The sequence below is a fragment of the Macrobrachium rosenbergii genome, chromosome 4 (genome assembly GCF_040412425.1).
Source record: "Macrobrachium rosenbergii isolate ZJJX-2024 chromosome 4, ASM4041242v1, whole genome shotgun sequence".
Taxonomy (NCBI): Eukaryota; Metazoa; Arthropoda; class Malacostraca; order Decapoda; family Palaemonidae; genus Macrobrachium; species Macrobrachium rosenbergii.
Window position 1 is genome coordinate 19,423,127 of NC_089744.1, and position 116,874 is coordinate 19,540,000.

General features: G+C 38.0%; 4 protein-coding genes and 1 pseudogene across 7 annotated transcripts; 3 read left to right on the forward strand and 2 right to left on the reverse strand.

The window, feature by feature from the left end:
* Positions 1 to 3,432: 3,432 nt before the first annotated feature.
* Positions 3,433 to 32,652, reverse strand: LOC136830880 (arylsulfatase F-like). Its single transcript, XM_067090854.1, has 12 exons — positions 32,515 to 32,652; positions 28,320 to 28,502; positions 25,191 to 25,294; positions 23,552 to 23,680; positions 20,250 to 20,413; positions 18,671 to 18,841; positions 17,582 to 17,814; positions 13,828 to 14,003; positions 9,518 to 9,702; positions 8,567 to 8,684; positions 6,455 to 6,647; positions 3,433 to 3,821 (listed from the first exon to the last, which is right to left on the reverse strand). Exons 2-12 carry the CDS (start codon positions 28,499 to 28,501, stop codon positions 3,683 to 3,685), a joined length of 1,794 nt encoding a protein of 597 aa, XP_066946955.1. The 5' UTR covers position 28,502; positions 32,515 to 32,652; the 3' UTR covers positions 3,433 to 3,682.
* Positions 32,653 to 35,942: 3,290 nt separating this feature from the next.
* Arl6IP1 (ADP-ribosylation factor-like 6 interacting protein 1) lies at positions 35,943 to 75,502 on the forward strand. 3 transcript variants are annotated; one of them, XM_067090880.1, is made up of 8 exons: positions 35,943 to 36,097; positions 44,026 to 44,159; positions 50,544 to 50,631; positions 54,480 to 54,629; positions 54,997 to 55,081; positions 62,277 to 64,276; positions 64,889 to 65,081; positions 70,895 to 75,502. In XM_067090880.1, exons 1-6 carry the CDS (start codon positions 36,077 to 36,079, stop codon positions 62,438 to 62,440), a joined length of 642 nt encoding a protein of 213 aa, XP_066946981.1. In that variant the 5' UTR covers positions 35,943 to 36,076; the 3' UTR covers positions 62,441 to 64,276; positions 64,889 to 65,081; positions 70,895 to 75,502. The 3 variants fall into 3 exon arrangements, with proteins under 3 accessions (XP_066946981.1, XP_066946967.1, XP_066946974.1); XM_067090866.1 differs by having other exon boundaries at positions 62,277 to 64,229; positions 64,628 to 65,081; XM_067090873.1 differs by lacking the exon at positions 64,889 to 65,081 and adding an exon at positions 64,628 to 64,852 and having other exon boundaries at positions 62,277 to 64,229.
* On the forward strand, positions 66,843 to 66,959 carry LOC136838380 (5S ribosomal RNA; annotated as a pseudogene).
* Positions 75,503 to 80,579: 5,077 nt separating the features above from the next.
* On the forward strand, positions 80,580 to 80,972 carry LOC136837020 (uncharacterized). Its single transcript, XM_067101566.1, has one exon. The coding sequence runs from the start codon at positions 80,580 to 80,582 to the stop codon at positions 80,970 to 80,972; it is 393 nt and encodes a 130-aa protein (XP_066957667.1).
* A 7,186-nt stretch (positions 80,973 to 88,158) lies between these two features.
* Positions 88,159 to 109,503, reverse strand: LOC136830822 (uncharacterized). 2 transcript variants are annotated; one of them, XM_067090790.1, is made up of 9 exons: positions 109,356 to 109,503; positions 104,029 to 104,268; positions 96,942 to 98,860; positions 96,369 to 96,530; positions 95,898 to 96,005; positions 93,186 to 93,323; positions 92,017 to 92,186; positions 88,897 to 89,035; positions 88,159 to 88,514 (listed from the first exon to the last, which is right to left on the reverse strand). In XM_067090790.1, exons 2-9 carry the CDS (start codon positions 104,249 to 104,251, stop codon positions 88,341 to 88,343), a joined length of 3,033 nt encoding a protein of 1,010 aa, XP_066946891.1. In that variant the 5' UTR covers positions 104,252 to 104,268; positions 109,356 to 109,503; the 3' UTR covers positions 88,159 to 88,340. The 2 variants fall into 2 exon arrangements, with proteins under 2 accessions (XP_066946891.1, XP_066946901.1); XM_067090800.1 differs by lacking the exons at positions 104,029 to 104,268; positions 109,356 to 109,503 and adding an exon at positions 102,618 to 102,848.
* Positions 109,504 to 116,874: the final 7,371 nt, after the last annotated feature.

The window sequence follows — 116,874 nt, forward strand, 5'->3', positions numbered from 1 at the left end:
TCAGTCTCAAGGAACCGGATCTAGGAAAAGGTAATATGTGTTTCACGCACTGTCGATGACTCAGGATCAACTTATTATCTTTTGGAGGGAATAGCTCAGTGCTTAATGGTTTCAACGAGTTGTTTTAATTTTCTTGAATGAAGGAAATAAGAAAATGAATACCTCTTAGTCGTCTATGCTTGGTGGCGTAGCGGCCAAAAAGTGCAGAAGTTTTTGCCCAGATTTAGGTACCACTTGTTGCGAAATATTTCGATGATTTATCTCCATTTCTATAACTGGGCTCTATATGAGAAAATTAACACTGAAGAAAAGTTTGCATAAGATGTCGTGTGTTCCAGAACGTTAAGGAAAATACTGATGATAGAAATGTTAGGAAAAATTGCCGGTTTTTTTTTTTTTTATAACAAAGCATGAACTTTCTTTAATGGTATAGAAATCCTGCTTATAGCTGGGGACGTTTTTCAAAAGAAAAAATCGTAGGGTTTGTAAACAAATCAGTTAATGAATCTAGTTTCTTAATTATTTTCATGTACAACAAAATTGTTTTGTATTTTGCCTTGCAACAATGAATAATGTCAATTTGATTAACGTCAATAAGACTGCTGCAAGCACTCAAGGAATGGGGAAAAAGTATACCTTAGTCTAACCAGACCACTGAGCTGATTAACAGCTCCCATAGGGCTGGCCCGAAGGATTAGATTTATTTTACGTGGCTAAGAACCAATCGGTTACCTAGCAACGGGACCTACAGCTTATTGTGGAATCCGAACCACATTATAGCGAGAAATGAATTTCTATCACCAGAAATAAATTCCTCTAATTCTTCATTGGCCGGTCGGAGAATCGAACGCTGGGCCAGCAGAGTACTAGTGAGAACGGTACCCACCCGTCCAATGAGGAACTTCAAGGAATGGGGAAAATGAAGAGAAAAGGCAACAGCTGAGAACACTAGTCAGACAAACACCAGGAAATAAAAAGATTACGGTAAAATTACTAAGCATAAATGCAGACAAACCTGGAGTCACGGCGGTGTCGATGACCTTAGGAATTGTTATGCCAGACCACACAACTCAGTCAGTTAACCTAACTGTGGCTGTGACCAGGTATTGTTTAAGAAAGTCTATTTTCAAGATTGTCCTCAGAATTATGCAGATAAACTCATCAAGAAAAAGAATGGAATAATGATCAAGTGAAAATGAAAGGAAAGAAAGGAAGAGAGAAATATACGAACAAAGACATTTGTATTCGTTGGTTATTTGAGCAAGAAGTAAAACGGAACACAGCTCACACATATGTACACACGCACATACGCATGCCTTCTGTCACATTAAATAAAAAAAAAAGATTAGGGTGTACATCTTGCATACTGCAACAAGTATGAAGATAGAAATGCATGGTTATTTGAGCAAAAAGTAAAACGGAACACAGCTCACACATATGTACACGCACATACGCATGCCTTCTGTCACATTAAATAAAAAAGATTAGGTGTACATCTTGCATACTGCAACAAGTATGAAGATAGAAATGCATGGTTATTTGAGCAAAAAGTAAAACGGAACACAGCTCACACATATGTACACACGCACATACGCATGCCTTCTGTCACATTAAATAAAAAAAAAAAGATTAGGGTGTACATCTTGCATACTGCAACAAGTATGAAGATAGAAATGCATGGTTATTTGAGCAAAAAGTAAAACGGAACACAGCTCACACATATGTACACACGCACATACGCATGCCTTCTGTCACATTAAATAAAAAAAAAAGATTAGGGTGTACATCTTGCATACTGCAACAAGTATGAAGATAGAAATGCATGGTTATTTGAGCAAAAAGTAAAACGGAACACAGCTCACACATATGTACACACGCACATACGCATGCCTTCTGTCACATTAAATAAAAAAAAAAAAGATTAGGGTGTACATCTTGCATACTGCAACAAGTATGAAGATAGAAAATGGTTATTTGAGCAAAAAGTAAAACGGAACACAGCTCACACATATGTACACTGCACATACGCATGCCTTCTGTCATTAAATAAAAAAAAAAAAAGATTAGGGTGTACATCTTGCATACTGCAACAAGTATGAAGATAGAAATGCATGGTTATTTGAGCAAAAGTAAAACGGAACACAGCTCACACATATGTACACACGCACATACGCATGCCTTCTGTCACAATAAATAAAAAAAAAGATTAGGGTGTACATCTTGCATACTGCAACAAGTATGAAGATAGAAATGCATGGTTATTTGAGCAAAAGTAAAACGGAACACAGCTCACACATATGTACACACGCACATACGCATGCCTTCTGTCACATTAAATAAAAAAAAAAAGATTAGGGTGTACATCTTGCATACTGCAACAAGTATGAAGATAGAAATGCATGTTATTTGAGCAAAAAGTAAAACAGAACACAGCTCACACATATGTACAACATCATGCCTTCTGTCACATTAAATAAAAAAAAAGATTAGGGTTAACATACTGCAACAAGTATGAAGATAGAAATGCATGGTTATTTGAGCAAAAGTAAAACGGAACACAGCTCACACATATGTACACACCAGCATGCCTTCTGTCACATTAAATAAAAAAAAAAAGATTAGGGTGTACATCTTGCATACTGCAACAAGTATGAAGATAGAAATGCATGGTTATTTGAGCAAAAAGTAAAACGGAACACAGCTCACACATATGTACACACGCACATACGCATGCCTTCTGTCACATTAAATAAAAAAAAAAGAAACATCTTGCATACTGCAACAAGTATGAAGATAGAAATGCATGGTTATTTGAGCAAAAAGTAAAACGGAACACAGCTCACACATATGTACACACGCACATACGCATGCCTTCTGTCACATTAAAAGGGTGTACATCTTGCATACTGCAACAAGTATGAAGATAGAAAACAATTAGGGTGTACATCTTTTGCAACAAGTATGAAGATAGAAATTGGTTATTTGAGCAAAAAGTAAAACGGAACACAGCTCACACATATGTACACACGCACATACGCATGCCTTCTGTCACATTAAATAAAAAAAAAAGATTAGGGTGTACATCTTGCATACTGCAACAAATATGAAGATAGAAATGCATACTGAAGAAGCCTTTAAATAGAATGAGATGGACATTAAATGATTTTGGTGAAATTAAATGTTTAGGTAGCACTGATGGAAGCAGCCAGCTCATAACACTGTTTTCGTTAACATAATTTGAACTCTAATATAATATAATATAATATGATATAATATAATAAAACTCTCACCTGTTCAAAGATACGGGATGGCTTCTTCTCTTGTTTTATCTCTCTCGTTGCGTTTCTGGACTCTGGTTTAAAAGATTTGTTCGGTTGTCTTCTACCTCGACTTGTATGAGTTGGAGAGTAATTTATATGTAAAACAATAACCTTATAATTTGATCATTTATTAAACAAGTTCCAAGCATTAAGCCAGTAACTGAAATAATGAATGTTACAGAAACTCTTGACTAGATGCTTTTCTGCATAGGGTTTCCTCTCTCCTCATTTCTCCAGTGTGAAATAATCAAGAATATGAATGATTGAAATAATCAATATGTACCATCCAGACGTAGTGTAGTTAATATCCACGGAGGGAAATAGACCGCGTACATGAGGCATCCCAAAGCTGGAAGCTTTTCTTAGCAGGACCAACAAATAGGTTGGTAGAATGGCCTCCACATTGATTGTTTAAGAACGCTCATTGGAGAAGGTGGGTAGTAAACAGATGCCCTCCACTCCTTCAGATATTGCTGCAAGTAACTGACGATTTCCTTGTACCTGGAAAAGGGTTTACTTAAAACAGTGGGAAAACTCCGGGAGAAAATCTTTCATCGGGAAAACTCTTAGAACTTGTACCACTTACCAACATTAATAACTGAAAAAAAAATGAGAAGAAAAACTAACCTTCTTTACCAGCCTTTGGCAATTAAAAATTGGTTTATCATGCTGCAACGAAAACTGGTAGGCCTATTTTTTACCATCATTTATAAGTTAACATGATAAGAAGGGACCTTTTTAAAATAATAAGTGATATATGGAGCTTGCATGAAGGTTGGAGGAGAGAGAATTACATTTTTAATCACCTGTAGACCTGTTTACCAAAATTACTGCCGATTATCGATGTCTATGTAATATACTGAATTCTCTTATCCAGTAATAAACACGATATGAAATCCGTAGGCCTACCAACTCCCGACAGCGGGAACGGGCACGTGAGCTATCGGCAACAAAAACGGCTCCAGGGACCTGGCAAACCACGGGCAACCCCGGGTACGGCACGATCGCGGGCACAGTGAACTCAGGACCCGCCAAGTAATATTTTCTCCTGCTGATGGATCTCTCTCTCTCTCTCTCTCTCTCTCTCTCTCTCTCTCTCTCTCTCTCTCTCTCTCTCTCTCTCTCTCTCTATACTATATATGGCCAAAATATTGTACTCCCATTCAAGTATCCATATCAACAAGGTGAATGATAGTCTTACTGCGTAAGACAAACGAATGGAAATCCTATTGGATCTGGATACGGCTGTGCTAATTTCGTTCCATGCTTTTATCCAGGCATTCACTGTGACTCTGTAGTGTTCAGGGAACTTCAGTCTTTTATTGCCTCCTCCAATATCGTGATAAACAGTGAAGGACCAAGTGTTGATCCTCATTTAGTACTGAATTTTCATGAACACTCGCAAATCTGACAAGGCAGAACAAATGTAAGTCGGGTAACTCAAGGAACATTTTATAACTGCAAAGACGGAATTGATTACTAGTGAAAATGGTTCCTTGTTGCCTCTGAGAATTATTCTTATGGAATACTAGTGATGCATATGTTATTACATTGCATGCATTTCAGGTGTGGTTGTATTAGTATATTTTATTTTATTTGAAATTTTCATCTGCTTGGTTTTTTCCATTTTATCTTTTTCTTTCCGTCATTTTTTTAAGGTTCTTTTCTGCCATTTACATAGGCAGGATTCTTCAAGGAGAGGACTCTGTTAATTATATTGCTGCTGTAATCATAAATATACAGCCTGTTAGGGAATTTATCAGGTTCTGTGCAGAAAAAATACCTCCTACTAACAGCGAAAGACGATTAGTACTAAAAAATACGACAAATCCCGTGCATCTTGGCACTTGTTAGGTTACAATGAGAATTAGTACCACCTCCCAACATTTAACGTGTAAAACTAAAAGTAAATTTCATGTTAGATATATTCTGACTTTCTAAAGAATTTGAAATGGTTTTTTAGTCACCATCATCATCATCATCAATAATGTTTTATATCAGTTTTGTTACAACATAACTTAGACGTAAAGGGTTTCCTCCACTTTTTACTGTTTTGCAAATCCTCGTTGGTCTAGGTCAGTGGTTCTCAGCCTGGGGGCCGCGCCCCACATAGGGGGCCGTCAGCAATTTCCAAGGGGGCGCGAGCCCTAGAGCAAAAATAAATAAATTATCTAACTATATTCGTTATTCTCTTACAAGAGTCGCTAAGAAGCAGTGTCAAGTCTGTCACTAATTCATCCCCAAAAGAATAAAAGCCCCTTTTCTTTCTCCTTTTTTTTTATTTTCCTTTAAATCTGGGAGGAATTTTACTCATAGATGCAAGGGGGGGCTGCGGTTTTGGAGGAAGGACCACCTCTTAGAGGGGGCGTGGTAATGAAAAGATCAATAACCACTGGTCTAGGTCTTCATTTCTGCCCTCCCTTCATAATATTCCCGCTGGCCTTCACACTGCTACTTCTTGAATTACTAATCCTCTGACTAACCACTTTCCAGTCTTAGTTTTGTTTTTTTTTTTACAAACATGTAAATTTCGGTGGGTCTGTTAAACTCATCCCATATGGAATTTCATGAACCAAAATAAACCCTCATCTGCGGATTGACATGACAATTCCAGCCTCGTTTTTAGTTTTCCGTAAAATAAAACTATTGGGAAGCTATTTGTCTGTCCGTCCGCTCTTTTACTGTCCGTCCTCAGGTCTAAAACACTGCTGAGGCTAGAGGGCTGCAAATTGGTATGTTGATCACCCACCTCCAATCATCAAGCATACCGAATTGCAGCCCTGTGGCCTCAGTAGTTTTTTTTTTTATTTAAGGTTAAAGTTAGCTATGATCATGCATCTGGCACTGCTGTAGATGCCGATAACACAGGCCACCACTGGGCCGTGGCTGAGAGATTCATACAGCAATATACGCTCTACAGAAAACTCGATTGCGCCTAAGAAACTTCGGCGCATTTTTTACTTTTTTTTCTAGGTTTGCATGAACAAAAATGTCAGCTTATTTTTTTGTATGTAATAGAAACGGCCTCTGTGAGCTTGGAAGCGATTAGAATCCTCTCCTCATCAGTACCAGACCTGACCACATACGGACTAGAGTTCTTGGCGTAGACTTCATTACGAGACCAGAATACTTACTCATCTGACAAAGGACTAATTGGGAAATCTTCGTAGGGGTCAAACGAAAGGTCATACAGCTCCGGTTTATGAGAAATGTCTTCGTGGTACTTGTCTCCGTAACACAAGCATTGAGCTGTTGGTCCCCATCCACACTGAGAGCTTCCTTTATGCCATTTCACCTTTCCAAGGTGCATCTTGTAAACGTGGTTCCCTGGAAGAGTAGAAGGTCTTATTTCAAAGATTTGAAAGACAGATACATATTCACACACACACACATACATATATATACACATATATGTATATATATATATATATATATATATATATATATATATATATATATATATATATATATATATATATATATATATATATCCAGAAACGAACATTCATCGTTAATTTTCTAAATCAAGATATATTTTTTCAGATGTGATATTACGACAATCAACCGAAATCAAAGGAGTATAGAACCATTTTATGCATAAAAAAGTCTTTCCATTCGAAGCTGACCCTGAGGAGAGGAAGAGCTGTGCTCGATTAACCGATTATTGAATTAACAAGGAGAACATAAACGATAATTACGCATTGTGTTTAATCTGTTTAATTTGTCTTTCAAATGTCCTTTACATATCTTGTGCAGAACGGGACCTCAGGAATATACCGTTCTTCCAAAACGCTCCACAAATAAATTTGAGAGAACTTGTAATAGAAGGTTACTCAGTGCCATACCAAACGTTTGTTTAGAGATTTTCCATTAGAAACGAACTCACGATCACCGAGACAGGGAGCTGTACCTTTTCTAAAAATCAGCCTCAGATGTGATGGCCATTGTACGCCTTGAATAGTTGTATACTCCTTTGTTATTAAGTTAAAAAAAACTAAAAAACTGAACCTTTTTGTTGTTTTTATTTTCATTATTATTTAGTTTGCTTGAGAATGCCGTACAGTAAAGTGAAAGATCTCACATTCCATTGTTTCACTTTTCTCGTGGCCATATATTGTTTTCATATTGCATATCATAGTTTAATTCTCGTCATAAAGTTAGTTACAACTCATATATATATATATATATATATATACGTATATATATATATATATATATATACACATACACAACTCATATATATATATATATATATATATATATATATATATATATATATATATATATATATATATATATATGTGTGTGTGTGTGTGTGTGTGTGTGTGTGTGTGTGTGTGTGTGTGTGTGTAGGCATTCTTCGTGGAAGACTTGTAATACCTAACAGAAAAATTCACGAGGAGAAAAGTGCTTTACATAAAGTATGAGAAGTTAACATTAAACAGTTGTTTCATTTCTTATTACCATCCGTGCTCACGACCCAAAAGAACTTTTGAAATAAAGTCAATCATCGTTAGGAAGTTAAGTGCCAGAGAAAACGTAATAGAGAAATTACCATATTGGAAACATTAAAATTATTTGACTGAAATCATTTTAATATTTCCAACGATTTGTGTGCATTCTTTAGTTACCAGTAGAAAGTGACTAATAAGAAATTCGGAAATTATCTTATGCAGAGAATGCAGTTAAAGATCTATGAATAAAATAAAGCTCATATTACTAGGTTTCAGAAGAAAGCACCCCAGTCGGTTCAGAAAGTTTTCCTTGAACCAATAGCAAAACATTCAAAGAAATTTCGCAGATCTATGCTAATTTTCCTTGGACTTGTTTGGTACGGATTAAAGAAGTCTCCATTGTATTGGTTTTAAAATCTGCATTATAATCTAAAGTAAATTCTCCAACACAGTCTTAGACTACAATACATTTCGAATGACGTCGATTTCTGTTTTGGTTAACGAACTGGCCTAACAAACCTTGTCCTGTCAGAAGTCAGGAGCAGAATCAGACTGCAATTCCGGCGTATTAGATGAACTCACTTCTTGTTAAAGGTAAGTAATATTATTTGATTGATTTATTTTCTCATGCTCTTCTAGAGCCACTCGTTATGTGGGGCTGGTTTGGATGTTTTTTAGCAAATATTTTAAGGTGAAAGATAATTATTTCCTAAAATACAACATCAAACGAATGTAAATACTGCACTCCTATGCTTAGATGTTGGAGGTATCTTTGATAATCTTACAACTAACCTCTGGTCAGCCTAATGGCTCTGATATCCTGAGCACAGTGGTGGATCATGATCCTCTCTCTCGGAGGGGTCTTGTCGCCTTCCAGCAACAGATCGGCAATACTTCTCCCATCAAGTTCCTTCAAAGGAGGTCAGAATGTAAGACTAGAGATATAACATGGATGCAGTGCGAAGAGATCCTGCTGAAGAAAGTAGGGTTGGCTGGGGAACAGGGCTGAGGGAGAGATAATGGAGCCTGGACTGGGTGTGGAAGGAGCAACGGATAGCAGGCCATAGAGCCTACATATTTGGATGGGACAACCCTTTATTATTTAGAAAAAATAAAGAACATATAGATTTTCCAACAATCAACACTGAATTAGTATTGTTATTATTTCAGAAATATTAATAATATTTAAATACAGCTGCTGTGTTTATTTTTTATTCATCTATTTACTTTTAGACACTTCAGAGAACAGGTACTTGTCTCTAAATTCCTTTAAAAATCTAGACCGTGAAGGAAAGATTTGCTAATGCCCGTATAGGTGGGAAATTTTACCCGTGCAAACAATACAAAATTTTCATTTAATTATTTTCTTGCTGACAAAAGGCATATTGTTCCTAGAACCTTTTATTATTATACAATCTTTTACTCAGTGCTCATAAGAAGTTGCCAAGTTGTAACGTAAGAGGAAAAAATGGAAATTTCTGTATCCTGAAAATTTCAGAACTCAGTTTTGAACTAGATTCATATTTAGACCCAGATCATATTTCGTTTCTTCCGGGAACGACCCTATTAACTGGGCTGGTTCAAAATGATGCTACAAGATCAGAAATACCTCTCTGGTGAACAAAATCACACACATGACACACAATGATGAAGAGAAGATGGACGCTGACAACAAAACCTTCAGAAATAATCATATCAAATAATTCAATCATTAGATCACACTTCGGGACATTTAGAACGCACCTTGTTAGCAGCGTGGGGCACAAGCTCCTGCACTGGCGGTAACTGAGCTAGCTCTAAGACTGTGGGCAAGAGATCTAAAAGGGAAGTTGGTGTGTTTACAACCCTTCCAGCAGGTAGATGTCGTGGCCAGCGGTAGATCCCAACCACTCGAATCCCTCCCTCACTGCTACCTTGAAGTTTGCCTCCTAGGAAGAAGATAGGTCCGGAAATTGAAATGAAGGAATTTGAGATGACCAGACCAGTTATTTCAAGTGATGGGGAGCCTCTTTGAGTACTGAGTCCTTCAGAACACAAGCATTGTTTCATTCAGTAATCATCAGATTTGGTGTAGAGATAATATAGTTGCAATTCAGACGAAATAACTTGAAAATATCGGCCGCTTATATATTTCATATATTTGCATTGCCTCTATTGCGCTTCTCGTAGATAATATTCAGATGTCGTTCACTAGAGGCTAAAATAAGTAAAACCAGTGTACAATCACTCAAAAAAGTTTTGCAACATACTTCAAAAGTTTTCGGACAACAGCTTATAATAGCTGGCGCTATTTGGCAACTCAGTTGTAAGCGAGTGAAACAACTGAACACTATAGTGGTGGGTCCGAGAAATTACCTGCAGTTTCCCTTAAACAGGGCTTTTTCTGATACTGCTTACTGTTGTCATACTTTACTTAATAAAAGGATGTTACTATAATACCTCAGAGGTCATCGCTGTTCTTATATTTTAATATTTTCATCTCCAACTGCCATCACTATCGTGGTTTTATCTCCTTCATATGTGTGAACTTTGTAGACATAGGCCTACGACTGTTATAAGCTGAACTATTAGTCTTATTAACATCAACAAATACGACTTTTGTAAAGATTTGCTTGCACATTATTATTAATCAAATTTTGAATGACTAATCCTATGTATATTGTGAACTAGTGAAACTTAATATAAAATATACTGAACTAGACCAACAGATTTCACGTATGTTTTGTAATACATAGAATATAATCATGGGCGCTACGCACACATACACACACACACACACACAAACACACACACACACACATATATATATATATATATATATATATATATATATATATATTAATGCCGTTATCATGTGTTATTTCTCATTTCTTTCATTGCTACTTAGGCCTATCATTTTGATGCCTCTTTGAAGTTAACCGAATATATAACGCATATTTTTGTATTTCTTATTATCTAAGTTTCTAAAGAATTAAAATTAGCAAGAAGTTCAACATTAATTTAGTTAATGCTAAACGCCAGCAGTGAAGAAGACTACCATGCTCATCAGTGGAGAATGTCTCCTCCTGTTCGCAAAGATGATTCTTACAGAAATCATCGGCCACTGGATTATATTATAACGCAAACCCTAGCCTCTATTCTTTGTGTTTCGCTGATATGAAGTGTTTCTTGGCAGGAGTATGATGAAATAATATTTTGGTCTCATGTAGCCTGTTACGGATGGTTTGAGCTCCTTAAGTGATCATCCGATGATGATCTTTAACAGTAGTGCAACAATGGGGTCGTCCTCCACTTTTTACAATGAATTTATCATATTTCTTCGTTCTCTCTGTTGTTTTATTCCACTATACATGGTTGTTTTATTTACGCTAAGCTGCCGAGCAATATCTACAATAGAGACATTAGTCTTATGCAAGGTAATGATTGTGGTGCGGCAGTCTGTTGCCCATCTAATCGGTGAAAGTAACGAGACAGTTTAGTTTAATTTTCCTGCCCGAATGTGGAGTCACACGATAACATACGACGTTACGAGATTTTTTCATTTTTGTTTTTGACAACAATAATGGTTGAATTCTTTCTTTCTTTATTTATATATAATTTCATGGATGATTATTCAGTATTACTTTATTAGTCAATAAGCTTTTATCTGGATTCGAAATATACTTTCTTCTTTGACTCTTTTGCCCAATCATCTGAAGTGAGATTTTTCAAAATGTTTCGTCATTTTTCGTAATATGAATTTTTCACTCACTATTCTTTTTTATATTGTTAACCGTATGATTAATAACCATAGTCGAATAAGAAAATTGCATTTCCTTGTAAATATCAAAAGAACAAATTACTGTTAGGTGAACGAAAACTTCTGGAACATGTTGCAAAACATTTTTGAGTGACTGTACAGTACCTGTGTTGTGCACGGGAATTCATAATGTCTCTATGCTCTGAGATAAGCTTATCTTTTAAAGAAAATACCTAAAGTTTCTTCAGTAAGACTGACAAAAGCAATGAAATGCATCCACATTGCATATACTGTACATATAAAAAAAATAATTTGTAAGTCAAATTTGGTGACTATGAATCATGAGAGAGAACCGTTTTATTGAGAACTACCTAGTTAACCCACCATAGCGTATGTAATAATAATGAAATTAATAAAATCCATTGTCTTGCTAACCCCAGTGTTAACCTTTCACCTATCTTTTCGCTTTCATACTTATGCAGATATTCCATTACGTCTGTATTGCACAGCTATTTCAAGAAATTTAAAGAAAGCCTGACATTCTTCTTCTTTTAACGTGCTTTTTTTCCCATATATATGGGGTTAGCACGATGCCCTCTTTTTGAAGGACTTTGATTTGGCTTTGGGGTAGACCGTAGTCTCGATCGGCTACCCTGCCTGTCATTGCTTAGACCCTGGTAGCATATGTACATGTATTGTACCAGTCACCAGCGCCCTTTCTCCCAGCAGCGAGAAGCTTTTACGCGGTTAGGTCGACAGTCGAGACGTGTGAGGTGTCTGTTATGTTTTTAGATGTTGGAGTGGCTATGTTTGTGTGTGTATTAGTCTGTAACACCCATTTGCTTTTAAGCAAACCTATCCATTGATTACATACATAATCCTGGGGTGTCTACGCGGATAGCAAAGTGTCCGCCTCTCTGACCGGTCGAGCTGCGGATTTGAACCCGCGCCACAGACCTCTAACCGACTTGGCCATCGAGGCTCTTAAAGGAAGTCTGACATCATAACTCATTAAAAATTCAGACTTTGGCCACCATTTCTTATAGAAAGAATGTGACATTAGGCAATACACCTTCATTATTTTTTTGAAAATTAAACTCTAATGCACAAACTTTTTGACACAAAAACTCTTACATGGGTGCTATATTAGCTGTGAGATATTTTTTCAGCTACCTGTGTAGAAAAAGTAACAGAGAGCAGAAGTATACATTTATGGATATATTAAGGCACCTGAAGTAATTCGAAACTGAGCACAGGCCTCTATGGGCCTAAAATGATCTGAAGTCCAGGGCTCTAGGCGCTATGTAATATAATCTTTTTGACAAAAATTCAATAGAAGGCTGTTTGACTGGAATAGAGGGAATGGTCGGAAGGAGTCATTTTTCCCAAGCAGGACGGGAAATAGAATAAAGGTGTTAAAGATGAATGTAACACTTAAAGTTATATGAACACCATATAACTCAGTGTACTTTCTATTTACGTTCCCAGATATGACTGAGAATGTGAGAGCAGTAAAACATCACGAGATTGTTTATCAGCATATGCTAACACGAAATGAACACCTGAGCTTGGTGCTAACAAAATAAGCATAAAATTTAGTAGAACCCTGTTTGACAAATAGGACTCTTGAGATCACGATATTTGAAAAACAAAAGAATTGTGAGATAAGGTGAGAGACCAGTGATTTTCGTATGAGAAATTCAATCTGTATTAACAGCAGTAAATCTGTGACTGTGTAGTAGTGCTTTTCCATGCAAAAAGAAAAGTCTGGACTCGTCGTCATGAGTCAAAAATGACCAGGTCAGAAGGGCCAGACTCTCTTAAGACTGCTTATAAACCAGGTGATTCAGTGAGATGGGCTTCTAGTAATCTTCATTCATCACAAGATTAGAAACAAAACATCATTCATAATCCCTTCCAGTGGTTACATTCCATCTATATGTAGCATACTGTATAAAATAACTGCTTTCCTTTCCCTACCGCATCTTATAGTGACCTCTACATTATTCAGCATTTTAGCCATTCGAAGGCCATAAGTACTTTGCCAACACTACATCAAGACTGCTAATGACTCATTTGCATTCAACGGCCACACTTCATTTTTACCAAAACAGTACCTTCATTTATCTCAAGTTAGGCTCCTATTGACTATTCTCCCTTCTATAACAGGGACACTGACACCTTCCTTGCTTCACACATTCCGTGACTCAACCTTTTTCTTATGGTACAACCATCCATTTCACTTATTCACAAACCCATTATACAGATTAACCGCTTTCATTCGTCCCCCAAACATTTGTTTGGAGCAAATCACCTTTGAACAGTCCGTTGTGGCCACCGATGCGCTGTCCACGAGAATCTTTAGAACTTATTGCTGCTCCATGATCTGAGGTGAAGTAAACGATGGTGTTATCCTCGAGGCCAAACTCTTTCAGTGAATCTAAGAGCACTCCAATGCTTTCATCCATTTCTTCTACATTGTCTCCGTACCTGAAAGAAGAAGGCATTTTGTGCTCAGACCATTCAGATAGTGCGCTTTATTTTTTTTACAAAGCGAGTTTTTCTTGTATAATGTAATATATGTAAACTGCAATATTTTCAAGTTTTCTTTTGTAATTTCTGTTTTGAGTAAACACTTACAGGAAAATCTTAAACTCCATTTACATAAGTAAGTACATTCAATTACTCTTTGACTCAGACAACATCGTTTCCTCTGTTCCCAAGGATTTTTCAGCGAGGTACTACTGGTTACCATAGGTTCATTTCAGACACAACTTGATTAGTGAGACCAGCATTGATATATGGAGCTGAAACACGGCCGGGCAAGAGAACACAAGAGAAGAAACCAGTGTAAGGGCGACAAATCGCGCCTCTCTTTCCTTGTGTTTCTCTTTTCAGAAGTACATTAATCACGTCATGTTTTTTACCTGTCTTTATTTCAGATTCTTTGTGTACGTCATCTTATGCATCATTGTACGGCCTTTCTGCCGATACGTATATCTACCTTTTATATGCCATGTAACAAATGTTGTACGTATTTTTATGCTTGCCAGAATACACAAATCATGTATGGACGCAGCGGGTGGCCTTGGGTCGCCCGCTACCGTTCCGTCCGCTTTTTGTCTTATAAACACCTGTCGAGAATAATAAAGTCCCCCACCAAAATAACTTTCATGCATCATAATAAAGTTTTCATCTAACCTACCCATCTCAGACTCATCATCAACATAGAGTGACGGGCTGCTCTCAGAGCAAGAGCCCGTGCTGGCACAAGGCCAGCTAAATCTGAAACAACAACAACAACAACAACAACAACATCAACATAATAAAGAGTTTACGGGCTGCTCTAGGAGCAAGAGCCCGTGCCGGCACAAGGCCAGCTAAATCTGAAACAACAACATAATAAAGAATCTGTCTTTCACTCCTGACTTTTCTTGAAGCCTCACACCAGTCGTATGGCCGTGTGATGAGAAGGGAGGAAACGTATATAGGACGAGTGGTGCAGATGGAGGCGCCGGGTGGGAGAGAGAGAGAGAGAGAGAGAGAGAGAGAAAGTGGACGGATGTTAAAGATTTTCATTAACATTCATTCACATTGTTACAGGACAGTGTGTATGACCGAGCCAGGTGGAGGAAAGCTGTCAGAAACATCGACCCCACACAGAAGTGGGAGGAGAAGCAGATAAAGGAGATTTCTGACACAGCTTGTGAATAACAAAGTAGTTTATTCATCAAAAATGTAGTTCTTTTATTGTCTGGTAGGCCAAGTTAATGAACTGTATTTTGAGGTTTATGATTCCTATCTCTCTCTCTCTCTCTCCCTCACATTGCATATTTGATTAGATAGGCCACGTTTTGCCTCCAATATTATCATTCAATCTACTTTAAATACATTTTCTCACTCTATTGTTCCTCTTTGACGTAGGTATAGCCTCTTTGTTTCTTTCTTGGCGTCATTGTCCACTAACAATTTGATGGTCTGTGTTTTGAAGGCAGTGTACAACTGCACTTAATTCGTAAAGTAAGTTGTGGTATTTCTGACAAAAATAAAATTACCATTACTCTCTGTGAATGATTTTGATTCCTTCATGGGGCTTTTCTATTTCCAACTGACGATCTATATTTTCAGTGAGGTACTGAAAGATTGCGCCTTGGTCTCTGTGGAGCAAAAAATTAGGCTGGTTTGAGTATCCACAGGTTCCTGGTGTAAATTTGCATAACGTTTATTGGATTTCTGTGCTTCTCACAGACAGAAACTGAGCTCGGCCTCTTTAAAAGGGATGGCATTATATGAGGTCCCTCTCTCCATATTCTTATTTTATTAAATCCTTAGTTTTTCTTTGAGGGAATAAGGTTCTCTAGAAGTTGTGGTAGATTGTAATTGTTTCCCTGCAGCCTTCTTTATTAGTGGCAAAATCTCCTTGGCTGTAAACTGGTGTCATTCTGTCTCATGATTTACACCTCCACCGTAAGATATCCTCAGACTTTTTACACAAAACTTTCATTGATAATTTTAAAGGTTGTACCCACGAGCTGCTGTGTGACTAACCTTGAAAGACATCGAGCTCTACTTATGAACATTGTCCTTACTAAGTTGTCATACCAAGTTTCTTCATTCATTTTTTTAACTCCCTATAGATTTCCAAATTCGAATTTTATTTCTTTTCTTGTTCATGTTTTCTTGTCCTAATCTCACACTTATAGTAACAGTGTCTGTAATTCAGTGTCACTAATGATGATACTCAAGAGTTCAAAAGAGACTGGAGTGCCATTTTAAATTCATTAATTACATACAATGCTTGAGTTTTACTGAATGGTGTCATTATATGTATATTTACTTTTGTTGCTTTATCTTTATATGTATAATTTTTTTTCCATTCTACTTCTGTTTTTTTTTTACATTTGGGCATTTCATTCGTGAGGGCTTGCTTTGAAAGGTAATAGCCTGACTGACTTGTTACATGAGTGTTTGCACACAAACACACACACACACACATATATATATATATATATATATATATATATATATATATATATTATATATATATACTGTACATATATAATAAAAATGAATGTTTGTATGTTTGTCGCTATCTCTGAACCTCTTGACAAACCAAGACAAAATTTTTCACGTTAGAAAGGTTATAACTCAAATTCAAACACGTACCCCCACGATAGACAGACGTTTGTCCCAGTTATCCAGCCTACTGTCCCTTTTATGTGGATATTAGCTGGTAGCTTATTTTTTGAAATCAATAAAGTTGGAAAGTACGATAAACACTTGGTTCTCCTCCCCTACCGATCGAACATGAAGTTGCTGCTTCTTTTGGCCCGAGAAAATAGGGTTATCGTATGCAGAGAGTATTAAAAATGCCTCTTAACATTACGTAAGAAAAATTCATACATTTTTAACCATCCGGAAATCACCAGAACTGCTATCATCAAATTATACCTACTGTAAATAAGAAGAATTTGTCAGCCGGTATTTACAGTATCTCTTGCAAAATGAGTGAAAAAGTCTACTTTGGACAAGCTATCCACTCCTTTCCATAACGTTTTTTGGAACAGAAGTTCTGTCAGTTATGCGCAACAAATCCCTGCTAGTTTCTACCATGAATGGAACTCCTCTGGACATTGTACTGACAAAGACGACTCTTTCTTGTTGCTTAAAAGTTTCTGTTTATATATATATATATATATATATATATATATATATATATATATATATATATATATGTATGTGTATATTATCTGTGTGTCTATGCATGTATGTGTATGCTACTGGTTAATGTTTATTCACAATTTAAGGGATGATTTCAGAAGATAGTAACCTATTTGCAGGAAGGTTTTGGGTAGTGTCAAGCTTGTGTTCCTGGCTTGATCTCCTAGCAACAACAATATCATGACAATTATTATTATCAGTTCACCATCTCTTGCTGTGACGGGATGGACAAATGAATGCCTAAATCTTTCCCAAACCTGGAGTTGAAAACAAATATCAAGTGAAGAGAAAGCGTATGAGGTCATTTTATACATATCAGTGGAAATAGGATCCTGCGTCGTTTTTACCTTCCGTGTTTGCTAACGCCTTTCATATGGGGGGCGGTGAACATGGGCGTGTGAACATGAGCGAGAGAGTGGAACAGGAAGAAAGGGGCGTCGTCCTTGGCATGAGCCTTCAAGAACAACCTCGACTCCTCCGCGAGGCGCTGCGAGAGGCCCTCCAGTTTTATGGGGCTTTCGACTACCTTGTCCTGCCTCATGATCAGTGAGTTTGCCTTCACATGAAGCCACGATGATACCTGAAAGGGTATAACGTAGAATTAATATTCCTTATTATCACTGTCTCAAGAGGAGAACATCCAAAGCTACACAAGAAATGAATAAGGTAGCAAAGGAGGAAGTGAGAGATAGAAGACAAAAATTTAGTGCTTAATTCGACCAAATACTTGAAGGAGAGAAAAGTTATACCGAAGAGCCTGTGAAATAAATATTTTTAAGTGCTTTTGAATGTGGCCGATAGAAGAGAGAGAGAGAGAGAGAGAGAGAGAGAGAGAGAGATCTGACTGATGGAAGAACGGAAGAGGTTAGTTCATACTAGAGAACCTATTGGAGTGCCGGTAGAGGATGTTAGAAAGTCAATTAGAAGTTGGGGAATGGACAGGAGTGTGAGGTGTTAAGTGTTATTCCAGTAATTGATCAGGGCATACAAGGCCTGTTTACACGAGGAAAAGCAAGAGGAAAAGAAAATAACTAAGTAAAAGGGTGAAATGTGGGTTATGGAACTACGGAAGCAAAAGAAAGAACACAGGGTAGGAAAAGAAAAAATAATATAAACACCTAAGGTGTAATTTTCGCCCTCGTGGTGTTTTCACGTTCATAAATCCTTAGCTGTCTATTTCTATATCTTCAACGAATGTTTTCTGCTTCTCTTTTTTTCGTATTCTGTCATCCGTGTAACCTATTTTATACAGTCTTTCCTATATACTGATTTAATTTCAGTTCCTTGAGGTTCCCACTTTCCTCATTGCCCTTGGATAAGGCCAAGCCTTCAAAGCCCCCAAAAACCTCTACACTGTCAAGCCCAGAATTGTCTCCCTCCCTCCATGTCCTTCTTCATGTCTGAATCAGTACCCGGCCTGCTAGGCTATACCTTACCCCCCAAAAGGTTCCTTTCCTCGGACCGACGTGAGTGGCGAAGAACCAGACGACGAAGAAGATCGCGTCGGTGAGAACGAGAAGAAGGATGAAGGTGGAGAGGTTCCAGCTGAATCTTTTCCTTCCGAGGAACACGCTGACGACACACAGCAGCCAAGTTGCGACCAGCGCCTATAGGTTAAATGAAAGACATTAGGCTTAATCTTCTTCTTTTAACGTGCTTTTTCCCCCGTTTGTATGGGGTAAGCACGATGCCTTCTTTTTGAAGGACTTTGATTTGGCTTTGGGGTAGACTTTGTAGTCTCGACTGGCTGCCCTGCCTGTCATCGCTTAGACCCCGGCAGCGTATGTACATGTATTGTACCAGTCACCAGCGCCCTTTCTCCCAGCAGCGAGGAGACGTTGCGCGGTTAGGTCGACAGTCGAGACGTGTGAGGTGAAAGACATTAGGCTCAATACCGGATGTTAATTAAAGTTTCCTATCGCATAAAGGCTGAAAAAAATATAATATCCTTCAGATATTCTAACGGTGAATGTTACCAAAGCTTAAATGCCTCATGAAATAAACCTAATGTGGTATGGGAGGAAAATCCACATTGATATGCAATTTCTAGAAATGTATATAAATCGTAAGCTTCTGCTAATGTTATCAGTACATACCTTCATTCTTCATAGTATTTTTGGTTTTAGTTTGGTCAAGTTAGCAGTAGCTAACGAAAGCTTACTAAATACTTAGCTTTCTGGACATTGCATATTATTGTGGATTTTCCTTCCATTGACCCGAGTGCTACACAGCATTGATGTCTTAGGCCAATGTAGTATATTTTCAGTGTAACAAAAGGTCCGAAATCTATACGAGGTTCAGTTGCAATGTGCAATACATAACAAACATTAATAAATGAGATCATAAATTATATTATGAAGCTTATTTTTTTCAAATCGTTAGTCGTAAGTGTTGCAATGTTTGGATAGAATCGCGAACACTTTCATAAAAAAAAAAATAGTGATGAATGTTCGTTTTGGGTTAAATTCTTTCACCAACGTCAGTTTTCAGTAGAAATAGCCCAACATTTACGAAGAACGTGCATACCTTTTAAAAGATAAAAAGGTATGCTTTTCTCCATGAAAATGTGAGGTCAAGAAAGTTTTTGCAATTTTTAGACATTTAGTGAAGAAATGGTACAGTCAAAATACAGACTTTTTTTTTTTTTTTTTTTAGAAAATTTCCTTCTGAAATCATTAATCTCTGGGCAGTTTTTCCCTTTGGAAGTAAGTATTCTTTTTTTTTTTTTTAAAACTCCTCTGATAAAAGCTGTTTATAGCGCATTTCTTTCTAAAAAAAATATTTAAAAAATCTTTCATCTAGTTAACATTGCATCATAGAAAATGGTGCTTTTAGGTGATAAAAAAACCTAAAACATGGCGTTTTTGGTATAATCTATTACTGTTCAGTACGAAAAAGACAGCGGCTACTATGTTGGCCCACTACGTTATCAATAAAAACTTAATACTTGTTCTACAGGAATCTTAGCTCTAATTATAACGCCAAACCCTTTCTCGGTTATCGCATTGTTCCTACCTGGTACTTTGTATCTGAGATTGGAAACTTCCAGAAAGGATGGGATTCTCCAAACTGATAAAAGAGGCTCACTGGAATTCCATAGAAGGTCTGGAATCCGTAGAGAAGAGGTCCAGGACAGGACACACCGAATAGGCTGCAATGCATTCCGAGATGCCATTTACCTGGCGACGAAATAAGTAGGAAAGTAGGAAATGCTACTTGACAAATCTGAATATTAGATCTTAAAACTGAAAAAGGAAAAAGATAAAAGCTGAGTTAATAGCATCCTATATAGTTGTTTCTGTTTGTTGCTTGAAATAATGTTGGTTTGGATCATATGACAACAAAAGTAAATATAGGCTACTTTGTAAAGTGAAATATAATTATAATGCTGTTCTTTACAAGTACTTTTTGTTCTTAAAGAACTTGCCTATCAAGCTTCCGCAGAACAGAACACCCATGTTTGTATGAAACGAGGAGAGAAGAGCGCAGAAAAAGCAAAGACGAACAATCAACCTCTTAGAAAAATTGGACGATGTTAACAGGAAGAAGAAGAAAGATTTATAGCCTCAAGATCATTATTTAAAATACCATAAGTTTCAGATCTATAATGTCCGCGTGTTCACGACGGTGACAATATCGTTTGATATACTTACACAGTAATATTCACGAGTTATATGGTAATATTAGTGATCTATTAGTTGTCTCCAGACTACGTGATATATTCCCATGCACAGAAACTTTGGTTTTCCAAATGAGGCACTTATCATCGGCCTAAAGAAACCAATACTTCTTAGATGTGATGATATTCATAAGGTATAAGGGGCTGACGCTGTTTAGTGGAATAAGTACCCTGCTTTTCAAAAGACCTTTGATGAATTTGGTTTCCATGAGATCTAAATTTTTAAAGTTTGTGTCTGAAGTAACTTTTATTTAAGTTCCATCTATCTAAATCCAGATTTGGATGATACTGTTTTTAAATATACTTCTGAATCTGGCTGTGAGCATATCATAATTGCTTGTATCTAGTGTTCACTGGTTGCTTTGGTGTTAAAACTAGCACTGATGGTCCTCCAACTGAGACTGAGGAAGTTGTTCCTGATTTGTGTAAATCTTGTAAGACAGGAATTTTGAGTGATCTTCCACTTCTGAACTTGTCTGTGTGTTTCATTTTGCTAGCATAGTTGATACTCGAAATTATTCTCGGTTGTTGAACCATGCTAGAGAAACAAGAGGCTAATCGTCTTTGGAACAGAGACTGATCTGATTTGTCATGAAACAATTATTCCCAACGGAGAGCTGGGCTCAGAGAGTTTATGCTACAATTGAAAAAGAATACAGTTTTACCATAACATAACTTTTTCATATAATTCTGGAACATAAATAATGGGCTACTCTCAAATCAGCACGTTTTAGCCGAGACTCAACGGTGTCTCGGCTGCTTAAATAATGGTACTGTCATTGTCCAGAGTGAGCAATATGCAGAGCTATCAGAAAATCTTTGTGTTTCATCCCTGATATCCTAATGCTAATCTGAAAAATTTAACTTTCATTTTCACTGAAAATCATTTATTTTACTAAGCTGGAAGATACTGATGGAGTAAGAGCCTGTGTTGGACTTCTTACAATATATAATGGTATATAAATTCTGGTCATGGATTTTTGGTTTATTGTTGATCAACTAGGCCTTTTTGACTTTATCTTAGCTCTAAAGTTCGATTTTTTTATAAGCAGCCTTTGCTAAAGAATCCGCAGCCGACCGGTCAGTTTCTATCACATGTTATTAGACAAATAATTGGTAATGTTGCGCCATAAATTAGATATAGGAGTGGTGGCTCTTGCCCCTGAATGTCTCTTGACAAAACATCTGAACGCCTAAGCTGAAGGAGTCATCTGTTCCTCAGTTTGCAAACTGGGACTTGTAAGAGCCTGTGGTCTCTTGATGAACTTCTTACAATATATATCGTACAGGAATTCCTAAATTCTGGTCATGGATTTTGCTTGGTTTTGGCAAAACCCTACCCGAGATTGTTGGTCTAGAACATGGGATTCCCTAAAGGCAGCCTTTTTTTCCATTTTGTGTATATGGGAGTTGATCCTGATGATGAACATGAGCTTCATTTATCCTGTTATGGCTCTTCATACCCAATGTCTGAAAAAAAACCCTTATTAATTTCTTTCCCAAAGAGGTCATGAATGCATGTCGTTCCTAAGCAACTGGTCTAGTGATTTTTATAGTACTAATCATCTTGAAATTTGGCTATCCTCCGCCTTGTTCTTAAGATATGAAGATAATTCCAACGGCCCTGACTTTTCTTTAAGTTAATAGTAATGATATTGCCGTTTCAATAATAAAACCTTTTTTTTAGTAGACAAAAGGTTCAAATGTGGGGTTTTGGAGATAAGTGCATGATAACCAAAACCCTAGTGTTGAAAGTTCTTATCAGAATCTAGAAACGCTTGTAGTGAAAATAAACTTTAAAAACCAGTTTGAAACATTACCACAGGCTGTCTCCATACCCAATTCCTTTGAGAGGTCATAATGTATGTTCAATCTGGATTCCATAATAAATTTTCTAGAAATTTTCGTTGATTCTTGCCATCTCTAGAAATATGAACTAATACGTTCCAGACATTGTTCTTGCATCAAAGGAAGGTTTAGTCATGGTCAAAATTTTAGCCGACCTGTCGACAGCAAAGACATAATTCTGTGCTTGTATATCTGCGAATCTTCAGGTTTGAGGACCGGGTGTTCTCAGCAACTTCATAATTTCATATTTCTATTCTCGTGAAATTTTAGCCTGTATCCCATAAAGAGGGTTTTCTTAAATAACCGTCACGTCAGTGAATGTGCGTGATTATGTACAGTCTTTTGGAGAAGTTAAGTATACCTTAGTTTAACCAGACCACTGAGCTGATTAACAGCTCTCCTAGGACTGGCCCGATGGAACAGACTTATTTTACGTGGCTAATAACCACTTGGTTATTAGCAATGGGACCTACAGCTTATTGTGGAATCCGAACCACATTATACCGAGAAATGAATTTCTATCACCAGAAATAAATTTCTCTAATTCTTCATTGGCCGGCCGGATATTCGAACTCGGGCCCTGCAGAGTGCTAGTCGAGAACGGTACCGACCAGTCCAACGAAGAATGTTGTCTTTTGGAGAATGTTCAGTCTCTTTTGGCTCGGAAACACTGCTCACTAAATTTGACTCTTTCACTAACTTGACGTGTGAAATAGCTGCGACCGCTCTGGTAATTTAAGAGAGAGAGAGAGAGAGAGAGAGAGAGAGAGAGAGAGGAGGATCTGCTTACCAACAATGGCCGTAGTATAATTTGCAGCCCTAAGTGCAGTTGCCAGGGTCACTTCGTCCAGCGGCAAAGCGACATTGCTACTTGTGTGTGGAATGATCGGTACCTCCATCCTTTTATCTGAAGTTAGACCTGAGAAAACAGATCATCATAACATAGAAAAGTGGTGAGACATCTTTATTTCTTTGTTTGAAACCCTTACAGCAGGAGATGTAGACCTACATAAAACAGTACAGCCAAAGCGAAGCCTACATGGTCCTACTAGAGACATGTGGGGTTTCACTGCACTATGAGCTTGATAACCAAATGCTAAGTTTAGTCATCTAGACCAAAACTCGCCATAACCAGTAGTAAATGCAATTACAGTTAGAAATTACAAATAGTCTTGAAAGAACTGAGAGCTAAGCAGTTACATGTAAATTTGATGCCAGTTATAACAATTGTTAAAATAATAATTGCACGAACACCGCCGCCCCCCTAATAATGGGCATAAAGTCCAAAATGGGTGAACCATACCAGACCTAAACTGATTTGACTGGTCGACTCATGTGCTCAGCTTCCACTCAGCCACTTTTACCTGATTACAGTTTCTTTGTATAAGAAAGAGATTACTGAAAGCTTACAGTCATAATATTGCTTACTAAAAATGAGTAGGTGTAAGTCAGGTAATATAACTGGCAAGGAAAGAGCAGTGTGTATTTGCACAAAAATGTTTGCGCAAACAAGCAAGCAACGGGAAGGTTGTGAGAGATATAAGAGAGTAAAAGTAAAAACCTCTGTGTGGGTACATGATTACAGGGGAAGATTAAAAGTGAATGGTAGAAATTCAGCGTGGAGTGGTTTAAGAATGTATAGTATTCAATTTAATTTTCTGAGAGTGATTAGAAGCTTTTTATTTTTTTTTATTTTTTTAAGGCAATGCTTGTGAGAGAATATACACATGGGAGAGTGACTGGTTTGTTATGAAAGTTGGTCTCAGTCAAGAGTGTGTTAAGTTTTCATGGCCCTTTAATATTTTTGTGAATGAGGCGATGAGGAAAGTTATGTAAAGCAGAAATGCGGGTGAAAGTTTGATGACAAAAGGGATTATGAATGGAGTATGTCGTAGCCGATGTCTGCAGATCATTCAGTATTGGTGTATGACACTGAAAAGAAGCTGCAAGAACTAGAAAAAGAGTAGGTGATTGCTTATAGGTTAAAGAAACATGAACATAATTGTAAGCAAAGGAAGTTAATGAGTGTAATGACTGTTAATATGGATGTAGGAAGGATTTATGTGGATAATTCTTGTAAATATTTTGTAGTAATTGTAATATGATGTGAGGGAGATGGAAGAGTAAATCATGGAAAAGGTGAAGCAAATAAAACTGCCAAAACGCTGGGAACTCTGCGAAGGTTTTGGCATAGATGAGGAATTTCTCCTCATGGAAGTAAAGTTTGGATGTTGAAAGTGAATACAAAAAAAAGTAGTCTGGTCATATAGACAGAATAACGAATAATAAACTGGTTAAAAGGGTATCTAATTTAGAAGTTTTGGGAAGGAGGAGGAAGAGGTGATCATGAAAAAGCAAGTTAGATGGAGAAGAAAAGGTGTTAAAACAGAAGGCTTTAATATCCAAGAAGCAAGTGAGTGTACACTTACCGTACCTAGAAGGATATCTACCAGTCATCAAAGCAGCACGGCTTGGGGTGCACACAGCTGCAGCTGCCAGATGATGGGTCAGCTTGACTCCTCCTGCTGCAAGTCTGTGGAAGGATTTCATTATTGACCACTGCTGGGTTTCCTGTGTGTTTTCGGTTACTGGATCCCACTAGCTATGTATGATACTAAACGTATTCATTTCACTACAACTTAAAGGATACATATAAATAAACATTGACGGTGTTGTATATTTATAATGTTGTTCTGATTGAGATTTTTTCTGCCTGAGGCTCTTACTACTGTATTCTTTATCAGACTCTTATGGTTCAGTATAACTTTTGCTGTGGTGCAGAATGATGCTGTTTCTGAAATATATACTTCAACATGTGTGGTATCCACATATTAAAACTTCTCTGTTGAAGCTCTCACTTCAAACAGTTTGTGGTTTTCTATAAAACATTGTTTACCAAGATTTTGGGCAAACATAATGCATGTACTAGAGACATAATTGTCCATAGCAAGAATAGAGAGGTAGCAATCAAGCCTCCGATATTTTTAAAGAAATTATAAATTTCTTGACACAAAAGCCAGCCTCTGGATCTCATTCCCAGTGCCCGTATGTTCAGGTGTCTGATGGACCTGTCATCAACCTGTATACCACTTTACAGGCCTCGAGTTTTTACCAATTACAGTGGCATATATGAAAAGTAGCAAAATGATTCAGCACAATTGCAGATCCCTCCCAGTGTTTCTCCTCCCCAGTGCCTTCAAATGAGCAATGTCAGCAGCCACAGTGAAAAATTATTTCTTGGACTCTTATATTCTCAGTGGCTGGTCCCAAATACCTGGTGACTAGTAGTAAGCAGTTTGCACGTAAAATGAATCACGGCTGTGGCATGACAAATACAATTTTAAATTACATTGCACTAAACAACCCAACACTTGTACGCATACATTTTATTTTCGTTGAATACTCATAACATGTACACTCCAAACTTTTGTGAATCATACATGCATCAAGGTGTGACTGGGCACATTGTTTATGAGTACAGATACGATTTTCAAGTCAAAAGATGGGTGTTAGAAGAGGGGGGTGGGTAGTTCATCCCATCAGACTTTGTGGCTTGATTTGCAAAGAAGTGTTGTAACATAATTATTTCCACTTTTATTTTATATATGATGTAAATGGATGTTTTATCCCTGTCTAAATAAATAAAAGTAAACTCACCTATGAGCTGATTGTTAAACAAGGATTTTACCACTGCACATTTTGTTACAATATAAATAGTTTAACCAGATTACTGGGTTAATATTCTTTCCTCTCATAGGGCTGTTCCAAACGGTTTGTTCTGAGTGAACATGTTAGATCTTATTTAATATAATGCAAGTCATGACAAGTTTAATAAGATAAGCTAAAGATTTTGAAAATTCATAAAAAATTTCGTTTAAGACATTGTTTCTGCTGTAGGTTGAAAGTTGGACAATTACTATGCATTCAGAGATTGGATAATGCCCACAAATTTTTGTGGTGTCTTGTTCATAATAATCTTAACTACTGACAATAAGCAGACAATTATGCTGAAAAAACAGATGCATCATTAGTGAAGAAAACTGGCTTGTTGCATTAGGCGATATACAGCAAATCTTACACCAGTGGAAGATAAGAATCCATCCGTATAGACTGGGTAATGTGGAGCTTTAATTCGAGTATGTTGCTTTTGGGTGCAAGGGTGTACATGGGTGTACATCATAATTTGTGGATAGAGAGTACAATTGTGTACAGATTTGTACTTTGTAAAAAAAAATCTGGAGAGGGGAAAATTCTAGTTCCGGAGGATGGTGCGTGTGTTTATAAAAATGTCCCTTTGAGTGAAAAGTACTGTAGCTGATGAATCACTTGCCTGAATCTTTTCTGAATCTTGTATGGCCACCGAATCTGTGATTTGTTAAAAGAAGTTCGCTGTTTTTAGTTTGTACAGAAAATTTTGCGAGGACTTAAATACTCCAGTGCAGATTCTGAGTCCAGTATGATCCTGATCTAAGCTTTGTGACTCTGAGCCTGGTGCTGAGCCATATGTTTTGCTTCTGTAGTTTGAAATAGAAAGAACAGTTGGTTTATATGGTAACATCATGATTGATCAGTCAGCTACCAAGTCGTATTTGATATATTTTTATCAGGTTTAAGGCATATTTGCTTTTGGGCTTTTGTGTGCAATATGCGTACCTTTCAGTTCAGGTTTGCTTCATAAATTAAACCTGAGAACTTTACAGTTTTGGCAGATAGGTATCAGATTGTTAAAAATTTTTACTTAAATGTTTTTATACTCCTTATACAGTGAACAAATATTTCCGAATCCATTAGGCTGCGTGTTTGTTATAGGCAGTTAAGTATACCTTAGTTTTACCAGACCACTGAGCTGATTAACAGCTCTCCTAGGGCTGGCCCGAAGGATTAGACTTAATTTACGTGGCTAAGAACCAACTGGTTACTTAGCCCCGACAGACCGATATATTTGCAGCCCATGCGATTGTCCCGGTAATCCCCTCCGTGAAGAGCTTCGACAACATTGGTTAGGCTGTTGCTTTTCTTGGTCGGTTTGATAAGACCAGAGGGCCATGCCAAGCCTCTCATGACTTTCAGCCTAAGGTGAAACAATTTAAACATACTGTGAAGCGTCTTGTTGTACATATTGAAAATATCCCAAGATGTGACAGGCAAGAATTTTAATGAATGCTAATCATTGCCAAGAGCCTTGAAGGCGATGATGATATATATATATATATATATATATATATATATATATATATATATATATATATATATATATATATATATATATATATATATACAATATATATATATATATATATATGTATATATATATATATATATATATATATATATATATATATATATATATATATATATATATATCAAAGTTTCCTTGTTTGAGGTTATGTATTTTCTCAATTCACACTTTAAAATTACTTCGTTCTTGATATTCCTGTACTACGTCATCATACGTAAACGATTCAATTGCATCTATCAATAGTAAAACAAACACTGACTGAACGACAGATCATTTTCCAGATATGAATGAATACATTAGCGATTGTACGTCACTTTACCTATCAAGGTTGGGCGTCCTGACAGTGTCGTTGCCATAGCAACCGACATCCCCTATGCCTAGGTCGTCGGCCAAAATGACCAAGATATTTGGAGGGCGTCTGGCACCTGGTTCCAGGAGGGTTGCAGACAGCGCTGTTGCTATCACCGCTGATAACAGGATAAGATTAAGCCCCAGCTTCATTCTGGAAAAAATATATATCATGAGGGGCTATCGTTAAATTCAAGATGACAGTTTGTTCTGCGTCCTTGAGCTGATGATACTGACTTGGAAACGAATGAAAGGCATTTGACTAAAAGAGTAACCTGATAGCTATTCGTGGATGCAAGAGTTTTATGAGAATGCATGCGGCTTCAAATCCGATAGCTTTAAAATAATTTCTTTTATCAGCTGGATTTCTATGTTAGTCTCTTAGAAGTACGATACATTTCACTTTTAGTGTTAGTTGAATGTCAGGAAGGAGTTTTTAGATTATATTTGAAGCCATAGCAAGTAAATACTTTCTGAAATGAGGAAAGAAATATGGTGAGTTGTAAAACACATGCAAGTGCATGAGATCACATATGACAAAAAATATTTCAGAGATTAACCGAAATCACAGGGCTGTGTGACCTAAATCCTGATTGCTTTTTAGGGGAACTTTTTATATAAAGTAATTCTCATCTTCTTTCTCCTTTCTTGGAGAAAAACAAGGCATTATCGTTAGCGACATCTAATGACCACAGGGGAAAAGTCAAGGGAAAATAAATGTGAAGATAGAGATAAGGCAACAGTGAATTTTAATAAGGATGGTAGGAGAACGGAAACGGTGGACTCGGGAGTAAACTTAACTGATGACGGTAGGATGAGAGACGTAGTAACTAGTCAGTGAACAAGTAAAGCAAGAAAGGTAGCAGCGCATGCACAAAAGTTAAGCCACCTCTCCTTTATGGCAGTGCAGTGCAGACACTGAATATAAGTGACAGAAAAAAAATATTGAGGCTGTTGATATGAATTGTCTGTCTAGCATGTGCTGCTCGAAATGAACAGATAGGATGAGAAATGTGGCGATACTAAGATACATTAGGATATGTGAAAAAGGTTGCTGTGAGTGAAAGGATGCTAAGATATGTGAAAAAGGTTGCTGTGGGTGAAAGGATGCTAAGATATGTGAAAAAAAAGGATGCTAAGATATGTGAAAAAGGTTGCTGTGGGTGAAAGGATGCTAAGATATGTGAAAAAGGTTGCTGTGGGTGAAAGGATGCTAAGATATGTGAAAAAGGTTGCTGTGGGTGAAAGGATGCTAAGATATGTGAAAAAGGTTGCTGTGGGTGAAAGGATGCTAAGATATGTGAAAAAGATTGCTGTGAGCGAATGGATGAGTCAGAATATTTTGAAGCATGAGAGATTAATCAAATTCATGTATAATTTAGAAGTGTTCTGGGGAAAGAGAAGAGAAAGGCCTGGGGAGGCTTAGAGAGATGGCTTGAAAGAGGTATACTGGAAAGGAGAGGAAGAACTAGAATGCCTGGTGACTGCATTAAGGCGGGAGTTGATATACGCTGCTGACGAGAGTCTTCCTTGTGGGTGTATGAAACAGTTATTATTGTGGAAGTATTACTGCACAGGGGTTCATCAACACTTCTACAGTTAAAGTACGGATTTGGCAGTGACAGTTGTGTTGGTTTTTCTCCAGTGCTAAACCCCTTCAGGGGATACAGCTGAAAAGTACTATATACAGTATGTATATGTACATATATATATATATATATATATATATATATATATATATATATATATATATATATATATATATATATATATATATATATATATATATGAACATGGAAAAGTTTTTTACAGAAATAACTTTACAACTCATCTTCACACGACCTATACCTAACACAAGCTGCTCTTCCCCTGTCTAACCTGTTTTGGTTTACTGAGCAAAATAATGTCACATCCCGATAACTTTTTTAGCGTCACTTTCATCACCTTCAGCCTTAAGGAAAGAAAAACTCATTCTTTTCCCTCAATCCTTTAGAACTTATCCCTGGTTCAGACATTCCTTGCACGCCTTTTAGTCAGCCACCGCAAATCATCACTTTTCTTATAATCCCATTTAATCCGGTGCCATTCCATTCTTCAAACTCATTATTGTTTCCTTATATCCTCAGTAGTCACCTCCATTTTTGTATGACTCAGATCTTTTATCTTCGTTCAGCAAATCTGCAAAATACTTTTGCCATCGATTCAAGACCGCATTCGGTTCCAAGAGCTTTATGCCATTACCGTTTTCTATGCTGGGATTCGTGCGCACATTAACCGTTCTCTCTCATTATTTCCATACAATACGATTTCTCATAAACTAGTAGCTCGGAATCACGCCTGTATTTTCATCGTCTCCATTCTTTTCTTTCACTTTCTTCTTGACTTCCTTACGCACTGTTCTGTACCGCAGCAGTGCCTCAAATTATCTCTTTTTCCTTTCACTAAAATTTTCATATATAAATAGGAATCTATTGGTCACTTGTTTACCAGTCACATCCGTATTTTTAATAGCCACAGTGACCTCTTAATTTCTCCATTTTCTCATACTTTGGGTTACGGTTGTCATCAGAAAGCCTAAACCCAAATGTCCATTGCAGGAATCAAACCCACACGAATTCCCTGTTATTTTTACATAAACCTTGAGCTAGAATTGAGCCATCCTCACCATCACAGCATAATGTTTAAGTGTTATTGCTTCTTAAACTAACTTATACAAACATACACATATATAAATTTTTTACCCACATCGGGAATGAACCCCCATCTTCCGAGTGACAGGCCAGGGCGTTACCTATTGACCCAAAAATGCATAAAAGGAGTTGGAACCTATGTACTTCTGTACCTGAGGTTTTTGCTGGGCAGGCTTCTGCCTAACATACCAGGGAATTTTACCCAACTTTCCGGCCTACCAGTGACTCGGTGCTCGTTTCACTTGAATTGTGGAAGCCTGCATTGGAAAAACCTCAGGTACAGAAGTACTTTATTTCCAACTACTTTTATGATCTTTGTGGGTCACTGGTATTGCCTTGGCCTGTCACTCGGGTGGAGGCGGAGCGTTCCCGATGTGAGTCAGAAATTTAATTCTGCGAAGCAGTTGGTTGTGTTCAATATTCACACACACACACACACACACACACACACACACATATATATATATATATATATATATATATATATATATTATATGCAATATATATCTATCTATCTCCGGAGCAACAGCTCAAAGAACAATCCAAGGCGGGCCATGGAAAGGCACTGTCCTTATGCATCCAACGTTATATGTAAGTACAAGTGCCCCAGATGTAGTCAGGGGATCTATGTCGGATGTACTAGGAGGCTGTTGCGGGTTCGCATCGATGTTCATAGAGGAGCCAGCTTCAGAACCGGGAGCAGATTGTCCAGCCCCTTGAACAGTCTAATATCAGGAATCATTCGACGATGTGTAAAACTTTCATAGAAAATAAAGATTTTTCAGTAATAGGACAGGTACAAAAAGCAAATGATTTAACAATACTTGAATCTATTGTTATCGAACTGACTGTACCACCATTAAACTCCCACACATCCTCTACACAACTGTTTATTGCCTGATGGTCTTCTTAAGTAGTTTCTTCTCCGTCTGTATGTTTATTTATTTATTTATTTTTCTCTCTCTCTCTCTTTTGTAATACTCAATGCGAGTGCAGTAGTTTGTTTTTAACTTCCTTCTGGGGAGGTTGTCACAGCCTTTTACTTGTTCTTTTAGGATAGGTTTTTGTCATTTTATTCTGAACGTTTTATTGTAATTGTAATTCCGATTTGTGATTTTGATTTTAATTTACTGATTGCCATGTTCGCTGTTTGCAGCCTACAAAATGCAACTATGAGGAGTTGTGAAACGTCGGCACATTATAATAAAATGCATAAGGACAGTGCCTTTCCCTGACCCGCCTTGGATTATATATATATATAAATCTACTGATCACTTTTTACCATGTGATTGCAAGTACATCCAGGCACGTGAAAAAACAAGAATATATATATATATATATATATATATATATATATATATATATATATATATATATATATATATATATATATATATATATATATATGTGTGTGTGTGTGTATGTATATATGCGCGCGTGTACACTGAAGAGGCCAACAACATAAACTATATTTACCTTTCTGTCAGTTACTGTCTTCTTTTGGACTGCTCTGTGGTTACTGAACTTGTGATTTTATCTTGTGATGTTACTTTCTCATAACAGATAAAGATACACCGCTTGAAACCAGCATGTTATCGCCTGCAATAAGTTCTGATTAGGTTAAAAATAGAAACTCGCAATCCATTTCCTTTCGATCATTCTAACGTCAAAGAGCATGATTTTACAACCGCAGGAAACTGAGCTAAACCTTCAAGATTAAAATGAAAGCAAACTGCTTTCATGCATAAACTTTCACGGGATATATTTATGTTATCTCAACATTCAACCTTTTCCCTGGACGATGGGTGCCTCCCACCCAATGTTCAGAAGAAGAAGAAAGACAAAACAAAGATCGCCACCACATTCGTGCTTTATTTGCTGAATTGTTGGCAAAACACTTTATGCAGGAAGCTCCTATGATATTACACCTGTGCAGAATGCTCATTAGCAGCACACCGAATACCCAGTGCATACTGCGCCATTCACCTCTATCTTACATTTGTTTTCCAACTTTTGGATGTTAAGGCCCCTCCTCTCAAAAATATCTTTCACATCATTTGTGCAACGACTTCGCTCATACTTCATTTCCTCTTCCTTTACTGTACACTGTTTTTACCAGCCTAGTGTCCTAAATTTTCTCCACATGACCAAGTCATCTCAGAGTACTCTGATCCAGCCTTTTGATACATTAACTATTTCGCTGCTTCAGCATAGGTCCCAATTTCTTAGTTTCAATTCTCTTACTCAAACAGTTCATCTACTTTAACCCGGCCCCCCTTTTTTTTTTATCTCATTTGCATTCATGATCCACACTTTACTTCCGTAAAGGAGAGCTGGTTCTACGGTCTTTTCATACATACCCGCCTTGTATTCCCTAGACAATTCAAGCTCCATCCTAGTATTTTGCATACACCCAGCTGCCTTCTTTGCTTCACCTATCCTATGATTCACCTTTTCTCTCATACCATAGTTCTTCATTGGAGGGGTGGGTAGAGCTCTCGGCTAGCACGCTGTTGGCCCAGCGTTTGAATCTCCGACCGGCCAGAGAAGAATTAGAGGAATTTATTTCTGGCGATAGAAATTCATTTCTCACTATAATGTGGTTCGAAGTCCACAATAAGCTGTAGGTCCCGTTGCTGGGTAACCAGTTGGTTCTTAACCACGTAAAATAAATCTAATCCTTCGGGCCAGCCCTAGGGGAGCTGTTAATGAGCTCAGTGGTCTTGTTCAACTAAGATATGCTTAACTTATGTTAATATGATTATCGAAGAAAAAGATCGATTTTTACTACACTAGCGGATCCAAGGGTGGGGGTACCTGGGCACGTGCCCACCCCCCCATGAAAAACAATGACAAAATAATATTGAAGCTTTAGATAATAATATCAGAAATATAAAAATAGGGAAAAAATCTGTTAAAGAAATAATAATGCAATTATGAGAAAAAATAATTATAACAATAATAATAATAATAACAATAATCTTAATGATAATATATATATACATGTATGTATAATATAAAAATTGGTGCCGCCCCCATGAAATTTTTCTGGATCCACTAGTGTTTCACTATACCACCTTACATTGTGCTAAACCTACTTTTCCAGTCTTACTTTTGCTTTTTTTACAGGAAATTCTAAGGACGTGTTAGAAACGTAATTTCATAAAAAAATGAGGAAACATAAAGGAAAAAGGTAAGACAAGTGTCACAACAGGTGAGGAAACTTGGAAATAATCTACAAGCACTTTTTCTGGCAAGCTTAGTACCTTTCTGATCATGTTTTACCACTTATTGTCTCATGTTACTTCTACAGTTATATCAACACTATATATAGGTGAGAGAAATCTTAATTGGGGAGGAACCACAACGCTAAAACAAACCTCAACATTCTCTTCTCTCCCTTTTTGGACAACTGTTCATCTTCGGGTTCAGTAAAAATTAAAAACCAATACACTTATACCCCCCCAAAAAAAAACATGAATACGATCAACACATTCAAGGCGATAGCATTGTCAATTTGTTGATTTTATTAATTTTATGTTTTGGGGGTATACAGTAAATGGGTTGGTTTTTAATTTTTACAGAACCTGAAGACGGACAGTGCCAGTGGTCCGAAACGTTGTAGCATAAGGTGTGAATAAAGGAGAGAAGAGAATGTTGAGGTTTGTTTTGTCGTTGCAGTTCCTCACCCGATTAAGATTTCCCTAATCGGAATATTACATTACTACAGTCAATCGCTATATAGGTTAACTGGTAAAAAAATCTGGCATCGGTGTTCTAAAATGTTATATTATATTTTATTTGACACTAAATCACTCACATTTCAGAGTACTGAAGCAGCTGCAATGTGCCTAGCATGCTATACACGCACATCCACATGCATACATTACCGTGGGTCCGTGACTGATATAATGCGGCACCTTCCCAGCCATGATTAATCACTGTCATTGCAACATAAGCATTCATGGTCTCATAAAATTCTCAAACGAAATTTTTACAGCTCAAAAAAGTGGGAATTCTGAACGTTATTTGCAAACCACCTAGTCTGCTTCAGCACGCTGGAAAGATTCATGCGTAAATTTCTTAGCTAATTAAAAATTAGGCCTATATTTACAGTAACTGCTGCTAATATCTCTTCATATTTCATAAAAATTTTGGTAGCAACGCCGATTTCTTTTTTATTTCAACAGGTTACATAGTTGTACCAGAGCACATGGTTGTGAGCGTGTTTTTGGGTGGGTACAAAATAACTAGGCAAGCAACTTATATATTCTCTCCTTATACTTCATTCACTTTGTTTAATTAAAAACGATTGGTCTATCGTGATATAACGCATACACACTCATACGGAGCGCTTACTCATTGAATCTTCACAACATAACGAAGACTCTCATAGAGTAGGTCTAACGGAAACTCAAATTTATCCTCTTCACTACTGCTGCACCTACTCTGACATCTATAAACCAGTGGTGTGCCCTCAGAGAGCAAGAGGCCAGTCCTATAATCCTATTTATTCTCCTGTTAGGTGACTACGTAACATGATGTGATGAAGGGATTCTCTCATAAAATCAAAATCATGATTATCTTACCCTGATTTGCAGTTGTCTACAGCCACTTGTCATTGCTTTTCAATAGATATTTTGAAAAATAGCAGGAGTGTCCTTACAATACATGAAGCAGCATTTTTATAATCCTATTAACTTCCCAAAGAGCACGAAAATGTTTGGACATCTTTCATAATTTTCAAATCAGCCGGTTTCTCTTACTGCGCATGCGCAGATCGGGCGTGACGAATTGAAAAGATGCCATTGTTTGTTGATAGATTGATATTACTAGGAAATTTCCGATAACATGTAGGGTGAGGATGGGTTATTTGTTGTATGTTGCTCTAATTTAGTTTTATTTTGTATATTAAATTGCATTTCGACACAAATGCTGAGTAGGATGTTAATTAAAAAGGACATCCTCATATGGCAATTTCATGTCTACGATCTCGCCTTCCTTCGGTGGCTGGTTTTGGATGTAAACAAACACCACAATGGACGTGATGCAAGACAAGGTAAATGCCTTTGATATTGCGTATTTTTCATTGACCCCGATAGCTTCTGCTCTTAGAGATAGCCAGCTTCGTATCACTGGTAAAGCGATGTATTTGTGGAATTAATAGTACGTAATGACTTGTATGATTGATTTAATTGCACAGTAGCTGTCAAGACTAGGGTAGGTTTACCTATTCTTGACGTCTGCCTTTACCTTGCGATGGACTGGTCAGTCGTCCTTTCATATACATTTTTTTGCTTATTATCTTGCGTTTCGCCAGTAACAAGCAATTGGGATGTGACGCAGTCTCTACAAATTTTTCTTCGCCGAAATCGTCCTTGTAATAAATTTTAATTTTAGCCAACCGTGACGCCTTAAGGCTGTGTTGGTTTGCTAATGTACGTGAGGCGTAATTGGTAAATTTTCTCAAAATTGACAAAATGGTATTTCTCCCCAGCTGTCTGCAGCTTGTGTTATTCCCCTAGTAGTAGCCTGAATGGGATTGTAAAACTGCAGTCTGCAGCTTGTGTTATTCCCCTAGTAGTAGCCTGAATGGGATGGTAAAACTTGCAGTCTGCAGCTTGTGTTATTGCCCTAGTAGTAGCTTGAATGAGATGGTAAAACTAGTCTGCAGCTTGTGTTATTCCCCTAGTAGTAGCCTGAATGAGATCGCAAAACTACAGTCTGCAGCTTGTGTTATTCCCGTAGTAGGTAAAACTGCAGTCTGCACCTTGTGTTATTCCCCTAGTAGTAGCCTTAATGAGATGGTAAAACTGCAGACTACTGCAACAGCCTCATACCCATGAGTCGCGACCAGAATGTTAACTGTTTTTTTTATTTATAATTATGCCTTTTATTTGTATTTTTATATTTGCTGGCTTTTGTTTCGTTTGTGTTTTTACATTCATCTCAAGAGATTGGTTACTAAACAAGTTGTCCATATTGAGTGTAAACTAGTAATAACTGAATTAGTGGGGCATGGTAGTAGTCTGCAGTTTTACCAAGGAGACAAACTGTGTTTATTATGGTGAGAATATAAATCCTTGTATTTTAGACCTGCAGAAAAAGTTTCATAAGATGGTTAACTAGTGGGAGGGGAGTGAAGGGGTGGAAGAATTTATTCCTCTTTGTCATTCTTAGGGTATTGAGCTTCTTAAGCATTTTGGGCTTCCCTTGACATTTGGGGAGAACCTTCCCTTTGAGCTTTTTTGGAAAATTTTGTTTCGCTGAAGAGTTCTTGTAGTGATCTAGGGTGGGCCATTGCGCCTCAGCTCTTGCCTTCCAACTGAGACAGTGTGCATTGACTCCACTGCTGTTTGTCCTGCCCATGTAGCTGCTCTGGCAGCTCCTGCATTTATCCAATTGGGGATATCTGCCTTGACCCCATTCTTCATAGTCTCTGGAGAGGTTGGAGAGTTCCATGGTCAGAGGGGGTCGAAGAAGCATTGACATGCTCCACCTTCCTCATCCCATCCTTGTTGTTTTCATCCTCTTCTGTCTCCTCACCCTCCTTTTCCCTATTCTCATCCTCCACCCCCTTGCCTTTGTCTTCCTTTTCCTACACTTCCTCACCTTCCTCCTTGTCTTCCTTTTCCTGGATTGGTTGAATTGTAAGTTGAAGTTGTGGAAAATCGCCCTTTACAAGTTTAATAGTTCTTGTTACAGCTGTCACTCTTTCTGCTGGGTAATGGCAATCTCAGCACCTGTTCAGAGGGATGGGGAATCATGGACAAGTGAGTTGGGTCAGTTCACAAGCCCACTTGTGACATCTTTGCATGGCTCTGGGGACGATTTTACTGCTCCCTGTTACCTGTATATCCTTCTAGGGAGATGGGGACAAACCCAGGCTTTTTATGTAAGTAACTTACCAAATAATTACATAGCTATAGTTTCTACTTTACACAGCAGCTCAAAATTCAAAATCACAATAGTGCTCTTTTGTTTTGGGTGGAGGTGGACTGCCCCGCCCACTTTTGGGGAAGAATAGGGATAACATAGCTAAAGAGCTCAGTTCGTTTCTGCCGGCTCATGACTTAACACTGGTTATTAATAGCTCTTGATTCGTTTTTCACTGGATGGTCGGATATCTTCATTTGGTGATGTACTCTGTGCTTTTGGTAGCGCTCAGCTATTATTTAGCTTAGCTAGAGTTCAGTTATATTTTTTTTTCGATTGTGACTTTCCCGATTGGACTTTTAGACTAATTATGTCTGACTCTAGTTTGTCTAGCATTAGGTAATGCAGCAAAGGCTGCAAGACTAAGCTCACTTCAGAAAAATATGACTCATACTGTCTGTAGTTCTTGTAGGGTGCAAATTGCTCTCCTGATAGTAATTGTGAAGAATATAAGGACTGGGATAATGTGAAGTGGAAGAATTTGTAGACCCACTTAGATAAATTACAATGTGACTGACAGAGGAAGACTACAGCTATGGTTGGAGCTAGTGCAGTTAATTCTCCAGGAGTTGATATCGCTGCTCTGCCTATCCCATCAACACCTGTGACGGCCTTTTCTCCCATTTCCAGTCCTCCAACTTTTCCTGTTACTCCGTTATCTGGCTCTCATTCCTCTGAACCCAATACCATTGCCAGCTTAGAAGCACATGTGGATCAGAAATTTAATTTACTTGTTAATACCGTTTCCAAGATAAGAAATTCTGCGAAAGTTCTGATGGACATATTTAATAGTGTTGATGCACCGATGCTCCTAGACCAAGGTCCCTGCTAAACTGTGAGCAGGAAGCAAACTGGCAGTCCAAGGGAGGTTGGTGGGGTTTGCCCACAAGCAGTCTTCGCCTCATGTGAGCCTGTTGTCTGCCAATCCCAGGCTGCGGGGGACCACCGTTTTCATTTTACGAAAGTTTCGAGGCCATTGAAAAGGCCTGGCGCTTTGTCGGAAATTGATTCGCCCCCATCTCGTAGGCTGAGCTTTAGAGATGGAATGTATCCCTCTCCCTTCGTATAGTTTTTGGGAGTTGCCAGTGAAAGATTCTCGCGCCCATTCAGTTTCTAATGTGTGTTCCGACCCCAAAAGAGTGTATGCCAGTCCTGTGCATCTTCATAAAGTGTCCAAGCGTCCAGAATCTTAAAGTGTTGTGTCTGAGTGACCACTAGAGGATCTTTCAGTGTCTGAGCTGTCATCTACTGAGCGCCCTGTGTCCAGGTGCCCATTGTGTGAGTGGACTGTGTTTGAGTGTCCATTACATGAGCATTCAGTGTCCGTGCTTCCAGTTCTTGGGTGCCCAGTGTCTGATTGTTCCGAACTGGAAGATCCTGTGTATTAACGTCCAGGGTTTGGATGTCAAAAGTGCCCATCATTTAAAGCAGTTTCAACATGTTTGGGCGCCCAGTGTCTGAGCATCCAGTGTCTATGGAGGATCCTTCCAGAAAGTGCTTCCAGTACCTGAGCTCAGTTGTGCAAGACCCTTCGTTGGCACCTCTTCAACTACTAGACAAAGTTCTGATCCTTCTTGTAGTTCAAGAACCCACGGGAGGTCACCCGTTTCCTCCGCCAAAGAACCAGTAGAAGAGGAACAACCTACGTCGAACTATTTAGCACTGCTCAGTTATTTCCTGGTCTGCTACCCTTCGTTCTTCTCTCCAGCCATCCCTTCATCCCCGGATCGGCCTTCTTGATGCTACAACTTCCAGGTACTGCCCAGGTACTGCCAGGCTACCTCGTATGGTTCTGTCTTCATCTTCAAGGAAAGCTTTTGCCTGTATTGAGGACTGGTTATTGGAAAAGAGGGATGTTGGGAAAGCGGTTTTCTGTATGCCTCCCTCTCACTTGATACGGCAGAAGTATCTGTCTTATGCAACTGGAGAAGCGCTGTCCTTGGGAGTCTCTGCCTCCTCTCAAGGGGACTTTTCCAGTATCATAGATCCTTCTCGTCACTCTGCTTTCTCCTCGGCCAGAATTCTCTTTACGGCATCAGAGCTGGACCATCTTATTAAAGACATTTTCATTATAATGACTTACCAAAACACTGTAAAAGCTTTTATCTCTAAAAATCGACACGTCCGAGATATAAATTTTCAAACTTTGTTTGGAACGCTGATATAATTGGCGGGAGACCCAACCCCACCGGATGCCGGTGGGGGTGGTGTGGAAGGTGACATACCCATGAACCCAGGTCAGTTTCATTCTCGGGCATATTGTGAACGCATCTCGCTCGTCCGTCTGTCTCAAACTTTTTGGTGTCCTTTGTCTCGTTGCGCTTATTTGTGGCGTCTCTCCTTGGTGAAGTACTCAATTTCCTGTTTATTAATCTAGCTAGCATAGCTCTGTGAATTGGTAGCTATGTCGGATTCCAGTTTCTCGGGATCCAGGGTTTGCGCAGGGAATTTGTGCTCCGCCAAGCTGGTTAAACTTAAGTATGACCGCCATTCTCTGTGTACAGCATGTAGGGGTCAAGAGTGTTCCCAGGAGAACACATGCAGTGAGTGTATGGGATGGAGTCAGGAGTTTTGGCAAACGTACAGTTCCCATCAGGTAAAGCTGGTTAGGGATAGGGATAGGAAGGCCTTTAAGCGTAAGGAAGCTAGGCTATCTTCTTCGATGGTGGCATCTGCGTCACCTCCTCTACCGGCTGTTCCTTCCTCCTCTCCTACCCCCTCCTCTATCGCGGCTCTTTCCCCCTCTCATATTCCCCCCTCTTCTTCACCAGCTTCCCAGTATGTTTTCCCTAAAGCCAAGCCCAGCCTCGAGGCTGATAAATCAGAATTCGTTCTTTTCAGAAATCAAATGGAAGAGCAAATGAACGGTTTCATGGAGTCGGTCTTAAGTTTAGTGCGCTCGCACCATAGTCCGGGCGTTAGCGTCGGTGATGACGTCAGTGTTGGTGATAACAATGTGGTTGTTCGCGATCGTGTTTCAGGCGAGTCTGCTCGTTTTTCTGAATCTTTTGAGCAAAGGCAGCTGTCCCTTCGCCTTCTGAGGCTAGAAGACAGTCCGGCGCTGGCGAAAAGGTCAGGAAATTCTTGCCCATGAGCAGGGCTCGTCCTCTAAGGCACAGGAAAGCCTTAGCCCTGGTGGTGAAAGTAGTAAGCTTTGACTCATCTTGAGCGTCAAAAAGCTTCAGGGAGACGTGAAAGTGAATCTCGCAAGGCCCCGGAGTTTCGTGGGTGCGCAAGTTCGCGTAGTGTTTCTCCATCGATGCGTTGATCTTCTCGCCATTGCCGATATCGTAGGATGGTGTCCCCAGAAGCTTCCTCAAGACGGTCGCAGTCGAAGCGGAACTACCTAAGGTTAAGTTCTTCAGGTGAGAGTAGCAGCAGTTCATCTTCAGCCTCTTCATATTCCAGCTCTTCGGATCCCCCCCCTCCTCGTCATCGCAAGTGGGATCATGCCTCTTGACCCTTAAAGAGGCAATCTTCGGATAATTCCTGCCCTAGGGTTACTAAACTCTTCAAGAAAAGGACAGCTAGCCCTATACCTGGTTGCTCAGTGTGGGGTTCCGATCAAGAAGATACATTTCAGACGCTTCCTCCCAGGTCACCTAGGGCAGTCAAGATGCCTAGCCCTTTCCAGGAAGTTCTGCCTCAAGTGCCCGGGCCTTTTGGCTTCATCTCCTTGGAATAAACATCTGCCACCTGGACAACTGGCTTCTCAGGTCTCCATTGAGAGAGACATGCGTGGAGGACTTAACGAAAACTCTTTGCCTAATGAAGGAGTTAGGCATTCTGATAAACATTCAAAAATTGCAGACTGCTCCAACTCAGTGTATTCTCTATTTGGGAATGACTCTGGACTCTGACTTTTCAGGCTTTTCTCTCCCCCAAAAGAGTCGCCTCCTGCATTCAGTCTGTCAGAGAGTTCCTTTCTCTTCAATCATGCGCGGCAAGACAGTAACATTTCACGCAGACAATACGACAGCGCTTTCCTACATCAGAAAGCGGGGGGGGGGACCACTCGCTCTCTCTCTCTCTAGAGGTGGCAAGGAAACTTCTGCTCTGGGCAGATCAGGATCAGGTATCGTTATTGGCTCGATTCATCCAAGAAGCTCATAGCTATCTAGTTACTTGGTGAGTACATATAAAACTATTTTATCATAAAAATGTAATTTTCTCAATACCTTTTTAATTTTGATTGCAGATGCAGTCCCCAAAAGAAGCTGTTTATGTCTGCAGTCAAGGATTATTGGTCATCCATCTTATATGTTCTTGAACTGGATCCAAAGAGCTTAAGTGGGTATTCCAGTATTTACTAGAGACAGTGCAGCCATCAAAGTGGGATTTTTCTTTATTCCTGTGTTCTTTTACTGAGGCTGCATTTGAACATTTGAACAAAACTTCCTCACAGTGTCTTCCCATTAAGACAGCCTTTTTGTTGGCATTTGTTTCTTTGAGGTGAGTTACTGAATTGCCTGCTCATTCAAGTAGTGTCACCCACACCAGAGATTGACTGCTGGTTGGTCTTTCTGTTTCTCCTGACTTATTACAAAAACTCAGTCTGCAAGTATTCAGCTACACCTTACCAATCCCTTCGCTGTTTATGCCTTGGTTACTGATCATTATCAGCTTTGCCAATTAGAACTGTTCAGTATTGTAAGAAGAGGACAACACTGAGTAGATGGTACAAAGATTTTTATTTCTACAAATCAGCATAAAAAAAACACTGTTCCGACACATATATGAACCTACTGTACTCTTACATATACAGTATGATGGAGTAATCCATGCTTACCTTCCTTCGGATGCTATTGAATCTTCCTGAAAACTAAATCCTAACGCTATACCTGGGTCATGTGGATCGACCTGCCATCTTCTGCTGTTTTTGCAGCCGTCCTAGCGTTCGTATGTTTACCAAGATGTCTCGTATTCGTTCATTCTATTCTTTGGGCTGTATTTGTCGCACCTACAGTAGTTTTCACCTTCACGTCTATAGAATTATATTGTTGTTTTCTGTGTTGTGTATTGGTTTTTGTCCTTTGTTGCATGACCCACGTGCATCTTCCTCTCAGAGCGAAGGGTACAGTGTGCAGAGTAAGTGTTTTTTCTTTTTAGGTAGGATTCCATCCCTGGTCAAATAGCCTCAATAATGTGGTGGGAAGTTTTTGATATGTTAGGAAAAATACAAATTTCTTTTTAATTTGGTATTTTCAAAAAAATACTACTAACTTATTGGCTTTTGAAGGTTTAATTTTCAAGTGTGTTGGTGTTTCTACAGTACATAAGATCTGGGCTCTCTCAACTTATGTCATTTTAGAAAGGAATCTCAAGATTTCTATCATCCTAAAAGGCTGGGGCTTTGGAAAGCTAATTCACCTTTACTATTTTTACTCTAGGAACATTATGCATAAGGGATAATGGGTGTAATATATGGAACAACTGGTCATGGCTGGATGTTATTCTTCCAGCAGGTGGAGTGCGTACACTCTTCTCTCTTTTAATTTCCTTGTCCATTCATAATGGAGATTGGAACTTCCATGGTTACAAGCCTCAATGTCTTAAGTAGTTTGTTGATTCATTCAAATTTTTTGAAGCATAATTTTTTGAGGTAAAACGAAGTTTTCATCCAAACTCATCAGTCACATTGAAGTGCTCTCTGCCGATTCCCCTTGTTCTGGCTGTTTATCTCAAAGACTGAGGGTGGCTGTTCCTTTCTAACTGTGCACTTAATGTCACTCAGTGGTTAGTTTTTTAGCCATTCTTCTCTGTCTTCATCTTCAAGACTTCAGGAGCCATGTGTCTGTGGAATGCAGTATTGCCAACTAATGCTAATTATGAGGGGTTGTATGAGAAATTTTTTGAGTTTTATTTATCAAATAACTTCAAACTAGGTCCTAATTGATGTTGTGTTTTTGGGTATATAAAGACAGAATTCACGCTCTTGTCTAAAAGACAAAGACAGAATTCACGCTCTTGTCTAAAAGACAAGAGCGTGAATTCTGTCTTTATATATGGAAGAGGTAAGGGCTAATAACATTTTTATACTTTTTCTCACAGGATCAGAGAGTGAAAACACTCCGCCGGGAGCTGGAAGGCTGGCGAGAAGTGCTCTGTGCAGCCTATTCGGTCTTGATTTGGGAGAAGCAGTACTACCCAGCCATTTCTGTCTCAACTGTCACTGCCCTGTTCTTGTAAGTTATTTTGATTTTAATCTCCACTGCGCTTTTTCAGAAATGATTTGAATTTCAGCAGGAACTTAATTGTAATTCTTGAAGACTAAATGCATTTAGTTGTACTGCATCTCAGAAATGGTTCATGTTTTGGAAAGAAAATTTTTTTGAATGTAGCATTTGTGCTGCTGTTGTGTTACCTGATGGAAAGAGTTGTTTCATTTCCGTATTTTGTCATTTTTTGGAAACCTAAATATATGATACACATTTCTTCAGGCTACTTTTATCCCAAATCACACAGGAGGTAATGCCTGTCACATTTTCAGTTAGATATTCTCCTAATATAAAGTTTGATAAATGTGTAAGCAAAGTAAATCTTGAACCATTCTCCCAAGTGAGTTTCTCACCCCAAACTACATCTTAATGTTATTTGTTCCTCAGGTAGCTTATGATTAAGATATATATATGTGAAATTTAGACTTTTTAAACTCATGTCCCCAGCTTATAAAGTTTGTACTGTATACAGTAACGACTGTGTATATAAACATAGGTTGTATTGATAACGTTCAGAAAATTCAACGCACTTGTAAAAAGCCAGTGTTTTTATATATAAGCCAGGCCACCATTGCTACTTGACAGATAACATGGAATAGGAATAACTTTTTTGCTTTGTGATTTAAGTTTTTGTAATGTATGATATTTGTATGTATTTTTCTAGATACTGATAATTTTTAGGCTCTAGTGAATAAGGATGGATAGATAAATGTAATGACAATTGTAGAAGCATTCTGGATGTTTTATGTGAAGAAAATGTGACAGCCCCAGTTGTATTGTTTTATGAGTGAATATCTGGTTATGTACCAGAATGTATATGTGCCATATACATTCAAGGGGAGCAGGAATGTGGTAGTTTGACTCTTGAAGTATATCAACAGTCTATATGGTCTTCCAATATGTTGAGGTAATGAACCCCAGGAGAGATTCATAACAAATGTATTAGTCTTCACAGATGTGTACAATGCAAGGAGGGAAATCTCTATGTTGTTCAAGAGCTTTGAGCTATCTTGTTCTCCTAGGGAACTCAACCCTCCTATGTGGGACCTAACTCTGGGTGCTGGGTAGTCTCACTCAAGCTCCATTCGAGCCACTTTGTCAATCATCAGACACGTATCTGACTTTGAAAACAGTTTTCCTCCTGGCCTAGGCTTCCTCGAAGAGAGTTGGTGAGCTCCATGGTCTAGATTATGACATTAGACACACTAGGGGTTGGGGGTCTGTGGCTTTTGAATTTGCCCTGGAATTTGTCGCTAAGACTCAAAATCCCTCAGTTCATGATGACAGATTTGCCTCGTTTTCCATTCCTTCTCTTAGGGATTTTGTTATAAGCGATCCTCAGGAGTTACTGCTTTGCCCAGTCAGAGCATAGCGTTGCTATCTGAAAAAAACTCGTCACCTAAGACCTAGGTGCCGTAGACATGTTAGCACTGGCCAAGCCAAGAAAGAAGTGTCCAAGAATACCATTTTGTTTTGGCTGCGTGAGGTAATTAGGCAAGCCTACGCCTCATCGTCAAGTTCTGTCTCAATACCGTGCATGCTAAGGCACATGACATCAGTGGAATAAGTTCCTCTCTGGCATTTAAGAAGAACTTGTCTGTTCATAGGATTTTGAATGCTGGAATGAGGTTTTTTTTTTTTTTTGTTTAAACTATCAAAATAGGTAGTTCTAAGTGTAACTGACCTGGGTTCATGGGTATGTCTCCTGCCACGCCACCCCCACCGGCATCCGGTGGGGTTGGGTCTCCCGCCAATTGTATCAGCGTTCCAAACAAAGTTTGAAAATTTATATCTCGGACGTGTCGATTTTAAAGAGATAAAAGCTTTTACAGTGTTTTGGTAAGTATAATGAAACAATGATGTCATTTTTAGAGGGGTTTTAAGTATTTGCGGAGTTTAGCCATGAATACGCGGGGTTTACTGTACTGTGTACCTGGAGTACCCACCAAACATTGTGTATTTTAGTGGATGGGTAGTGTTTAATTGATTTTATGTGGTGTTTGGGTAACTTAGTTATCTGGTTGTTTTTGTGGTACTGTGCCCAGGGCAAGGGCTCTTGTTTTTATAGTAATGCTTTGGCAGCCATCAGAGTACTCCTCAGCTACAAAGCACCCACTGAAGTAGAGAAGCCACTTGGCTTTACCGCCACGCCACTACGGGTCGAGATGAGCACCAACCAGAGGCATAATCTTCCTGCTGTAGCTCTCTCACCAGGTAAGGTTACAACAAGCATTTTTACCAATGCCAGCTACTTTTCTATTTCAAACTCATCTCCATTACTGAGTGTTTTTGGGTAATATATGTCCATGTATCCCAACTCCTGTCAATGTGGGATCCAGCTATGTAGTTACAGGCAGTCCCCGGTTATCGATGGGGGTTCTGTTCCGACTGTGACGATAAGCGGAAATCGCTGGTAACGGAAAATCGGTGATTTTCGGTTATCGGCACCTGTGTTAAGTATGTATCCACGCCGATAAGCAGAAACACATCAGAACGGAAATTGCTGATTTTCATCGCTAGACGTGCCGAAAAAGTCGGCAATTTTTGGGGCCTTTTCAGTGATATTTGATGTTTATCAGTGCCGATAAGCGCTGAAAATGGCCAGTTTTTGGTTATCAGCACCTCTTGTTAAGTATGTATTAGCACCAATACATGATTATTGGCACTGATAAGTGGAAATTGGCACTGAAAATCCCTGACTTTCGTCGCTAGACAAGGCCCAAAAAAACCTGATCGCCAATAACCAGGGTTTGCCTCTACTTTGTAAGTTACATACAAATGACATTTTTATGATAAAATAAAATTTTATACAGGCAGCCCCCAGTTATCACTGGGGTTCCGTTCTGAGGGTGTGATGATAACTGAAAATCAGCGATTTTCAGTTAAAGGTGCCTCTGTTAGGTATGTATCAGCGCCAATACCCAATTATTGGTGCCGATAAGCAGAAATCAGCAATTTTCAGCGCCAAAAATTGCTGATTTTCATCGCTAGACAAGTGGCGTAACACTGGATCGCCATTAACTGAGCCCACCGTTAACCAGGGACTGCCTGTACAGTATATGCTTACCAAGTAACTACTGTACATGATTGTAGCCCTCCTTCCCCTCCTCTTATGGACATAGGGCACAAACAAATTGGGCCCTTCAGCCGTGTTATACCTACCCCAAAAGTGGGCAGGGCTAGTTACCTACACCAAAACAATAGAACGGTACTGCAAATCTCAAATTTAACCTGCCGAGACAGACTAATAGCTTTGTAAAAAAAGTTAAGTATACCTTAGTTTAACCAGACCACTGAGCTGATTAACAGCTCTCCTAGGGCTGGCCCGAAGGATTAGGCTTATTTTACGTGGCTAAGAACCAATTGGTTGCCTAGCAATGGGACCTACAGCTTATTGTGGAATCCGAACGACATTATAGCGAGAAATGAATTTCTATCACCAGAAATAAATTCCTCTAACTCTTCATCAGCTGGCTGGGGAATTGAACTCCGGCCTAGCGATTGCCAGTCCACAAGTTCTACCGACTCACCCAACGAAGAGTTAAATGTCTTGGGCCTAGTCACCTACACCGACACTAGTGCTACCGCAGATTTCACAATTTTTAAGCTGCTGGCAAGTGAAACTGCAAGCAGTGTAATTACCCGGTAAATATAAAACTTTATTTTATCATAAAAATGTCATTTTAGTAAGCACACATTGAATTATTGCAAAGAAATTTTTTGTATGGTGTATTTTTTATGGCTTTTTTTGTTAACAAATACAGGCAGTCCCCAGTTATCGTCGGGGGTTCCATTCCTGACGGCGTGACGATAACAAAAATGCTGATAACCGAAAATCGGCGACAACAGCTCCGAAAATCCAGTTGTTGTCGCTAGACAAGTGCTGTAAAACCTGATAGCCGATAACTGAGGCCGCCGATAACTGGGGACTGCCTGTATTTGCGTAATGTTTTATTATCAGGTTAAAATTTTTTGCTCTCTCAAATGTTTTCATGACCTTTGGGCCCTGTAGTGTTGGTGCACAAGTTTTATTGTAGCTGCACTTTACTTTTTCCATCAGCATATATCTTAACATTGCTGTGAACGTACTATATTTGTCAGCAAATTTACAGTATGGGTTGTCTAGTGGAAAAGGGAGATTGGTAGAGCAATCTTCATCATGATAAGCAGCTTCAAGAAACTGAGAGTGATAAGTACTGAATATGGTTAAGCAAGAATGTGAGAGAAAGAATGGAATTCTGAAAGCAATAATGTGCATAAGCAAATCACCCCATCTCATTTGGTGTCCATTTGCATATGCGTTTTAACTACTTGTTATCATTAATAATTAGCGCATGATTAGATAACAAGTTAATGATGGACAAGGTAAGTGAGAAGGGCAAGGAGGTTATAGCAATATTCACAAAAATAGCATATGTGCATATGCAGGATATTTCAGAAAAGAATAGGATGTGGCACTGTTACCCTTGGAAAGATCTATACTGTACTAATGTGTATGTACCAGTTGTTTTATTCATTACTTGACCATTTTGCCCTGTAGCAGTTTGTAATGTCACCACATGTAAATTTTGATCCATGTTGTAGGCACTGGAGAAAAGCTGATGAAAAATTTGTTAAAAGTAATAATTACTGTTAATGGTGCTCTTCACACCAGAGTGGCTAACATGTCTTAAAATTAGGAAAGCACAGAAAATTACCATGTGAAGAGGAAGAGATTATACTGTACAGTATATTTGTGACATGAAAAGTATGTGATAGGTCACCAAGACAAACAGTGAAATGGGTATTTAAAGGTACAGGGTACCAGTAAGACATGTTAGGCTACAGTGATGTTACTTCACCATAATGCCAGATGTAAAGACAGTACAGTAGCAGGTGTAACAGAAAAGTTTTGGATAAATGTTGGTGGCCATCCAGGATCGGCCCTGTACCCTTTGCTGTTTTGCCTAGTAATGGAGGAAGCTACAAAGGGGTGCAAAAAAGGATACCCTTAGGAGCATTCTTGCAAAACCTAGCATTAACAGTAGACTCTGAAGAACAGGTTGTGAAAATGTTTGAAAGGTGGATGATCAAAATTGATGGAGAGGATTGAAAGTCGGTGTAAGCAAAACAAAGCTCTTGGTGGCTGGAGAGACAGTCAGGAAAGTGACCATGTTGCTGCTGGGAAAAGTTGTGTGAGTAAATTTTGTAATGATTGTAACAATTGGTGTCAAGAAACATGCAGGATTACAAATATACAAAGGGTTAAAGATTTTTGGTGCCCAAAATATAGCAGAAGAATTGGGAAGAGGATAGTTGGAAACCAACTATGAATTAGGGATTGGGAGGAGAAGAAGAATAGTAGCAGCTGCAGTCTGGATAAAATGGAGGGAGCTAAATTACTAGTTAATAAAACTACACTTTTCTTAAAGAGAGCAAAGACTTTAGAGGTTACAGAAAGCCTGTAGTATTATGTGCAACAGAAACATGGGCACGGGCACGAAAAATGGAGTGGGTTTTGAGAAGTTGTAACACTAGAAGGTTAATATCCCAGGCCAGAGTGCAATAGGAAGATTTTATCACAAGTGAGGAAATGGTGGAGATGTGTCCATTGGCCGGAAAATAGACTGATACCGAGTTGGTTTGAACATGTGGTGTGATGAGATGAGAAACAATTGGCCAGAAAAGCAGTAGCTGTGAAATTAACAGTATGAAATCATGGAAAATTGAGATCTCATTGCAAGTATAACCCCATAAATAAAAAAGCTGATGTAAAAGTACCTTCAGATGATGGTGGAGGATGATATAAATATTCAGCTGTTGTATCAGTGAACTGGTAACTTTTAGGGGGCTCACATTAGAATCAATTAATGTTAATGAAAACCATGTTACTAGATATGTGTACTGTACCATAGTTTAATAATCATACAAAGTTACAGATGTCTCTGCTGATTTATAAAGAAAAAATTGCTTTCCTCCATTTACAAGTTAGCCCCCCTTTTATAGTTTATTTGAGGTTTCACAGGAATCTGATAAACTCTGCAGCTGTACTCAACCTTTACAAGTTTTTGATACATCAGCACCTTTTAAATGATCAGCTTCTTGTAAATCTCCTTTATACTATAAATTAAAACTATAAGTATTTGCAATTACAGGTAACAAATGCCGGAAGATTTGACTCTCAGAATTTTATGCAAAATTTTAATTGGATATCAAAGCATTTTCCATAGTGGTATAAAAATTAGAATGTAGTTAATGAGGATGGGCTAGGTTTTTTTTACTAAATATGCTGAGAGTGCTTAATTTTGTATGGAGACATTACACTATATAGAGTAGTACTTTAAGATCCACTTATTATGTCTTCCCTTTTAGGATGGTATGGTACATCGAACCTTCAGTGTTGACGTTGATCTCTGTTACTGGCATAATCATAACTGTGTGTGATTACCTAGTCCCACAGGTAAGTAATGGCATTATTGATACATATTGTAAGAAAAAGTATCAGTTTCAGTGGTGTAATAATACGTATCCTGTTGGAATTTTCCAGAAAGTATCTGCTTATGACTGCATCTATGGATGATCTGCAGTACCTTCTACAGAGTCAGTGAATATGAATGTTTTACAGAGACACATAATATATTTTTCAAAAAAATATACACTCTTGATTTAACTATATATCCTTCCTGAGTGTGTTGTGTATAATGTTTATTTGGGATGAACCTTACCTACTGCTATATCTCCTGTGCCAATAGGCAAGTCGGCATTCAAACCAAAAAGAAGATTGTTTGGCTAACCCGGAAGACTGTCTAGTTCACCTGTTTTTCCACCAGGTGTGTTCGAACATTTTAAGCTCTGGTCAGAATTCTCCTTGCCACCACTGTACATAGGCGATTGATGGTATTCTGTGAAGTTTGGCTGTTTTGCACCTGTTTACGGTATTGCAAGTTCATTTTCTTAGGATGTTTTCCACTGGAAGCAAAACCAATAACATCAAGCTATGTAGGAATGATTTGAGCAGGATGTTGAAATTTGAAGTCGATCAACATTTGGTTTGTACTGGCTCAGGAGTACAGAGTGTGATCTCGAAACTAGATGTGAGGAAAGTAGGGATTGGTCTGAGGACTTTATGCTTAAATATGTCAGATATAGGAAAGAAGGGAAGCTGATAGATTGCAAAAGCAATTAGTTAAGTGTCCCTTCATTTGTAGCTATCCCTACTGAGGCTAGGCTTTTGGTAGTGCTAGTATTGAGAGACTTTCTTTGTAGCTTGGCCTTCTACTCCCCTTTCTGTAGAAGTTAGAACAGGACGTTAACGTTATTTTAAATTCTGTTACAAGTTTAACTGAGTTCGTGACAGGGAACCGTTCTGAATCCCCCCATAGTGTGCATTCTTTTTCGCATTCCCCTGTTAGAAGTAAGGTGTTGGTGCCCTCGCCTGTTCATAGCCCGAGCCTTGGACTGCCCTGCGATCGTGGGACTTTGTGAAAGAGTTAGCTATCAGGGAACTGGGTCGGTTCTCAGGGCGATGGGGTTCTGCGCTCTCCAATACCTACTTCTCCCTTGTCAGTTGTGTGACTGTATTTAGAATTAGTATAATACAGTATACTTACAGTATTAATATCATTGTCAATATAATACAGTATACTTATTAATATCCTTCTCAAGGTGATCATTTTCACGTTCCCTCACCGTTTTTCATTCTCATTGTCTTGTATAATGCGTTAGCCGAAAGATAGTTTTGGTAAACGTTAATCTTCGCTATGTATGCGACTTCTGCTGTCATCAGCATCTAGTATGAGGTTGTTAGCACTTATAGGACTAATTATATAGGTATAGACAGTTTTGTTTAAAATAATGTGTCTGTAGCAAGTTTTACTTATTCTGTTATGTCGACTCAGTTGATTATTTAACAATGTCGAAATGCACTTGTTTGTTCCTTGCATGCTTTTTCTTCGCCAATCGGCCTTCCCCCCTTTATCTGCTCTAAGGAAGTATTGAGCAATTTCAAGTTCAAGAATTGCCTAGTGACTCCTATTGAGCCCTAGTAGCCTCAAAGCGAATTTTTTTTAACTTTCTAGCTCTCTCGGTCGATGTGTCTCTTACTCTTCCGTTAAGGGGAAATCAGCTCAAACTACGGAATTCCATGCACTTCCACTAACTTCTGCATCTCACACTTAACCCTTTGTAGGTAGATGCTCGACTGTCTTTATAGGTAGATGCTCGACTGTCTCCTCCCGATAAGGGGATTTTCAAAGGTATCATGGGTTCTATCCTTAATCAAGTGGAAAACAACCGTGACCTTGTGTCAGAAGCAGTGGTTTGTGTATTGCTCAGGGTGCTGTTGTAGAGGAATTTTCAGCACCTGGAACCTTGTAGACATTAAATTTTCTGCTTTCATATATATAGTAAGTCTTTTATTGCATCGTGTGCTATTAGATCAGGTTGATGATCAGAACCTTGAGGTGTTGAGATTAGTTGAGATTGAAGCCCCTTCAACTCAGTATCAGTCTCCCTCAGGAATTTAGATGCAGGTCTAAATTTTATCTGTAGATTCTTTGGAGCCTCTGGGATGAGTTCCATTGATTTATTTACTATGAAACCTTTTTTACTCAGCACTATCAGCTGTTAAAAGAGTAATTTTATATAAGTAACTTACCCAGTAATTACATAACTATTAGTTCACTCGTTCGGCAGCTTAAAATTTTGAAGTTCGCAGGTCACGCTAGTTTGTTTTGGGCTAGGTGACATGCCCACTTACTTTCGGGGGAAAGAGAGGAACAGCTTATCAAAGAGCTTAATTTGTTTCTGCCTACGGCATATTTAGTTAGTGATAGGCGAGACCTTATCATCAGATTACGACCTTTTTTCCTGTTTTTGGAAGTGTTTTTGGATTTTCATAATGTCTGACACTAGTGTTTCTAGCTTTAGGTATTGCGGCAAAGGTTGCAACACTTGACTGACAAAGGAATCGTATGACTCACACACGATGTGCTATTGTAGGGGACAGACATGTAGTAGTTCCATCAGTGCACCTCACTTGGTGCACTGTAGGTATTACTTAGGTTCTTTGCAGCACCCTACCCCTTTTACTCCTATTACTGTAGTGTACCTCCATTGATATTCTCTTCCGTTCTTCTTTCCACTGTATGCTAATAATGGTTTCACAGTGCAGCTGCGAGGGTTTTCTCCTGTTACACCTTGAAAACCTTTTACTAAGTGCTGAATGTCCTCATAGGTTCCAGTGCTTGGCCTTTGACCAAAATTTTATATTCCACTTCCAAATTCATCCTGTTCTCTGCTGATGTCTCTTGAGTTTCAGTTGTATCAGTTTTCTTTAGTAATCCCACTACAGTAAACCCCCCCTGTATTCGCGGTCTCACTATTCGCGGACTCACCTGTTCGCAGATTTCTCTGTGGAACGTATATACGAATATATACCCATATTCGCACAAAATTCGCCCATTCGGTATTTTTCACTGAGAAATATTCACTAATTACTGTATTTTCATGATTAAATGCACATTTTGTGATAAAACTATTAAAATACTCATCTATAAGCATTTTTAGAGGTTTTTTTTTGTGTTTAAACTATCAAAATAGGGAGTTCTAAGTGTTTTAGAGGCAAATACGGGAGTTTACTGTATATATTTATTTATCACCTTTTCCTTATTGAAAGTGCCCTTGGGCATGTGTGCCACAGTACTAAAGGTCATTTGCTGCTTTTCTTCATCTGTTGCTTCTGCTCTCTTTACTCTTAGCAGTCCAGTTTCAGTGTTGTGGTTGTCAACCCCAGTCACAGAGCAATCCATCAGGTCTGCCATATAGGACTGATAAGTGTCTTACAATACCTGTGAAATCCTTATTCTGTTTGCTGAGAGAGCACCTTGGCTGCTTTTGAAAAAAGGGAAGGCACAAAGTTGTTATATCCTTGTTTGGTATCAGAATTTCTGAGACTCAGTATCTGATTTCCTTGGTGATGATATTTTCACCCAAGATACCTATAATATTCAGAAGTTGTCAGTTATTTATAGAATTCAATTTTATATTGTAGTGATGAATTTATTATTGTCTAACAAGACTAAGGGTAACTTGAGATGTAAGTGCAAATACTGTAGGGTAACTTGAGATGTAAGTGCAAATACTGTAGGGTAACTTGAGCAAAGTGCAAATACTGTAGGGTAACTTGAGATGTAAGTGCAAATACTGTAGGGTAACTTGAGATGTAAGTGCAAATACTGTACTTGTCAGTGAATTAGAAACTTCATTTGGTACTTGACTTATTTCCTAAATCTTAAATCCTACTTATAGGTTGTGCCTTGGATAGTCGGAGCTCATCATTGGACAGGTGCCCATGAGCGGAGGTATGAACAAATCATCACTTCAATGGCATCACTTTGTGGAACGGCCTCATATGTTACCAATACACTGAAGTCAATGAAGGAGTCAAAGCCTAGAACGGTTAGTATGTTTATGTTATAAATTTAAGACTTTGTAGATAAAATGACCTTAGGTTGAAAAACCAAATTCTATTCTTCATAAGGTATTCCTGCTGAGTTAAGTTATAGATTATCCTAGAGTTCTTTTATGATTATAACCTTGCAAGGATCATTTTGTTGAAGCATAGTTATTTGTGATGTGTACAGCAGCCAGTATTACATCAGTCATATTGGTCCTGTCCTTCTTTTGCACAAGGTTTGTCATGTACACATGTTCAGTTTACTGCTGTGATGGACTTTAAATCTAAACAAAAGGTTTTGTTGCTAATTTCTAGTCAAGAACATTGTTTTGTCATGATGTTGATGAGTTGTTTTCCTTTCATTAACAGTACTTTGTAGTAGTGACAGGAGGCCTCATATTTTGTGCATGGCTTGGCAGTACCATTGATAACTTACTTCTGACATATCTTATTGGTAAGTAGATAATTTTTTTCTAGTGTAAAGTACATTTAGATGATCCAGTTACATAGTTTCATATACAGTATGTAATTTACCAAGCAATGGCATAGCTATACTTTTCTACTCGCGCAGCGGTTAAAAATTTAAAGTTCACGGTAGCAATTCGTTTGTTTGTAGTGTAGTTAACTACCTGCCCTCTATCAGGGAACAATAGGTACAACGTAACAGAGATTGTCACTTCTTTTTTCCTGGCTTCAACGTTAATATCGAATGCTTTGGTGATTGAATTTGAGGTTTTTTCTTCGCTTTTCCCAAGGATTTTGTGAAGTACTGATTGTTTTGATAGCCTTTCAGCTTAGTCTAGTGGATTATCTGCAATTTATTTTTTGTGATGTCCAATTCCAGTTCATCAAGTATTGGATATTGTAGGGAGGGTTGCAAGACCCTGGTTGACCAAAGTAACCTACGATAGTCATATGATCTGTGCAAAATGTAGAGGACATGAGTGTTCAATAGATCTGTTTTTTTTTTGGTGAATTTGCCCTGAAAATAACTTGCGGATGACGCGGAAATCGTGTCATCAGGGCACTTATGGCAAAAAATTTATTGATGCGGTTTAGCGTCATCGGATCATCAGAGGGTTAGTGTGAGAGCACACGATATTATGGCTGTTGCCACTTCATATCCCTTTAGGCATAGTATGTCACTCTTGACAATCCTCCAGTTGGCGTACTGGAAATGCAATTCCATTTTTGCCTCATGCTATCTAAAAGAAATTGAAACGAGGTATGAAAATTACAGTGCCTTAGGTCCGTTGTTGGTGGCTGGCTCAGTGTTTGGGGAGGAAGCATAGGAAGCAACCCTTCCTATCCATAACCTCTTTGCCTTGAAATTTTTTGGGTGTCGAGTTCTTTTGGGGAGCTGGGGGTACTTGTACCTGGAGTGCCCACCAGTCTGTGGTAGTGATATGATGGTTTTTAATTTTTATTGTCGTCTGTGTGGGTAGCTGTTATTTGGTCTGTTGTATTTTGGTAAAGGCAGTCCCTGGTTATCAGCGGGGGTTCCGTTCCGATGGCATGACAATAAGTGAAAATCGCTGGTAACCGAAAATCGCCAATTTTCAGTTATCTGCACCTCTGTTAGGTATGTCTCTGTGCCAGTACTCAATTATCAGCGCCAGTAAGAGGAAATTGGGACATATCGGCGTCGAAAATTGTCAATTTTTGTCATTAGACAAGTGCCGAAAAATTGGATCGCCAATAACTGGGGACTGCCTGTACTGTGCCCAGGGCAAGGGCAGTTTTTCCTCTGTCGTTTTTTGGGTGTTCAGAAGACTCCTTCACACCAAAGTCCCCTCTCAAAAGTAGGGACTTATCATGGCTATTCCACTGAGTTGCTACAGGTCAAGATGAGCACAGACCAAGGCAGTAATCATCTACTGTGGCTCTCTTACCAGGTAAGGTTACAACAAGCATTTTATCAATGCCAACAGATTTTCATGTTGCAAATTCATCCTCATATCTGATTATTTTTGGAACAGAACATAGTCCATTTATCGCACGACCTATCAATGTGGGATTCAGCTGTGTTATTACTTGGTAAGTTACATACAGGCAGTCCCCAGGTTACAACGGGTCCGGCTTCCGACGTTACGACGCTTTTCAAATATATTCATTAGAAATTATTTCCTGGTTTACAATGCCGATCCGACAGAAGAAATATGGCCCCAAAACGGCAGAATAATCAAATTTGGAGGTTTTTATTCATATGTAACATGTATGTTTATTTGTTTTGTACAGTTTAATAGATATATGTGACATTACTTTGTCATTCATTTTTTCATATTTTCCATGCTATAATTAAAACTTTTTGCATTTCAGTAACTAGGTAAATATAGTAAATTAGGTCAGATTTTAGCATAATTCTATGGCGTTCCCAATCTTTTTCTGATAATATTGGGAGAGGGATGTAAGCCTAACTGTCAATCATCTGGACATACTGATGTGAACGGTGCTGGGCAAACAGTCTCTCTCTCTCTCTCTCTCTCTCTCTCTCTCTCTCTCTCTCTCTCTCTCTCTCTCTCTCTCTCTCTCTTCTTTTTTTCATTTTTATAAATTGTGTAGGTAAGGAATTCATTTTTTTATTTTTATACATTTTTTTATACAGTGTTTCGATTTCCAACTTCTGTCGCTCCTCAGGAACGGAACTCTGATTTAACCCAGGGACTGCCTGTATGTAAATCATGGGTACTCACCAGTGATGAATGTCAATTGAAGATGATGAATTAGCTGTGCAGTCCGATGAATGATGATGAAGATATGACTGCACATTAAAGCAGAGGAGTTACATCTCCTCTGGGGTGCCTCTTCCCCTTCTTCAGGCACTCCGTCCGCCAATTGCACTTCCTTAGGGGCTTCAGGAGGCTTTGGAGGGTCCTTCTTCATGGGCTTGAGAAACATGGCGTTAGGCAGCTGCTGTTGCTGTTTCTTCATACTGGCAAGGAGGTTATTATAGGCCCCAAAATCCCATTAAGGGCATTTGTAAAAGTCTATGGAGCTTTCCATATTAGGATCCTGTGCCCCAGTCATCTCGTGCAGTACCCTGGCAGCCCTCATAATTTGGGACAGACGTTCCAAAGACAGGCCCTCATCCTCCTCCTCATCTTTGCTAGAAGCCTCAGAAGGAGCAGGGCGTGTAGGAGGCATATTAGGGCATGATTAAAAAAGATACACAAGATTAAAAACGAGACACAAAGATACGTCAAGTACTGGACACAGATACACAGCGACATGCTCGAACAAGAGAGGTCTACATGGTGAATTGGAAGAGGTGCTGGCTCCTTCACAGATCTCCACGAGGCAAAATCTTGGGGGATACAGCCAATCAGCACCAAGGAAAGTGAATGGTGCTCTTGGATTGGCTTCTTTGCAAACCCCCGCCATTCAGCAAACCCCAGTATTTCAGCTTCCCAAGCAGCATTTTCTTTCCCGCGAGGTTTTTTATTAAAATTTGCACTTCATTTGGTGGACATTCTTTAAAGGAAAAAAAATACATTTTTGTATTTTGCTGTGTTTACATTAATATTAATATTTGGAAATTAGTAAATATTTTTTTTATTATAAAAACGTATTTAGTCACGAAAATGAAATTAAAATAATTAGCGAATATTTTAGATATACAGCCAGTCCCCGGTTATCAGCGGGGGTTCTGTTCAAACGGCGTGACGATAAGTGAAAATCGCCGAACCGAAAATCAGAAATTTTTGGCACTTATCAGCGCCAATAACTGGAGATCGGCACCTCTGTTAGTTATGTATCAGCACCAGTACTTGATTATCGGCACCAATAAGCGGAAATCGGCGCTGAAAATCGCAGATTTTCGTCTCTAGACAAGTTCCATAAAACCGGATCACTGATAACTGAGCCCGCCGATAACCAGGGTTTCAAAGTCATCTCACATCATTACTGTACCTTAAAAATATGTATACAGTACAGTATGGCTTACAGCAACGAGTAAACACTCCTATGACTGTTACTGTACTCTTACCAAGGCAAAAACAAATCAAGTTATCCCTATACAGTATTCAGGCACGGACATTTTCTTTCATACAGTAGTACTCAAGCTTACCGTTATCTTTTAACATAGATACAGGTGACATTAGTGTTTACATTATTAACCCTTAAACGCCGAAGCCCTATTTACAAAAACGTCTCCCGTATGCCGGCGGCGTTCGGGAGCTAGTGCCGAAGCGGAAAAAAAGTTTTTTTCAAAAAATCACAGCACGCTTAGTTTTTAAGATTAAGAGTTCATTTTTGGCTCCTTTTTTTCTCATTGCCTGAAGTTTAGTATGCAACCATCAGAAATGAAAAAAATATCATTATCATATATAAATATTGGAATATATGACAGCGAAAAAAAAAAACATATATAATTGTATACAAATTGCGCTGTAAGCAAAACGGTTAAAGCTAACGAGTTAATTTTTTTTAGTTGTATTGTACACTAAATTGCGATGATTTTGGTATATAACAGATTGTAAAATGATTAAAGCAACACACAGAAAATATTATCACAAAATGATGCATGAATTCGTAATGTTGCTGGACGTAAAAACTTTTTTTTCAAAAATTCACCATAAATCGAAATATTGTGCTAGAGACTTTCCAATTGTTTCAAAATGAAGGAAATTGATTGAATATTACTAGATTGTAAGTCTTTTAGCTTATAATTGCATTTTTTGACCATTTCGATCAAGTTAAAGTTGACCGAAGGTTGAATTTTTTCTAAAGTTGACCGAAGGTTGATTTTTTCTATCATTATTTATATGAAAATATTTAAAAAATGGTAAGAGCTAAAAGCATGATTTATTTTTTGTTGTATTCTACATGAAATTGCGCATATTTTGATGTATAACACTTTATGTAACGAATAATATAAAACGGCGAAAAAATTACGACAAGGTGACTCAAGAAATGGTAGGATTTTTAGCGGAGTTTAATGCGCGGATGGAAGGAAAAGATTTTTTTCAAAAATTCACCATAAATCGAAATATTGTGCTAGAGACTTTCCAATTGTTTCAAAATGAAGGAAATTGATTGAATATTACTAGTCTGTAAGTTTTTTAGCTTATAATTGCATTTTTTTACCATTTCGATCAAGTTAAAGTTGACCGAAGGTTGAATTTTTTCTAAAGTTGACCGAAGGTTGATTTTTTCTATCATTATTTATATGAAAATATTTAAAAAATGGTAAGAGCTAAAAGCATGATTTATTTTTTGTTGTATTCTACATGAAATTGCGCATATTTTGATGTATAACACTTTATGTAACGAATAATATAAAACATTAAAAAATTACGACAATGTGACTTGAGAAATGCTAGGATTTTTTGCGGAGCGAAGGAAGGAAAAGTTTTTTCAAAAATTCACCATAAATCGAAATATTGTGCTGGAGACTTTCCGTTTGTTGCAGAATAAAGGTAAATGATTGATTGTTACTAGAATGTAAGAATTTTTGGCTTACGATTGCGTTTTTTTGAGCATTTGGTCGAGTCAAAATTGACCGAATGTTAAAATTTTGTCAGTTATCGTGATTTAAATGAAAATATTTCAAAACTGTTAAAAGCTAAAAGAATTATTTATTTTTTGTTGTATTCTACATGAAATTGCACACATTTTGATGTATAACACTTTATGTAACGAATAATATAAAACGGCGAAAAAATTACGACAAGGTGACTCAAGAAATGCCAGGATTTTCAGCGAAGGAAAAGTTTTTTTCAAAAATTTACGGATGCCCCCCAGGACACCCCGATGCTTCCTAGGGGTTGTAAAAGGCACAGGATGTGGTCCTTGGTCCCCTTCGGTCACACGTGGCTGCACAACACGGCGTTGAGAAGCTGGGTCATCTTGGGTGCTTGGTCCCTCTCCAGCATCCCAGTCTAAAACTCGTCTCACACGCTCACTCACCGACAGGCAATATGCACCTTTCACGGTCCTGACGATGTTGGGACACCTCTGCAAACGTCCTGTTGCCTCACAAATACGCAAACACTCGCCAAAGTTCTGCAAAACATGGATGCGTCAAAAAATCGCTCTCGGACGATGCAGCGCTGATGCTTTCTGGTACGGGAAGGAGGAAATTCGTGCATGCGCGTCTGGGTGACGCTTATAAACAAAACTCCCAGCATCCCTCAAGGCGCGTGATTTAAAACCTTTCACAAACTAGGCCTATAATTATTTTTCCGCGAATATTTGAAAAAAGCATTTTTAGTCGATGTATGGTACGTCCACTTGACACCCAACAGACAATTTTAGTCGACGTATGGTACGTCCAGTAGGCGTTTAAGGGTTAATATTATTTGAAAATTAGTAAATAATTTTTTTATCATAAAAGTGTCCAGTATTTTGTCACGAAAATAAAATGTAAATAATTAGTGAATATTTTAGATATATGCTCTTTTTATTAATTTATTTTTTTCTTTATTTTAATAAGTGTATATCTTCTTTTTGTATTTCCCTTAACTTCTTCTTACTTCTTCCTAATGAATACCATATTCTTTGGAAGTTTCAATTTCAAGTAAATGGCCCCTATGGGCTTGTTCCATATGAATAGGTTTCATTTACTGAATAATAATAATAATAATAATATCTTCCTCTTCTTCCCAGCTTGTTCCCATTTTTATATGGGGTCGCCGTGATGCCTTCTTTTGAAGGACTTTGATTTGGCTTTGGGGTAGACTTTGTAGTCCCGATCAGCTGCCCTGCCTGACATTGCTTAGACCCCGGTATTGTGTACATGTATTGTACCAGTTCACCAATAATAATAATACGAAAAAATCCACGAGTAGGCAAATTTTCTGTGAATCATTTGGAGTTATGTTCCACAGAAAAATTTGTGAATAGGTGAATATGCGAATCTTGAAACACGGATGGTCTGGGGTCCACTGTTTGATCATACACTGCTACAAACTGCAGCTGGAGCACAATTAAATGTCAGTATGCAGCAGAGATCTCTGGTGTAAACATTTTAAATGGACGAAGGTCAAACTTTCTCAATCCTTCCAACCTAACCGTACACTCTTAAATTGTTTAACTGTATGATCACATGCCATGCTGGATATAAATATTTGATAGCTGTCTGCTGCACAATGCTTTGTAAATTTGTATAATTTTTTTATATTTTTATTTTCATAAATTTTTTTGCTACTGTCATAAATGCCAATTGTTGAAACCTGCACCTGTCATAGGTTGACGCCTATCTGTAGTTCATGTACAAAGACTAGATAGCCTGGAAAGAAAATTATTATTGTACAGTGCTATGTGCAGTAGGTTAAACATGATGCTTGATGCCCAGGCTAACTTCAACTTAAGAAGAAGTTGAACTTTCAAACAGGCTCTTGGAATGGAACTTTGTATGTAGAGGGCTTACCTAAACTCCAGTGTTGATTTTACTTGCCCAAGGTTGTATGATTACCATAGATGGAGAACTACTGGTAATTCCGTAATACAGTGTACTCTAGTTATAAAAAATTATCAATGATCATTCTCATGTTCATATTGTTAAAGTTTCTCTTTCTCATAAAATTTTTGACACTGTTTTAACTTTTTTTGTCTATTACTGTATATGCATATCTGCTAACCTTACTGATATCCAAGAAGTACAGTACTACATTCGTGTTTTGAATGATTTTTTTTTTTCTTTTTTATAGTTACAGTCATTGTGCTGCTTCCTGGAATGAAACAACACGGTATTCTACAGAAGTATTTCTCGTCTGCCCTCCAGACCCTAGCAAATTTGCTGAAGAGTTCTGTTGCTGCTGTTCAGGGAAGCAAGAATACCTCCAATGGGGATTCAAGCAAAAAGAAAGAGTAATTTCCAAGGGTTTTGGTTGGAGTAAATTTATAATTTTCATAGAGCTGAGTGTTTTCCATATTATTTAAAGTGATGGTATTTTAATTGGATTTTCTTAAGTGCTAGAAATCTTCTGGGAAATACTTTTGAAGAACATTCCCGTAGGGAAATATAGTTACCAATGGTAGATTCTATCACTTTTGTTATTACATTTTGGGAAAGCACCAGTTGTTTTATCTGGCCCTCTTCGAATTTCAGTGTAGAGATATATTTTAACACTGCAGGTCTTTTTTTTTTTTTTTAAGTATTGTACTGTACCTTTAAGAGTAGACTTAACTGTTTGTCATTGTAATTGTAAATGTTGTCTGCAAGAAAATATTTTTTTGTATGGTAAGTCGTAATGGAGTAGCTTGCATTTGGTTTTATTTATTTCTTTTTTTTTTTTTTTACTGAAACAAAATGAAAACCAGTGCCTAAGTTGACCCTGTAACTGTGTACAGGAACATTTCAGATTAAGTAGTTTATATCCATACTTGATAAAAGGGACTATGGTAACCCCAAATTGCTCTGTGCACAAGGGAAATTGACAGTGGCATGGTGCTGTTATTTGATTGTAGTGAGTTTTTGCTTCATATTACTTTGTTTACATGATAGTGGTGAAATTAATTTTTTTCATGCTATAAAATCTGACCTGTTCTTAGAGGGTGTTCGGTTTTTTGACAATTGACACACATTTACAGAGATGTATGAAATTTTTTTGTCTCATAAATCTTGTAAAGGTAAGGGGACGTTACATAGAATGATTGATTCTTGGCTTTGATACCTCTGAACGGTTTGAGGGACAGATTTTAATGTCACTTGTCAAGGAGTGGCCATCCGTATTTCATTAAGGGTATAACTGCACCATCACTCACTCTTCAATTTTTAACTTTTTGCTCTTAAATTTTAAACAGTATTGTGTAATTGTAAACATACCAACAAGTTTTCATCATACTTTTTATATGTGACTCAAGTCTCTTTGCCAGTTATTATTGGTATATTTGCATTTGTTCATCAGTCAAAACTTTAAATTTGAGAATGGTTTTGCTAAACTGCTCGGTAACACAAAAACTTTTGTTTGGGGAGCTCAATCTTTGCCTTGAGCCAAGACCAGTAGAATTTTCATCCCCGTTGACCTTCTTTCAAGTGAACACCATATTCTTTGGAAGCTTGAATTTCAAGTTAGTGGCCCCTGTGGGCCTGTTCCATATGAATAGGAGTCATCTTCTGGATAATAATAATAATAACAGGTTCTGTAGTTTGGACCTTTTTAACACCAATGGTAAACTTTTCACACTGAAGTAATGTCCATTATCTGCTGTGCATTATCTTCATACATATCAAAATCATTTTTGGGGGGAAATTTCGTTTCATTCCATATATTTCTACTATCAGTAGATTAATCTTTTTTTGATACAGTTGTGGTTAATTAGTACTGTATGAGCTTTTGGTATTTTTAGTGGAATGGTCAGTTCTGTTTGCTTCTTGCATTTTTACTGAATTTTTACCAAGGAGTTTTTATGCAATTTATTGGTTTGGTCTTCACTTCTTTGCCTTGCTAAGGAAATCTTAATCATGCAGGTTGAACCATTTTCATTCAGAAGTCTGTAGTTTGGCACATTTTCAACCCTTTCCCTTTCAGGATTTTTTTTTGCAAATATGCATAAAAGAATAAGTATGTATTTTATTTATTTTTCAGATGTTCTTTATAGGATAATATGCATTTCTTTTTTTTAACATCAATACTTTGGAAATTATTAGGCTTTTAGCTGTATTCTCCGAAGTCCGACAGAATTCCAAAAACTCGCGGCACACGCAGTGGGGCCAGGTGGTTAATACCCATTCCCGCCACTGGGAGGCGGGTATCAGGAACCATTCCCATTTTCTATTCAGATTTTCTCTGTCGCCGGTACTGTCAACAACTGTTTTCAGTACCTCCGTCTTTGGATTTCGTAAACTCGTTATTTTCCACTTAAGTATTCTATTTGACTTTTGGTTTTTGTCTTTGGATTGTGGATTGGCATACGCTTTTGTGGAATTTGCTTTTGATTGCTCTTTGGATGATGTCTGGATCTAGTTATGCTAGCTTCAGAGTATGTTGTGTGAATGAGTTTAAGGTGAGGCTACCGAAAGTTTGGTAGATCCTCACTTTATATGCATGAGGTGTAGGGGCAGGTTTGCTTGATAAATGATCGCTTACTTTGCCTCCCACCCTGCTAATTTATTAGTTCAGGATTTCATTCTCGGACTAATAGTGCTCCTTTTTGCATCTGGAAGATGGCTAACAAATATTATCTATTGCGAAGGTGCATAGATTGAGCGAGTCAAGCGATAATAAAGAAGAAACAATAGTAACGCTGGGTCAGTCAAAGTGCACGTCGTGAAAACGGACTCGTAAGGCGGACGCTGAAGAGGATATGTCCAATAAAGTTTTCGTAACTATGTTGTTACAACAAAATCAAACACTTATGGAGTTATTAAAGGAAATGTAAGGTTTGTTTTTGGAGATAGTCTACCGAGAGCAGCGGGACTAGAGTGACGTCACGTAGGCAATGGCTGCCTCCTAGTAAAAAGTAAACAAACGCTTTCGCGAGTTCAAAGTAGCACGGTAAACGTTAAAGATGCCATAATTTACTCAGGTCGGTATCAAACATTAGTTTTAGTCAGGGTGAGGAGATAACCTACCATAATTTTAGTTAAAACGACGAGAATAGGTTTTATCTCGCCGAGACTGATTTATATCTACCGGCCTAACGTAGGCGAGCCAAATTCTAGTACTCGTAGGCTAAGCGGGAGTTGAGACTTCCCAAGTAAGTAGCCTATTTCACAATATATTGACTGGGGGGCCTTTCTGTCAAGCATGCTTCGTCTCCCAGTCGTGCTCACAGCTCGCTGGATCGCCATCGTGACGCTCTGCTGCATCGTGACGCTCCGCAAGCAGCTATCCTGGACGCTTCTGTAGCTGCTCGTCAGGACGCTCCTCTCGCTGCCGTGCAGGACGCTCGGCTGGACCGCCATCGTGACGCTCCGCAAGCAGCTATCCTGGACGCTTCTGTAGCTGCTCGTCAGGACGCTCCTCGCTGCCGTGCAGGACGCTCGGCTGGACCGCCATCGTGACGCCCGCAGCAGCTATCCTGGACGCTTCTGTAGCTGCTCGTCAGGACGCTCCTCTCGCTGCCGTGCAGGACGCCGGCTGGACCGCCATCGTGACGCTCCGCAGCAGCTATCCTGGGCGCTTCTGTAGCTGCTCGTCAGGACGCTCCTCTCGCTGCCGTGCAGGACGCCGGCTGACCGCCATCGTGACGCTCCGCAGCAGCTATCCTGGACGCTTCTGTAGCTGCTCGTCAGGACGCTCTCGCTGCCGTGCAGGACGCCGGCTGGTCGCCATCGTGACGCTCCGCAAGCAGCTATCCTGGACGCTTCTGTTCTGTAGCTGCTCGTCAGGACGCTCTCTCGCTGCTGTGCAGGACGCCGGCTGGTCGCCATCGTGACGCTCCGCAAGCAGCTATCCTGGACGCTTCTGTAGCTGCTCGTCAGGACGCTCTCTCGCTGCCGTGCAGGACGCCGGATGGACTCTCGGGAGGACGCCTCTTTGGTTGCTCGGTGACGCTTCAGAGCAATCAAAGTCTGCGGGAAGCGAGATCCCATCTGCGTGTTGGACCGCAAGGCCTTCGTTTTCTCCCATTGAAGAGGGAGAAGTCTCTTGTGAGTCGGAGCCTGCAGTCCTTGAGCAGCCTCCCCCTTCCTCGTCTACGGACTACCAGGTGTTAGCCGGCCTTTCTTAAGGACTTGTTTGGCGACAAGTTTCAAACCCTCGGCCACTCTCTCTCCTCCTTCGCAGTTTGCTTCGTCCTAGACGAGGAGAGCGCCGGGGTTTGTCAAGATGACTTCGTCTCTGGCGACGAAGAAGGCCTTCAAGAAGGTTAACACCTGGATGGAGGAAGGAAGACCCAAGGCAAGACTTCTTTTGCCCTGCCTCCGTCCAAGCTGAGCGGCAAGGCAGGTATGTGGTAAGAGACCGGGAGGACGTCGGCTCAAGAGTTCCTTCGTTGTCCCAGGAGACTTCGCTAGCTTGGTCGACGCGCCTAGAAGGTCCCCTCCTGTCGGCTGCCAAAGTGTCCTGGACTATGTCGGAGACGGATCACCATTTGAAAGGACTGTTTCGAACCATGGAGGTCTTCAATTTCCTGGACTGGTGTTTGGGGGGCTCTAGACGTCAGGATTAGGAGTCCCGACTCGATCTGCCTGGGGGAGCTGTCCAGCGTGTTGAACTGCATGGACAAGGCAGTCAGGGATGGCTCAGAGGAACTGGCTTCCCTCTTTTGTACGGGCCTCTTGAAGAAGAGGGCCTTGTACTGTAACTTTACAGCCTATGGCCCTACCAGCCAACGGCCATACCACGTTGAGCACCGCTTCTCGTGCGATCAGCGAAGTTAAGCAACGTTGGGTCTGGTCAGTACTTGGATGGGTGACCGCCTGGGAACACCAGATGCCTTTTGGCGTCATACTTTTGCAAAGTCAGTTTCTCCGTCGCAGAGGGCTTTGCTGTTCTCCCGTTTTCGAGCCATCTCTTCCCCAGTCCTTGTTCAAGGATCTCTCCTCCAGCTTGAAGGAGGCCACTCAAGACCTCTTGGCCCACTCGTCAAGACGCCCGGCAGTCCCTTTGATGTCGTTGTCGGGTCAGACCTCCAGGAAGTAGAAGCCCTTTCGTGGAGGAGCTTCTTCCTCGAGATCTTCTCCCCGAGGTAGAGGTCTTTTCAGAGGCGGAGCCCCGCCCAAAACCTTGGGGCAGGAAGTGATTTGCAGCGCCTCCAGACACCTGTAGGAGCCAGGCTTCTTTTCGTTTGCGAGAGCCTGAGAGCAAGAGGGCAGACACCTGGTCCCTTGAAGTTATCGAGAGAGGATACAAGATCCCCTTTCTCGACTCACCACTTCTGTGCACGTCGCCCAGGGATCTGTCGTCCTCATTCCATCAAGAGAAGCAACAGATCCTTTTCGAGCTATTAGAGCAAATGCTCGAGAAAGAGCTGTGGAGCAAGTCCTGGAGCTGGACTCCCAGGATTCTACAACCGACTGTTCCTAGTTCGAAGCAGTCGGGAGGATTGAGACCAGTCCTTGATGTCAGTAGACTGAACCGCTTCATGGTGAAGGAGAAGTTCACGATGGAGACGTCCCAGTCTGTTTTAGGAGCATTAAGACCAGGAGATTCGATGGTCGCTCTGGACTTACAGGACGCTTACTTTCACGTTCCCATACATCCCCAGTCGAGGAAGTATTTGAGGTTTGTACTAGGGGACGAGTGTTTCAATGCAGAGCTCTTTGCTTCGGGCTAAGCACAGCTCCCATGATCTTCACGATTATCATGAGAAATGTGGCGAGATGGCTTCACTTGGCGGGTATTCGTATCTCGCGCTTTACCTGGCGATTGGCTCATCCGAGCCTCTTCACAGTCAAGGTGTCTGGAGGACCTGAATGCGAATTTAGAGTTGACAAAGTCCCTAGGACTTCTAGTGAACGAAGAAAAGTCCCATCTGATCCCGACGCAGTCCATCGTCTATCTGGGGATTCAGATGGATTCAGTGGCTTTTCAAGCTTTTCCATCCCAGGAACGTCAGTAGCAATGCTTAGAAAAAGTCTCATCCTTCCTAGGGAAGGAAATATGCTCAGTGAGGGAATGGACGAGTTTGCTGGGGACCATTTCCTCTCTGGAGAAGTTTGTTTCCCTGGGAAGACTTCATCTCAGGCCGCTCCAGTTTTTCCTGGCGGAAAACTGAATAGACAAGGAGAATCTAGAGGAGACCCTGAAGATCTCTCCCGTTTTCAAGATTCACCTGAGGTAGTGGCTCGACCCCTCGAGGTTGGCAGAAGGGGTTTCTCTATGCCTTCAGAGCCCCGACCTGGTGTTGTTTTCCTACGCTCCCAGGGAGGGATGGGGAGCAACACTAGGAGGGGAGAAAGTGTCAGGCACCTGGAGAGGGGAACAGGTGTCCTGGCACATCAATCTCAAGGAATTAGGGGCGATCCTGCTGGCCCTTCAATCCTTCGAGAGCCAAGTGTCAGGCCGAGTCGTACAAGTAAATTCAGACAACTCCACAGCCCTGGCATACCTCAAGAAACAGGGAGGAACTCGTTCCCGGTCCCTGTTCGCCCTGGCGAAGGAGATCCTGCTTTGGGCCCATGCGCGGGGGATCACGATCCTTGCGAGGTTCGTTGCAGGAGTGGAGAATATCCGCGCGGACCTTCTCGGTCGACAGCGGCAGCTTCTACCGACCGAGTGGACCCTTCACGAGGAAGTATGTCAGGAGCTGTGGAGGTTATGGGGACGTCCCTTGGTAGATCTGCTCAGGCAGCCCCATTTCGAAAGGTACCTCAAAACTTCCCGCTCTGAGTCTAACTGCATTCAGACTATCAGCCGACAACAAGGATCTTCACGATCTCTTGAGATCCTTTGAGACTGTCAAGGTACCTCATTCCAGGACGCCTCCCTGGAACCTGGATGTCGTCCTAAATTTTTATGTCAAATACCTTGAGCCTCTTTCTTGGCGTCTCAAGAATGTGACAAGGAAGGTTTTTTCCTAACTGCTCTGGCTACGGCGAAGAGAGTTAGTGAACTTCAGGCTATCAATAATCATGTAGGTTTTAGAGGCCATAATGCAGTATGTTCTCTAAGCCGTATGTTCTTGCTAAAACGAGAACCCGTCTACCCCTTGGCCCAGGACCTTCGAGATTAAGGGTATGACGGAAATTCTCGGACATGAACCAGAAAGAGTCATGTGTCCTGTCAGGGCTCTCAAATTTTATTTGCAGAAGACTCAGGAAAGTCGAGGTCCTTCGGACAGTCTGTGGTGCTCTGTCAAGAGGCCGGATTTGCCTCTTTCTAAGAATGCACTGGCGTTCTTTTTTAGAAGCACCATTTTAGACGCACTTTCCGACGTTCAAGACAGTGACTTGAGTCTTTTGAAGTTAAGGCTCACGAAGTTAGAGCCATTGCAACCTCGGTGGCTTTCCAGAAGAACATGTCCCTTTGCGATCTTCTGGGTACCACCTTCTGGCGAAGCAATTCGGTGTTCGCTTCACATTACTTGGGACGTGAAGACGACATACGAAGACTGCTATTCGCTAGGACCATACGTTTCCGCACTCCAGATCGGCCCCATAACACTTCTAGGCCTGGACCTCTGTCGGACTCCCAGGACCAGGGAGAGGGCAAGTCGAAAGCCACAGGAGGGTTACGGGGGCTTCCCACCGATCTGGCGTCCCTTTGGCAGGACCTGTTGTCGCTTCTGCAGACACAGTGTTGCGGGCAGGGAGCGATACTCATCCTATCCTTTAGAGGTTAGGAAGTATATTTTAATCTTGATTTTGTTTTTTTACGTCAGATCGGTCCCATAACGCTTCTAGGCCTGGACCTCTGTCGGACTCCCAGGACCAGGGAGAGGGCATGTCGAAAGCCGCAAGAGGGTTACGGGGGCTTCCCCCGATCTGGCGTCCCTTTGGCAGGACCTGTTGACGCTCTAGGTCAGGTGGTTGGTCGTTGCTCCTTTTGCCCTCACAGTATGGCCTTATGATCTAGTCCCATTGTGGTCACGCCCCCGTGGACAGATCATCTAGAACTCACCAGCTATATAGGTCACTACCTTGCTGGAGACTCTAGTAAAGCAGAAGCAGGCTTGGGTGACAGTAATCACGAAGTCAGCTATGCTAACATAGGCCTGGACCTCTGTCGGACTCCCAGGACCAGGGAGAGGGCATGTCGAAAGCTGTAAGTTGGTTACGGGGACTTCCCACCGATCTGGCGTCCCTTCGGCAGGTCCTGTTGATGCTCTCGGTCAGGTGGTTGGTCGTTGCTCCTTTTGCTCTCACAGTATGGTCTTATGATCTAGTCCCATTGTGGTCATGCCCCCGTGGACAGATCATCTAGAACTCACCAGCTATATAGGTCACTACCTTGCTGGAGACTGTAGTAAAGCAGAAGCAGGCTTCGGTGACTGTAATCACGAAGTCAGCTATGCTAACAAGTAAGGAACCAAGGCGTCAATCGCCTACATATATTTGTTTCCTAAATCCTATTCTGTCTCTTCCCACCTCCAATGGTGGGATTCAGCTATATATATATCTGACAGGTAAGTTGCATGAACAAAATGATATTTTAATGATAAAATAAAGTTTGTTCATACTTACCTGGCAGATATATATAATCATAGTGCCCACCCTCCTCCCCTCAGGAGACAGTGGCACTAGAAAATCTGAATAGAAAATGGGAATGGTTCCTGATACCCGCCTCCCAGTGGCGGGAATGGGTATTAACCACCTGGCCCCACACTGCGTGTGCCGCGAGTTTTTGGAATTCTGTCGGACTTGGAGAATACAGCTATATATATATCTGCCAGGTAAGTATGAACAAACTTTATTTTATCATTAAAATATCATTTTTAGAGGAAGGATAGAAAATAGGAGTGCATCAAAGAAAAAGTATCCCCATCATAGAAATATATGGGATTTTTACTCAATTTGGATTCTTCTGATTTGGAATTGATAAAAACAGTACTGTACATGGTACAAGTATACTTGGGATAGTAAGGAGAGGGGTTAATCTACCACTATTAGTTTGTGGATCTGTCACCAGTGTGGCACTGTTAGCAAACATGAGTACGTTTTCTACATTTTGTATTTGTTACTTACCACATGCATGTGTTCATCAAATGCTTAATGAATAGAAAAAATATCACATGTAGGCACAGAATGTATGTTTGGAATATGTTGACAACTTCTGATATCAAGAGGTGGTTCAGTGGAGATGGCCTGTTTCTTATTGCAGTTTCATTTCATATTTGGTGCACTGAGCACTTGAAAGGTGAAGATTCTTATCATTAGATTATGATTTTTGTTGCATACCAAGTATCAAATTTTTTTAACATCTTGTAAAGGTAAAATCAAAGAATGGTGGAGATTGGAGATGATGGCAAAATTAATGAAATGATAGCAAATCTGAGGTATATATTCAGTAAAGATCTCATTTCTTTAATTTGTATCACAACTGATTAGAATGTTTCAAGTAAATATCAACTTTTCTGTGAATAATGTAAGAAATCTCATCCCATTTTTTCGACATTCAAATGCTTTTCTAAAAGGATTTGTGCTAACCCATTATACTTTGAATTTCGTAATTCATTTTGACTTTATAATGTTCAGATTATAAAATGAGTGACATTTCACACAAAGTTTATTAATTCATTATTCAAAGATACATTCTGTTCAGCATTGGTGCATTTTCCTCCCTATTGATACTTAATGAAAACCATTCCTTAAAGATTGGCTAATAATGACCTACTGTGGCATTACTATAAAAAAGAGAAACAAAACTATGAGAAAACTTTGCTTACCTCAAGATGCCCATCATGGCTGAGACCACTGATAAGTTATAGCTATCAGAATATTCATCATAAAATAAGTGACCATTTCACATGGGATTTTCTTCAAACAAGTATGTTGCTCCAGTATAAACAAGTATCAGCCAACAACAAGCATTTTGCCTTCAATTACTTTACCAGCAAAAACTTGATAATCAGTTTGACAAAAATCCTTATTCAGTATTTTTGGAAGCAGTAATGATTTTATTATGTCATGTTTTAAGCTTGGTTTTACCTTTTGAGAATGCATCAGTATGCATGTGGACTAAGCATAAGGTTACATAAGGGGTTTCCCTTAAGGGTCTTAAAATGTCAACTTCTGTAGTGTAGCAGTGGCCAGGTTCCAAGGTTGCTGGGTTAAAGAGGTCTTGCTTGTATATCAGTTGTCTGTAAAGATTTTCCATAATTTTTGTTGAAGTAAAAGAAATCTTAGCTTGTTTTTAAGAATTCCATGTGGAACCTTACTTTAGCAGGAAAGTAAGTTTTTGAGTTAAGCGATAATTACAAAGTTTAATCAGGCCTCTGAATCATATTTCTACGCTTGTGACTGGCCTGAAGAATTTGGTCATAAAGGACTGGTGGAAATTTAAGCAGGAATATGTTAAAATTACTGGACAGCTAATTGGGCAGAGACCAAGAAAACTGATGACAGGCAGAAAGCAATGCAGCTGATGCCCGAAGAGGTGTCGCAAAGAGTCTTTCATACTGCCTGCAGTGTGCCCTTACAGGTTTCATGTCAGGTACTGTAACAGGTTAATATTCCTTTATACCTATTCTACTTTATGTAAATTTGATGTGAAATAAATATTGGGTGTCATTACACTGGAATGTACTACAGCTATAGAGATGTCTCAACAACAAATTTGAAATTGTCAAGGAGTGAAGATTAATAAAGGTAAATTTAATGTAGGCATATGTGGTAAGGAAGAATGATATGATAAAAAAGAAAGGAGAGTTGCAAGGATAAAGTATTAAATTTGTTAAGGTCCTCAGATACATCACATTATGTACCCATTAACACAAGAGAGAGAAATTAAAAAAGTATTTATTATGAATGTAAGCTTAGAATTTATGCAAACAGTGGATAAAAATTTTTTTCCAACTTGCAGCCTCCCTACCACATGCAGCTGCAACAAAAAACATTTAACAGTAATAAAACAAGTAGCAGTAAATTATAAGCATCGGCAACGATGGACTGCAAATTTTATTGTGTTTAATGGTATAATTAAATAGTGGGAAAGCAGAGATAATCCTAAACTGCACACACACATATATATGACTCATTTTATATAGCTTATTTGTCATTTTTTTTATTTTGTTATTTGCTATGCAGTATAATGTAACTGTACCTCTCTGGTAGCTGATACCATCAAGGTATATGTAGTCTGGGGATTTGTGTTCTCGGCAATAGGAAATAGAGTAATTTTTATTTTGGCAAATACTGCAGCACCTGCAGCTACGTTCTAAATGTTCAGCTGTTTGAGAACCCTGTAAACATTTGTGTGGCTGAAAAATTCCTGAATGCACCATGACTCAAGTTGAAAATGCTCATATAAAAATCCTTCAAGTTGGAAATGCTCTTAAAAAATTCTCTACTGAAGGACTTCAGACAGTGATGTATATATTGTGTGAATGCTCATTCCTAGTAAATTAATAGTAATTTTGTGCAGTTTATAGAAATGTATAGTATTACTAGGGTCAGTATTTTGTTGGGACCATGTACATCCAACCTCGCATTATGTCAGAGGGTCCTTGTTTCAACAGCATTTCATACAGAAAACCAGGACATGCAAGTTGGGTCTTTGGTTGGGACAGATGCTGCTGAGTTCTTGGAAGATAGCATCTCAAAATAACTCATAAATTCAGAACCACTAAAGATTGCTCTAACATTTAGTGGAGAATTGGTTTGGTCCTCTCAGAGGAATAAAAAATGGTAAAGCAACAATCTTTTTTTTTTTATGCTTGCAGATAGTAACTGCAGAATAAAAATTGATATTCAGGTCAGTAGCATTACAGCATAACTAATGGAAGTTCACATTCTTACTATTTGTGGGATAAAGTCTGAGCATGTATGTTATTTACTGTATTTTGTGGCTGTGCTTGCTTTGTTTGAATACATATTAGTTGTAGTATTGTTTGGCATCATGCATTTATTGTAGGTGGCAAAAATGTAAATTTTAGTATTCTGTCATGTTAAGTTTTTCAGATAGATGTTTGTGCTTTCATTGCTTCCTCTCATATGGAGGGGTGATATTTTTACAAGTTAATTGACAGAAAAAAAAGATTTTTATGATATGTAATGCATATAGAAGTATAGATAAATATTATATTATATACAGTATATTTGCTATATTAATTAGAGTTTTACTGTACATGTAGGTATGTTCTGTAGAAGCTGAGAATGTTGGTACAGGATAAGATTCTGGTTTTGAAGTACAAAAACAAAAGGGAGAATTTGTGTATGGTTAATGTATAGTTGAGGATTGTTCATCTCAAGGATTTTATTTTTAAGCTGGTGTTCCATTAGCTTTAACCTTCATTAAATGAGATGAAATTTGTGTACAACTTCCGTTGCTCCATTAGTTGGTATCATGTTTGCTGATGATCTTTTATTGTAGTTTTGAAAGACAAAGTAATTTGGATACATTTTTAATGAACAGATTTTGAGAGTTTAAATGTCTTTATGAGGGTCCCCTATTGTTTAATTTTACTTGACACAAACTTTACAGTTTATCTGATAGTAGCAACATCAAAATAATAATTGATAATAAGGATGTTATTAGCAGGTATTAAATTTTTGTAATGTTTTTTTAAAAAGTCAAAATTCTTTACGCTGACAAGATAACCAATACTTTTCTGTCAGTCACAAAATAAGACGAAAGTAACAAAGTACAGTTGTTGATTGAAAGAACTGTAACGTTTGAAATTTGACGGAAATTCATCTATCAAAAACTGCTGTCTGGAATAGAGGCATTTATAATTTTCTTACTCTTTCCAAGATTTAATGTTCCAGCATAATGACACTGAAATTTAAAGCTGTTCCTTTTTTCTCACTATATTATAAACTTGGAAAATGATTCTCTCATGTTTATCACTGTCAGAATTTAGGAATGGGCAATGGATGCAACCAGAGTTGTCACTAGCTCATCAACTTTTCTCTTTATAATTCCTTTGTGATATGTTAGTATAGGTATATTGGAAAGTGCTGTGATTTAAAAGGAGGCAGGATTTTCCAGCACTGGTATGGATGAAAAATAAGACGCAGTTTTTTTTCCATTTTGGAGGAAATTTTATATTGCTTTCATATGTGGTACAATTGTGCAGTGCAGCTGTCGTAGATAGAACACACATATATATATGTAGAATTGTTCTCTTCCACATTTTTAAGGGTAGATGATGTGAATTGACGTGTGCTCTCTCTCTCTCAGCTACAGAGACTTATGGAAGTATTTCTAAAGTTGGATGTGTTTTGTAACATTTTATTCCATTTTATTTTTAATAGATGGGAGCAAAACACACGCAGTCTCCATTCTGCTAGTCACCCTGGGCATTTCAACCCAGTATTTAATGTAATGGTATGTTATGAATAGTCTTAGATGTTATTTGTGTCTAATATTAAATGCATGGATTTACAGGTAGTGTTTCATTCCTCCTGTACAGATATGTTTTCCCATGTTTTTAGAAGGTGAAATTGATATTGGTAATAAACAGTTCTCATGTTAGAATGAAAATCAGGATTATAGTGCAGTATACTTAATCGTTCATGTATGGAACAATCCTTCCGGTCTTTATGTATGGGGAAAATCTGTAGCGCAGCTGGATCTGGTTAAAAATAGAACAAGGTTTGGTGGCATCAGTTTGTCAGCCAATAGAGAGAGAGTGGGCGGAGCCTGCCTCTTCTCCCCTTCACGTGCCATGAGTCTCCAGTTATCTCTCAAACTGTCTTCAAGCAAGGCATGCACTGCCCTTTCTAGCAAGAAGCTGTTTTTCTACTGACTTCCTGTTCTTACTACAACTTGGCATTCTGGTTTTTTCATTCTGTTTTTTCTTTTGTGTTTCTGTGATATATTGTGATTATCTGTATTTGCATTCGAGAAATGCAAACCCATGAATCATCTAAGCAGGCCTTGCCTCAGAGGATATGTCCTGGGGTAGGTAACAACCCATGTTTTCATTTTCTTGCCTCTCTTGAAACTGATCCTCATCCAACTTGTAGCAGATGCAGGTCTAATGATTGCAATGTAAGTAACCTGTGCCTCTCACTGCATCATCTCCTTAGGAAGATTTTACTCCTCGTTCTTCTATTGCTTCATCTCGAGCTAGTTCCAGGAAGTGTCTAGGAGATCATGTGATTGATTTAGCTACCTCTGTTCTTTTGAGGGGAGGGGGGAGTTTCCCCCCATGAGGAGGGAGGCGGTTCCACCACTGGGGGCCTACTGTTGCACCTTGTCTTCCTGTCTCCCAGTGTCTGCCGCCATGTCAGTCTTTACAGCGACACTGTCTGTGATTTCTGCTTGTGTGTCTACACTCATAAATTCCTCAGCCAACACCATTCCTTCAACGGCGCTGCCTCTCCCATCAGTTTGTTCCTGGGCCTTCTACATCACCTCCTCCCAACTCCCTTGTTCAAGCCCTGATGGAGAGTCGAGGGTGCTCTTCTGAAGAAGTTCTGCTGCTCCATTGCGAAGAAATCTAAGAAGAGACGTCATAGATCTTCATCCTCATCTTCTTAGTCACCTTCTTCGTCATCCATTCGTCCCATTCCACCAAGGCATTGGAGGAAGAAGGACTTCGCTGCCCCTTCTTGCAAGAAGTTCTGCAGGTCCTCTTTGGATTCCCGTTCCATCTCCCCTTCGTCGTCCCTGGGGAAGCTTGTTCCTCACAGAAGTCTACACCTTCAATCTCTTCAATGGAAATTATTGAGAGTTTTGGTCCCCATCAAAGGATTCTCCCTTCTAACGAGTTCCTCTCTCGAAGGAAGTGAGACAGGACTTGGTATGGTGGCTGGACAACAGGAGCCTGACCATAGGAGTCACCCTTCATGCTCCTCCTCCAGAAATCCTTCTGTTCTCAGGTTCATTGAACAAAGGTTGGGGGGCACACTTGGAAGATCTGACTTCAGGTGTGTGGGACCACCAAGAAAAGCAGCTTCACATCAACGTCTTGGAACTAAAGGCAGCTTTCTTAGCCCTTCAGGAGTTCCAGGAGTGTGTGAGGGGGCAATCCGTGGTTCTAATGTCAGACAATACCACTGTGGTGGTATATGTTAACAAACGGGGGACTGGTATCCTGTCATCTTCACAAATTGACAACACAACAGCACTGGTGGGCGGTGACTCAATCAGTGGATCTTTCAGCCAGATACAGTCCAGGCAAGAGGAATATAGTGGCAGACAAGCTGAGTTGTCAGGGTCAAATGTTGGGAACGGAGTGGTCACTACACCTGAAGGTAGCGGAAAGGTTCCATTTTTGGGGAAGGCCAATGATAGATCTTTTCGCGACCTGATATAGCAAGAAACTGGAAGTGTTTTGTTCAGTCGTTCCAGATCCTTGGGCTGCAGCAGAAGATGCTCTGCAATATCCTTGGGACAATCTGGATGTTTAAGCTTTTCCTCCCTTTTGCCTGACCCATCAAGCAATCAACAGGGTAATGATCTCTCAGAACCTCAGAATGACCCTGGTGGCTCCCTTGTGGCCACACGCCAAGTGGTATCTCAACCTGCTGGCCCTGCTGACCGAGGCACCAAGAGGGATTCCTCCCTGATACAAACTCCTTTGCTAACTACACATCAAGCGGTCCCACCAATCGGTAGGGTCCCTGTCTCTTCACAGTTGGAGACTATTCAGTATCTCCTGCGAGCAAGAGGCTTTTCTCACAGAGCAGCAACAGATGTCTGGCTATCACAGGATATCTTCTACAGCCTTGTAGCAGGGGAAATGGGCCTTCTACTGTGATTGGTGTTGTCAACAGGGTTTCTCTCTGATTGGAACTTTATCCAGCAAATAGCTGACTTCCTTGTTTTCCTCTGTAGGGAGAAGCTACTTTCTGTGTCAGCCATTAACAGTTACAGGGCTGCTCTAGGGCTTGTTCTATGCCTGAAAGGGGTAGACCTTTCCTCCTCATGGGAGATCGCCATGCTTCTCAAAAGTTTTGAACAATCCTGTTCCCCACGAGAACTTAAGCCTCCTAACTGGGATTTGACCCTGGTCCTTAGCAGCCTAACTTGTGCACCATATGAACCCTTATAGGGTTCATCAGACAGAAATTTGACCCTCAAGACAGTTTTCTTACTTGACTTTGTCCCAACAAAAAGAGTAGAACTTCATAGCCTCTCTTTTAATGTCCCAGAATTCATAGCTAAGAGTTGAAAATGATCCAGAGGAGTTACTTTGATGTTCTGCTAGGGTACTGCAAAGCTATCTAAAAAGGACTCAACATCTCAGACCTGGGTTGTGAAGACTTTCGGTTAGCAAGGGCCGGAACAGGGAAGAAGTGTCTAAGAACACCATCTCGTTTTGGCTACGTGAGGTAATTAGACGTACATACAGCAATTCTTCTAATGCAAATGCCAATACAGTGCATGCCAGAGCTCATGATGTTAGGGGATTTGGCCCATCCATTGCTTTTAAAAAGAACCTGTCAGTTCATAAGGTATTGAAGGCTGGTACGTGGGTCTGTCAAACGACTTTCAAATCTTTCTACCTACTGGACATTGTCCATAGTCCTTGGACACTTTTTCCTTGGGTCCGGTGGTGGCTGCTCAACAAGTTGTGTAGCTCACCCAGTGCCCCTAGCAGGACAGGGGGACAGGTTGTATCTTGCCTAAGATGTTGATTGTGAAAGTGAGAGTGAATGGGGTAACCAGCCTTTTTTCTGTCTCTTTTTTCTCCTTTTCCGGTGAGCAGGAGAGGGTTTTGAGTCTTTATTTGCTGGAACTGGCTAGATGCAGATAAGTAAGCACCCATTCTGTTTTCAACATTATGATTGTTCCTACACAGTACAAATTCTGAAAATAGAAGGAAGTCCTACCTTCTCTCTTACAAGGGAAGAGAGGGATTGAAAACAGAACAAGGTCGTTGACTACCCCTGGTTTTTATTGTCTGGCAATTACAGGTTCTTTTCTTCCTAGGCACAGTGTAGACTGGAGTTCCCATTGTGTCAAAGCCCGGATGTCTGACTGTTGAGTAATCTTTCACTTGACAGATCAGAGGCATATGACTCCTTCCCATGCTCTAACAATTGACCAGGAAGTGAGCCCAGGTGAGCCGAACCACCAGTTCGTTCTAAAGCATACTTTATCCTCCCACCAAAAGTAAGTCTCCCCATACGTAAAGACTGGAAGGTTTGTTCTGTGCTGTATATAGACAATTGACAAATTTTTAATCAATTTGTATTTTTCATAACATAAATGGGCCACCTCAAGCCACCCTTCAAACAGTTGCCTGGGCTGGAAGGTAACTGGCGACTCACTGTTTATGCGAAGGGCAGAAGAGGCAGGCTTCGCCTACTCTCTCTCTCTGTTGGCTGATACACTGATGCCACCAAAACTTGTTCTATTTTTAATGGGATCCAGCTATGCTAGAGAGATTTTTCCCCATCCGTAAAACGTTTGGGGAAATCTCTCTAGGTTTGTTAGTTATGAAAAATACAAATTGACTAAAAACTTGTCATCAGAGTACCTAGGAATTTTATAAAAGCCTAAATTAATCTCTCAGGCTTAATATTTGATACATATTCCCATTGGAAAGGTCATATATTTACATGAGAGGGCTTTTATATAAAATAACAAAATTGAAGTGCCTGAGGTTTATTACAAATGTTAACAGTGGATGCTAAATAGCTGACCATGTTTTGATAGGAAAAGTAACTGTTACCTGTAATGAATTATGTGAGTACCTTGTATTAATGTGTGAACTTTGAACAAAGTTTTGAAAATTTCAGATTTCTCAGGTGAAAGAATTGGAACTCTGAATGTTGGCACCATGACTGGATGAAGGAGGGAGGTAGAAGATGTTATGGAGAGAAGGAAAATTGATATCTTGCGTGTGCAAGAGACAAGATGCTGTATAGTGGAACTGATGAAAGGGAAAGATGTGGAGTTAGGGTTGTTCTTGGTAAAGAAATGAAGGAAAATGTAATTCAGGCTGAAAGAAAAAGCTGTAGAATAATGAAAGGGAAACTGTGCTGGGGGGGGCACATCCTAAATGTAGTCAGTCCTTATGCACCACAAGTAGGATTCCTGGAGGACATGGAATGGGAGAAATGAATGAAGAACGAGAACTTGCAGTAGATTTTGCAGGATCTTTTGATTGGGCAATAAATAACACCTTTTTTACAAACAAAACTTACGCAACATACAGTACTGGAGGGAGCCAGACGCAAATAGATTTTCTGTTGTGTAGAAGAAACCATCTGGTGGAAGTGAACTGTAAGATCATAAAGGGAGAAACTGTTAGCCCACAACATAGGTTAGTTGTGTCTGATTTTTTGATACGGCGGGTTGCATGGGGAGAAAACTATGGTGCAGCCCAAGATGAAGGGGGTAGAGGCTAAAAGACCAAGGGATGAGACAGAGTTTTAAAGAAAAGGTCCTGCACAGCAGTAGACTAGCAGACGATGTGAACATCTGGTGAGTAGAAAACAGCACAATGATGCTGAGAACAACAGAGTAGCTATGAGGGAAAACATCAGGTAGAGGCCACCTAATGATATGGAGAGCTGGTGGTGGAACCAAGATACTCAAGATAAGGTAAAAAGGAAACGAGAAGCAAGGATAATACACGAAAGGGATGAATCTATGGAAAATGAAATGGCTTGGAAAATCGCAAATAAAGAAGCAAAAAGGGCTGTGGCAAGGGCAGAAGGAATAAATGAGATGTATGAGAAAGTAGAAACATCAGGGGGTCAGAAGGTGATCTACAATAGAGTAAAAAGAAGAGATAGAGCAACTCAAGATCTGACGCACAATAAGCAGATCAAGGACCGAAATGGGAGAGTTTTGTCAAGGGAAGAATGTACAAAAGCAAGAAGGAAGGAACATTTTGAGAAGCTATTAAACGAAGAGAACCCCAGAAGAATAAGAGAAGAGAGAACCCATGATTAAGAGCAGTTCCAGATATCACCAGAGAAGAAGTGAAGAGAGCACTTGACAAAACGAAAAATGGAAGGGCTATTGGACCTGATGGTATACCAGTTGAGGTGTGGAAATGCTTGGGAGGAGAAGGGGTTGATATACTCTGGGACCTCTTTTCAAAGGTCTACCGCCAAGAAAAAAAATGCCGGACAGCTGGAGAGATACTACTATGGTCCCAACATATAAGGAAAAGGGGGGTATACAAGACTGCACAAATTACAGAGGGAATAAAATTGATATCTCATACTATGAAGATATATGAACAAATTATAGAGAAAAGCATAAGGAATGAAACAACAATAAGTGAAGAACAATTCGGGTTTATGCCGGGAAAGGGTACACTAGATGCAATTTTTGCACTAAAACAAGCAATGGAAAAACATGCAGAAAGGCAGAGAGGGCTACCTCTAGTACGAGTATTTATTGATCTGGAGAAGGCATATGATCTAGTACCTAGGCATGAAGTGTGGAGATGTATGAGAGGGAAGGTGTTTCAGAAAAGTATGTTAAAGTAGTCCAGCATATGTATGCAGAGGTTACCACTCGGGTAAGGAGCACTGTGGGAACAACAGAAAAGTTTAGTGTAAGAGTTGGTTTACATCAAGGTTCAACTCCCAGTCCCTACATCTTTGACATTGTGATGGATGTTATTACATCAGGTGTCAGAGAAGAAGTCACGTGGAGTGTGGTGTTTGCTGCTGATGTTGTTTCGGTGGACCTGACTAGAGAAGGGGTGGAGATAAAACTAGAGTTGTGGAGACAAGCACTGGAAGATCGAGGTTTAAGATACGCAGAGCTAAGACAGAATGTCTGGATGGGAGGGAAGGAAAACAGGGTGCAGCTAAATTAGGTTTAGACGACATCAAGAGGGTTACCATTTTTAAGAACCTTGTGTCCCTGTGTGATGGATGATGATGGCATGGACTCAGATATAAACCACAGGATACAGCGTGCTTGGATGAATTGGGGAAGATCATTGGGAATACTGTGCAACAAGAGGATTAGTGCAAGAGTAAAAGGAAGGTTTTATAAAAGTGCAGTTAGACCAGCGATGGTGTATGGGGCTGAGACGTGGTCAATAAAGAGGGCTCAAGAAAGGAAGTTGGAAGTGGCAGAGATGAGGATGTTGAGATGGATGTGTGGAGTCACGAGAAAGGATAGGTTCAGAAATGATTATATTAGAGGGACAGTCAAAGTGGTAGAAGTGTCAAAGAAGATTCAGCAAAGATTGCAGTGGTTTGGTACTGTCATGCAGAGAGAGGAGGATCATGTGTGTAGAAGGGTCATGGTCATGGACATGGAGGTCGTTGGGAGGAGGAGGGGGAGGAGGATGGGAAGGCCAAGATTCAGATGGAAAGATAACGCAGCAAATGACATGCGGGAAAAAGGGTTAAGAGAACAGGATACGCAAGATAGAAGATGGAGAAGGCTTACACGGAACAGTGACCCCATATAGAGATGGGTAAAGGCTGAAGACAGAAGATTATATATATATATATATATATATATATATATATATATATATATATATATATATATATATATATATATATTAGATAAAAATGTAACTAATCTTATTTCTTTTACAGGCTACAAGTAAGAGTTCTAGCTCAGTGGTCTGGATAAACTTTTCTTATAACGAAGATAAGTATTGGACTTAATTTCTTATGGAAATTCTAAGAATCCTCATCTTTTATATATATATATATATATATATATATATATATATATATATATATATATATTATATATAATATATACAGATAACTGCCTTGTTCACATCAACCCCACTGGTCTACTGTTTTTCCTAATTTTTTTATTGCCTCCCCTTTGCTTCTTCCACATATCAAAATGTAATAATGACCACATTTACTCTGGCAATACTCAGACAGTCCTCTAAAACTAAATGAAATATTCAACCAAAATCTACATCATTATGATCACCACCTCCTGCAACAAGTGTCTTTCAAGTGCTTTCACTTCAACCAATCTCCATCTTCCATCAATGTAACAGGGCAGTGGACCCCTTAGCATACTCCTTATTAAAGTTAGCGTTACTTTCGAGCGCCCGTTTGATTTGTGCCTGTCTTCGGAATTCAGAATAAATTCTTGAAATCGGCTTCCTTGTTAAATACCCACTTCATCGTTATATATATATATATATATATATATATATATATATATATATATATATATATATATATATATATATATATATATATATATATATATATATATATATATATATATATACATAAATGTACATATATGTGTATATATACATACAGTATATATACAGTATATATGTATAGACTTATATGTGTATATATATATTATATATATAGTGTATATATAATTTATTCGATAAAATCTAACTAATCTTATTTATATTTTATACAGGCTACAAATAAGAGTTTTAGCTCAGCGGTCAGGATAAACTCTTTTTATAACGAAGATAAGTATTGATTTAATTCCTTAAGGAAATTCTGTAAGAATCCTCGTCGTATATGCAGTGTATATATTTATATACATATATATATATATATATATATATATATATATATATATATGAATATATATATATATATATATATATATATATATATATATATATATATATATATATATATATATATATATATATATATATATATATGCTTAAAAATCACAGTAGATGCACATGACTTCAGTGTATAAGCGAATCCCACAGGAAAATGACAGGCAGAAGTTCAGTACCACGCGCTTTCACGTTTATTAACGCATCGTCTGGGCACAAATGAGACACAGATGAAAAGGTTACAAAGTACACAAAAAGAACAAGAATACCAGATGGTTAATTGTCAAAGGGTAATAAACAGAATGATAATCTCGGATAATCCGGGACCAAGCAGTCACAAACTAAAACTATAGACCTCGTTCATATACTCTTTAATTTGCAAATTCCAAAGGTTGTCTCAGAGTAGCCTACTCCTATTACTACTGAGGGTGCAATGCAAATGGTTCCTAGTACCCTTTGAGTGGCTGGATGGTTCCCCTATTTCAGATCGCATACATAATATGCTGTGTGTGTTACGGTCTTCAATATTGTTCTCTATATTCGGTTATCTATCTTTTGCAAGTTATTTTTGTTAGGCTTTGTTAGTTCCTGGCATACGTGAACGTTTCCATTCCAGGACGGCTTCCATATCTTCACCCTTCCACAAGTTAAGTATACCTTAGTTTAACCAGACCACTGAGCTGATTAACAGCTCTCCTAGGGCTGGCCCGAAGGATTAGACTTATTTGACGTGGCTAAGAACCAATTGGTTACCTAGCAATGGGACCTACAGCTTATTGTGGAATCCGAACCACATTATACCGAGAAATGAATTTCTATCACCAGAAATAAATTCCTCCAATTCTTCATTGGCCGGCCGGAGACTCGAACTCAGGCCTAGGGGAGTGCTAGCGAGAACTCCGCCGACTCATCCAACGAGGAACTCTTCACCTTTCTACAACTTCTATAATGGAGTTGGCTATATTTGGCACCTGTCTTGTCTTGGAGTGATCCCCGTACTCTTTTCATCTGTTCTTCGTGGGCAAGTAGAAAGGAAGTAATGGTAGTTGTAGTAGGAATTTGCCCTTGAAACGGCTCTAGAAGCCGGTTGAAGGAAGAAAGGTGGGGAACATTTCTTTTCTTGGTCGGCATTGCAGAAGAAGGCAGGACGTGGGAAAAAGTGGACTGTGGGAGAGGCGGGAGATGAAAGAAAGGGGCGTAGGAATTGTGAGAAAGTAACCCCACTCCGCCATCTTGGATTTTTTGAAACATCTAACGATCCTGTCCTGTAAATTACGAAGCCCAACTGAAACTAGAATATGCTTAAGCACTTTGGTGCATTTGGTAGTTGCTTTCAATGGAGTCTACTATAGCAGAAAGAATGGTAGAATTTCATAAAATTATAGTCGGCAATATTGATCAGTATAAAATTTTGATTTCCCCCCACCCTCTCTCTCTCTCTCTCTAACACTATCACCGGAATACTGGAATTCAGCGTGGTTCTAAACTCACATAAAAACAGCAAATAATCTCTAAATGCCAACCTCAAATTCTACTCTTATTTGGTTTCTAAACATTTCAACAGACCTTAGGAGCCTATTGACATTGGCAGTGGGTCACAATGGGTCTGGAGAAGGCACAGTTCTCGCGTCATCTACGGGCCCATGGGTGCTGGCCTGTCTAGCAGCCTCATTCTCAAGACTTATCTGCGCGCTTGTGTGTGTGTGTGTGTGTGTGTGTGTGTGTGTGTGTGTGTGTGTGTGTGTGTGTGTGTGTGTGTGTGTGTGTGTGTGTGTGTGTGTGTGTGTGTGTGTGTGAACATCAAAGGGTACCAGTTTGGATCCCAGCACTCCTGGTTGGAGAGCTCCAAATTTTGAGAGCTTTGTTAACTCTTGCCTACAGAGGCTTATGTATTCATCTCTTCAGCTGTGTGTGTATTTCGTAGGCCTATTATCCGCTCATTTGTTTCGTAAAACTGACCTTTATTATTAATTAGTAGATAATCGGTTTCTTCGGTGTCACTTCCATTTTTCAACTGTTGTTAGGTTTTAATGCACGCTCAGAAATATGAGTTCCTTCTAGGGTGTAAAAAAAACTTTATTAGAAATGATGTTGAATAAAAAATGAGAAAATTGCTCTCTTTTTGTTATGAAAATCCCACCACTAACCTGTTAGCTGAACATTTAAAAAAAAAGCTTCGGTGTTCATTTATTTCTCACATATTTGCCTAATTTATATCTAAATTGGCTTCTGCATGCGCTCATCAGTTGCGCCCACTTTCCCTCTACTTAGTCGCCTGAAATAGGTTGTTTTAGTTCACACGAGCTGAAAGCTCGTGAACTTTTCTCATCAAAGTCTGTCTGTCCACGGTAAGTATGTTGTATGTAGGCCTATATGCATTTAATGTACGCAAACTTTTTTTTTTTTTTATTTATTTCTCTTGAACCACCTGATTAATATCAACTAAATTTGGCTCTAGCCTTCAGAAAACACTGATAATTGCATGTTTCTTCTAATGTTTATTGTGCTTTGCTCCAAGTTGCGTTAAAATGTTTGGAAAATACCTGAAAACGTTCGGCATGAAATAGTGTATCCGAAACTCGTTTCCAGACGTTAACTTTGGCGAATGTGCTATTCACTTTGAACGCAGAAACACTTTTCTCCGTAGCTTCTCAACTCTATGCATCAATAACAGACGTAATATGTAGTTGAGGGAGGAATCTTGGTTATTAAATAAGATTTCATTCAGATCACTAAGTAACCATATGTATGTACTATAACGATTTTATTCGGGAATACTGTATTCAACTAATCTGCATGAAATTGCAGGCCTCTTCATGCGTTTTTAGAAGTCCGTACGTTTTCGGTAAGGTTGGCGAAAGCACACAATACTTTTTAATATTATTTTCATTTCCCTGTAGGAATTTTGATAAGAATATGAATATCAACCTAGGAATGGAATTTATTTAGACAGATTCACAGTACAATGTACCGTGCAGATCCCAAAGAGTGTAATTAAGCCTAGTCAAGATGATGACAAAATAATATGCTTGTTATGACCCATTAAGAAGAAAATCGTGGACGGGCGTCCTACGAAAACAAGATTTATGAATAGTACACTCAGTCACTGTCAGAAAAACTTCACACCTGTTTCTTCCAAGTGTCAACGGCCTTTTTCGTCGTTGATTTATTCATACCCAAGAAGCTTTTATCTTAGCATCTACAATGTAAATTTCATCAACTAAGTATCATTGCTTTTGAAAATTTCTAGTGAGAGGAAACAGGTCAAGAGTACTTTGCATATATATATATATATATATATATATATATATATATATATATATATATATATATATATATATATATATATATATATATATATATATATATATATATATATATATATATATATATATATATATATATATATATATATATATATATATATATATATATATATATATACAGTATATATATATTTATATATATACATACATACACATACACACACACACAGACACACACACACACACACACACATATATATATATATATATATATATATATATATATATATATATATATATATACATACAGTATATATATATTTATATATATACATACATACACACACACACACACACACACACACACACACACACACATATATATATATATATATATATATATATATATATATATATATATATATATATAATTGTAATAACCACAATGCCCTCTTTACTTCTCGATTCCCTCGCACTTTGGAAATGCTAGATCCAAATGAAGATAGAAATGAAGATATTCTGATGCCTGGCCGAGATTCGAACTCTCGCCCAGGGTATCAGAACGAGGTAACTTTAATTACCTCATTAATATATATATATATATATATATATATATATATATATATATATATATATATATAACTCAGTCAATGGTGGTTGTCAATGATGCGCTTGTGAACACCTGGTGACATATAGTCTGGTTAAAGTAGAATAATACTATAATGTAAATTACAAATAAATGAAATATACTGGCGGGCACCTCGGTTGCCCATTGCAAGTTCCTCTGCACCGACTCTTACTGATTCTCTCAAGCCGGTTCCCTGTACTTGGGCCATATAAAGTGCTGATTTCAACAAAAATCAAAAGTGGTTCTCATTGGTTATGGGTCTCATAGTTACAGTTTCCCTTCAGTCATTTTGAAGACTGGAAGATTGCTTTCACACATAATTTAAAAGGTTTCTTCTGTTATCCTCGAGATGTTGTATTCTATGGGGCAGTACGAGTCCCAGGAGGTATTACTCTATGGGGCAGTACGAGTCCCAGGAGGTATTACTCTATGGGGCAGTACGAGTCCCAGGAGGTATGAAGTTCCTGAGTCTCCGCAGGGGGTGCGCAACTAGAACCCAACCCCCTCTTATCCACTTGACGTTTCATGTTAGGGGGCGCTCTTGCGCGGCCGTTAGGAAGTCTGGGAAGTCAAGGAGCATTGGAGGTTCTCAATTACTGATTCTCATCGTGCTGGATGTGGGCTATGTTGTGCGTTCTGCTTAATATATTTATAACAAAGTCACGAAGAACTGCATTACATGCCCCATGTAAATGATATATGATACAGCTTAGAGCATGTGTATTTTAAAGTCAACGTCAATAATACCTCAACCTGTCTCAAACAATAACAATTTTACCACTGGAATGTTTGCGTTGCTGGAGCAAAATTTGATCTGCAATACCATTCAGGTCTCCTAAAGCTTAAATCATCTAAGATAAGACTGTATGCGAATGGGGACAGGATTCTTATGCCTCCTCATTGTCAGTGTACAGTGCCACGAGTTCCTTGAAGACCTCCTCAGGCAGCGTAAAGGATTCAGAAGTTCTCTGGGTTCGCCTGCGCTCTCCATAGATGTGTTTCCTAGAGAGAAGCTCCTGATTGACCCGGTCTACTCCATGATGCCCATATTTGCGGATTATCTATAAAGAGGATATATTATTTGTGAAGAGCTTCTTTCACTTTTCTTTAATCTGAGTGAAGGCAGGTGATCTATGGTATTTTGGCTTAAAGATTACAGAGTGAAGCGAAAACTCCGACAATAGAATTGATCATAAACATATCAATTAGATGACAAAGGAGCAAAATAGAAAAAGAGAACACTGATGTCTTAAAGACTCTTGTTTGGTACCTAATTTCAAACAGCTATTGTAACTTATCATTTTTTTAGTAAGTTCACGCTTCTTATTCTCAAGCATTACTTGTAAACAAAATTTGAATATGTATAGGACAAGGCCACCTCCCCCCGCAAAAAAAATTCTTAATCATTAAGTTAACATCTGTGAGAAGAAATGGAAAACTTACCCAGTGAAGCGACTCTGGATGATGATTTAAAGTCTTCGACTGGGAAAGATGCATGTTGAAGTTCTTACGAGGCATCAAATAATGAGGACACTCACGAACCTGACACGCATTTCGTAACAGTCGCGTATGGTCATCGTATCTGGAAAGTTAATGAATGCCAGCCATGCCACTTATTCCTAGATATTAGTGAATTTCCATAATTTCTCCTAATATATATATATATATATATATATATATATATATATATATATATATATATATATATATATATATATATATATATATATATATATATATATAGAACAGGAGTTGTTGGCGTAAGCAGGCCACAGCATATATCAGGACAGGGTGACAAGGAGAGAGTCGGTCATCTATAGGTGGTATTTATCTGCCGACTCGTTTCGTAACATTTTTACATCATCAAGGCTAAAAGAGAAAATACACAAATTAAAATACATGGAATAAAACTAACGACTTTAAGTGTCTCAACATGCTATATAAATATAAAACAAAACGATTGCCGAGGGTCAGAGCAGATTCACATACAGGTGTTAGTCATCGTACTGGTTGCAGATTGTCCAATCCAGAGTTTTCTAATATTAGAAATCATTCAGATATATGCAATACTAGTATTTATTCTGACTTCTCTGTTTTGGGCCAAACAAGCCATCCAAACGAACTGCTCATTTTAGAATCATTATTTATTAAGCAGCTAGTTCCCAAGTTGAACTCACACACCACCTCTGTACAGTTGTGTGTGTCTTGAGCCAGTTTTCCTTGCCGCTTTCCTTTTCCCTTTTAGTCATTCAGTCTTCAACTTTCAGTCTAGCAGGTGCTTTTCTGAATTATCTTGTTTTACTGCATATTTATACAGCATGTTGAGACTCTTGAAGTCGTTAGTTTTATTCCAAGTATTTTAATTTGTGTATTTTCTCTTTTAGCCTTGATGATGTAACAATGTGTTACGAAATGCATCGGCAAATAAATATCACCTATAGATGACTGACTCTCTCCTTGTCACCCTGTCCTGAGATAGATATATATATATATATATATATATATATATATATATATATATATATATATATATATATATATATATATATATATATATATATATATATATATATATATATATATATATATATATATGACTATTTATCACATCACCGTGATTCATATACAATCAGAAAGCTACAAACGTCCTTTAATATCCAATTCGCTCTACCTCGGAAATAATATATTTTCATATATGTTACCGAAGGGGAATTTTTTAGTTGATAATAAGTTCACCGTCCCGTGGGGTCGAACCAGCAATGGACGAGGACTCAGGACTACAGGGACGCACTAACCCAGTCGACCCCACTGGGACGGTGGACTTATTATCAACTAAAAAATTCCCCTTCGGTAACATATATGAAAATATATTATTTCCGAGGTAGAGCGAATTGATATTAAAGACGTTTTTTTCTTTCTGATTATATATATATATATATATATATATATATATATATATATATATATATATATATATATATATATATATAAATATATATATATATATATATATATATATATATATATATATATATATATATATATATATATATATAAATTATATATATATATATGTATATATATGTAGCCTATGTATGTGTATGTATGCATATATATGTACATTATATGTATATATACTTTATGTATACATGTCTATATGTATATATATATATATATATATATATATATATATATATATATATATATATATATATATATATATATATATATATATATATATATATACATATAGATAATATGTGTATATATACATATAGAGTAAACACCCGTATTCGCGTTCTCATGATTCGCGGACTCACGCATTCACAGGTTTCTCTGTGGAATATATCTAGCCATTATTCGTGGAAAATTCGCCCATTCGCGGTATTTTTCACTGAGAAATATTCACTAATTACTGTATTTTCATATAATTTTCGTGAATAAATGCACTTTTTTGATAAAAGTATTAAAATGCTCAGGTATAAGCATTTTTACAGGTTTTTTCTTGTGTTTAAACTATCAAAATGGGCAGTTCTAAGTGTTTCTAGAGGGCTTGTAAGTATTCGCAGATTTTAGCTATTTGCTTGGGGGCGGGGTTACGCATCCCCCTTGAATACGGGGTTCACTGTATATATATATATATATATATATATATATATATATATATATATATATATATATATATATATATATATATATATATATATATATATATATATATATATATATATATATACACATGAAGTCAAAAGAAAAGAGCATAATGATGTTAAACAATGAACAATTTTGAGTAAAACCACAGTCCCCTCAAAATGAGCGTACTTAGTATCTATTAATACAATAGACACCCTAAACAGAGTTGACAATCCTGCCTCTTAAAGGCTTTTCGCGCGAAGGTTCATAAAGATAGCGAGTCAGTGTGTGCAATTAATCTAGACTGAAAAGAAAACTGGAAGAAAAATAAAGATAGAGGCCTCGTGAGGATTTTAAAGCTTTGCAGTTGGGATAAAGAGAAAAGTCACTAAATTGGGCAACCAGGATTATTGTTGCTCTTATTATTATTATTATATTATATTATGCAGAAGATGAACCCTATTCATATAGACAAGCCCATCAAAAGGGCCCACTGACTCGAAATTCAAGCTTCTAAAGGATATGGTGTTCGTTCGAAAGAAGTAACAGAAGACAAAGGGAAATACAGAAATGGGAGATCGAATATTAGAAAAAAAGATAAATTAACAACTAACAAATTAACAAATGGGAAATGGCTGTCTGACAGGTGATACAAGGCTTCCTAAGACGAGAGGAGAACTTATCTTCAACTGTACAGAGTAGCGATCAGTATATGACCTTTGGTTCTTAGTCACGTAAAATAAGTCTAATCCTTCGGGCCAGCCCTAGGAGAGCTGTTAATCAGCCCAGTGGTCTGGTAAAACTAAGGTATACTTAACTTAAAGAAAAAAAAAAGATCTTGCGGTTTTTAAAAATACGCTCCTGAGAGAGGTGAGAGTGGGGTCAGTGCCCTTTAAAAACTGCACTGGACGTGACTGGGATTTCGCTTACTTGTAAACATCGCCGAACGTCTCCTGCCTGACGGCGATGCCCCTTGCCTGAGCTTCGGCCACAATCTGCTGTGGTGTCATAGGGATGGCGAAAGACCTGTGTATCTTCTTGAATTCCTCCTTCCACTTCTCCTCGATGTCGTTTGCCAAGCTCCAGTCTCTGCTGCTGTCCTTTTTATTTATTTATTATTATTATTTCTTTTGAAAAAGATTAAATATTGTATACACTCAGTCAGGCTATGCTAGTTGTTGTGAACTTCTTAAATGGCAATTGTGTCTTTCTCAGAACATTCGTCAGTCATTTTATGGAAAATTCTACAATTATTAAATCTTAAAAATCTCCACCTGACATTGAAAATGAAACTCGAAGGTATCTAGTTAATTCTTAAAATGAATCTCAACATCATTTGACACTTATGTAACCAATAAAATAAGATCATTGAGAATATTCAAGTGCTATTTAACATGAATGTTAAGAATGATCAGTTCCCATTTAAAGGCAATATATGTTTTTTCAACTCCTTTTATAAATAACAGTAGTGTTCAATTCTTAATTAGATATTTGATAAAGCATTATTAACCCGTGGTGTCCGGAGAATCGATTGCAAAATAAATTTTTACAGATTATTTAAAGTGAATATCTATAGCAGTTAAATGTTATTGAAAGAAAAATTAATATTAGCTAAAGATTCTCACCGTACTCAAATGCTTTTCAAAGATAATAACTAAAATACTTAACTGCCATTTAAATGAAATCAGTAGGATATTTAACTATTGCTTGCAAACAAGAGGAACTTCATCCCTGAAATAAACAGAGGCTATAGCCGAGTCAGGATAGTACTTGAAGTTTATTTGAAGTTGCTTGCCTGTGGTTCGTCAAACGCACAAAAGAAAACTAAAGTGCTTTCCTACTAACTTCATGTCCCAGTAATTATACTCCAGAAATAAAACAGAGAGAGAGAGAGAGAGAGAGAGAGAGAGAGAGAGAGAGAGAGAGAGAGAGAGAGAGAGAGAGAGAGAGAGAGAGAAACTTCAAATCTAACTAATGACAACTGAAATTACTCTGTAAAATTTAAAATAATTACTAAAAGCCAAATAAAAGCGCAAAACGAGAGAGAGAGAGAGAGAGAGAGAGAGAGAGAGAGAGAGAGAGAGAGAGAGAGCTGGTACCGTTCTGAGTTCTGCTAGGATTTCCTTGAGAATCTTCTCCCTGACAAGACTGAGAACCTTCTCCTGTGACGAAGGAACGTCGGGCAACTGCTTTTTGGCGTCCCTCTCGTTCAAGATGGCCGCGACAAAGAGAAAAGCCTGCGGGTGATTGGTCAGATTCAAAACGGTGAAGAGGCACGTGCCAACAATCAATCGCCCTTTGCATAATCAGTTTTACTAATTGGGTTTCCTTTTCCTTTATTCCTTTAGAATTAATTTTAGTACTCTTAGCTCCTGTTTACTCATTCTTTAAAGTTAGAAATTCCTAAAACGACAAACTCGTATAGATTTTATTAATGTGAAAATAGTAATGTGAATCCATAAAAAATGGAAAGTGATAGAAGTGATTTACTATTATTATTACCGGATGTTTATTTAAATCTATGAAATATGTATTGGAATTCAGAGTTGTTTAATTCTTGATATATGATAACAAACTATTGAATCTAGAAAGCTACATGAAGGTTAAAAATGTTGTTATAAGCTGGTAAAGAGATAATTGCACAAATACTTTTAAATCAATTAGCATTATTTCAAAATACCTGTTCAGAAGATGATAATGACTTTAACTATAAGACAGAAAATCACGAAAGTTCTTTGTATTATCCTTCAGGATAATTCAAGAAATATTAAAATTACAGGTATTTTTAAGTAATTAATTATTTATTTTAGTTTTTATCTTAAATTACTGTTGAACATTTTCAAAGTATGTAAGTTATCTAATGGTATAGGTATAATTTTTCCACACCATAAATAAAATTTCTTTGGAAAGACTAGAGTCTTAAGCTAAAATATAGAAAATATGATTTATAATTTTAAATATCTTAGGAACACTTGAATATCTTAAAGCTACCAACAAGAAAATACGAGTAACTAAATTTAAGGTAACATTTCACCACTCGCTCTTAATTTGGTGGTGGAATCTGTACTTTACAATTTCAAATGTAGATAAGCTTTTATACGTCTCAGTACAGCATTATACGTATTGATAATCTACATTTTGACAAGTTCACATATTCATATTCTTTATTTACATTTAAATTCTACTAGTCATTGTTGTAATAGGTTATGAAAACATCTCTCTTCCTATCAAGGGAATCAAGAATGCAGAGCAGGTCATTGATTTGTCGAGTTTCACTGCTCCTCTTATTTCACTGCCGAATCATGAAGGTAATGTTACCCTCTTCTCAGCTTTCTTCTTTTTGTTCAAATATGATAAAAAGCGTGGAGATTGCCATCCAAGATAATGGGTTTATTCTATTTCACTAGGCCTCAACGTAGATCAGTAACTGCAGATCAGTAACTGCCAAATAAGGAATTTTCCACCATCTGTATTACCCGAACTCTCTAACTTTTCCTAAGGTAGTAAATACTGCATTTTGGGGAACGGCTTATTCTATACTATTGAAGCCAGGCTAATAGCAGATGACGACCACAACAGAATGCCTTCCAATCTGTTTTTACCCGAGCTCGGTAAGTCTTCATAAAACAACAAATATCACAACTTGGGCAAAAGTCAAGTGTACCCTAATTTAACCAGACCACTGAGCTGAATCTCAAGCAGCTGCATTTCAGGTGATTTTGCGAAGGTTTTCACAAGCTTATGTAAGGGGCTGGCCCGAAGGATTAGACTTATTTTACGTGGCTAAGAACCAGCTGGTTACCTAGCAACGGAACCTACAGCTTATTGTGGAATCCCAACCAGATTATACCGAGAAATGAATGTCTATCACCAGAAATAAATTCCTCTAATTCTTCATTGGCCGGCCGGAGATTCGAACTCGGGCCTGGCAGAGTGCTAGCCGAGAACTTTACCGACTTGTCCAACGAGGAACTAACAACTTTTGGGCAGCTGGGCCTATTCTAGTTTACTGAAGCTGAGCTGAGAGGGCGACCAAAAGTAGAATTCCCTCCACCAATCTGTTTTACCAGAGTTCTATAGCTAAAAATTCGGCAACTGGGGTCTTTCTGCTCCGCTAAAGCTGAGCTGAGAACAGATGACGACTAAATTTACAATTATTTCTGATCTGTTAACCCGAAGTCTGTAACTTTTTATAAAGTAGCAAATACTATACAGTTTGGGCAAGTGGGCCTTTTCTATACTACTGACGCCGAGCCGATGGCCAAGGACGACTAAATGTATATTTCTCTCCCATCTGTTGTCCCCGAGCTCTATAACTTTTATAAAATGACAAACATCATAACTTGGGCGACTTGATCTACTCTTGTTCCAGTATAAAGGTAAAGAACGACCAAATGTAGAATCCTCTCCTCCCAGACTTACCTGAGCCAGACTGTAACTTTTCATAAAATGGCGAAAAGTACAATCTGGGAAACTGGGCCTATTCTCATCCATGGGAGTTACGTAATTTTTTCTCGCTTACAACGGGCCTCATCTCGCTTGCTCAGTTAGGTCATACTTATCTTTGACTTCCATTTCCATACTATTTTATTTCATGTCTGAGTTGGATAAGTGTGCTTCAGGGTGCGCCTACATACTGACCTTAGAAAAGCGCAAACTATACCGGGATTCAGGAAGCATAGTCGTCTGATTTATGGAAGTCAACCTCCTTATAAATGAAATGCATTAGGATGGGTAAAGCGACTTTCTGATGACCCTGTGCGTGGCATGCAGCATTGAAAATTGGCCTCCAAGAGAGATTGTAAACATACCTCATTCTTATTATGTAGGTTGGTTGGCAAGCCCAATTCTCGGGACAATATTTCGAACGTCGACCACGTAAGCCCTCCACAAGAATTGCGATTCCGAAGTGAAGATACCTGTGGACGATTCGGAAAGAAAAATGTTTATGATCTTAATTTTCAGGTGGCCGTAACTACTAACCTTGCTTTGTATTAAAAATAAGGGCGTCACTTAATGCAGAATCAATATCTAAATGAGAAATATACTGAAATTTAGTTTTCACTCTGATAAATAAAAGTCAGAGTTTTAAGACATTCTGGATGGCTGTCAACAAACCCTTGCTTGTATGTCCTGAAATAATGTTGTCACAGGTTCTCATGTAGCTTCATCGTCACACGCAAATTTCTGTTGAACTATAACGAACGCTTCAGGCATGTCAGTGTCAAAATTCAAAGAACTAGGTTAATCATACTTGAAATATTTCATGAACTGCGTCTTACCTTTTTCATGGTAATATCGATGGTAAGGTCACCAAAGAGGCTCTTGCCCATGGCCCCTAGGCCGCTGACTGCGTCTTTTTGAACAGAACATCTCAGATCCTGGAGAGTGTAGAATCTTTCCAGTAGGTTGTCATACTTCTCTTTCTCCCTGTCTATGATCACCTGGTGAATGTAAATTGTATCAGAATTACGTGCAATTTACGGTGACTGAAACGGATGCGAGAAACAGTTTCTCGAAAATCACATAAAAGTAAACAACGCCTAAGCTTAATTAAGCGAATTTGAGACAAAGCTTTTTAACAACCATGGGTTAAATTTTGGGTAAGATCTTAACCAATATATTGGTGACAAGTGACTGCCTAACACCACTTTAGATCTCCTAGAGAGAATTTGCCTTTTTCAGCGAACATACAAAATGAGAACATTCAGATTAAATTTTCCACTAGGACTGTCAATTTTAGTGACCTCAAAAGGCTGATGGCTTTAGTTTGAAAAATGTTAAGTTACAAGTGATAAATTGTCTATCAATCAGTTATCGTGTTACTTTGCAAAGGATGTGATGACTGTGCTTACCTTGCAATGATTTTCTACCCACTTTCTTCTGTTGTCTGGACTGGAGAGTTGGCAACAGAAGTACTGAATGAATGGTGTACGATCTAACGGGCATCTGGCTTTTTTAGTTATACAACGCCTAATGAATTCGAACACAATGAGTCGGAATATTTCAGCCATAACTTCTTTCGAGATAGACTCCCTTGTTAGAAAAAGGAGGAACACAGGCTTCAGTAAAGATTCACACCTTACTGACTTATTCTTGAATTTAGGAGTGCTCTCAAACATGAGTGCCTGTTTTGGTTCTGTCATCAGGGCGTCGAGATATTCTGCAACCTGGAATTTATCTAGATACAGTTTTGCTGTGCTCGCAATGTCGTCCAATCTATTGCGGATAAATTCTGGTCGCTCTTTATCTGGATACTCTTTGAGAGTTTTCAGCCATGCACAACCTAGGGCAGCAAAATGGGCTGCATATTCGATGGTAGTTGGATTCTTAAGGATGCAGAATGTAGCTGCCATTGCATAAAGATCTGACTGAATAAGAGGCTTTAAAACATTAGCAGCATATGCTGGAATAATTGGTATGACGGCATTAAACTTCGTTTTTTCCATTCTGTGTTCTACCTGAACAGCTTTACTACTGAAATCCAGACAGTCTTCTTTTAACTCTGCAAGGTCTTCCAGGGCTTGCTGACTCATAACAGAGTAAGGTTCGACCAGAATATTTTCGATTCTGATTGCCCAGGGATTTCTCTGAACTGCGCAGTTCATTGCTGAAAAGACTGGAATGCCAGACATAATGAAACTTCTCAAGAAACCAAATTTATTTTCCTGGAAAACTTTTTCAAAGTCTTTTTCCATGAGTTGAGATAAAGTAGACGACCTTGCAATCCTACAACATTCATCAGGCCCTGGGGTAGGAAGAGCCATGATCCTTGATTTGACATTTTCATATAGCTTCTGAAATGATTTCACAGTCTTTACAAATCTTTCTTCATTACAGAATTTGTTTTTCGTTGCTTTGACATCATAAGCAAGAGCTGCAGTTCTCAGATATAAATCAGCTAATTCCAATTCTTTTTTCACCATTATTTCATCAGTATGAGTTATCATTTGCTTCATGCACAGTCTGAACTTATGCTCATATGATTTGAAGTCCTTTTTTAGTTTCAGTTCATGCTTTGATAGATTTCCAAAGTATTTATTCTGGTAATAAACATAAAATGATTTTATAAGATCAAATACTTCACTTGGAACCCTCTTCTCCTTACACCTCTCTTGAATCAGAACATTATTCCACTGTAAAAAGAGAAAAACTAATGAACATTTATCATTCCCTTGTACCATCTCACCAGCAATTTCTGTGTAATCATTATCATTAACTTTCAGGGACAAGGAGCTTAGCTCTGCTTGTGGCTCCTCAAAGTAAATCCACTCTCCTAAGTGTACAGATGTTGTCTTGTATGGATAGCCAGGAAGAATGAAACCTCCCATACTGAGCTCGAGTTCGGCTATATATGGCCTAAGGATATTTCCTATTTTGGAGCACTGGTCTGCAATATCTTTGGCGTCCTTAGCTTTGAAAAATGTAACATCGTTTTTGTTCCCTGTATTCAATTTAGACAGAATTTCAAGGCAGTGTTGGGCTGGGAACTCATCACCAATGCCAAGTATATAGACTACAATAGTTCTTCCGCTTTGTGGCTTTATTAAACTAATCTCATCTTCAGGAAAAGGTTCACCGGCATCATGAGGTCCCTTGATTATGATGAAGATTTTTATGTTGGCTTCCTTGCTGTTCTGCACTCTCTGCCTGATGACCCGCACTGCTTGGGTGAAGTTTCTCGTTTCACTGCTTTGTAAGTCCTCCCGCATCAGATCAGGCTCTACTCTCTTAAGCTGCACAAGGTCCCCGAAAGTGTACACATTTGTGCGACCTGAGGAGATTGAAAAGAAGAATTTCTCTGTAAGTAAAAGTAGATAATCATTGCCAGAGAAAACTATGGTGCTCAAGATGTATAAACAGAAATTAATAAAAGTTTGCAGACAGACTTCTTTAATGACCATCAAAAGATTTTTTGTGATAAAATGGCCCAGCTTTAACAATTTATTATGGAAGCATCTCGGACCTTAACACACGTTGGGAATTTCTAGAGGTTTAAATGTTTTAAAGTCTGTTACTTATTCACGGTATCCAATTTATACTGCTTGAGTTTTGCACATGTGCTTTAAGCTTACGCACCATTTAGTGACATTTTAAATAAATATCCATTATTTCCCCTATTTTCTTGTCAATTTCTCTCAGGTATTTAGATTCTTTTTATTCTTTTCCGGTACTGGTAACTTTCTTTGTCCTTGCCGCAGGCACTGGTTTGTGTCAGCCAAAAGATCTTGAGTTATCATTAGTAACTGAGATAAAATCATCCCTGGCCAGTTTAATGCCTGAGACTGAGACTGACCTTTGTGTAATTTCACTCTGTACAGTTTTAGCTACAGGAGAGTCCTTGGTCTTAGATTAAAATTTTTCGTTACAACCTTCACCTATGGGGCCAACTCTTGACTTCTTTTGTTGTTTCCCAAACAGGCCCCTGAGTATGATTAATGACTATTGCAACATTCTTTATCAATGTCTGCACGGCCACCACTGGTGCTCTCTACCTTGGTTTCTTCCAGTTAGAGAATGCTGTTACGTCGTCATTAGTTTCTTTCTCAGTTATCATTAATTTATTATAAATAAGAGCACGATTTTTTGAATTCTAGAAAGTTTGCAATTGTTTTTAAGGGGAGCGCTGACTCCATAAGGCCCCATTATAAAGTAAGTGCTTATAGCTTCCTTATGAATGAAGGGATTTGCTTCAAATTTTTACCACTTAATCTTCAACTAATAATGAAAATTTCCTACATGGGAAATTTAGAAATTCGACTTCTAAGTTAATTTTTTGTTTGCATTTGGCAAAAAGATTTCAAAACTTCAAAAATAATATGCACAAAAAAATTTTCACTCTAAAATAAATTTCCCGTGTACGAAATCAAGATATATAGTTATACTACAATCTATAAAAGTTTGATCGAATTTGATTCAGTCTTCTTGGAGTTATAAGCTTTTATTTTTGAGAAAACTAAGTTCTGAGAAAATGGCAAAAGAAAAAATATTACAGTTATTTTTTAATAACTATGAAACTATGACATTTAAAAGGCTGATTTTTGCACAACAACTATTTTGTCATATAAGAAATAGGCCCTGAAATTTTCAATATAATCAAATGAATAGAAACGTGCTCTCTCTTGATTTAGATGTTACCTAAAATTTGCATATGCACACATATGTGTGTATATATATATATATATATATATATATATATATATATATATATATATATATATATATATATATATATATTATAATATATACACACACATTTATAATTTACACACACACACACATATATATATATATATATATATATATATATATATATATATATATATATATATATTATATCTCTCAAGAAGCCACCATAACAACACTCTGTTTTATTGTTTTATCCTTGACCTGGCATTTGCTTAGCGCAGGTCGAAGGTAGGGAAAAGAGGGATTAAGGCCCCTCCCTAAAGAAGCTTAGCATCCTTAAGCTACTTTACAACTTTCTCTTTTGGGGCAAAGTGATCTGTGTGGGCCAGATGTTCGGCACATCTGGACAAGTTGACTCATGGAAGATGACTACTGCATATTGGCTAGGGACCACCACCCCATCCCTCGGCCGATACCTTAAATAGGGACAGACAAAGATGTGGTTGTTACGGGCTGCTCTAGGAGCAAGAGCCCGTGCTGGCACAAGGCCAGCTAAATCTAAAACAACAGGAGACGTGGGTCAGACACTCGAGGGATGTCATGAAGTCGTGAGGCAGCGCGGGACCGCTATGCTGGAGGAGCGATTGACGCCCCATCTTCGTCACAGGAACACACACTCCAGTCATATTTCGTCTAGTGAACCACGTACCCACTCTCCGCGATTCTTCGCTGGAGACCCATTCCTCTACACGGTAAAGGGCTTGTTAAAGAGTCCCTATCAGTGAAGAATTTGCCCTTCAAGTGTTTCTTTTAAGGGCCAGAAAATTCCAATTTTCCTTTGCCTAGTGATACCAGTGTTATTCAAATGTCTGTGTTTTAAGTAATTGCCTATCTTTGCTCATTCGAGGCCTTGTGGCGCCCTCAGTGCGGCCTCGAATTCCTGAGTATTTTCCTATCTCCATTTACTGGCTTGTAATACTGTACCTGAACCTCTCATTTCAGAGGGACCAATTTGCAGTGGAATATCCTTGGATTGTGCCTTGCATAAAAATCCCACTAACGGATTCCAAGTTCGAGTTCATCAAGTAGAAATATCCCCTCAGGCTCCCACAAGCCTGAATGCAACATTCTTTCATCTTCTGATATTCTTTTGTGTAAATATACGTAATTTTAATTTAACTCTAACGTGTTTACATACACATTCCTTGTGAGTAGAGCCCTAAGCTCATATGAAAATCCACCCTTTTCTTGTGTTTCATGATTAGCCTACCTGGAGCCATGAAGTTTAGATAACAAGGGTAAAGTAACGGTAAGTGTTGATACCTGGCTCATAGTAACCATTTCCCCAAGTAAAATCATATAGGCCTATATATATATATATATATATATATATATATATATATATATATATATATATATATATATATATATATATATATATATATATATATATATATGATATATATATATATGAGAATAAAAAGGTCCATAAAACACTATTTGAACTATGCAACCATATACTTTGAGCAGTTCCTTCTGTGCCCCTGTTCACTGGTAAAATATGGACACATGATGAGTTACAAGAGTATATATACAAAGAATATGCAGGTGTGGCAGTATAAATACTCTTGTAACACATCACCTCCCCATATTTTACCTCTGAACAGGGGCACAGAAGGAAGTGCTCGAAATATATGGTTGCAAAGTTCAAATAGTGTTCTATGGGCTTTTTTTATATTCATATTATACTGCTGTATTACAGTAAAAGATATTCATATACAATATATATATATATATATATATATATATATATATATATATATATATATATATATATATATATATATATATATATATATATATATATATATTATTTATCTGTGCAAAGTTTTTCATAACAAAAATTCATTAATATATGCTAGCAATATAATGTTTCCTCCATAACCTATATAAAAAATAGTAGGCTATATGCTATCACTGCGAATTTTTTGTCGTAATAAATAAATGATAAAAATAAATGCCCTAATGAGGTTAGGCCAGGGAATGGCATTCTTGGAAAGGTTTGTTCTCATCTTTCACACTCACCCTCAAGTTTTCCTCATTACCTATAAAAATATATGCTATCAATATAAATTTTCTACATAACCTATATAGGCTACCACTGTTGTACATATTTTCCGGTCAGATACTGGAGAGGCAAATAAACAAACAACTGCGAGGATAAAGTAAACAAACTCTGGACAACCAAGCCTACACAAGTCACGAGTCAGACGACAACTCACTGCAGTAAAATCAAGCTTTGTGGTCTTTTATAATTATATAATACATTATGAAATATGGTAATCACTAATTAGAATGCCACTAATTTGAATATCACTAATACAGGAAAACAAATCCCTTACTTAGATATGGGAGTTCTGGTGTTGTTGCTATCGGCTCCCAGGCGAGACAATTCCCGTTTACTTCATCCTCTCTTGTAACAAACTTACGAGACGTAATCGTTCAGATTTCTCCCTTATAAGAGTGGTATTTCTCTTGCTTATGGCAATGGAATTGCGTGAATGCACTAAACGGTAGGAAATTCCGAAAAGGAAATGCGTCACAAAGCACTATGATATCACTTGGACCAAACCACAAAACAAATCGAGATTGTTTATTGGTAAAACCCGACGCTCTGTTTGAAACTGTTACCTACTTATATAATTTCGTATTTCCGAAAATACGCAGTTAAAATATGACAAGAAGCATAAAATATTATAAGTATACTAGTTGGCATGGTACATCTGTGATAACAAGTTCAAAATATCGAGATACATAGACATATATTTACTTTTTTTGATATTTTGTTTGATATTTTTCTAGAGAACGAACAAGCTCTTATCGTAGAAAATGGGTAGTTTTAGTAGGACACTGAAGTAAATTTCTCACTTTCTACAGTACTCTCCAGAATTGGCAAGTCATACAAACATTTGTATGACTTTTGTCGCTCAGCGTCGCTCACAGGGCGATATCGAGATACACAGATACATATTGACATTATATTTTTCGAGAGAGAAAGCCAGTTTTTATTGTAGATAATGTGTATTTTAGTAGGGAAGTAAAGTATATTTCTCACTTCCACCAAAAAAGTCATACAGAAAGTTTGCGACAATTTTTCGCTCAATGCCGCTCAAATGCCAGTAAATGCAGTGAACAAAAATTAAAAAAAAAAAACTTAAAAAAAATTTTTTTTAGCAATAATATTTCAGGACATGTAAAAAACTGAAAATCGATAATTCCTCGAAATTCGGCGATCGGCGCTCCCCTCAAATGAAATAAAAGAAGAAGGATGCCCCATTTTCCAATCAGCAGAAGCTGTCTAGCTCAAAGATGCTTTAAGGACCTTGAAAATTGGTTGCTGGTCCATGTTAGTAATATCTTAACTTATTGTTATGGCAAATAATAAGAAAGATACACATCAAGTAGGAAAAAATACTGTACATATCACAGGAACCTTTGGAAAGTCACTGGGAAGTCTAAATAGATCATCACTATTCACCAATGACCCATCACAAAACTCCATCCTAATTTTACTTTTATCTAATTTGCAGAATATACACTAGTTTTTTCCACAGCTTCTTCTGCTGCTGCACAAATGGGAGTCCAACCAGAGATGAATTTATATCCTTCACCAACAAAGGCATAAAAAATATACAGTTATGGTAAATGTGACAATTTAAGCGATCATCAAACTGGCGGCCAAGAACTCAGATTATTGTAATATTATGTAGCAATGTTTCACATATAGGTAAGTATCTTTTCTTTAAATCTTACCTTCCAGTTTGCCTTTGATGTTTTTATTCCAGGCAGAGACGATATGAGGCCAATGAACCTTCATATCCCTTGAATCTTCAATCATGACGAGGTTAAAGACATCGTTGGCAGGAAGAGCATTTTGACATCCAAAGTGGTTTGGTAGCTTTTTAGGAATCCAGAGAGCGCTGTGTTCTCGTCCATCTTTGTCTTGGAGAGTGCAGGTCTTGAAGGTACAATCCATTGTTCAGACATAGCAAGCTGTGAAGGAATGAAGTATGGAAGGAAAATCGTGTGTAGTAGAAAGCCATAAATGGTGTTCCATTGTTTAGATGTTCGCAGTAAAATTCATCAAATTGCAATTACATAAAAAACTCGTTTGATTAAGTAATAATTTAAATTAATCATACACTTGAAGGATTTATATACAAAGATGTACATATACAAGTGGGGAAATGTGAAACACAATTTATAAATTATAGTAAATGCTGTATACCCTTACTTCAACACTATTTTGTTTATCTTAATTCCTAAGTAACCTATTCCTGATAGTGTTATACAGAGATAAGGACAAATTACACAGTAACGAGGTAGGGATATATAGCATTTCTTTCCAGGGCTTAAATAAATACTTAAAGTGGTGAGCGTTACATGCTGACTTAGATTATAGAAAAGCGTGTGCACAGGTAGAGACTATAGTGTAGAAATTACTCTTAGACTTTAGTTTAGACCCTAATACAAGCATCTAACTTGCAGAGGTAGAACAGAAGCACACTTAGGATAGTAGAGTATTCTCTGATCCCGCAAAAACACATTTAACAGCAAAAAAAGCGGAACTAAATAAGGAAAATGCATGAACTCTAGACTATGGGTGAAAATAAAATTGATGAACTCTAGACTATGGGTGAAAATAAAATTGATGAACTCTTATGACATGGCCGACAAACTGCAAACCACTGGATCTCATCTATTTTCGCAAATTTCATGCAATGGCAGCCTGCACGACGCAGGCGCACGTGCACTACAGTGAAGGAGACCTCCTGGCTTACTAGATGTCATCAGCAGATGACGTAAGGGAATCCTTCAGGGAGATGTATCAGAGGACGGAAATGTAATTATCCACAACGGTTTTATTAGCAAATGTCAGTATGTGTGTGTGTGTGTATGTTTGTGAGTGCTCTGGTCTGTTGTGTAGTAGATGTAGATTGTGTATGTAAGCCCATATTTATGTATTTGATTGGGAATACGTAATCACGTGCATCTATGTATAAGATATTTGTGAATACTTGTACAGGGGCATGCAATTTCTTGCATCTGTGATTGTATGCACTTGAATATGCAGGCTTGTTATATATATATATATATATATATATATATATATATATATATATATATATATATATATATATATATATATATATATATATATATATATATATATATATATATATATATATATCACTGACACACACACATATTGCCATTTGCTTATAAAATCAACATGGAAGACTACGGTTTCATACGCTGGCACACTTTGGGGGATTTCCTTCAGGTCATCTGCTGATGAAGGAACTTTTGGTGGCTGCTATTGCTAAGAAATGAGGTCACCCATGTCTCTGTGGATTGGTACATGTGTGACAGTGACATTATCCATTCATCCATCAAAATGTACCACTGTGATGAATGTACTCAAAAAGTATCCACAATGATTTTGAGGCAATTGATAAAGTATGCAAGACGATACAGAAAGCTTTTGGCCACCACAGTGCCTTTCAAACTCAATCAAAACTTTACGTGTAATGTAAGTTTTCGATAAGTATGTGATGTCAGCGCCTTAATATAATTGTTACTTAATGAGAGAGCAGCAACTATGTTAATGGCTGTTTTCAGGTCTGAAAATTTAGTATGGAATTATAAACAAATCAAAATACTAAAATACAATGACTAATCTTAAGACTTATTTACATACGTACATACATACATACATAACTACATGCATCCATACATGCATATATTTACAAATACACACACATATATATATATATATATATATGTGTGTGTGTGTGTGTGTATGTTTGTAGTGTTCAAGTCACAAGATCAGTTACTGTATTTTAATTTTTTGATTTGCATGAAGTTTAACCATTAGCTTATTTAATGCCCTCCCATTTAGTAATAACAATTACCTTGACGTGCTGACGTCATATACTAATCGAGAACTTATAGCGCAATTACAATTTGGATTTAGTTTGAATAAGACCACAGTAGTGGCCAAAAGCTTGATGTTTCTTTATATATACTTTACCAGTAGCCTCAAAATCATCATGGATGCTTTTTGAATGCATTCATTACAGTGGTACATTTGATGGGTGAATGGATAATGTCACTGCCACACGTGAATCATTACACAAAGGCATAGATTCATATCGAAGCCAGGGTAGAAGCATTTCACAAACACACACACATATGTACGTATATATACATATATATGTGTGTATACATATGTATACATACATACATACACACACATATATATATATATATATATATATATATATATATATATATATGTATGTATGTCTATATTTAAAAATTCACAGTAGATGCACGTGACTTCAGTGTATAAGCGAATCCCACAGGAAAATGACAGGCAGAAGTTCAGTACCAAGAGCTTTCATGTTTATTAACGCATCGTCTGGGCACAAATGAGACACAGACACAAAGAAGGTTACAAAGTAAACAAAAAGAACAAGAATACCAGATGGTCAGTTGTCAAAGGGTAATGAACAGAGAGATAATCCAGGATAATCCGGGATCGAGCTGTCACAAACTGGAACCATAGACTAAACTTCCGTATCTCTTGTTGTTTGGTCTATGGAATGGGGGAGTGATTATATAGAAGATAGATTCTACCGAGTCAAAGAAGTTGTGAAAAATCCGAAGAGTTTCATTCAAATGCTGAGATACTGGGAGAGGTCACTGTAGGGTCACTAGAGGTCACTGCTGACCTACTGATCATGTAGGGTTGTGTTGTCACCGGGCTTGAGTAACCATGCAAAGTTTCAATTCCATCGGACGAAGAAAACAGGTCGAAAATTGAGTTACAAGATTTGACGACACACAGACACACACACACACACACAGATGCAGAAGCCAAGTTAGATAAAAGCATGTAAAAATGCGCTGAAGTTTCTTTGGTGCAATCAAGTTTTCTGTACAGCCGTTACAGCGCATAATCAAGGCCACCTAAAATAGATCTATCTTTCAGTGGTCTCGGTATAATGCTGTATGAACCGCGGCCCACGAAACTTTAACCACGGCCCAGTGATGGCCTATCCTATATCGTTGCCAGAAGCACGACGATGGCTAAATTTAACCTTAAATAAAATAAAAACCACTGAGGCTAGAGGGCTGCAATTTGGTATGTTTGATGATTGGAGGGTGGATGATCAACATACCAATTTGCAGCCCTCTAGCCTCAGTAGTTTTTAAGATCTGAGGACGGACAGAAAAAGTGAGGACAGAAAAAGTGAGGACAGAAAAAGTGAGGACAGAAAAAGTGAGGACAGAAAAAGTGTGGACAGAATAAATTGCGGACGGACGGACAAAGTCGGCACAATAATTTTCTTTTACAGAAAACTGAAAGCGTTGTCCAAACACCAAAAGTTTCAGAATAGAACCTAAATGAAAAGACCTGGCGCATGTACAGTAGTTCTTTGTTTTCCGTCTTCTACGCAAAGACATGTTGTCTACGAGGTGCTACTTTGGCTTGTTATCTACGCGCTAGTACTAAACATGGCGGAAGTTCTTTGGGACGCCGCGTTCAGTACTAGCTTCTCGAGAATCAAAGTATTATACACACCCATTTCTATATTGTGCGGCCGACAAATTATATCAATAAACGCTATGTTCGTGCGGCCGTCTACTTTACATTTACTATACGGTTTGGTACTAGTAGGCTACCTCGGAGTAGGTGACGTGTAGATAACAAGTCGAAGTAGCATCGTCTACGATCATAGTCCTAATTTCATAGATTCGTAGCTTCAGTTCTGGTTCTGAAAATCTCTGAATTGAGATTTCGGGTTGCAAGGCGGCAGTCTTGGAATTTGATGTTTGTAAGTGTGAGCCAGTTGAAATCGGTCCTGGTCGTTTCGGCCGTAAGTCACTTAGGCCGTAACATCCAAAACAATGTAAGACGTTATGTTTATGGTATTTACCGTTATGTTTATGGCATTTACCGTTATTATTTTATGTTTTACGTACATCCCCAAGGGACTGGTACTAAACACGGCGTCCATTTTGCACGTAAGCGTGCTTACGGCCTAAATGACTTACGGCCGAAACGACCAGAACTCGTTGAAATTGGCTAGGTGCAATCACAAGGCAACAGAAAATGGACTGACAGACACTCACAGGCTTTCTCACTTTTATATTACAGATATCACGCTTCGTCATTACACAGAGAAGTTAACTTTGTACTGGTAAAAGGCTTGTGGCCTTGAATGTTTAGTTATATTTCTGAACCTACAACTTGGGAGACCATGAATGTCTTTGACAGGTGCGGTATTTGCTTTTTTTTTCTGCTAACAAACAGTACTCATAACGCCTTACATTTTTCAATAGCAATGATCTCAAGATGCAAGTAGACATGATATATATCAAATCACATCCAACAGATGTATGATAATACAATGGATTTGCAATTAATTATCATTGCTCGGTTCCCACGAAAGTTCTTTCAAAATTCCAACAGGAAAGGAGATGAAGAATTTCGACTCTCTCTCTCTCTCTCTCTCTCTCTCTCTCTCTCTCTCTCTCTACTAGATTCACATTGAGGGCGAGAAGAACGCGATCACGCTACAACTGTGTCCTTTCAGGTATGCTGGCAGAGCAAGGAAAATTGGTTGTCCACATTCGGCAACGAGTTCCTATTATCATTTTTGAGGAGATGAACTTTATTCACATGGAACAAGCCCCTAGGGGCCTTTGACTTGAACCCGCGTAACTGAAAATATAGTCCATTTTGGTGGGGGCTGAGGTTGCGGTATACAATGCCAGAATCAGTGACGCCTCAGAAAAATTGACCGAGATCAACTACTTCAACTTTCGAAACTAGTGTTAACTAAGAAGACGGACAGTAAACTTATAGCCTGAAAAGGAAAGCGTGAATGAAAGTGACGCTTTTAGACGAATGCTCTTTGCGAAGAAGTAAATGGATGAACGAATGAATACTTTCAAGGAAAAGAAGGAGAACACTTTAACTGAATTAAGATAAAGGAGGCATGCACAAGAACAGAGCCACACAGTCATACATGTAAAAAAAAACTTGCAAAGTTCTCTATGGAACTTACCAATTCTGCTACGAAAAAAAGAGAGCCGCAGAAGGGAAATGTTTTCTCTTAGCTTTGCATTTCTATTCTGCGACGAAGTTAAATGAACCAGAAGTCGAAGGAGAAGCGTCGCAGACGATGCTGCACAACCGGTAGTTTTATCAGGACTGGTCCAACGGCGTTAAAACTCTACAGAGTGGCTTGTCATACGCCGGATGCAGCTGGTAATCCCCATGACAGCTTAACGTTCATAATAATAATCAAGTTTACAGTTATGCATAAATTTTTATATTTTATACACACACACACATATACATATATATTATATACTGTATATATATATATATATATATATATATATATATATATATATACATACATATATACAGTATATATATATGTGTATATAGAAATATATATATATATATATATATATATATATATATATATATATATATATATATATATATATATATATATATATATATATAGAGAGAGAGAGAGAGAGAGAGAGAGAGAGAGAGAGAGAGAGAGAGAGAGTAGAACCTTTATTTAGTTATGACTACCGGTTTCAGAGTAACTGTCTCCATCATCATGTCTGACAACAAAAACAAAGAAAGGAAAAAATTGAAAAATCACTAAAACACAAATAATCATTAAAACACAGTAATGCTGCACAAAAGGTTATGTAAAAACTGGTAATATACAAGCATAGAAAAAAAAAACAAAGCAATACTAAAAGAGACAAATACCTGCATCACGAAAGCATATACACACACACGCACACATATACTAAAAATTAAAAACACAGCATCTTCCTGGACCTCTCGTTGTTACTGAGGAAAGGTTTCAATTTTAAAGCGTACTAAAGGCTTTCCACTATTGCCACCGCCATGGGGGGCCACTCGACTGGAGAGAATGGAAGATGACTCTATTTTCTGCATGATCCAGCATGGCACTGAATGGTGGTTTTGCTAAGAGCCTGTTTGTTCTAATAGATCTTCCTAAGTATTCGAGTTCTTCGTTGGAGGAGTGGGTAGAGCTGTCGTCTAGCACGCTGTTGGCCCAGCGTTCGACTCTCCTACCGGCTAATGAAGAATTAGAGGAATTTATTTCTGGTGATAGAAATTCATTTCTCGTCATAATGTGGTTCGGATCCCAAAATAAGCTGTAGGTCCCGTTGCTAGGTAACCAGTTGGTTCTTAGCCACGCAAAATAAATCTAATCCTTCGGGCAGCCCTAGGAGAGCTGTTAATTAGCTCAGTGGTCTGGTTAAACTAAGATATACTTTTTTCCTAAGTGTTCAAACCATCGTACACGTGCTTGGCGCTTTGCTTTCCCACGTAAATTGCATTACAGCAATTACACTCGTATTTGTAAACAACATGAGATTGTAGTTCTGGGGTTACGGTGTCTTTGTACTTAAGCAAGCTAGCAATGATGTACTTACGTTTAAATACTACTCTGACATTAACTAGGAGATAAAATTCTCTTAAAAGTTTTAATAGTCATAACTAAATAAAGGGTGTTTTATGTACAAGTACTGGTTTTACTCTTTCTATCGAGTCCGCTTTCCACGGGATAAATCAGTTGCAGATATTATATAAATAAACAGTATATATATATATATATATATATATATATATATATATATATATATATATATATATATATATATATATATATATTATATATACATATATATATATATATATATATATATATATATATATATATATATATATATATATATATATATATTGGTATGGTTTTTTAGCTGGGGTCTTGTTAGATCAGTGAGGAATACTACGGACATTACTCAACTTACCTTAGGCAACACAAAAATCTGGACTCTGGCTTTGAGTTCAGCTGCAAAACATACACAAAAACATATACAAAAAACATATACATCAAAATACAACTGAAGGCCTAACTTCAAGAGGGGAGGGATTAGATAAACTCTGGGGTTTAACTTAATTAATTATATTTACAAAAGAAAACACATATCAGAAGAATGGTAAGGTAACTGTGGGGACAAGCAAACATGATCCCGCGACGTAAGATGAAAGAGCAAATGACTGGGGATTTGCTTGAGGAAACAAAAATGGGATGCACCCAAGATGATGCACAGATCCACAGCTGACTAAATCCTAATCTGTAATCGAAACACTTATGGTTACCCAACCGAAAATAACACTGTAGTGAAGGAGTCGAGGAATTACATAGACACGCATAGAATGAACTCGATTCCAATAACTCAAATATTTTACGATTACATTATACTTCACATCAACACTTTGCAAATTAGACAGCACCAATATGAAAAGCAATACAGGTCTCACTGTAGGTCTATCGCTCTATGAAAAGAAAAGCAGAAAAATAGTTGGAGACGAATAGGGACGTGACTGATGAATATACCTTAAATCCGTTACTTTACCTTAATCAAGGGATGAAATTCCTTGTCGTATGGCGGCCAGTGAGAGGAAGGGCAAGTGAATAATTTCACAGCAAAAAGATACTCTGGTTACTGCCAGCCACTTGTTAGAATTAGGCGGGTTAATGGAACAATGGACAGGACATCCGTCCTGGATCAGCTTCCGAACAAATCTGAGATCAAGTGTGTCTTTCCAAGATGGCGGAACTCACGTGTTCAATCCACCAGCTGACCTGCCTCGGGCACCGATTAGCTCCGATCGGGTCCGCACCTGGAATTTAAGGAATTTAGCGCCTTGAACATATAAAAACGGCATTTAAACACCCCTTATCAAGAACCCCTATACCGTGAACCCCTGGCGCGATTTAAATGCCCTTATGGAGTTCAGAAGATTCAGGTACCCGCTGACTCACGCAAATTAAAGGGGGAGGGGGATGATTTAAACCATTCGTTCGCCGGGAAGAATTTAAAGGTATTCGTTCAAACTGAGCTGAGATGTTTGATTCAACGGACTTTAAAAGTCTTCCCCTTTTTAAAGCCATTGGCTGTGTTGCCATTTGGTATGAAGTGATGATATTTTACTAACATGTACTTTTAAGTATTTTTTTAAATATTTTAATGAGATATTTTAGTTTAAAATAGTTTATGTTGTAATTAATATTAAGATATCTGATGAAAAGGTAACATATATAAGATATTTCATGTTTAATGTAAATGTCTCTTGGCGTGAATTAGTTAGATCATAAGAAATGTAATATCAAAGATCTCTCTCTCTCTCTCTCTCTCTCTCTCTCTCTCTCTCTCTCTCTCTCTCTCTCTCTCTCTCTCTCTCGTGCGCGCATGAAGGAATACTCAGATGGGTTTCAGAATCATTATTTGTTTCTATTTAAATCTGAACCGGTATCAGGGTATTTAGAATGGCTAGAAGCATAAAACAGCAAATAAGCAAATAAAATTCAGCTTAAAAAAAAAGCCTGCTACAAAGGTATTTCTCCTTACTCCCACAGGTTCAGTGAGGGGACAGATAGCCACTGAAGCTCTGTGGGCTGTATGGAATCACACAAAATGGTTGTTCATTATAATATACAACAAACTTAGCAAAACATATGTGGTCTTCTTAACCTGTAGGGAGGCTAAGCTATGTCATGTACACAAGGCATTTGGTCTGCAAAGCAAATTCATTGCATGAGAGTATGAGCCCGCACGGTGGAAGACAAAAAAAAAAAAAAAAAAAAAAAAATAGAATCAGAGGCAGCAATTCAACAAACAGGCTGTAGCCTTAAGTGGTAAACTGGGACAGGAAATGGTATCCGGGCCTATAGATGAAAGGAAGGACAAGTTACAGACATACAATATGATTTCACCCTTGAGGATGCTAGGGAACCAGTTCCCGATAACAGGTATCGAACAAAAAGAAGGAATTTAATATTCAAAACAGCACTTTACTGAAATTTCCTTCGGCTTATGATTCAAAGTATACGTATAATTTATATATATGTATATATATATATATATATATATATATATAGATAGATAGATAGATAGATAGATAGATAAATAGACAGATAAATAGATAGATAAATTTATATTAATATATAAAATAAAAAAATATATAAATAAAATATATATATATATATATATATATATATATATATATATATATATATCTATATATATATATATACACACACACATACACATATGTATATATATATATATATATATATATATATATATATATATATATATATCAATAAATGTGCTCGTATGTTTCTCCTAAGCTATACTGATTAAGTACGAGAAATCGTATGGAAATGTTTAAAAGAACGATTAGAAACTCTGTGTCAACAAAGCGGAGAAAGACGTAAATATTCCATAACTTATATACCACATGAGTTACAAAGTCTACGGGTAGCACCAGCTCCGTTTACGGGGAGGGGAGGAAAGAGGAAAGGGGGATGGGGGAAGGGGGGGGGGGAGGGGAGAGGAGGGGAGGGAAGAGGAAGGGAGAGCGGATGGAAGACCCAGAAGCCTCCGGATATTCCTAGAATTTTAGACAGTTTTAGTAATATATATATATATATATATATATATATATATATATATATATATATATATATATATATATATATATATATATATATATATACATACAGTTTACTACTGCAAACTTCTAAACCAACGGAAATGTGATGTATGTTACAGGATACATTACATTTCCATTCCTACAGATGTTTACAGTGGTAAATAAACTGATTACATATGTGTGTGTTTGCATATATAATTATATATATGCATATGTGTGTGTATGTATGTATATCGTATATTTATGTATATGTATTTATATGTATATATATATATATATATATATATATATATATATATATATATATATATATATATATATATATATATATATATATATATATATACATACATATAGAGCCTCGATGGCTCGGTCGATAGAGCAGCAGACTCGGACTTCATAAGAAGTCTGTGTCGTGGGTTCAAATCCGCAGCCGGCCGGTCAGAATGGCGGACACTTTGCTATCCATGTAGACACCCTGGGATTATGTATGTATTTAACGGATAGGTTTGCTGAAAGCAAATGGGTGTTACAGACTAATACGCACACAGACAAAGCCACTCCAACATCTTCTAAAAACATAACAGACACCTCACATGTCTCGAACTGTCGGCGTACCCGCTCACGTCTGCTCGCTGTTGGGAGAAAGGGAGCTGGAGATTTGGCACGATACATATACACATGTGCTACCGGGGTCTAAGCAATGTCAGGCAGGGCAGCCGATCGAGGCTACGTCCTACCCCAACGCCAAATCAAAGTCCTTCAAAGAAGGCATCGTGCTCACCCCATATGAAAAATGGGAAAGAGCACGTTAAACGAAGAAGATATATATATATATATATATATATATATATATATATATATATATATATATATACAGTATATATATATATATATATATATATATATATATATATATATATATATATATATATATATATATATATATATATATATATATATATATATATACAGTATATATATATATATATATATATATATATATATATATATATATACAGTATATATATATATATATATATATACAGTATATATATATATATATATATATATATATATATATATATATATATATATATATATATATATATATATATATATATATATATATATATATATATATATGTGTGTGTGCAGATAGATAGACCGTCATATAACATCCCGGAAACCAAACAAAAATCAAAGACAAAGACATTAAAATTGAAGCTTATGTTTAGAATGAATGTTTGAAATTAAGGTTTCATCTCATTTCAAAATATTGAAAGATTCTGAAAACGTGTACACAATGCACAGCCAGATTCCATGGATCGTCTAACTGATGTATAAAAAGGGTATTAGTTCCTAAGACGTAGACAGTTAGAAGAAATCCCTTCAGTATTTTTAAGAGCCTTTGAGGTTAGTGGGTCACAGATTTATAAAATAATGGAAGCTTCTTATTCTACTGTCCGGTAGGAGTGAGTACATCCACTGTTTTCGCTGTTATGAAATATGAGTCAGTGAATCCAAAGTTTAAGCAATTACATCTCAGTTTTCTGTAACTTCGAATTTATTTTAATATGGTAATATATTTACTTAACATTCTTACCTTGCTGTAAGATCTTTTTGTATTGCAAAGAGAAAGAAATGTAAATGTTTTATCAAATAGCTTCATATATTCAAATAACGCCATATTCCAGATCCCAATTTTGTTATAGGATTAAAAAAAGTTGATTTAAATGCGCACTCCGATGTTCTCTTTTAGGATCCTCGGGATAGGAAGTTAAGAAAGTCGAGCGACATTAAGTTATCAAGATCCATCCTGTCAATGCAAGTGATGAGACATAGCTAAGGGATATTTTGTCACGCTGAGATCATTTCCCGAGAGCATTTCTTTTTCATTTTGTGCTCTCAACATAATGATTTCATTGTTGCATTACAGCTGATTGATTGAGTGTTCATGCTTTAAGCTTGCACGACGGAAGGGGATTAATATCTAAGCAAGTTCCATAAACAGTCCCTAGAATTTATTTTCATTTTTTTAAATGCTATCTCTCTCATTTCCATTCTGTTAGTGCAATTCTGCTGTTCAATTCTTTCCTCAATTTCTCGACGACCCCCTTACTTGAATAGGTCATTAGTAATTTGAATGAGAAAGCTTCTTACTAAAGTTTGCGCACTGAAAACCAAATATTCTTAAAGCTCACATTACTAGATTTTATATAAATGCTGAAAGAGATACAAGGTTTTTGGCATTGCCATGAAATTGGACTGCTTAGAAATTGCTGAAATATGGTTCCATTTATTAAAGATAGAATTTATGAAAAGAGGTTTTTATGAAAAAAATCGTTTAGAAGAAAATGGATGTATTAAAAGTAGGTTTTGTCATGCAATTCAAATGAAGTTTACATATAAAATGCGTCGAATATGGATAATAGTAAACAGAAATTTAGACATTAAAAAAACGATGTACAATAATCATTGCAAAATATAACTATAGACACCATTATTATAAACAAAGACTTTTATCTTCAATACTTGATGAGAAACATTCTCAAATTTTCGTCTACATATTTTTTGTGTTTGTAAACACATTGTGTGGCTTTGAATTTATAAATACACACACATACATATATATACAGTATATATATATATATATATATATATATATATATATATATATATATATATATATATATATATATATATATATATATATACAGTTACGGGTGGTGCAGTTCATAAAGAATTAAAAGAACTTGACGTGATGTGTTGGTCTGGTCTGGTGCTAATACTACCACAGGTTGAGCTCTTAACGTGGAGCAATGTCTAGAAAGAGGTTCATACCCTAAGTGCTTGAAGATGTTAGCTTCAAAATAATTTAAAAAGCACAATAAACCTGTGTAATTTATTTAATCTCATTACCTTGGAATTGAATTCCAGAGGATGGCCTCAGAAATGGATTTCCAAATTCCTTTGGACTCTTGTCACTTTATACAATTTTGCACTAAGCGAGAAAGTAA

Coding starts and splice junctions, on each gene's coding strand:
- LOC136830880 (XM_067090854.1), bottom strand. CDS start 28,501: ATGAAGCTGGGGCTTAATCTTATCCTGTTATCAGCGGTGATAGCAACA. Junction 17,815..18,670: donor GGAAAGGAACCTTTTGGGGG/GTAAGGTATAGC, acceptor ATACCCTTTCAG/GTATCATCGTGGCTTCATGT. Junction 3,822..6,454: donor ATTAGTCCTTTGTCAGATGA/GTAAGTATTCTG, acceptor ACCCTTTTCCAG/GTACAAGGAAATCGTCAGTT.
- Arl6IP1 (XM_067090880.1), top strand. CDS start 36,077: ATGGACGTGATGCAAGACAAG. Junction 36,098..44,025: donor TGGACGTGATGCAAGACAAG/GTAAATGCCTTT, acceptor TTTTTCTCACAG/GATCAGAGAGTGAAAACACT. Junction 44,160..50,543: donor ACTGTCACTGCCCTGTTCTT/GTAAGTTATTTT, acceptor CTTCCCTTTTAG/GATGGTATGGTACATCGAAC.
- LOC136837020 (XM_067101566.1), top strand. CDS start 80,580: ATGGAGAGCTGGTGGTGGAACCAAGATACTCAAGATAAGGTAAAAAGG.
- LOC136830822 (XM_067090790.1), bottom strand. CDS start 104,251: ATGGATTGTACCTTCAAGACCTGCACTCTCCAAGACAAAGATGGACGA. Junction 96,006..96,368: donor TCGATATTACCATGAAAAAG/GTAAGACGCAGT, acceptor AATCGTCCACAG/GTATCTTCACTTCGGAATCG. Junction 92,187..93,185: donor TCCTAGCAGAACTCAGAACG/GTACCAGCTCTC, acceptor ATAAATAAAAAG/GACAGCAGCAGAGACTGGAG.